The following is a 144,179-nucleotide window of genomic DNA, read 5'->3' as shown; positions in this document are numbered from 1 at the left end:
GAGAATCACATTCTCAAGCAAACAATACACTCATACTCTGATCTAACATTAAATGACCTGTCATGAATGGTTTTTCTAATATTTCTATAGTTAACCCTTTTACCCCCAAAGGACGTACTGGTACGTTTCACAAAAGCCATCCCTTTACCCCCATGCACGTACCGGTAGGTCCTTGCAAAAAATGCTATAAAAAATTGTTTTTTCATATTTTTGATAATTTTTTGAAAAAATTCAGGCATTTTCCAAGAGAATGAGACCAACCTGACCTCTCTATGACAAAAATTAAGGCCGTTAGAGCAATTTAAAAAAAAATATACTGCAAAATGTGCTGGGAAAAAAATAACCCCCTGGGGGTTAAGGGTTGGAAATTTCCAAATAGCCTGGGGGTTAAAGGGTTAATAACCTAGTAGAATGTAATTCCTCAAGTGACTTTAAATGGCTTAATATAAGCAGTACTGAATGTTCTTTGCTGTATCTTCTCAACACTGAGATGTTAAATTTTCATATTGGTGTCTTACCTTCGCTATCACAATTCTTCCTCCAGTTACTATGCTTTATTCAAGAATAGATCTTTCTGTGTGTAATAATGACAGGTTACAGGATATATACACCTTTTTGGCCCATACATAAGAGTTCAGAACGAAGGCACCTCGGACTGAGACAGTAAAGCCATTCAATTGTTTCCTTATGATATGCATATACACGTTCAATTCCATTTTGATAACCATAAATAATAGAGCATCTAAGATGAGAGAGAGAGAGAGAGAGAGAGAGAGAGAGAGAGAGAGAGAGAGAGAGAGAGAGAGAGAGAGAGAGAGAGAGAGAGAGAGTGTTATAATAGTTTTCATTATTCTTTAAAAAATTCCCCAAATTCATTAAAACAAAATAAATCTCAATCAATACCGACACTTAAATTGGCAGTTATATTAACTAGAGGTGTTTATGAGGGATACAAGAAAGGGGAAGGAGAAATTCTTTTATATAGGAGAGGATTTATTCTTGCACTTCAATTAATTTTTTCATCTTGAACAAGCTGACATAAGCTCCTCCATTAACAGAACAGAAAAGTGTACATGGTCGCACACTCCTGTTCCGCCTCCCTACCGGGGCAGCCAGGGAAAATTGTGCCATGCATGACCACTAGGGGTCGTGACACAGGGCTGGGAACCACACAGGTGCCGTCCACCTCTCAGAAAGAGAGGTGTTGTCATAAGAATCTCTTTCCTTAAAACTAGGGCTGGTCTACTGGATTTCCTTGACCTGTTCCTCTTCTTCTTCCATTTTCAAGCCCTCACCACAGGCTCTGTAAGCAAAGAGTGAAGGTCTGAGCGACCAACAACGAAAAATCTTCCCTCATGGGAGGAATCACAAAGGTTACTCCAAGAGGAACCACAACAATGGAGAACACTGTCATGGGGGAGTGGGAAGGCACACTCACAGGGGACCTTGACACAACAGCAAGCAGGGTCACATGCATAGAGGGAGCAGGGCTTACGGGACCTGGACCCCCAGGCACAAGGGTCAGGGTGACAGGCACAGGGGAGAAGGGGTCACTAATACAGGGGCGAATGGAGTCAGTGCCCAGTGGTGATGAATGAGGTAACACCCAGCAATGGAAAACATACACTTTGAGTCCCAGGACTGAGTTACCCCCACCTATAAGCATGACACCTCCTAGTACCAGCATAGGTGTCACCTTTTGAGCCTCATAAGTCCTTTAGGGATTGGGAGGGCAAACTTGGGGCACAACCCTGCCTTTCAATACTGGCCTCATGATGGAAGACACTAGCACTGGGGGCACCGGGGGAAAGGTAGCCTTAGCTACCAGTTTCCTCAACAAAGTTATGGATGGCCTACATGAAAGACCTAAGGAGGCCCAAGCTTTTCTTAGGTAAAACTCATCTTCCACAATCGGCACAGAAACAGGCAAAAGACCTCCAACATCCAATGGGGTGCAGCAAACACTTGGGGTATCACACACACCACCAAAACCTGAAAAGCCTGCTGATGTAGATCCGAGGGCTCCTTGCTCCTGACATACACTTCCCAGGGACTGGAAATAATGATAGACTTCTTCGGTGTTTTCTTGGGAGTTGCTAAGACAGACACCTGAGAAGACTCAGATCTTTTCTTCCCCGCCCCCCTCCCCCCTCCCACAACTGCATAGGAGACCACAACCTGAACTCAGCATTTCAGGATGATTGCTAACAATCATGCCCCCTACAAGATGCAGAGAGAATGTTGATCTACAACCAGTTTACTCATAAAGTGGTTACAATGTCTACCCTTGTCCCAGCAAGTACAAATCCCTTGCTTTACATCCATTTCAGCAATCAACAGCCAGCATTCCCTTCCTACATGAACAAGAAAAGGACAAAGTTCGGTTAAGGGCACAACTGTGCCTTTAATCAAAGTACAGTAAGGCTTTCTCGACAGGGGTTGGGGAGGGGCTTCTTGCTCGCATGAACCACCTCGTTAACGAATTCAATAGCCGTATAATATGCATAATTAAAATAAAAGATTTGTTCTTTGTATATAGAGAAAAACACCATATAGCATATAAAATTTAAAACATAAAAACTAGGTAAGGGAGGCTGCTCTTCACAACTGCTTTTCAATACACATTTAACATGTCACTTAAATAGCATTAATTATACTAAGCCTAATCTTAAATTAAAACCATGCACTATGAGTTTTAAAGCTACTACTGTAAAAGAACAAAAAGCAGTGCTATCAATTACCTTGTCATGAAGTTTCATGTGCTTAATAAAATGATTGTTTCTCATACTCTTGTAAGAGCAAATACTACAGGAAAACTTATACTTGATGTCTTTAGGAGCACCAACTTTGGCAACGCCTCTGCTCTTCCTCAGAGCAGGATCCACTTTCATCTCACAACCTATTTTACTATTTTTGCTGTCCATCTCAGCATCTTTACACCGACTCTCTATTTCTTTTGATTTGATATCACTTAGTTCTACCTCAATATTTTCTTTGTTGAGTTCAGTTCCATTTGGAGATTTCCTCTTTCTAGTGGTCCTTTTACCACCCAACCTGCGTGTTACTTCCTCCTGAAATGAAGATGCCTCAGGAATGGTACCTGGCTGTGAAATAGGAAGTGTCATGGGCTTGATATCATTTGGAATACACGTAACTGAGGGACCCAATCCTGAACTTGGACCTACGGTAACCAGCAGAGCTGGATCACTGCTACCAGGTTCCATTTTCACAGTATCAAGAATCATTTCTAAAGACTCGTTGGCTACCCCTTCATCAGCATTGTCAACACAATCAACTTTAGCCATTGTTTCCAAAGTGTCACCTTCACTCTTAACTATTATCTGACAATGGCTTTTCATCGGTTCATTACAACTTTCAGATATCTTTTTTATCACTTTAGTTTTTACATAACGTTTCTCTTTTTGACTTGAGAGAGCATGTCGTCGCGACTTCCGACGTTGTGGACGAGGCTCTGGAGATAGAGGGCGAGATAGGACGGAATGGTACCGGCGGGCAGATCGATCCAGTCCAAGAGACGAGGCGTATCTGGTCATTGGGGGTGACGGAATCAACTCGCACATGACCCCAACTTCCCTTGTACTAACCCCTGAAGTTACTGCAGAGTTAGGTTCCTCATGATCAGAGGGGGCAGACTCATCAGTTCCACCTCTTATTCTCTCAATTTCTTTAAGAATCAAGTCCTGCAAATAAACTATAAATTAGTCACATATGGAAAGTCTTATACCTTGCACTTTAACAGTCTACTAAAACGTATACAGCATGCTCAAAACAAAACGGAAATGACAATACAGATTACGAGTAAAACCTGTAAATCTACTTCTAGATAAAACAAATAAAAAACCACAAATCTTTAAGTAATTTGTATTTTTCCTAACATACTTACCTAGAACTACCTTCTTACGAGTTACTGGTTAACTCTACCTAACCGACCAGCTTTTTGTATAGTTTATCTCCCTCTTCCCATTTTCTACGGGGTCAACCTCTGGCAGTGTGGTACGTGCCCCGAGGCGACCCCGGGGTCAAGCAGCGTGCTAGCTCAGGTCGAATCGCCAGTAAGTTTCGTTGGAATAGGTATTACTCGATCCTGCAGGTTCTCGGGGAAGGATGGGAGGGCCATAACCCAAAGGTAGTTCTAGGTAAGTATGTTAGGAAAAATACAAATTACTTGAAAATTTGTGATTTGTTCCAACACGGTTACTTACCTAGAACTACCTTCTTAGGAGACTTACACTTTAGGGGGTGGGAGTGTCCTGCAGGGATCAGGATTCGACGGGGAGGCACGCGAGAGAGGGAACCTCTAAGGAGGTCTTGATTCTAAGACCACTTGAAAACTGCACGAAAAGTAGGGGAAAACTATCCAAAAAACTCACTTAGTGTCTAAATGGCTTACCTTTTCAAAACCAATTTCTTGAAGGGTGTTCCTTTCAGTGATTAAGGTCTTCTCATCATCTTCCTGGCCCGTTTGATCCGGGGAAGGAAAGAACAAGGGGAGGGGGGGTAAGGTTAAGGAAGGAACTAGTGTCTCTTGGCATTAACACCCCCCGGTTACCCTGGGGCTATGACCTTAGATCTCCTGAAGGGCCGACACGATCGGGCCAATAGAAAACTTGTCCAAGGATTTTCTCGTACAATCTTTTAGATAATGTTCCGTGAAGGTAGACTGTCTAGACCAGGTCCCAGCCTTCAGGATCTTACCCACAGCCATGTTCTTCTCGAAAGCCAGAGAGGTGCTCAGAGCCCTTATATCATGAGGTCTTGGTTTTCCAGGGAGAGGAGTCCCAGAAGCCTCGTAGGCCCTCTTTATCACTTGTCTCAGCCAAAACGAGATAGAATTTTTCGAGACCGGTTTCTTCACCCGGCCTGTTGAGATGAATAAATTTTTGATCTGAGGGCGGTATTTTGCAGTCCTTTCCAGGTATTTTCTTACAGTTCGTACGGGACATAAGAGGAGATCCTTCGGGTTGTCGGATCGAGGGATGGCTGGCACCGAAAAACCCTCGAACCGAGGATCCCAACACGCTGGGTTCTGCGTTTTCGCCACAAAACTAGGGACAAACCTAAAGACAACTTCCCTCCACCCTTTGGAGTGTGAGACCTCGTAAGAGAGGCCGTGTAACTCGCTAACTCTCTTTGCCGAGGCCAGGGCTAAAAGAAAAGCTGTTTTAAGGGTGAGTTCTCTGTCTAATACGTCCCTGAGAGGTTCGAAGGGCGGCTCTGACAGAACTTTGAGAACTCTCGCTAAGTCCCACTGCGGAACCCGTACCTCCTGGAGGGGACATGATTGCTCAAAACTGCGGATGAGCATCGAGATGTGCCTCGAGACTTCCAAGTCAATGCCCCTAAGGAGGAAGACTTGACCTAGGGCTGCTCGAACTCCTTTGATGGCCGGGATGGACGAACCCACGTCGTCTCTCAGGTACACCAGAAAGTCTGCAATGTCCTGAATCGACGCCCCTAAGGGCCTGATGTTTTTGGATGCACACCACTTCAGGAAGACTGCCCACTTCGCCTGGTAGACAACTGCCGAGGAACGCCGTAGATTACCAGACATCCTTGTCGCGATTCTCGATGAGTATCCTTCTTTCTTCAGGAGCTTCTTGATAACCTCCACGCGTGAAGGCGGAGGGATCGAGGGTTTTCGTGCCACCTGTGAAAATGAGGTTGTCGCAGGAGGTCTGGCCTGTCCGGAAGCAGCCAAGGAGGACGAAGAGCTAATTCCTTTAGGTCTGCGAACCAGTCTCTCTCCGGCCACCAGGGCGCTACTAAAGTCATCGACAGGTTGGACGACACTCTCACTCTGTTCAGCACTTGCCTGATCAAACTGAAGGGAGGGAAGGCGTACACATCGAGACCGTCCCAGGGATGTTGGAAGGCGTCCTCGAACGCCGCTGACGGGTCTGGGATTGGAGAACAGAACACGGGGAGTTGGGCATTCAGACGTGTGGCGAACAAGTCTATCACTGGGGAGCCCCACAGTAGGATGACTGCTCGAGCTACCTCCGGGTGTAGGGTCCACTCCGAACCTATCACTTGACCCGCCCTGCTGAGGCCGTCGGCCATCACGTTACTCTTTCCTGGAATGAACCTTGCCGTCAGTTCCATCCCTTCTTCTGTGGCCCACTCCAACAGTTCCGTGGCTAGGGCGCAGAGGACCTTTGACTTCATGCCTCCCTGCTTCTTTACATAAGCCACTACTGTGGCGTTGTCGCACATTAACGCCACAGTGTTCCCTCGCAGTAAGTGTATGAACTGTCGACACGCCCTTAGAACTGCTATCATCTCCAGGATGATTATATGGAGAGACGCCTCCTCGCTGGACCACTGCCCTTTTGCTGATTTTCCTAGCAGGTGCGCTCCCCAGCCCTCCTTCGATGCGTCCGTGAACAACAGCATCTCCGGGGGTCGGAGGCGAAGGGCATTCCCTTCTCTGTGTTTGACCTGATGCTCCACCAAAGAAGGGTCTCTCTCGTCTTCGGGAGGACTGGCACTACTTTGTGGGGCTCCTTGCCTTGGATCCACGACTCCTTTAGATTCCACTGTACCGGGCGGAGCCTGAGTCTCCCTTGCGGTACTAATTTTTCCAGGGAAACCAGATGACCCAGTAACTTCTGCCAGTCCTTGGCCCTCCTGGGTTGTCCCGTCAGGAGGGGTTGAAGGATACGTTCTAGGTTGGCTAACCTTTCTTCTGAGGGGAAGGCCCTTACTAACTGGGTGTCCAGGACCATCCCCAAGTAAGTCATCCTGGTGCTGGGGACTAGCTGGGACTTCCCTAGGTTGACCATGATCCCTAACACCTTGCAGAGGTTGAGCAACATAACGCCTTGCTCCTTGAGTTGTTCCCTTGAGGCAGAAAGCAGCAACCAGTCGTCCAGGTACCTGAGTAGTCGAATGCCTTTCTCGTGTGCCCACGCTGAGATCGCGGCGAACACTCTCGTGAACACTTGCGGGGCCGTCGAGAGGCCGAAGCACAGGGTTTTGAACTGCAGGACACTGGACTCCCACTTGATACTGAGGAACTTCCTGCTGGAGGGGTGCACGGGGATTTGAAAATAGGCATCCTTGAGGTCGAGAGACATGAGGAAATCCCCCTCCCTCAAGGCTGCGATCACCGTCTTGGGGGTATCCATCTTGAAATCCGTCTTTGAGACGAACTTGTTGAGGGCTGAGAGATCTATGAATGGCCTCCACCCTCCTGTCGATTTTTCCACAAGGAAGAGCCTGCTGAAGAAACCCGGGCCGGGGTTCTCCACTGCCTCCAAAGCTCCCTTGTCGATCATGGACGCTACTTCCTCTTGTAGCGCCGACCTCTTCAAGGGGTCCTTTGGAACCAGCCAATCGGCCCTCTGGGCTGGGATGAGAGGGGGAGGCTCTTCTAGGAACGGGAGTCTGTAGCCCTCCTTCAGGACCGTCACCGTCCAGGGATGCGCACCGAGATCCCGCCATGCTTGCCAAAAATGTCTGAGGCATCCCCCTACTAGGGGCTCCTGCGGGAGTAAGGGGCCTCTCTTCCTACCTTCTCCTAGAGAAGCGGCCAGATCTACCTCTCCTAGCGTTACCATAGGAGGGTCTGTAGGCTGACTGAGGGCCTGCCGTGGTCCTACGGGTGGGCTGCTGCGAGGCTTGAAGCCAAGGGGCTGAAGGAGGTTCTCTTCGGGGCAGCAAGGGTGTGGCCTGTGAGGAGTGAGGGACGTCCGTTGAGGCTCTCCTGAACGTGGCCTTCCTCATAGGTGGGGGCCTAGGATCCGCTTCTCTCACTTTCCTCACCCTCTCCATAGTCTCTTCCACCAAATTGATGGGGAAAATGTCATTCCCCCACATGGAGGAATTTCTCAGTCTCCTTGCTTCCCTGTCCAGCAACTTCCGCACTAGCTTGCTCAATACTGTATACCTTTTTCTCAGGACCCAGTTCGAAGCTACCGACAGACTCTGGGACGATAAGAATTTAAAAGCCTTGCCCCCAGAGCTAACAAGATCCCTCAGCATGGCCTGATTTTCTGGGAGGGAGAGGTCGTGTGATGCTTGAAACCCCACCAAAGCGCACGACCACCAATCCAACCAGGAGGACACGTAGACCAGGTCCTGAGCCATGTCCTCCATCATAGATGCTTCCGACGGGGAAAAGCACACTCGGCTTCCCCCACATTGGATCTTCCGAGGCGACGGGACCTGCGGGCACCAGGCCCTCGCCTCCTACCCACACTTCCGCACTCCACTCAGGCCCCACACATGCCTGCCCCACACTGGACACATCCCCAACAGGAATATCAGACTCTTGGGGAAGGGCAATGGGCCTCTTCCCCGCAACGGACTTACCTCGTCCCCTATGCTGGGTAGGGGAAGAAGGGCAGGCGCTACGGTCTGCCGAGTCATCTGTCGAACCTACAGGCGAAGAAATGCTGGAATCTTTAGGCATCTTCTTAACTGCCTTCTTCTTCTTCGTCCCGAAGCGTACCCACTGGATCTCAGTCCAATTAGCACACTCCGGGCACGTAGAGGTAGGGGAACACGCTTTCCCCCTACACGTAGAGCACAGGGAGTGGGGATCAACCTCAGGCTTGGAGAGGAAAGCCCCGCAAGACTTCCCAGCCACAGGCCCAGGGCAACGACGAGGATGCTCCATAACACAAAGCTAACACACCAAGAGACACAAGGATGAACGGGAAAGTGAAATTGAAAACACGTGGGCAACACGCGGTAAGCACAAAGGATCGGGGGACACAAGGGTCGCACAAGGTAAGAGACAGCGCGGCGAGATGTTTATCGCGTCGCGACCAGAAACTTACTGGCGATTCGACCTGAGCTAGCACGCTGCCTGACCCCGGGGTCGCCTCGGGGCACATACCACACTGCCAGAGGTTGACCCCGTAGAAAACGGGAAGAGAGAGATAAACTATCAAAAAGCTGGTCGGTTAGGTAGAGTTAACCAGTAACTCCTAAGAAGGTAGTTCTAGGTAAGTAACCGTGTTGGAACAAAAGTAATTTGTATCTTTTCTAGCTATACAAACCTGAGTCCTACATATCTAAGTGAGATTTTTTTCACAAAACCTATTTAAGAAATGCTAGACAGCCTCAGTCAAAAACCCTTGCTGAAACCACAGTGCTCTCACGTCTGCCATACCTGACGAACGAGTAATTTCACGAACATCTTTGACATATCAATTTGAAATACGTAATTTCAGATGATTATATGTTTACTTTCGTGTGGGAGGATTCCTTTGTACCCATAGAACTTTAAGTGAAGTGAATGCCTATCGACCTTATATATACTGTACTGTACTTCAGGAGTACGTATCTGCATGATTTTACTATCGATGTCTTACAAGTCTTGTAAGGATCACCAAGTTACCATGGAGCCCTAACTCTTCATACGGATGCCGTCCTGGATTATTCTTCAGAGTTTTAGTCAGAATAATCGACATATTTATAGGTAAGCGTTCTGGACTTGTCCGTGATTGGGTGTTGCTAAATAGTCTATTCCCATTTGTCCAAATGACTTAAAATATTGAATTATGTATATGGTAAGTTTCAAGATATTATATGAACCTGTTACAAGAGGAAGGCCAAGGTTTGGGTGGATGGATGGAGTGAAGAAAGCTCTGGGTGATAGGAGGATAGATGTGAGAGAGGCAAGAGAGCGTGCTAGAAATAGGAATGAATGGCGAGCGATTGTGACGCAGTTCCGGTAAGCCCTGCTGCTTCCTCTGGTGACTTGGATGGGCACGGAGGTAGCAATAGTAGGGGATTCAGCGTTATGAAGCTTCATCTGTGGTGGATAACGGGAGGGGTGGGCTGTGGCACCCTGGCAGTACCAGCTGAATTCGGTTGAGTCCCTTGTCAGGCTGGGAGGAACATAGAGAGGAGAGGTCCCCTTTTTTTGTTTCATTTGTTTGATATCAGCTACCCCCAAAAATTGGGGGAGGTGCCTTGGTATATGTATGTGTGCCTTAGATGACCGCGGAGGTAGCAGCAGTAGGGGATTCAGCATTATGAAGCTTCATCTGTGGTGGATAATGTGGGAGGTTGGGCTGTGGCACCCTAGCAGTACCAGCTGAACTCGGTTGAGTCCCTGGTTAGGCTGAAGGAACGTAGAGAGTAGAGGTCCCCTTTTTGTTTTGTTTCATTGTTGATGTCGGCTACCCCCCAAAATTGGGGGAAGTGCCTTGGTATATGTATGTGTATGTACTGTATGTATTGTTACTCTACAGCATAGGATTTATGGTCCTTATTATTCAGGATTTTCCTCAAAACTTTGCTAGGCTTAATTGTTGATTAGATTCATGGATTTTCTACTAATGGACTGCATTTGGATTGAAGTTATTGATATGGATTCTTGTATAAGTACAGGTCAGATATCGATAAAGATTCTTAGATATCCAACCCCCTGATTTTTACTTTTACTGGGATCCTTCTGCCGAGGCAAGGTCAAGTTCTTTTTCAGCGGCATTGTGAAGACCTCTTCATGTCATCTGTGAGAACTGTGTTTTAATGGAAAACCGTATGCTGAGGTTTCGTTCTGATCATTAGTATTCACTCAACTATTTCGAACTTTCTCGAGTTGATATGAATACAGTTTCTAAGAATTTGTAAATAGTTTTATACGTAGAGAAACTTTACATGGTACCTGTAACCTCTTTTTTTTTTTTTTTTTTTGCATTAATTTCATTATATGCATTTTAGATCCATGGGCACATGAACAAAAGCCACAGTAGCACGAGTAGTCAATGAGGGAGGGAAGGAGATGAAAGACTTCCCTGGTGTCATCTTGGACGTTGCCAAGACCGACCACGGAGAAGGCTTAGATCTCGTCCTCCCGTTAAATGCATGCGTTTACCACTTCAAAAGAGACCATGACCTGCTTTCGGCTCATGGAGATGATCGTAAACAATCATGCTCCCGACAAGAAGAGCAAGGAAAGTATGGATCTACTGCCAGTTTAGCCAAAACCAGTGTGGCAGCAGCCAAACATTTCCCAGTAAGTACAAATTTCTTGTTTAATGACATCCATGATCAACACAAACAACAGCCAATATTCATTTCCTAGAAATAAAAAAACTGATCAAAGCATTTGGATAGGTCACAATAGTACGTCCGTACAGTACTCATTGTGTACAAGGACAAAAGTGAAGTCTCCGACAGGCGGGTGGATAGGGCTGAAGACATTTCCCTATTTAAAAGGACGATAGGTTTGTATCATAGGAACAAAAGAGTATTATAGGTGCAAATTGATCCCATTCTTCAACATATAATTTATGGTAACTTTGAAATATATTAAAAAAAATTTCAGGAAATCATTAAAAACTCTACACGTCTAATAAGATGAGCAATCTAACAGAACACACATTTACAACTCCATTTAAATATCTTCATATAACAATACTGCATTGTTCAGATACTGAGAAACCTTTAGAATTGACATATCTTCAATAAAGATACTTACCCTAGAGGCTAAAAGCTCTACTAATGACCCTGAGACAACAACTTGGTTAGGACCCGTCTCCGTTACCCTAACACCTTTTGTAGCCCCTTGTCGGTGAAGACTTAGAAATATGCCATTATCTGTTCCAATTCCCAGCTCTGAGATGACGTCCTTATGAAGGGTAGCCTCTACTCTTTCAAACGGCTGTAAAATAATGTAATTTTGCCATTATTATTATTATTATTACTAGCCAAGCTACAACCCCAGTTGGAAAAGCAAGATGCTATAAGCCTAAGGGCTCCAATAGGGAAAAATAGCCCAGTGAGGAAAGGAAATAAGGAAATATATAAATGATGAGATCAAGTTAACAATAAATCATTCTAAAAACAATAACAACGTCAAAACAGATATGTCCTATATAAACTATTAACGTCAAAAACAGATATGTCATATATAAACTATAAAAAGACTCATGTCAGCCTGGTCAACATGAAAACATTTGCTCCAACTTTGAACTTTTGAAGTTCTACTGAGAGGTTTTGATTTGTAAAACATTAGGGCCTATGATAAAATTACTTTTCTTCATCACATTAAATACTGTAGAGTTCTACAAATTGCTTTCTTGAGAAGATTAGACAGTGATTCTTTATACAACCAAATGAAGTAAAAAACTTCTCAATAGTACTTACTTCATATAAACCTTTGGAGGAAGAAGGAAACAGTCTTGTCCAGTCTTTTACCAGATGAGTAAAATCTTCCCCGTTCTTGGCTATTTCGACGAGATCATCCTTGAATAACTCCTGGCCAATACTGCCTGTCCCTCCTCCCCCCTCATCCCCATCTGCAGCTCTTCTCTCGGAGTAATGGCAAATATGGATCTTACTCGAAAGTGAATGAGGAGAACTCTGGCAACTGGGATGCCCTACATGGAAGGAATCACTGTTTGCATGGGCTCGAATTATGTGTGTTGGGACCATCAGGTCTCCATTCACAACTACATCTTCGTGAACCTGGACATCTGTCAATATTGGAGTCCACCTTTCATTGGGCAAGATGTCCAAATTTACTTTCTCTAAAGGATCGGATTCTGAAACAAAGAAATAAAGACAATGAATAAAAATCACAAATTTTAAGTAATTTGTATTTTTCCTAACATACTTACCTCGAACTACTTTCTTAGGAGTACCTGGAATCTCCTCTCATCCGACCAGAGTTTTGTGTAGTTTACCCTACTTCCGTTTTCTGTCCGTGTTGGAACAATAGAGTATTTCTGTTGAATGTACATCACAGAGTATTGTATTGTATAATATTAAATGCCAAAGACTATGACTTTTGCCAATGGATTTTCCTCTTATCAGTATCAATGTAAAATACTGAAGCAAATGTTCTGACTTAAACACTTCTTTACAACCTGTTACATGGTTAGGTTCAAGTACAAACTAATAATATCTTAAAAGAGTAAATCCTGCAGGCAAGCCCTGTAAGGGTCTAAAATTGTAAATAATCTACAACAATGATAATAATAATAATCATAATAATATGTTGAATTGAAAAAAATGCAGCCTGGAAGATGGAAAAAAGCACTCTGCAAAATGCTGCAGCAACAATGGACCACTTGATGACAAAAAGAAAGAGTACTGATAAACTCAGGTGAGCATTGAGCAACAAATCTGGATTATCCCTGTATAACCTACCTTAAATGTTTAAAAATCCTTTTACAATAAAGAGAAAATTTTGACATCTTCTGTAACTCTCCTTACTGAAAGGTCCAGTGCCTAAGGGGCAGACAAAATCTGAGTACCCTCTTACCCAGCCCGTGAAGAGGTTACAACAAGATCCTCCGGTAACTCATCTCCCCCTGGATTACAATTGTTCTGTCTCTATGGCAGAACTTACCACATAATCGGGGACTAAGGGCAGCCAGGGAAGGCAGACATCAGTGGGGAAAAGTTCCCTGGACCTAACACAGCTAACATGGAAGTAATACTTATACTATTCCATTCCTAGACAGAGTGGAGGGATGAAACACGGACTCATGCTCCACTGGGAGAAGATCCCTTCACTCACCACTCTTGGTCTTCTAGTGTGCACCTGCAAGGAATGCTTTGAATGGTGCCATCTCCTCAACTTGCTCAACTGAAGTATTGCGAACCAAGGGCGGACCACGAATCCATTGTCCCAGGAGGCGATAACAAAACAAGTGTCTGGGGGTTGTACTGTAACTCATGGTCAACCCATAGTTACTGGATAGCCAGGGGACCTGATCCATGATGCCCGGGGAGGGGAGGTGACACACAGTCAAGGCCCCCACCACATGCCATGGTACCTAGGGAAAACACACGGAGTCGTACTCCCGTACCACCCTGTTACCAAGGTAGCCGGGGGGGGGGGGGGGGGGGATACAGGACACGGTAGGTAGCCATGACACAGGATCAAGGCCCTGCCCTGTACATCGACCCTGATGGGTTGAAAGCATGGGGCCGACACCAAGGTAGCTGGGTAGCCGAGCCATGCTCTAGGGCCTGAGGCTCAATACTTAGAAAAGGGATCAATACAATGACCTGGAGGCCCCAAAAAACGGGTCATGGCCCCTGCCCCACGCATCAGCCCCCAGGGGAGCCTGAAACACAGGGCCAACACTGGACAACTGGCCATGGATCAAGCCTTGGTCCTGGGACCATAACCTGGGTCACGGCCTGGCCCCGTACATCGGTTATCTATCCAATTTGGCTACCAAAGCAACCGGGGACCCAAGCCCCACCACTGGAGTGCTAAGGTGCAGAGATGTGACCCCTGGACCTAAGCATTGACCCAGGGGCCAACACAAGTAAACTGAAGTACCTGGGGCCTGAGCCGTGGCCCCCAGGGAATGAGTAAGCACAGGAGTGGTGATAGCAGATGCATCCAATGAGCAGAAGGAAGAAGCAAAGCTCTCTTCCTTCCCCTCAAAATTATACGACTGCCAGAGCAAAGACCACGACCTAATCTCGGCACACGGGGATGATTGCTTACAATCATGCCTCTAGCAAGAGCACAAAAAGAGTGTGGATCTACAGCTGGTTTAACAAAAGAAAAAAAAGATGTAAAGTCTATATTCCCACGATTGAATGTGTTGCTTCACAATAATAATCAACAGTCAGCATTCACTTTCTGAGAGAAAAGTTCACTTAAGGGAACATCAGTACATTTGTACTCGATGTGTCTGAAAACCTAAGTGGAGAGACTTTGAAAGGTAATGGGGAGGGGCTCCTCGTCCTCTTTCCCACCTGTCGTTTAACTTCTTGTTAAATGATTCAAAGTATGTCAAGCTCCCCACTAAAAAAATACTCCCTACTTAAAGGACAATGATTTGTACTTACGTAGGAACAAATTTATAAGAAAACTTTCCTCTATACCATAGCGTTTCACTTATAGCACAAAACAAACATTCTAAATCACTATAATTAACATATATACTAGAATTCAATTCCTTCATGATTAAACTTCAAATATTTCCATTTTTATACTGTAACTATGTAACAACACAATATCATTGAACTGTAGCAACAGCATCTTTTATATATACACTTATAAGTAATGTAACTTATACAATGATAAGGAAAATCAAGAACCATTCTAAAGACTACAATGCCAGGCCTTACCTATTGAAAAAGCCTCAGCTGCATTAGCTACAGTGATGACAGTGCCCCCAAACTGATCGGTAAAGTCTTCCATGTGGTTGGCTGAGAGACCAATGAAAGTATCCAAACTATCTTCTAAGCTTATCCCGGGGCTTTGTAGATCTTCGTCGGGTTTTCCAAAGGTACCTAGGCCAACAGATGTGGTCTTTAAGGAATCAATCTGGAAAGAAATTTGGGATAAAGATTATAGGATTTAATATCAATTTGTCCTTTTCCTAAATAAGAAAGCTAAACCTGAGTACTCTAATAAGAGTACAAGAGATTACAAACATTTGACTTAAACATATTTGGAGAGACAAACAAATCCAACTGAAGATGACAAAGATAAAATAAAAAAATACTGTAATGAAAACAACCGTAATATTCTGAACCTTTACAAGTGCTAAGAAGGAATGATGGGAGAAGCATGGGTAGTTGTAGTGGTAGTAGTAGTAGTGGTGGTGCTGGTGGTGGTGGTGGTGGTGGTGATGGAGGTGGTGGTGGTGGTGGTAGAGAACGGCACCTCGTAGTATCGGGGGATGTTGAGGAAGGAGAAGACTAATTGGTAAGGGACCTCTGATAGTGGTTTCAACATGGCCCCAGTTACTATACCGACACCCTATAAGGGTGAGCGAGCTGGGTATATTTCTGGCATTCCATGCAACTTTTTTCTCTGGTATATTTAGCAGTATTTATACCTTAGAAATGGTGCTAAAAGGAGCATTTCACTGGGCGACACTGGTCCCTCACCCAGAAATAGATTTTTCCTTCGTCAAAATCCCTTTATCATTATCATTATTATTATCAATTTTTGCCTGGCTATTCTGGCTAGACAAGGGCTGTTGTGTAAAAACCACGGAAGAGGTTGAAAAGGCCTGATCAGCAGAATGCTTCCCAGTCAGATACAGAACAACCTTTAATACTCATGACCCCAGTCACTGATAAAGTACAGCGTACTTTAGTCTCTATGATGGGCATTGGTGAGAGCACTACATAACAGTCACATGGAGGTGAAGGCCCTAATAAAAATTCGAGAGCGCAAAATAAAGGGAACGGTATATCCGTAGCCTTTAAGGCCAAAATCAAAAGTGGCTATTCTGTGAGACGGTTGGTCCAGACTTCCTCCTCGCACCACTTATGACCAACTAACTTTTTAATAATACAATGGCTATTCTACCACAGCTAGAGACATACTCCTATTTTAAAGGATAAAAGGTTTGTACTGTATATGCATACCAACAAACTATGATAGGTTTGTCCCTGTCTGACCAGACAATTGTCACACTTAAGAATTAAAAACAAAAAGGCTTGAATAATTGCATGAGTATCATAAATATTAATTATACTTAGAAATTCTAAATCTTACATGGATGATAGAGATAAAATTTAAACTACTCCTACCTGTTCACTTGTCTGCCAAACAATAACAGTCGCGTTTTTATCTTCTCCCGATGTTTCTTCCTCTCCGACTGAAACATCAGCAAGAGGCACCACTCTTGCCTCACCGTCATCTCTTATAACCAGTGCTCTACTGGAATTGCTGAGCCCATCCATCTGCAATAACATTAAAATAAAAACTGAACTTCACCCACTGAAATGCAGTAATAATTTTCATCTTACTATTTCTAAATATTAAAGGATATTGGGAGTTAAACGGCAGGACAGGATTAGAAATGAAACTATGAGAGAGACTACTCGAGTGCCATATATGGATGAGATCATGGCGAGGGGTAGATGGAAATGGTTTGGGCATGCTCTTCGCACTCCCCAAGAGAGATTAGTTCACCAAACGTTCAGCTGGCCTCCACAAGGCATTAGAAGAGTTGGAAGACCCAGGCCTACATGGCAGAGGACTATGAAGTGCGAAGTAGGATTATTATTATTATTATTATTATTACTATCCAAGCTACAACCCTAATTGGAAAAGCAAGATGCTATAAGCCCAGGGGCTCCAATAGGGAAAAATAGCCCAGTGAGGAAAGGAAATAAGGAAATAAATAACTGAAGAGAACAAATTAACAATAAATCATTCTAAAAAAGGTAATGTCAAAAGAGATATATCATATATAAACTATTAACAACGTCAAAAACAGATATGTCATATATAAACTATAAAAAGACTCATGTCCGTCTGGTCAACAAAAAAGCATTTGCTCCAACTTTGAACTTTTGAAGTTCTACTGATTCAACAACCCGATTAGGAAGATCATTCCACAACTTGGTAACAGCTGGAATAAAACTTCTAGAGTACTGCGTAGTATTGAGTCTTATGATGGAGAAGGCCTGGCTATTAGAATTAACTGCCTGCCTAGTATTACGAACAGGATAGAATTGTCCAGGGAGATCTGAATGTAAAGGATGGTCAGAGTTATGAAAAATCTTATGCAACATGCATAATGAACTAATTGATCGACGGTGCCAGAGATTAATATCTAGATCAGGAATAAGAAATTTAATAGACCGTAAGTTTCTGTCCAACAAATTAAGATGAGAATCAGCAGCTGAAGACCAGACAGGAGAACAATACTCAAAACAAGGTAGAATAAAAGAATTAAAACACTTCTTCAGAATAGATTGATCACCGAATATCTTAAAAGACTTTCTCAATAAGCCAATTTTTTGTGCAATTGAAGATGAATGGGTAAGTATTGGATTAAAAGCTCAAGATAGAGACAACTGGCGAAATCTAACCGAGGCCCTTTGCGTCTATAGGCGTAGGAGGAGATGATGAATGGTGATTTCTAAACAATACACTTTGGACTTGAATGAAGAGCAAAATACACCAATTTTGAACAAGGGTAAATAAATATGGTTAGGTATTCATTTCTTCATCTAAGGAACTCAAGCATTTGGGTGTCACTCAATCTGACTTTGGATAATGTTCATGCTCAGCTTGAAAACAAAAAGGAAGGGTTTGCAGAAGCCAGAAAAGAATGGGCAACACCAGGCATATATAGCTATTTACTGATGTTACTATCCATAAAATATTTTTATTATGAAAAGCATATGATAAACTTCAAAGACAGAATTTTTGTGTTATGGCATGACTTTACTTCCTTGCCAACACAGATTCCTACATCAAAAATAGTCACTTGGTGGTCATATTGGCCGTTACTTTTCCTTAGGAAGAATAAAGGGCAAATAAACAAATACCTATTGCCCTATACACTGTAACAATAGTAAGAATTGTGATGTACTGTACTGTATTATTCCAAGGCCATTGTTGTTGTTTTTAAAGTTTCATAACTTCTTACTTATTGTTTGCGAGGTGATAACCACTTGTAGTGCACGTAATATTCACAATTGTTTGTAAGCTTTTTTGTTTGTCTTTTGCATAATTATTACCTGATGTTTTCAACCAATCAAAAGTAAATAAATTCTTATGGTCAAATCTCAAGTACCCAGACATTTCCTGATTCTACCACAGCATCCCTAGCTTAACCTTTTTCCCCCAAAGGACGTACTGGTACGTTTCACAAAACTCATCCCTTTACCCCCATGGACGTACCGGTACATCCTTGCAAAAAAATGCTATAAATGGTTTTTTTTCATATTTTTAATATCTTTTTGAGAAAATTCAGGCATTTTCCAAGAGAATGAGACCAACCTGACCTCTCTATGACAAAATGTTATTTTCATTAGTAAAATAAATTTTTGAATATACTTACCCGGTGATCATATAGCTGTCAGCTCTGCTGCCCGACAGAAAAACCTAAGGACAAAATACGCCAGCGATCGCTATACAGGTGGGGGTGTACATCAACTGCGCCATCTGTCGAGCAGGTACTCAAGTACTCCATGTCAACACAGAACCAATTTTCTCCTCGGCCCACTGGGTCTCTATTGGGGAGGAAGGGAGGGTCCTTTAATCTATGATCACCGGGTAAGTATATTCAAAAATTTATTTTACTAATGAAAATAACATTTTTCAATATTAAACTTAGCCGGTGATCATATAGCTGATTCACACCCAGGGGGGTGGGTAGAGACCAGCATTACATGTTGACATTATTATGAGCTAAGTATTTTGTATTTCATTTTAGCAGTTATTCAAAATAACAAACATAAAATAAATAAGTACCTGGTAAGGAAGTCAACTTGAACAATTACTCTGCCTTTTTAAGTACGTCTTCCTTACTGAGCCTCGCGATCCTCATAGGATGCTGAGCGACTCCTAGGAGCTGAAGTATGAAGGTTTGCAACCCATACTAAAGGACCTCATCAAAACCTCTAATCTAGGCGCTTCTCAAGAAATGACTTTGACCACCCGCCAAATCAAGTAGGATGCGAAAGGCTTCTTAGCCTTCCGGACAACCCAAAAACAATAATAAAACATTTCAAGACAAAGATTAAAAAAGGTTATGGAATTAGGGAATTGTAGTGGTTGAGCCCTCACCCACTACTGCACTCGTTGCTACGAATGGTCCCAGAGTGTAGCAGTTCTCGTAAAGAGACTGGACATTCTTAAGATAAAAAGACGCGAACACTGATTTGCTTTTCCAATAGGTTACGTCGAATATACTTTGCAGAGATCTATTTTGTTTAAAGGCCACGGAAGTTGCGACAGCTCTAACTTCGTGTGTCCTTACCTTCAGCAAAGCTTGGTCTTCCTCATTCAGATGGGAATGAGCTTCTCGTATTAACAGTCTGATAAAATAGGATAAAGCATTCTTTGACATAGGCAAAGATGGATTCTTAACTGAACACCATAAAGCTTCAGACGGGCCTCGTATAGGTTTTTAAATAGAACTTAAGAGCTCTTACAGGACATAAGACTCTTTCTAGTTCATTTCCAACCATACGATAAGTTTGGAATATCGAACGATATTGGTCAAGGCCGAGAAGGCAGCTCGTGTTTGGCTAGAAAACCAAGTTGTAGAACATGTAGCCGTTTCGGATGAGAATCCGATGTTCTTGCTGAAGGCATGAATCTCACTGACTCTTTTAGCTGTGGCTAAGCATATCAGGAAAAGAGTCTTAAAGGTGAGATCTTTCAGGGAGGCTGATTGTAGCGGTTCGAACCTGTCTGACATAAGGAATCTTAGTACCACGTCTAAATTCCAACCAGGTGTAACCAAACAACGCTCCTTCGTGGTCTCAAAAGACTTAAGGAGGTCCTGTAGATCTTTATTGTTGGAAAGATCTAAGCCTCTGTGACGGAAGACTGATGCCAACATGCTTCTGTAACCCTTGATAGTGGGAGCTGAAAGAGATCGTTCTTTCCTCAGATATAAGAGAAAGTCAGCTATTTGAGTTACAGAGGTACTGGTCGAGGATACGGATACTGACTTGCACCAGTTTCGGAAGATTTCCCACTTCGATTGGTAGACTCTAAGGGTGGATGTTCTCCTTGCTCTAGCAATCGCTCTGGTTGCCTCCTTCGAAAAGCCTCTAGCTCTCGAGTGTCTTTCGATAGTCTGAAGGCAGTCAGACGAAGAGCGTGGAGGCCTTGGTGTACCTTCTTTACGCGTGGCTGACGTAGAAGGTCCACCCTTAGGGGAAGTGTTCTGGGAACGTCTACTAGCCATCGAAGTACCTCGGTGAGCCATTCTCTCGCGGGCCAGAGGGAAGCAACTAGCGTCAACCTTGTCCCTTCGTGAGAGGCGAACTTCTGCAGTACCTTGTTGACAATCTTGAACGGAGGGAATGCATATAGATCTAGATGTGACCAATCTAGTAGAAAGGCATCTATATGAACTGCTGCTGGATCCGGGATTGGTGAGCAAAATATTGGGAGCCTCTTGGTCATCAAGGTTGCGAAGAGATCTATGGTTGGCTGGCCCCAGGTGGCCCAAAGTCTCTTGCATACATCCTTGTGGAGGGTCCATTCTGTTGGAATTATTTGTCCCTTCCGACTGAGACAATCTGCCATGACATTCAAGTTGCCTTGGATGAACCTCGTTACTAGTGAAATGTCTAGACCTTTTGACCAGGTGAGGAGGTCCCTTGCGATCTCGTACCATGTCAGAGAGTAGGTCCCTCCTTGCTTGGAGATGTACGCCAAAGCCGTGGTGTTGTCCGAGTTCACCTCCACCACTTTGCCTTGAAGGAGAGACCTGAAGCTTTTCCAGGTCAGACGTACTGCCAGTAGCTTCTTGCAGTTGAAATGCATTGTCCTTTGACTCGAGTTCCGTAATCCCGAGCATTCCCTACCGTCTAATGTCGCACCCCAGCCTACGTCCGATGCGTCCGAGAAGAGAACGTGGTTGGGAGTCTGAACAGTCAGGGGAAGACCCTCTCTAAGGTTGATATAGTCCTTTCACCAAGTCAGACCAGACTTTATCTTTCCGGAAACCGGGATCGAGACCGCTTCTAGCGTCTTGTCCTTTTTCCAGTGAAAAGCTAGATGGTATAGAAGAGGACGGAGGTGTAGTCTTCCTAGTGACACAAATTGATCCACGGATGACAGTGTCCCTACCAGACTCATCCACAGCCTGACTGGGCAGCGTTCCTTCTTCAGCATCTTCTGGATGGATAGCAGGGCTGGGGGTTGATCGTCTAGTTCAGCAACGTCCTCATCAGAGGGTTCCTCATCCGAAACTGATGAGGAAACGGCAACGGAGTGGGTAACGTCTGACTCGCTGAATCCGGTCGCACTGGTGGATGCGTGACGGAGCCGGACGCAAAATCATGGTACTGCTGCACAGTTTGTGAACTGTCAACAACCATGGGTGCGCGAGGAAGTACAGCGTCAACCCGAAACTGTCTAGACTGACTGGGTTGTGCAGTCAACACCCTACCGGGTTGCTGAGGTTGACGCACTGCGTCACAACAAGTCACCTCTGCTGGTTGTTGAACGTCTTCCTAGTGACACACTGAACGTCAACAACCACCTCCGAGCGTCGCTTAACGTCAACGTGCGACTGGCAACCCACACTGGGTCGCATCGGTGGAGGAACCACCTCAACTGGCAGACGTGAGTAGGATACCTCAGCGTCAACAGGGCGCACAACCAACCGGTTGGAAGGTTGTTGGCCAGAAGGTTCTTCTCCGTATTTAAGTCCTCTATCAAGGACACAAGCTTGGACTGCATGTCTAGCAGCAAAGCCCATTTAGGGTTTACGGGAGCAGGTGTGGCAACAGACGGGGTTAGCGACTGAGGCGGAACCATTTACCATCCCTGGAAGCCTTGTTATGTGTGACATAATAGTACAGCAAAACTTCAAAGGCTCGACAAAAGTTGAGAAGTTGACCTGTAAACAACTTGGAGCGTCTCCTGGCTAGGCGCCAGGGAGAGTCTACCAGAATTGAGAAGTCTACCTGGGCAGAGGCATGAACTCCCAAGCCGAGAACTTCTCTCGTGTCCTATCAGACTCTCGCTCTATAAGCCAGTTTAAAAGAAGGGAAATCAAAGGCTGTATCCCTAAAACTCCTCCTGGTGCAAAAACCAGTCGCCTAGCCAACGTAACGCTCTCTAGGAGAGCGAGAGAGCACTAGCTTAACAACAACGGCTTCGAAGTAGCTAGGCCTAGTGTAAGTTCTGACGTTAGGCGAACGAGGAGCAGCAGTTACAAGATCCGGACGAAGATCCTTAAAAAATCATCATGATTTAATTAAAGTTCATAGGAGGCTAAGCAGCTTAAGGCTCCTCTCCAAATGACAGAGTCCTCAAAGGAATATCAGTAGGAGGGAGAACAGCACTTTCTCATCTACAGGAACCTTGTCCGAGAAAAGCTAGGTTATCTCAGTGAGGGTCTCACTGGTGCATTAGCAGCAGACCAGAAGGCAACGTTATGTAACAGCTTGACAGTCTGTGAACTGTCAAAAACTGAACTGTCAACCACAACAGGTGCGTGAGGACAAACAGCACTGGTGCATTAGTAGCAGACCAGAAGGCAACGTCATGTAACTGCTTGACAGTCTGAGAGCTGGCCACAACCATAGCTGTGTGGGGAAGCCTCTACTCCTGACTGACTAGTCTGCTGCGGGCGAGTAGCGGTAACCACAGTGGGTTGCGGAGGTTGAAGCACAGCGTCAAAACAAAGCAACTTAACTCCACCCTCCTGTTGTTGTGGTAACTCGCGAACGTCAACGGAGGGTAGCGTGCGTCTGTGAACGTCAACATGCGGCTGGCAGGGTACACTGCGCATGGGTGGTGGAACTCTCACAGGCGGAGTGCGGGAGCAGGTAGCATCAGCGTCTACTGTACGCACAACCGTGGTTGGTTGTAGGCTAACGGGTGCAGCGTCAACCTTCTCCGCACGATACTCCTGCATAAAAGAAGCTAATTGTGTCTGCATAGACTGTAGCAAAGACCACTTAGGGTCTACAGCAGCAGGTGCGGCAACAGACGGTGTTACTGCCTGTTGCGGTACCGCTTTGCCTCTCTTAGGAGGTGTGCAGTCATCGGAAGACTGCAGCCAGTCCGAACTGACCCAGTGGCTACACCTGGGCCGTTGGACTTGCGCGGAAGGGACCGACTTGCACTTAATAAGCTGCGAGACCTTGGTCCAAGGTTTCTTACGAGAAACCTCTTCCGCAGACGAGAAGTAAATGGGCTCTCTCGTCTTTGTGTGGGTGGGGCGATCTTGGGTAGATACGCCCGAAACCACGGAGGGAAAACGTCTGTTCGTTGATCAAGGCCTGACGAACCCATAAGTCGTTCGACATTACTTCTCCCCTGGGCTTGGGAGCTTGCAAGAGGTCCCGGACTAGGTGAACGACAGGCACGAACAGACGAACCCTCGGACGCAACACTGTAACACTTTGCGCATATCACTTTATCACTTCGATTTTCTGTTTTGCACTTATTTCACTGAAATCGAAACTTTTACTGATTTCTACCTGAAACACGCAATCCTACCCTTCATTAAAAGGTAGTAATTGCGAAAACAGTCGTATAATGCAACAGAAAACATATATAAAGATAAAGAATTCAGTGGCTGGGAAAGAGACTAAACACTAGTTCAAATAAACTACGTTTACAATCTCTCACCGCACATAGCCTGGGGACAAGAATAAAACCCTAGAAACGTTTTACCTTCTTCCCCGTACAGCGACTAGGGAGGAGAGTAACACGAGAACAACTTTACCCGCTTGAACGGAACGTTTTTTCTCCTCTCTCTCCCTCCGTCTCTATCTCTCTCTCTCTTTCTCTCTTGATTTCGCACCTGAGAGAAGAGCCCAATTATATATCGTCAAAACATGTTATTTGGCTAAAGGAAAAAACTGAAAGGTTTTCCAAATAAAAAGTTCCTTTAATTTAGAATTTAAACCATTTAAGCTAAGAAAGAATGAACGAAACGTCAGAATCGGTTTACTCTTACTGCAAAGTGAAACCGTGATACACTCTCTCTCTATCGTAACGATAGAGCGCATGTTGAACGTCCTGAACGTCAACAACTGCGTAGTCTAAAAAACTAAACGTTAGTTCATCTTTGAAAACAGTACGAGACTATCAAAGAAATTCTTTCATAAAACATTACATTTAAAAAGTTTTAAATTCTTTAAAGGCTAAAAACGATATAACGGGCTCAACGTTGATTAACATCGGTTCCAAGTTAGGACCGCCTACTATCAGGAAAGGTCGCATATAAACAAAACATAAAAATTTATTTTTATATGTTTATAATAAATGGAAAGTTAATCGAAGAGGCCTAATAAAGGCGGAGAGATATAAAATATATAGAGCTATAACGTGTTAAGCAAAATTACTAAAAACCTAAACACACTTCCGTCTAAGGGAAGGGTCGGCCATTTAAAAGTGAAAGAGAGTCCATACTCTCTTTGTCACCATAATTAAATCTATCCAAAACGAGTTCAAGTTTTGAGATGAAGATAAAACCCCTGCATAGCGAAAGCTCAAAACTGGAATAGTGTACTTCACCAAATAGTTGTGAAAACAAATCCAGTTAGTAACAGCGTATTTAGTAGGTCTTGCCAGTGGCACGACAGAGAGAAAATTGGTTCTGTGTTGACATGGAGGACTTGAGTACCTGCTCGACAGATGGCGCAGTTGATGTACACCCCCACCTGTATAGCGATCGCTGGCGTATTTTGTCCTTAGGTTTTTCTGTCGGGCAGCAGAGCTGACAGCTATATGATCACCGGCTAAGTTTAATATTGAAAAATTAAGGCTGTTAGAGCAATTTAAAAAATATATACTGCAAAATGTGCTGGGGAAAAAATAACCCCCTGGGGGTTAAGGGTTGGAAACTTCCAAAGAGCCTGGGGGAAAAGGGTTAAGATAATAAAATTATAACTGTGCAAAGCTAAAAGGGCAAACAGAATGTGAGCTCTTGTCAATTGGAACTTGGTGTGTAAAGTTAAGATGGAATAAACATTTACATTCCAAGTTTAAAATAATGAAGCTCTAGGTCAGGATAGAACTTAGGTGCTCAAACCTGAGCTGGATAGGCCCCGATGCCTTCGGTTAAGTTAGGTTAGGTAGGGTAAGGTAAGGATGCCTCCATCTGACTGACCCTGTATTGTACATATTTGTTCTTCACATAGAGAAACGGGACTGACCGAAAGTGGTTCTGAATTACCAACTCCTGGTTGGAAAAATAGTTTAAGGTAAAAAATATGCATAAAATTGTGTTGGATATAGTCATACAGGCTATTCTTATTGATTGGTACTGAAAAAAACAATCTTTTTGCTATGATATGAAATCTACAATATGTTTACTTGAAAACCAAAATTAGTTATGACTTACCAAAAAATGGATTGTACATGTAAAGTAGTAGTAAAGGCCAAGCATGCAACAAAATCTTGTTAAACATATACTAATAAAGAATAAATTTAAATACGGTTTATGTACGACAATAATCTGGGCTTAAAACATAACATTCAATTTTGTCAGCCTATATCGGGTTTTAGCCAACATTACAATATAAATGTATAGAAAGTCTAAAATAATCCTTGTTTTTTATATTAACAGAGCTTCAAATAATAATTTTTGTACTTTTCTATTATCAATTTAAGGTGTATTTTAACAACAGCAATTACGGACTATTTATTTTGGCTTTATTGTCGGCTCATCTCAAGGTGAATACAGTATCAAGACTAAGCTCACATACAATCAACAGAGTATCTTTGATAAAATTTCCTAAATCATATAGTACAATTTGCCGATTTGTAACTCAAGGTTCACATTATAGCTTGTTTACTTTGGCAATTTTTAATATGATGATGTACAGTACATATTAACTGTTGATTTCTAAAGCCTGTTTTTGCGTTTTGACTTGCGCATTTTAACATTACGCTGTACTTATTCCTGTTTTGACTCATGTTCTTTGGCAATTGTTTTTAATACTGTACAGTATTATTGGTCGATTTCTAATTAAAAATTCCCGTTTTGATTTGCGCTCTTTAACATTAAGCTGTAATTGGCAATTTTTAACTCTAAATTTGTCATTTTAACTCGCGTTGGCTGAAGTCTTACAGTTACGCTTCCGACTGTGCTGCCACTGCACTCTGCGCATCATAAGCTTGAGAGATTTTTGTTAAACTAATATTGGACTGCTCAAAAAAAGACGCCATAACTCTGATTTGTTGTTAGGCAAACTATTGTTAAATGAGGAGTACTGTATTTGTAATAAACATTAGATATGATTGAATTGTATGCATACTACTATACATATAAGGATTTGTGCATAAGCGCACAATGGCATTTGTGCACAGTCGATGTGGCTACTGTTTACAATGTTTTATGATTGATATAGATTACCGGTATTGAAATTATATATTTTTCCAACTAATAGTGTAATTCTATAATTTTCTATTTTCCTGGAAAGCAAAATTCCTGGTTCCCACTAGAGTCCCAGAGCCTTTTTAATATATAGGGAATAAGAAAATGAAATAAAAAAGTAGTTAGCAACAATATAAAAGCATGGATTGCATAAACCATATGACAAGCACTTAGAAAAATATTCGTTTATCACAATCTAGCTGTTTTAACATGAATCTAAACTAAGTTGGAAAGCAATTGGAGCCTCTGTAATTCGTTTAGACATACCAAACAAACATATTTTAATAACACACACAAGAACACTACCTGGCCTAAGGTTCCTAACCTAACCTAACCCAGGAGTCATATCCCTACTTACTTACCTAAAATGGGGGGTACGACCCCCTTTAAACTAACATTTTTATATTAACCTGCCCAAACAAACTACATTAACCCCAAGCACTTGACTTTCATTCCTTTTAGAAAATAGGGGTAATTGGAAGGTGGTTGGGTCACCATGTTTTTGTACGCCAAAACTCGGCTAACGCACAGCGCAACATGTACCGCTTGCCAAATCAGAGGCAAAATAAAATAATGTTTTATTGTGAGTGTAGCAAAATTCAGTAAATGAATAATTAGTATTAGTTCTGGGGTGTATGTATGATAGCGGCCATCTGTATGTATGATGACGGTTGACTTAGAATACGGCAGTGTATGGGGGTTGGCAAGGGGTTTTGGGGCCCCATTTGGTAAGTAAGTAAGGACACAGGTAATATGGTATCATTTTACTGTATTACAGGGCAATGTAAGCTAGGAAAAAACTACTTTTTCTTATGGAAAAAATTACGCTTTGAAAATGACACTTGTTTCCGTCGCTTCTCGGTTACACTGCCCTGTAATACAGTAAAATAATACCAAGGCTCCTTAGTTCTTAACCTAAATACTTGTAGATACAATAAAATATGGGTGATGACAGACACGGATAGGAAGGATTCTCTTATGTATTTCTACTAATTTCACACAGGTATTATTATAGTTCAGGTAAGGAAAAAAATTGCTATTTTATTTTTATAGTTCAGGAGAGGGAAAAAATTGGGGATGTATGTATGATAGCGGCCACCTGTATGTATTGTTACAGCTAATATAGAATACGGCAGTGTAAGGAGGGTCGCAAGGGGGCGTTAGCCCCCCCCCGTTAGTTAAGTATGTAAGGACACGGCATGTAGGTTAGGTTAGGGGGTAAAGTTTTAGTTGATGTCCATTTCTAATGAACGTGTGAGGAACTGGCCGCTGATATACAAAGGCTCCAAAAATTGCTATTTTTTTTATAGCTCAGGTGAGGGAAAAAAATTTACTATTTTTTATAGTTCAGGTGGAAAAAAATTGCAATTTTTTTTATAGTTCAGGCGAGAAAAAAAAATTATGAAAAATAAACCTTTTCCTACTGGAAAACTTACGTTTTCTTTGAAAATTACCTTAATTCGTCTATTCTACGACACACAATTGGCCTACTATTAACCCTAAAGTATCGTACGGCAATTTAACACTAAAAAATGTATGCTAACCTTTTATATTACTAAACCAAACCTACCAATTGTTAATCATTAAAACCAGGTACTTTTAAAATATAAGTAAACATATTAATTAAATAACTAGAAATTCTCTAAAATTAAACTTAAATAACTTAGTATTAGAGATTCTCTTGCCTTCACTTTTTTACGAAATCTGTTTAGACCTTGTTATGATAGTAGTACTGTATGAGAGTTAGGTCTACAACGGCTCCTCCTTTCACTGCTCTTTTACTTTATTTTTATTTTATCTTTTTTTCCTCCTTTGACATCTCTATTCTACTTTTTTTTATTCTTATTTAATCTTTCTTACCTCCTTTCACTCCTCTATTCTGCTTTTTTATTTTATTTTATCTTTCTTTCCTCCTTTGACTTCTCTATTCTACTTTTTTTTATTCTTATTTAATCTTTCTTACCTCTTTTCACTTCTCTATTCTACTTTTTTATTTTTATTTTATCTTTCTTTCCTCCTTTCACTTCTCTATTCTACTTTTTTTTATTATTATTTAATCTTTCTTACCTCCTTTCACTCCTCTATTCTGCTTTTTTATTTTATTTTATCTTTCTTTCCTCCTTTGACTTCTCTATTCTACTTTTTTTTATTCTTATTTTATCTTTCTTTCCTCCTTTCACTTCTCTATTCTACTTTTTTTTATTATTATTTAATCTCTTACCTCCTTTCTCTTCTCTATTCTACTTTTTTATTTTTATTTTATCTTTCTTTCCTCCTTTCACTTCTCTATTCTATTTTTTTTATTTTTATTTTTTTTTCTTCCCTCCTTTCACTTCTCTATTCTACTTTTTCATTTTCATTATATCTTTCTTCAGTTTTAATTCTGCTTTCTCTTGTTTGCATCTTCTGAGGTCAGGATAACATACTAATAGACAATAATGTACAAGTGAAAAGTTTTCTTCTTGTGAGAACCATCAATTTACGATGGTTTTCGATATTTATGGCACCCTTTTTTATTTCTAGTCATTATATTCTTCTTGATACAAAATAGTTTTCATAGTTAGATAGACTGGGTTAGATATATGATTATTAAAGACCCTTGATGCTGTTTGGGTAACGGTTTAAAATAAGGAAAATACAAGAATTTAAGTTATGTCTTAGTGTCCTATCTAATTTCTCACAACTTACAAATGAATGTATTATGCTGTTATTTCATGTTTGATATAATAGGAAAATGTTATTTTTATTAATAAAATAAATTTTTGAATATACTTACCCGATAATCATGTAGCTGTCAACTCCGTTGCCCGACAGAATTCTATGGAGGGATACGCCAGCTATCACAATACTAGAAGGGGGTGTATTTACCAGCGCCACCTGTGGCCAGGTACTCAAGTACTTCTTGTTGACACCTCCTCAATTATTCCTCGGTCCACTGGTTCTCTATGGGGAGGAAGGGAGGGTCGATTAAATCATGATTATCGGGTAAGTATATTCAAAAATTTATTTTATTAATAAAAATAACATTTTTCAATATTAAACTTACCCGATAATCATGTAGCTGATTCACACCCAGGGGGGTGGGTGAAAACCAGTGTACAAGATTAAAGGATAGCTAAGTATCCCATATTTCATATAATCAGTTATCCACAATAACAATGAAATAATAAGTACCTGGTAAGGAAGTCGACTTGAACCGTTACTCTGCCTTTAATAAGATCGTCTTCCTTACTGAGCGCAGCGTTCCTCTTGGGAGGCTGAATCAACTCAAAGGTGCTAAAGTATACAGGGCTGCAACCCATACTAAAGGACCTCATCACAACCTTTAACCTTGGCGCTTCTCAAGAAAGAATTGACCACCCGCCAAATCAACAAGGATGTGGAAGGCTTCTTAGCCGACCGTACAACCCATAAAAAGTATTCAAGAGAAAGGTTAAAAAGTTATGGGATTATGGGAATGTAGTGGCTGAGCCCTCGCCTACTACTGCATTCGTTGCTACGAATGGACCCAGGGTGTAGCAGTACTCGTAAAGAGACTGGACATCTTTGAGATAGAATGATGCGAACACTGACTTGTTTCTCCAATAGGTTGCATCCATAACACTCTGCAGAGAACGGTTCTGTTTGAAGGCCACTGAAGTAGCCACAGCTCTCACTTCATGTGTCCTTACCTTCAGCAAAGCAAGGTCTTCTTCCTTCAGATGAGAATTTGCTTCTCTAATCAGAAGCCTGATGTAGTAAGAAACTGAGTTCTTAGACATTGGTAGAGAAGGCTTCTTGAAAGCACACCATAAGGCTTCTGATTGTCCTCGTAATGGTTTTGACCTTCTTAGATAGTACTTAAGAGCTCTAACTGGGCAAAGTACTCTCTCCAGTTCGTTCCCCACCATGTTGGACAGGCTTGGGATCTCGAACGACTTAGGCCAAGGACGGGAAGGAAGCTCGTTTTTAGCCAAAAAACCGAGCTGCAAGGAACATGTAGCCGTTTCAGATGTGAAACCTATGTTCCTGCTGAAGGCGTGGATCTCACTTACTCTTTTACCTGTTGCTAAGCACACGAGGAAAAGAGTTTTTAATGTGAGGTCCTTAAAAGAGGCTGATTGGAGCGGTTCAAATCCTGATGACATTAGGAACCTTAGGACCACGTCTAGATTCCAGCCTGGAGTGGACAACCGACGTTCCTTTGAGGTCTCAAAAGACCTAAGGAGGTCCTGTAGATCTTTGTTGGAGGAAAGATCCAAGCCTCTGTGGCGGAAAACCGCTGCCAACAAACTTCTGTAACCCTTGATCGTAGGAGCTGATAGGGATCTTACGTTCCTTAGATGTAACAGGAAGTCAGCAATCTGGGTTACATTGGTACTGGTTGAGGAAAAACTGCATTGGCCTTGCACCAGCTTCGGAAGACTTCCCATTAAGACTGATAGACTCTGAGAGTGGATGTCGTCCTTGCTCTGGCAATCGCTCTGGCTGCCTCCTTCGAAAAGCCTCTAGCTCTTGAGAGTCTTTCGATAGTCTGAAGGCAGTCTGACGAAGAGCGTGGAGGTTGGGTGTACCTTCTTTACGTGAGGTTGACGCAGAAGGTCCACTCTAGGAGGAAGAGTCCTGGGAACGTCGACCAGCCATTGCAGTACCTCAGTGAACCATTCTCTCGCGGGCCAGAGGGGAGCAACCAACGTCAGCCGTGTCCCTTTGTGAGAGGCGAACTTCTGAAGTACCCTGTTGACAATCTTGAACGGCGGGAATGCATACAGGTTGAGATGGGACCAATCCAGCAGAAAGGCATCCACGCGAACTGCTGCTGGGTCTGGAATCGGAGAACAATACAAGAGGAGCCTCTTGGTCATCGAGGTAGCGAATAGATCTATGGTTGGCTGACCCCACAGGGCCCAAAGTCTGCTGCAAACATTCTTGTGAAGGGTCCACTCTGTGGGGAAGACCTGACCCTTCCGGCTGAGGCGATCTGCCATGACATTCATATCGCCCTGAATGAGCCTCGTTACCAGCGTGAGCTTTCGATCTTTTGACCAAATGAGGAGGTCCCTTGCGATCTCGAACAACTTCCTCGAATGAGTCCCTCCCTGCTTGGAGATGTAAGCCAAGGCTGTGGTGTAGTCGGAGTTCACCTCCACCACCTTGTTAAGCTGGAGGGACTTGAAGTTTATCAAGGCCAAATGAACTGCCAACAACTCCTTGCAATAGATGTGAAGTGTCCTTTGCTCCTGATTCCATGTTCCCGAGCATTCCTGTCCGTCCAGTGTCGCACCCCAGCCCGTGTCCGATGCGTCCGAGAAGAGACGGTGGTCGGAGGTCTGAACAGCCAAAGGTAGACCTTCCTTGAGAAGAATGCTGTTCTTCCACCACGTTAGAGTAGACCTCATCTCTTCGGAAACAGGAACTGAGCCCGTCTCTAGCGTCATGTCCTTTATCCAGTGAGCAGCTAGGTGATACTGAAGGGGGCGGAGGTGGAGTCTCCCTAACTCGATGAACAGGGCCAGCGATGAAAGTGTCCCTGTTAGACTCATCCACTGCCTGACTAAGCATCGGTTCCTTCTCAGCATGCTCTGGATGCATTCTAGGGCTTGGAAGATCCTTGGGGCCGACGGACTAGTCCGAAAAGCTCGACTCTGAAGATCCATACCCAAGGAGACAATGGTCTGGGATGGAACGAGCTGAGACTCCTCAAAATTGACCAGGAGGCCCAGTTCCTTGGTCAGATCCATAGTCCATTTGAAAATCTCCAGACAGCGACGACTTGAGGGAGCTCTTAAAAGCCAGTCGTCTGACGGAGCCGGACACAAGATCATGATACTGCTGCACAGTCTGTAAACTGTCAATCATGGGCAAGCGAGGAAGTACAGTGACAACCCGAATCTGTCTAGACTGTCTGGGTCGTACAGACAACTCCTTAACGGGTTGCTGAGGTTGCCGCACTGCGTCACAACAAGTCCCTTCTGTTGGTTGTTGAACGTCTTCCCCGTGACACATTGACTCCGTAAACAAAAAATCCTCTAACAAGGACTAAGCTTGGACTGCAAGTCATGCAACACAGCTCAAGGTCTATGGGAGCAGGTGTGGTAACAGACGGGATTAGCGGCTGAAGTGTAACCATTACCTTCCCTGTAAGCATGTTATGCTTAAATAAAAGTCCATAAGAGGTTATGCAGCTAAAGGCTCCCTCCAAATGACAGAGTCCTCAAGGGAATATCAGAAGGAGGGAGAAAAGAACTTTCTCATCTACAGGGACCTTATCCTAGAAAAGCTAAGTTCTCTGAGTGAGGGTTCACTGGTGCAAAGCAGCAGACTAGAAGGCAACGTTATGAAACTGCTTGACAGTCTAGTGAGTTGGCAACAACCCAAGATGTGTTGAGAAGCATGCGGTAAGGTATGCAGAGCATGATGTATGCAGAGTATGCTGTATGCAGAGCATGCTGTATGTAGAGCATGTTGTATGCAGAGCATGCTGAATGCAGAGCATGCTGTATGCAGAGCATGTTGTATGCAGAGCATGCTGAATGCAGAGCATGCTGAATGCTGAGCATGTAGTAAGCAGAGCCTGCTGTAAGCAGAGCCTGCTGAAAGGAAAGCAGAGCGTGTGCATGGCGTTTAACATTTCTCAGAAATTCCATGACCAGTGCTAGAGTGCTTTATGCATGCTTGCATGGGGTTTAAACCATGGTATGCTGAACAGCAGAGTCAGAACGAGCTGGAACAACAATAGTGTGGTTTCCTCTTCAAGACTCCGATGAGGGAACACCTGAGGCTCAGTCTGCAAAGGCTGAATAAAAGACAAGCAGAAGGAAGGCGCATGGGTGGAGGAGGCTGACTCCTAGCATGAGTGGTTGAACCCAAGGGTTGCGCTTGCTGAGCGGTTGGCGGAAGCGGAGTAGCAAGTTCCAGTTCCTGTGGTGTGAGCGGAGCGCGATGAGGAAGAGGCTGCGCAGAACAAGGTAAATGTCTCGCAAGCTGAGGCTCCTGAGGCGCAAGGCTAAGGTGTTGTGGTGCTTGCCTTATGGAGGGTTGAGCTCGCTGCAGCAAGAGCTGAGGAAACTGACTCATGGACGGGAGAGGTTGTTGTACCTCAACCGAGTGTTGCATCACTGGTGGAGCAGCAAGTGGAGGCGGAGGAAGAGAGGTATAATCCTCCTGATCCCAATGTAAAGGTTGCCTTAAGAAAGGCGGAGGCTGAACACCACAGGGAACAGCAAACTCAGCACGTGTCTCAACATCGTACGCCTGGCAGGTGGAACTGCTGGCAGGTGGTACTGCGATCAGGCGGAGCGAGTGTAGGTGGAGAGAGTGTAGGCGGAGGCGGAGGAGCAACACTCACAGCCCGACACTCACTCATCAAGTCCGAAAGCTGTGCTTGCATGGACTGTAGTAGAGTTCACAACATCGTACGCCTGGCAGATGGTGCTGCGACCAGGCGGAGCAGGTGCAGGCTGGGCGAGCACAGGCGGAGCAGGTGCAGGCTGGGCGAGCACAGGCGGAGCGAGAACAGGTGGAGGGAGTGTAGGCGGAGGAGGAGGTGCAACACTCTCAGCCCGACACTCACGCATCAAGACCGAAAGTTGTGACTGTATGGACTGCAGTAGAGTTAACTTGGGGTCGGCAGACACTAAGTTCTGCTGAGGTAAAGCCTTAACAGCAGAGATCTGTTGTGGCAGAACCTTACTCCTCTTAGGCGGAGTGTAATCAACTGATGACTGAGGAGAGTCAGAGCTAACCCAATGACTGCATTCGGGTTGTGAACTTTAACTTCGTACGTCTGGCATAGGTCTGGACTTAACGTTTAAGAAGTCTTGAGACCTGAGACCAGCGTTACTCTGCCTTTATTTTCTCCCCTAATCTCTTCTGCAGACGAGCAAAATAAGGGCTCAATCGTCTGCGGGTGGGAGTGACGGTCTCGGTAAGACACGCCCACAACCACCGAGAATACTTCTGTGCGCCGATCAAGGCCTGCTGAACCCTTATGCCCTTCGACATTGCTTCTCCCCTGGGCTTGGGAGCTTGCAAGAGGTCCCGGACTGGGAGGACGACTGGCGCGCACAAAAGTACCCTCACGCACTAATCACTTATCACTTTGATTTCTGTTTGCACTTATTTCACTGAACTCGAAACTTTAAGTGGTTTGTACCTGAAATACGCAATTCTATCCTTTCTCAAAGTTAGTAATTGCGAAAACAGAATTACAATGTAACAGAAAAATCTAATGAAAGATAATTCAGTGGTTGGAAAGAGACTAAACACTAGATCACTCTAGAAACGTTTAGTTTCTTCCCCTAAAGAGACTAGGGAGAAGAGCAAAAAACGATAACGACGTTACTCGTACGCCTGGCAGGCTTGAATGAAACGTTTATCCTCTTTCTCCCTCCGTCTCTATCTCTCTCTCTCTCTCTCTCTCTCTTGACTTAGAACCTGAGAGAAGAGCCCAATCATATATATCGTTAAAACATATTATTGTTAAAGGAAAAAAACTGAAAAGTTCCTTTATTAGGATCAAAACCATTAAGTTAAGAAAGAATGAACAAAACGCTAGACACGGTTACTCTTACTGCAACGTGAAACCGTGAACATTCTTTCTCTATCGTAACGATAGAGTGCAAGTTGAACGTTCTGAACGTCAACAACTGCAGAGACAAAACAAAACGTTAGTTCAGCTTTGAAAACAGTACGAGACTGTCAAAGAAAATCTTTCAAACTCTGTGGCGGAAATAGCATAATATGTTAACAGGTAAAACCGAAATGACGGGCTCAAAGTTTATTAACTTCGGTAAAAGACCGCCTACTATTAGGAAGGTCGAATATAAACAAATATAAAAATTAATTTTAATGAGTTTATAATAAAAGGAAGTTAATCGAAGAGGCCTATAAGAGGCGGAGAGATATAAAATAAATCTATAACTTTTGTTAAGCAAAATTAAGAAAGAGAGTCTATACTCTCTTAGACACCAACACTTCCGTCTAAGGGAAGGGTCGGCCATTGAAAAGTGAACGAGAGTTCATACTCTCTCGTCACCAAAATTAATCAAATTAATTCCAAAAGCTAACTAAGCTAATATAGAAGTTTCCAGTAAAGCGACAGCCGAAATCAAAGAGAAATACTTCACCAAAGTCGTGAAAATACTCCAAGAACATAAGCGTATCCCAGAACGTCTTGCCGGAAGCACGACAGAGGAATAATTGAGGAGGTGTCAACAAGAAGTACTTGAGTACCTGGCCACAGGTGGCGCTGGTAAATACACCCCCTTCTAGTATTGTGATAGCTGGCGTATCCCTCCATAGAATTCTGTCGGGCAACGGAGTTGACAGCTACATGATTATCGGGTAAGTTTAATATTGAAAAAGAAAAATTATCATAAGCAGTCTATACTTACCAGCATATTTAAATAGATGGAACAGAGCAAAAACTCTCTTACTACTGTATAGATAGAGTTGGAAGAGGTTTATTCATAATACTGGGTACAAGATATTAGAATAAATAATTAGAATCATCTTCCTTCATCCATAACAAAAATGAGATATCTTAAGTTATGCAATCTCTGGGTTTAGCACGGGACGTTATTTTTAATATCCCATAAGAAATGTTAAGGCCCCTTTTCATTTTTTTTCATTTAGAATAGGTAGGCAAGACTAGTCATATATGACAGCTTCTCTCTGAACAACTTAAAGTTAAGTATTTCATCTATCTATACAACTTACTACCAATTTTTGGGATAGCCGACATCCAAAAAGAAACAGAAGGGGATTTTTCCTCATTGTCTAATGAGGGACTCGCCAATTTTTTTTCCTCCTTGCCTGAAGAGAGACTCACCAGTTTGTTTGGTACTGCTAAGGTGCAGTCTACCCTCCTCCCATCTTTCACCATAAATGAAGCTTCATACGTCGACTCCCCTACTGCCGCTACCTTGGCGGTCACTGCGTCATAATCGCTCTCCATTCATCTCTTTCGCCTCTCACATTTATTCTCCTATCACCTATGACCACCTCTCCATACCTCTCATCAAATCTTGTGCTCATCACCTTGAGCAGACAACCATTTTCCATCCTCTCTACTGTACATGACTAAACCACCTCAATACACTCATACCACTCTAGTTACCAATTCATTCCAAACACCCATTCTTACTTCTTAATACTTTGTTTGTAACCCTATTCAATCCGGACACATTAGCCGTACTATTTCATGAAAACCCTAATTTGATACTTTTAGGGATTACAAATTTTAATATTGTCATTTTGATTGAACGACTGATATCATACAGTGTACCGAGATGTTTTAATATCCGAGGAATTTTTGTAAGAATTAATGTTTAGTATTTCAATTATATGTCAGTTACAATTAAACATCGAGGGTTTTTCAACCTTATGTACACACTAACTTTAACCCTGGGAAAGTGTACAAAATACTTTAAAATTTGCTTGAGCATATGCATAGGAAAATGTACCCTTTGGTTTAAAGTTTTAGTTGACTTGTGATCATTTGCGTCTTGCTTAATGTAACCAGGGTTAGACTATTTTCCAAAAAAGATATTCTATCAACATCATATGTTTTAATGAAGAATAAAAGTTTTGAACATTTTAAGTTCAAATTACGTCCCTTCCCCAATTGGAATAACAGTAAAACCCTTCATAGTCTTCCTAATGTTTTTATTTTTGATTTACTACTTTGAGCTATTTAGCCCAACCTTGGTGTGAAAATCCTGCAGTTAAGGTTTTTCCCCAGTGCCTAAGGTCATAGTCATAAATCACATAAGATGTACATGGGGGTCTAAAGATTTTCTTTTTATTTACTTCAGATCTGTATAATTCATTTATACTTTTGATACATATTTATTAGTTCAAATCTGTGTAAGGGTTTTAATATTGGCACTGTACTCTTAAAAATTGTATAGACATGTATAATGCAAATGTTATTTTTCTAGTTCAGAACTGCATAATGTGAAATTTACTTTTAGTGTTCATATAGTTCAACTTGTATGAAGTTCAGATCTGAATAAATCACATATACCTATTTCGTGACAATTTAAAATTTTCAGATTTTGATGTGGTTATAAATTTACTACGGTATCTATTGTACTCGGTAAATTTTTAAGTTTTTGAATAACATACCAAACTTATTTCCATTTTTTTTTTTTTCATCTCATTTTGAAAGCTTAATCATATGGGAGGGAAAGAGTTGTAAACATATTCTTAGTCACAAGAAATTGACGGAGTGAATTTTCAATTTCAAGTTAAAACATTCCACATACATTTTTAGTAATATAATTCATTTATCATCTGTTTGAAGATTTTCTCAAATAATGATGAAGGCTGATTGGAAACTGGTGTTTGGAAGCAGCTAGTGTATTTACATGGAGGTACCCTTGATACAGTGACAGAAACAAAATATACCATTGCAGCCTAATCACAGCTGCAAATTCAGACTGATGATGGAAATTTGAGTGTATTTAGTTTCTTCTGGTACCTTAGGGATGCTCTGGAGAGTCTGGTTCTGGGTAGCAATTAATTTCACACACAAATTCTTAAAGCAAGTTCAATGAGAAAGCAGAAAATTTTCTCAGTCCCTGCTAAAATTTGTGTGACTCGCAATAGCAAATTTCAAATTCAGTATACCATATCTATGTGAAACCACGATGTCATGTACATCACTATGCTATCATCCATGTCTTCATTCAGGAATTATGTCTAAACAATTCTGCAATCATACTTTCCAATATATTCCTTTGAGAACCTATTCACTGAGCTTCAAGATCTTTCCTCTTCCATTCAATGTGGACAATAACTCGATCTATCTCGATGTCATCAACACTAAAAATGTGATACACATCTAATTTGCCAATACTGTATATATACATTATAGTACACAAATCGCCTAAATTCTAGCATTACTGTATTACATTAATTTTGGTCTCATTCTATTGAGGTGAGTTAACTAAACATAATATCTCATCCTTTCTTATACATACATACATACTTACACCAAGGCACTTCCCCCAATTTTGGGGGGTAGCCGACATCAAACAAATGAAACAATAAAGGGGACCTCTCCTCTCTACGTTCCTCCTAGCCTGACAAGGGACTCAACAGAGTTCGGCTGGTACTGCTAGGGTGCCACAGCCCACCCTCCCCCGTTATCCACCACAGATGAAGCTTCATAACGCTGAATCCCCTACTGCTGCTACCTCCGCGGTCATCCAAGGCACCGGAGGAAGCAGCAGGGCCTACCAGAACTACGTCACAATCGCTCGCCATTCATCTTATGATGATGGCAAAAACTTTAAAATTCTTCTCACAATATGAAAAATAAAATGTAAAAATAAATACACATCAATTCTCATGTTATTATTTGACAAAGCAGTACAGTGAAAGATTACATATAGGACAGAATCATAAACGATATAACATGTACTAAGTCATAAAATGGATTTGTGATAAACAAAATCTTCAATACAAAAATATCTATAGTTTAGCAAACCTTGATAAAACCTTAAAATTCCTAAAACTTCTCCATGTAGATCAAACTTAATTTTTCATTTCAATAAAGCATGCAATTAAATGTTGAATAAACAGTGTATACACTGTTAATGAGAAGTCATGCACAATTTAAATTATTGATCATTGGATATTTTTCAATCCTAAAAAGGCACCGAACTTGCAAATTTTGACAGAATTTGTACTGCTGTCAGCCTGAGTTAATGATAGGGCAGTATTAGTTTTAAAAGTCCTTAACCAAAATAAGATTTTAGACTTCTCTCTTAACAACAGCAATTTTGATATCACATTTTTTTCAAAAACAAAAGTTTCACATGAAGAAACATTAACTTCTCTCAACATTTGATGCTACAAAAACAATGAAAATCTAGAGGAATGTAATTTTTCTTTATAATCATTTTATCTATATTCTAATTTAAGTAAAATTTCTATTTAAATATTTTTCATGAAACTCTAAATGCATAAGTACACGAGGACTCTACATACATCACCTTATAATTACAGCTACCTTCTAGCACTAAGATAACCATATTGCAAATACTTTAGGGAATGTGTATCAGAATGTAACCTTGTTTTAATCATGCTTTACTTTTCAGGGTAATTTACAGACATATATGAATACATACTGAACATGAGCATAGCTTAGTGTGGAAATCCCTACTGCACTTTTGAGAATGGGTAAAGATCACTCTGCCGGATCACTAACAAAACTTCCGTTTTTTCTTTCAAAAGTGCAGTAACAGAATTACCATTTTCTTTAAGGACAGAAGTCTGTTTCCCGTATGAATTAAACACAACTGCTGTACAGGAGAAAGGACAGAAGTCTGTTTCCTGTATGAATTGAACACAACTGCTGTACAGGAGGAAGGACAGAAGTCTGTTTCTCATATGAATTGAACACTAACTACTGTACAGGAGAGTTGTTCTATATTTTAGCAAAAAAATCAAAAATATTAAAGGGGATCTCAAAAATATGTATAAAATTAAAGACTTTTTATATCATCAATTGTAAATTATGTGGAAAATCAAAGTAAAATTTAAAATTAAAGGCAATGGCTTTTAGTGAGATTAGCAGAAAAAAAAAGTTGCATTCAAATTTCAAACATATAATTCTATCTCTTTCTCATTTATTTACAAACTACCTAATTTTAATTCAGCATTTTATCTTGTATTAGTAATTAAGTACAGAGCTAGCGATATGAAATTGATGAAAATAATTGCTTTTTATATAAAATTTATCACTAACACTTGGAAAACTGTAGGCCATTGGAAGTATATCTTATATCTGTAAGATAATGGAACTAAATCATACATCAAGTTTTCAATCAAGAAGATAAGTTTGTTTCTAAATAAAATCTTACAGAAGACAATTAATTTACATAATAAATCTGAATTTTACTTTAATAATTCTTTAAGAGAGGGAAAATCTTTAACTGTGTGACTTATACCGTTAAAAAAACTAAAACATTTAAGTTTGGTGTAAACATTGGAACGGGATTCAAAAATACTTTTTCTTCAATATACAACACATTCTGCCACTCAATCTTCAGAAAAAAAGTTTAGCATAAGCAAAAGAAATTGTAACATTTTGAAAAATGGGAAGATTCTAAATACGTATCTGTCCTTAATAATACAAAAGAATGTGTCAGTTTTCATACAGAATTGAGAGCCCAGACTTTATGGGATACCACTGAAAATGTAAGCAATATGAAACCTTATATAATTCCTTAACTCTACTGACTAAAGCTCTGTTCTGGACATTAAAAAGCCGTGCAAAATAATTATCCAGTTAAATACAGCATGCAACTCTTTTCAAAATAAAACTTTATTTCTAATATATACTATGCATTTAAGGACTTTACATGTATCTTTCTTATTTACAAATACAGTACAATCATATTTTAAATTCCAATATCCCTCCTCAGAGTACAATACCCAATTGAAGGTTTCTCTGCATCCATTTATTTCTTCCTTCTGTATTATTAACCCTTTCGCCCCCAAAGGACATACCGGTACATTCTTGCAAAACACTGTTTTGCATGGCTTGGACTTTTTAGTCCAACCCTTTTACCCCCAAAGGACGTACTGGTACGTTTCACAAAACCCATCCCTTTACCCCCATGGACGTACCGGTACGTCCTTGCAAAAATATGCTATAAAAATTTTCATATTTTTGATAACTTTTTGAGAAACTTCAGGCATTTTCCAAAAGAATGAGACCAACCTGACCTCTCTACGACAAAAATTAAGGCTGTTAGAGCAATTTGAAAAAAAATATATAGCAAAATGTGCTCGAAATTTAACCTTATGGCGGGGGTAAAAGGGTTAACTCTCTAATTATGTGGAAGTTTTATAATTTATTCCTCCCCATTTTCTTTGAAATTGGACACAATAGGTGGACGAAATATTCACATGTCCAAACTAAAGGAAGAAAATGTATGACTTATTATTTTGTATGGATACGAATAAACTCTACCTAAACAATCAAGAGAAATTAGTCTTATGTACTGTATCTGGTGATTAAAATAATTTTTGATATATATATGTTATAAAGTGTTCTTGAACTAAGATAATTTGTGCCAATCAAACGAACTATCAATTATCAAGAAAATGAGAACATTTCAGAATAACCTAATTTCCTGGAACGTTAAATATGTCTCATAGACTTGATGAGAAAATTTTAAAATAACCTAATTTCCTGGAACGTTAAATATGTCTCATAGACTTGATAATGAAGTTCACCTTGAGAATTATAATTTTCTATCTATTGAATTTGAAAATTCAAGTTTCCCAATTATTTTTGGGGATTTCTAAGATCTTCGAAGCACAGGAGCAAAACAGTGGTGGGAGGTTACCTTAACCCTTTTACCCCAAAAGGACGTACTGGTACGTTTCACAAAAGCCATACCTTTACCCCCATGGACGTACCGGTACGTCCTTGCAGAAAAATGCTATAAAAATTTGTTTTTCATATTTTTTGATAATTTTTTGAGAAAATTCAGGCATTTTCCAAGAGAATGAGACCAACCTGACCTCTCTATGACAAAAATTAAGGCTGTTAGAGCAATTTAAAAAAAATATACTGCAAAATGTGCTGGGAAAAATATAACCCCTTGGGGGTTAAGGGTTGGAAATTTCCAAATACCACGGGGGTAAAAGGGTTAATATAAGTATCTATCATGACAGCATATAGCTACCTTTATTACAAAAGAATGAGCAAGGATTTCATACCGAAGCTGCGAGTTTTCTTCCGCCCGTCTCTGTACCATTGCAAATTAAAATACATCATCTTCAAATGGCACACATGTATGGAGAGACTATAAATGTGTAAAACTTAACCCTTTTACCCCCAAAGAACGTACTGGTACGTTTCACAAAACTCACCCCTTTATCCCCATGGACGTACTGGTACGTACTTGCAAAAAACTTATATTTACATTTTTTTTGCATATTTTTGATAACCTTTTGAGAAACTTCAGGTATTTTCCAAAAGAATGAGACCAACCTGACCTCTCTATGACAAAAATTAAGGCTGTTAAAGCAATTTAAAAAATATATATAGCAAAATGTGCTTGAAAAAAAAACCCCTAGGGGTTAAGGGTTGGAAAGTTCCAAATAGCCTGGGGGTAAAAGGGTTAAATAACCTTATTATTACAGCAATGTTGAGTTTTTTGCCCATTTATCTACTAACAAAAATCTCAACACAGTATTTGTGCTATAATGTTATGATTTTACTTCAAGTTTTTAAGTCCTATACTGTATCATTCTTTATGTAAAAAAAACAGAGATCACTGGTAAGCATTAAATATGGCATTGTTAGGAAAGGGAAAAATAAAACAGCTCTACGTTAATTTGCGAGCAAAACGCCGTTTCAACGGTGCCCATACGCGTAATGCTACCCTAGGTATGGCAAAAAGCACCGATAAAAAGGTAAGCTATGACACAAACACTTACAGCCACTGAAGCTATAATCTGGTGAAATTATAGCTTGTGAAGTACTTTTAAAGTAACACCTCCAGTGAATACCTCAAGGGATAGTTAATACAAATATAAATTTCTCCGAAATCAAAGATGAATTGTGGCAGCAAATTGACTGTCAACTGATGCCTATAGTCAATTTTTTTTAGCGGGGCAGATTTGCACTGACTCGCAAAATGACTGTCAACTGATACCTATAGTCAATTGTTTTCAGCGAGGCAGATTTGCACCGACTCGCAGCGGTGCCCTTTTAGCTCGGAAAAGTTTCCTGATCGCTGATGGGTTGGAATTACCTTGTCCAACCCATCAGCGATCAGGAAACTTTTCCAAGCTAAAATGGCACCGGTGTGAGTCGGTGCAAATCTGCCTCGCTAAAAAGAGTCGACTATAATGCCAAAAACAACTATGTTATTATGTGAAATTTGTGTGTTTGAGTTTTTTATTCAAGTTTTAGAACCAAATTCTAATAAAGGGATTTTGACAAAGGAAAAATCTATTTCTGGGGAGAAACCTGTGACGCCCGGTGAAAAGGGTCCTTCCTTACACTTTTCTGATATAAATACTTCCAAATATACCAGAGAAAGTTAAAGTATGGAATGCAGAGGTTACTACCCTCGCGCGAGCACCCAACGGGCGTCGTGTATAAAGCAGGGGCGTGTGAAAACCACTATTCACAGGCTGTCTTCCATTTAGATCATTCCTTCATCAAAGGGAAGGGCCGTAACAGAGGCCCTAGCTACCTTAATTGTAACACTAAACATTTCCCAAATTTTAGAAAAAATTTATTGTCCCTAATACTGAAACATTCAAAATAACCATTTCTCGAAGAATGGTCAGCTGCACCTGAATATTGTATCATCAAACATATTAATCTAAACAATATATAATTTTACTGATTTGGCAATAAGGAAATATATTGTGAAGACTTCACACAAAAAATTATTAATTATAAAATTATGGTGTATTCTCAACAGCCCTTTACTATGGATTTGCATAAGAACTATAAATCATTCATTACCTTAAAAAATACTATTGAAAGGATTCTAAACATATTGCCTACTGCATGTAAATAAAATAGAACAGTTTGCAAAAAAATATTAAAGCATTCTAGCAATTACCAGACTTGATTGCAAGGGAAAATATTGCAAAAGCAGTTACAAAGACATAAACCTAAAGGTACAAAGCAAAATTGCCATAAGATCCTCAGTAATCTGTGAATCATCCCATAACCATAGCTGGGAAATTGAAATTTTTATACAAGGGCATTGTCTCCATCTAATGCGTTATTACTATCTGGACACAGAGGCATCTGGTTTAAGACTAATCCCAGTATAATGTTTTAATGTCGATTAAGTTAAATATTATAAAACGTAACAGTTCGAGATCACTTTTAATAGAAACTGTAATAAATTATTGTAATGAAACACCTTCACATCTATTTTATATAAATTTAATAATGTTAACCTTTTTACCCCCCAAGGAAGTACTGGTTCGTTTCACAAAACTCATCCCTTTACCCCCATGGACGTACTGGTACGTCCTTGCGAAAAACTGCTATTTACATTTTTTTTTTGCATTTTTTGATAATTTTTTGAGAAACTTCAGGCATTTTCCAAGAGAATGAGACCAACCTGACCTCTCTATGATGAAAATTAGGGCTGTTAGAGCAATTTAAAAAAAAATTTACTGTAAAATATGCTTGAAAAAAAAATAACCCCTGGGGGTTAAGGGTTGGAAAGTTCCAAATAGCCTGGGGATAAAAGGGTTCATAGAAACTGTAATAAATTATCGAAAGGAAACATCTTCGCATCTTATATTTTATATAAATTTAATAATGTTAATTCAAAATAAAGTCTAAAACCTGTATAGTATTTAATATATTCAGAGACAAACTCAAAAAGGGGATCCCGAAGACAAAATTTTTTCCCAAAAAGTGAAAAAAAGGAATGGTACCTATATTTCATATTCAACTAGGTTATTGAGGATGATATGATACCTAACCTAAGTAGCATAACTGTTGCCGACAAACACAATATCAATTAATACGTCACAGAAGAACGGCACAAAGGTACGGAGGGCAACAAGTACAGTATTACACTATTCAAATAAGTAATCGTATTCCAAGTATGTAACAGTAACCTGCTTCGATTATCTACATTTGGTCTAAATACAACCTAAGGTAAAGTACACTTAACTTAAATTGTTCTTTTAAAAAAGAAGACATACAGGTGCTCATTACAGCTAATTTGAACAATTTAAGACTACTTTTTATTAAACCAATTACAAAACATTGTACTCTATGTTGTCATATAATTCAGAAGGCACCATCATCGGCATAACTCATTTTCAAACAATTTTGTCATTACCTCAAATGTGGATAAAACCGACAATACTTTGTAATAATCTATCTGCCTTTCGCTTAAAAGAGGCACTACAACAAAATAAATTGCACTGATTTCACTAAAATTTTATTGCTAATCATTACCAATGCATCTTTTGCCAACTAACACAGATGTGTCCACAAAATTTCTTTCGTATGCACCTTATAACCTAGTCACATCATCTATCTAGATTTCTCAAAAAGTTCAAATAAATCTAAAAGTTCTAAGAGAGGCACATGTTGGATAAGGCAGTAATAAGATTTTCAAGTCCACAAAGTATTGTTTTCAAGAGCATCACAGTAAAAGATTCTATGGCCAAAACCTTGAAGAAATGTGTTAATTTTAGTTAATGACTTTAGTTAATAGAGAATATGCAATCATATTTCTTGATGATGAAAAGACCAAAAAAAGGTCAAAGTACTGTACTGTCAACACCAAACACCGAAGTGATCTTACTGCAGCCGAGACACCATAAGGTTTACTGTGTTTGCCGTTTTGTTGAGGATGGAAACGGCCGTGTGCAAGTTGGCGGAACGAACATCTGCACCATCAACTTGTAATAATTTATCACCAACTTTCAGAGCAGATGACGCCGCTCCACCTCCAGCAACACTTACAACATATATGCTCTGCAAAGAAAATTATTCTTGTGGAAGTTCATAAATTGCAACATTAAATATCAGTTACATTTGGATGTCAATGTTAGGTCACCCATCTCATTGAAAATGTAAAATGTCAAAAATAAGTGGGTAGTGTGTGTCATTCCTAAACAGTAAAGCAACTAACACCATTTTAAGCTAATAGAAAATATTCCATTTACCCTGTATGGGATCTGAACAGGGATGCAGTGAAATAATACAAGATATTATATACCAAGGCTTTGTCAAATGGTTACTCACTTTTGAAGTTTTAATCATGCTGACAATATTGAAGAATGAACTTCCTAATAAAAATATTGTACTGTAATTTAGTCAGTATGAAGTTTACCTCGAAACTACTGTAATAGTTTCCGGGCTTGGAAAATGTTATCACTACTACACTTGATAAGAAAAGACTAAAACTAAATATTTCTTTACAAGAACACTATGTGCTTCAAATTCAGAACTGTTATTATAATTATACAACAGACAGCTGAATATTTTGATATTTAGCACCCCAAAAATTGTTTCTTTACGATTTGTGGATTTTGGACCATAGGACCTGGCACAGTGCCTCAAAATATATTAGGCCCTATGAAAAAGTCAGGTGCTATCCTTGAATATCCTAGTTGCTAACCTAACCAATCACAGGTCAAAATCTCCCATTTTTTAGCTGAACTTAGCTACCAGTTGTACCTCTTGAACATGTCCTTGAATGGACTACTGTACTTGAACTCGGAGTAAACCTTGAACATGTCCTTGAATGGACTACTTGAACTCGGAGTAAACCTTGAACATGTCCTTGAATGAACTACTTGAACTCGGAGTAAACCTTGAACATGTCCTTGAATGGACTACTTGAACTCGGAGTAAACCTTGAACATGTCCTTGAATGAACTACTGTACTTGAACTCGGAGTAAACCTTGAACATGTCCTTGAATGGACTACTTGAACTCGGAGTAAACCTTGAACATGTCCTCGAATGGACTACTTGAACTCGGAGTAAACCTTGTCTCAGGCATCCAATTCTTAGTTTTTAAGGTTCTGAAAAAATTTCAGCTCTCTAAACTACCCGATTTTTGGCATCTTGAAGTGTATTTTTCTAGTTTTGGAGAGAGTATCTTGGTTCTTGCTACTAATTGCTATTACAGTCATCTCTTGATTGAAAACTAAGACAGTAACTGCATCAACAAGTTAGACCTTACCATATCATCATCATCTCCTCCTACGCCTACTGACGCAAAGGGCCTCTGTTAGATTTTGCCAGTCGTCTCATCTTCCTCTTTTACAGTAATTCAATACTTCTCTATTCATCATCTACTTTGAACTTCATGGTCCTCAGGCATGTAGGCCTGGGTCCTCCAACTCTTCTAGTGCATTGTGGAGCACAGCTTAACATTTGGTGAAGTATTCTCTCTTGGGGAGTGCGAAGAGCATGCTCAAACCATCTCCATCTACCCCTCATCATGATCTCATCCACATATGGCACTCGAGTAATCTCTCTTATAGTTTCACTTCTATTCCTGTCCTGCTAGACCTTACCATATACGGATTGATATTTGTAGATTTGATTATTCACACGAAGGCCCTGGAATTCCATGAATAAATATTCATGGGCATTCATTTACAATTAAATAACACCAAATGCATGGCAGGCCTTGATAGGAAGACTAAAATACATTACAGTATCACACAAGGGCTTGAAAATTTCACCAACATAAAAGTATCGGGCTCAACTTACTCTCCCCTGTTATAAAACTGAGTATACTTGCTGTATTTAGTTTTGTATCACAGTAGTTTTTATGCCTTTCCAGTTCAGATGCATTCACTCTTACGGTACCCAATACTGAAAACTGAAATGTACGGACAAAATATAGAACAGTAAACTCAATTATATAGCAGGGAATATGAAGCCGAGACTGATACTGTTGTAAAAGTGAATTTTCAAGCTCTTGTGTAACGATAGATTTTTGTCTTTTCTATTTGGAGTTAGCTGTAATGCTTTCCTTTATTTGGTGTAACATAACTATGAATACTATTACAGTACTTGGTCTTTTCTATCAACACTGAAATACAAAGGTTTTTCCAGTTACTTAAGGATATAAGGGGTCAGGTTGTGTCATTAATGGTGCAGTAGTTAGAGTTAGCTGTAATACTTTCCTTTAATTGGTGTAACATCATACATATACCAAAGGCACTTCCCCCAATTTTGGGGGGTAGCCGACAACAACAAGAAACAAAACAAAAAGGGGACCTCTACTCTCTACGTTCCTCCAGCCTAACCAGGGACTCAGCCGAGTTCAGCTGGTACTGCTAGGGTGCCACAGCCCAACCTCCCACATTTCCACCACAGATGAAGCTTCATACTGCTGAGTCCCCTACTGCTGCTACCTCCGCGGTCATCTAAGGCACCGGAGGAAGCAGCAGGGCCTACCGGAACTGCGTCACAATCGCTCGCCATTCATTCCTATTTCTAGCACGCTCTCTTGCCTCTCTCACATCTATCCTCCTATCACCCAGAGCTTTCTTCACACCATCCATCCACCCAAACCTTGGCCTTCCTCTTGTACTTCTCCCATCAACTCTTGCATTCATCACCTTCTTTAGAAGACAGCCATTTTCCATTCTCTCAACATGGCCAAACCACCTCAACACATTCATATCCACTCTAGCCGCTAACTCATTTCTTACACCCGTTCTCACCACTTCGTTCCTAACCCTATCTACTCGAGATACACCAGCCATACTCCTTAGACACTTCATCTCAAACACATTCAATTTCTGTCTCTCCATCACTTTCATTCCCCACAACTCCGATCCATACATCACAGTTGGTACAATCACTTTCTCATATAGAACTCTCTTTACATTCATGCCCAATCATCTATTTTTTACTACTCCCTTAACTGCCCCCAACACTTTGCAACCTTCATTCACTCTCTGACGTACATCTGCTTCCACTCCACCATTTGCTGCAACAACAGACCCCAAGTACTTAAACTGATCTACCTCCTCGAGTAACTCTCCATTCAACATGACATTCAACCTTGCACCACCTTCCCTTCTCGTACATCTCATAACCTTACTCTTACCCACATTAACTCTCAACTTCCTTCTTTCACACACCCTTCCAAATTCTGTCACTAGTCGGTCAAGCTTCTCTTCTGTGTCTGCTACCAGTACAGTATCATCCGCAAACAACAACTGATTTACCTCCCATTCATGATCATTCTCGCCTACCAGTTTTAATCCTCGTCCAAGCACTCTAGCATTCACCTCTCTCACCACTCCATCAACATACAAGTTAAACAACCACGGCGACATCACACATCCCTGTCTCAGCCCCACTCTCACAGGGAACCAATCGCTCACCTCATTTCCTATTCTAACACATGCTTTACTACCTGTGTAGAAACTTTTCACTGCTTGCAACAACCTTCCACCAACTCCATATAACCTCATCACATTCCACATTGCTTCCCTATCAACTCTATCATATGCTTTCTCCAGATCCATAAACGCAACATACACCTCCTTACCTTTTGCTAAATATTTCTCGCATATCTGCCTAACTGTAAAAATCTGATTCATACAACCCCTACCTCTTCTAAAACCACCCTGTACTTCCAAGATTGCATTCTCTGTTTTATCCTTAATCCTATTAATCAGTAGTCTACCATACACTTTTCCAACTACACTCAACAAACTAATACCTCTTGAATTACAACACTCATGCACATCTCCCTTACCCTTATAACATAACTACGAATACTATTATAGTACTTGGTCTTTTCTCTCTACACTGAAATACAAAGGTTTTTTCAGTTACATAAGGATATAAAGGGTTTGGTAGTGTCATTAATGGTGCAGTAGTTATTATCGTTTTTTTCAGCATTCGTTGGTGTCTTAACTAACCCATATGAATGGAAAGTTTTGTTTAATGCAAAAACACTGCAATATGTTTGAATTTTCTTTGCAGTTAATGCAATAGCATGATTTGGTTCATATCTAAATGCTATAATGTAGTCCTTACTGGATCATCCAGATTGCATGCAAGAACACAGTAAAAATAGTAAAAATATCTTACCTTATCTTCAGGATCCTCTTCAGACTGCCCTATAGTAAAACCAAGGTCTGGATTCTTTTCAATTACTACTGGGAACTGAAATGTAATGAAATTTTGTTAAGAACTATATTCAGTCTACAGCACATGAATCAACAAATTAGTAAGATATTCCTCATTTTAAATATAAAGAAAATACTGTAAATGCTATAAGACACATAACACCAGACACGTCATGCGAATAAAGTACCAGATGAAGATTTTCTATGAGGACACGTCACTTAAAAGGTGCCAAAAGTCCTCCCACATATGAAAAAGAATGATTAAACAAGTCAATCAATTGATTGTTCACATATCCATACAATAGTGTCCCTGGATACAACAAAAACATTCCCAATTATCAGGGTCCCTCAATTCTTTGATAAGAAAAGACATGCACTTATTCCCATTTCCTTTAATTCTTATATCGGCCTCCATACCAACTAAAATGTTCCATTTCCCAGCAAAATCCTCATTCCCATTTGCCCAACCTTATAATCTATTATGGAAAATCATCTGCTAGGTAGGGGAGTCTCTCACTTTTTGTGTAGTTTGAGGCATAGCTGCGAAGATCTTGTTCACTTGTCACTGCATACCATAAAGAGATACATTGTGTTAATTTCTCATTGTATACCATAGAAAAGAAAGTGACTTTTTCTCAGAGGTGATGGAGAAAGAGCATAGAAATTTGAAACAGGTAAAGTAATTGGTTTGAGAATTTAAAAACCTTAACTATTAAATTGAAATAGATCTTTTAGAAATAACATATGTTAGAGGGTTATATATAGGGTGAATATTATGATCTTTTAATCTGATCAATTTGCATGAAGTTCAAAAATTTCCAAACGGTATTTGTAAGAACGGGAAACCTAACACACAGTAGGTATGCAAACAGTTACTCATCTTACTGCAAAAATAAATCAGTAATATTCAATAAATAAAAAGTAACAGCTAAAAGTAATAGTAAGAAATGGGTTACAACATGCATCAAAAACTCTTGACATAGATTCATGAAGTATATTAAAAAGGAAATTGTGGATTTAGAAAAAACTTTAACAAAGTAGTCATGCATAGACAGGGGAGTTTCTTAACCCTTTTACCCCCGGCTATTTGGAAATTTCCAACCCTTAATCCCCAGGGGGTTGTTTTTTTCCCAGCACATTTTGCAGTATATTTTTTTTTTAAATTGCTCTAACAGCCTTAACTTTTGTCATAGAGAGGTCAGGTTGGTCTCATTCTCTTGGAAAATGCCTGAATTTTCTCAAAAAATTATCAAAAATATGAACAAAAAAAAAAAAAAATTATAGCATTTTTTTGCAAGGACGTACCGGTACGTCCATGGGGGTAAAGGGATGAGTTTTGTGAAACGTACCAGTACGTCCTTTGGGGGTAAAAGGGTTAAGAGGAGAATAGCATGACGGTTCAAGAATGCATCCAGTCTCTTTCCCTTCTATTTCTTGAGTAGAAGATTGTTTGGCAGAATAACCTTATGCAGACCTGAATCCTAATTACTGTAGAAACAAGCAGGGCAAAAGTCAGAGAGCAAACACCAAAATTGCTGGGCAAAGCTTATCCCATTCCAAGAGCTTTATGTGTGAATCTTAACCCTTTTACACCCAAGCTATTTGGAACTTTTCAACCCTTAACCCCCAGGTATTGTTTTCTCTCAAGCACATTTTGCAATATATATTTTTTAAATTGCTCTAACAGTCTTAATTTTCATCATAGAGAGGTCAGGTTGGTCTCATTCTTTTGGAGAATGCCTGAAGTTTCTCATAAAGTTATCAAAATTATGCAAAAAAATTTAAATAGCAGTTTTTTGCAAGGACGCACCAGTACGTCCATGGGGGTAAAGGGGTGAGTTTTGTGAAACGTACCAGTACGTCCATTGGGGGTAAAAGGGTTAAAAATCAGAAATTCTTTCATATATTTATTGTTTAAACATAATAACCTGTTATTTCTTGAATGATAAATAGTTACTTGGGGAGAAGTCAATTTCTCTGATAAATAGCAGATCAACTCTGCAAACCGGATGATTGTCAATTGCTATGAAGTTGGAATTTAGTCCCTTCACACTTAAAATAGATAAGGGATTTTGACGAATGAAAAATCTATTTCTGGGAGAGAAACCTGTGTCGCCCAGTGAAATGCTCCTCTAGCACCATTTCTAAGGCATAATTATTGCTGAATATACCAGAGAAAAGAAAGAGATGCATGGAATGCCAGGAATAAACCTAGCTCGCTCACTCTTGAGTGTCGGTATAGAAAACTGGGGCGTGATTAAACCACGACCATAGATCCCTCACAATTAGACCTTTCCTTCATCAACATCCCCCTCCACCCCTACATCTCCCCACCCCTTATCTCCATTCCTCTAACAGCATCTGCGTTGGTCAGACGTGTTTTATTTTGCTCTGTGTTGTTTTGTGTTTATTAGAACTGGTGCTAGAGGAGCATTTCACGGAGCGACACAGGTCGAGCCCAGAAATGTAGATTATACACTACTCAAGATTCATCTTAAAACTCCTTCCAAATGGGAAGAGCATAATTCTGCTCAAGAGAAAGCTTAATTCACAAGCTAGATAGACATGAGCATTCCAAAATACTTTTTGCTGCTAGAGCTTAGATCTACCATATTTCTATGAAGACATTCTGAGCATTAATAGGTTCTTGTAAATTTTCAAAAAGGAAAGCACTGTAAGACAAATTCATAGCCAGCAATTCCTTTACAAATATCCTCAGCTTACAGATAATAAAGCTTCTTGATTAACATCAGTTTATGGATAAAAAAGGGATTTTGACGAAGGAAAAATCTATTTCTGGGGAGAGACCTGTGACGCCCGGTGAAAAGTCCTTCTTTCTACCTTTTCTGATATAAATCTTCCAAATATACCAGAGAAAAAGATAAAAGCATGGAATGCAGAGGTTACTACCCTCGCGCGAGCACCTCGTGAGTGTCGTGTATACATCAGGGGCGTGTGAAAACCACTATGCTATACAGTTGACTCAACAAATGACTCGACAAAGACGATACTTGTCTTATAGATTCATCCAGGTTCAGAAGGTGACTAACACCTCTATGAATAAGTGCTGTGGATTTCTATATAGATTACTTCAAATATATTCATACTTTATATTTCAAGAACATTGTCCGATACAAACACAAGCACAGGAGTCGCGCTTCTGCACTCCATACGTGAGCACCAGTACTCTTCTCGCTTTTCTTGGCAAGAGCTGTCTGCCTTGCAAAGAACCCTTGTACATACCAAGTTTCTGAATCAAATTAAGTAACCAATGACTCCGGATCTTCTTTCTCCATCTCTGCAACCATCTGTCTTATCCTACACCACAAGACATTATCTCATATCACCAAGTGCAACTTAGCAAGCCTCAATAATAGTAGTGAAACTACCCTTTCAAGAATTGAGGTTTTATTATCTAAGGAAGAGCATTTGCTTGACTTTATCTTAGCTGAAGCAAGCAATTCTTTTCCCCCCTCAGAGATCAGGGCAATTACTTATAGAGGATAAATTATGGCAAAATTTTACAAATTACCGCAGCTGTAAACCGAGGTGGCTTACTTCCTTTGGTAAGTTAAGCGCAAAACCATATCGAGGACTAATCAATCTGGATAACTAACAGTTATAAACATTGCAGTTCTGAAGTTCATAACAAAATATCTTTAGCAAGGCTATTGCATAAACTTGGATCAAGGTGAAATTCATTCAAAATTAGATGATAAAAGAATTGTAGCCCACAACTGTTTTTATAACCCTGCAAGGCCAACAAAGATAATTCCCTATATTGACTTCCCTTTCTTGGATGATAATACAATATCTACCAGTTCGAAATAGGTTGGACAATGGATGTTTAAATAAAACTTATTATTTCAATACTTACCTGGTGGTCATCATGCTTAGTTTATCGATGCTACAGCTTCTTATTTTTTTGAATAAAGTAAAAAGGACTCTCCATTATATTACCTCCTCCCATAGAAGTTAATTGTTCCTGCTATACCATCCATAAATTAGCACTGTGACACTATTTATCTTAGGCAAGCCAAAAAAACCTCATAACTTTGAAGTTGAAGAATACTTTAAAATAATAAATCTTTCAACATCACTAAAAGCAGATTGACGAGTGGGTCTTGAAAATCCATGCTTCAAGAAGGACAAACAAGTGACCATTCCATAAATTCCTCAGTTGTCTCATAACTACCCTCTGGCACCCGCCTCTCATGATCATATAATTGCTGTTTCTATATAAAAGATAATGATTACTTCAGTATTTTACTAGATTATTCTCAAGAAGACACCTTCAGTACCTGTAACATTCAACTAATTCTTAGAAGACAAAAACTAGCTATATGATTTATAATAAATTACATGCAACAGAAACAAAAAAAAATAAGAATTTCTCTAAAGCTTATTTTTATAATTATAGTAAAGTACTGTCAGCAACCCATGTAAGCCATTATGTTACTGTATTAGTAATATCAGAAAGCACAGCCAAATGTTTTTCCATGTTCAACAAGACATATGAATGGAAAATGTTCATATAAAATCATTTCTGATTTTGTAATGCAAAATCCAATTTTTTTTCCTAAATGATATATAGACACCATGCCAGTAGTTCTCTTCAATTAATGATAGTGTAGTATACTACCTCTCCAAGTAGAAGATTATACAGAACTAATATAAAGTTGGCCTTCATGTTTTTTTTTAAGGTTTTTAAAGGACGCTCATGAATGGCGAAGGCAAGGGACAGTGACATTGCCCTAGTAAGCAGGACAATGCCCTTGAGACTGACCATATATATACATATGATCAGCGACCAAGCCCCTTCTCAATCCAAGCAAGGACCAGGGAGGGCCAGGCAAAGGCTGCTGATGACTCAGCAGATAGACCTATAGATACCCCCCAAAACAACCCATCCTTTAGTTCAAAAGGATGGTCAGGTTGCAGCGATCCAAAGGGACTAACGAGTTTAAGTGGGACTCAAACCCCAGTCTGGCAATCACCAGTCAAGAACGTTACCACTTACGCTATATGCTGATGACAGCATATAGCCAAGTACTTTTTAAAAACATATTCAAATGTAATATCTACAGGGCAGTAAGGAAACATACGGCAAAGAAGTTGTTCAGGAGTAACAGAGGCAAGGAACAGAACTATGTCCTGGAGACCAACCATATATAATTACAATCAGTGACCTAGACCCCTCTCTGCCCAAACTATGAACAAGGAGGGTTAGGCAATGACTGCTGATGACTCAACAGGTTGACTTATAGGCTCTCCCAAAGCCCTCATTCCTATCTCACAAAGACAGTGACCTTACAACTATTGGAAACTATCATGCTTGAGAAGGCCTCAAGCTCCCGTCCAATAGACTGCAAGATTGGGATGTTTCTAATAGGCTTCCACAGACGTAATACTTTCTTATACATATTAAAACTGCATCTCCACTCTCCAACCTAAGCTCTCAATAGGCCTATGCAGAAAGTCAAACGGCTAATTGAAGTGTCTAATTATACGTTCTTTTTTTTATCAAGGAAAATGGTAACACATTAGAATGCCTTATCAGAAATAAAACCTCTGAATTGAAAACCCTTCAGCATCTCACATCAATTCCGAATATAGATAACTGTAATCATGATTGTGATAAAACGTTCGTAGAAAAGAAACATTCAAGATACCCCACAGATATAACTCGGTGAGCTTTAAACTCAACGAGATTAAACCAACACCTCATAGGACTGCATTCACTAGCTACCTCAAGCAAGGAACTAGTCTAATTCATGCAAATTGAGAAGAAAGATGCTGTTTCTATTCACACCAGTGAAAAATTATCCATACCTACCAACAAAATTATTAAAAGGAGGGCATTTTCAAAAGTTTCCTAATCATATACCATGTCCTTTGTCGATGTCTCACAGGATGTAGATACAGGAGAGGGGGTTCCCAGCCCCCTCGTCCCATCCCTTTTAGTCGCCTCTTACGACACGCAGGGATAACGTTGGCGCTGTTCTAATTTTTATATGCCCCCGCGGCCACATTTGTTGATGTCGGCTACCCCCCAAAATTGAGGGAAGTGCCTTGGCATATGTATGTATGTATACTATGTCCTCAAGTCTTATACAAAATAATCCAACTCCACTTTTTGCTTTGAATATATCAAGGATGCATCACGGTGTTTAGTAATCTACTTGCCCGACAGAAAAGTAGATTTGGTATTATAATCTTAAGTAGTTGATATCACCACAACTCTGCAGTACCCACTTAGTTAAGTGGGAAAAATTTTGTTCTTGAATGTCGGGTGAAAATTAAGAGCGAATGTAAGTTAGACTGCATAGAGACCAAACTAAAGATGTGTAAAGGAAAACAAGAAGCAGTTCACCAGGAAAATCACTTAAAATACTGTACAGAACATCAGTACTGGCTGAAAGTGGGGTAATGTTGGGAATAAACAAATTTGTAATATTGAAAATATTATGGCTTGATTTTTGTTTCCATATACCAATCATAAATGATCGCAGAAATGACAGTGAAAAATCTGTAACTTCTCAGGTACTGTACACAACGGAACTTGCATTAACCATGCACTTAAAAAACTCGGTAACCATCTAGATGCAATTCTAAAACTTCGGCTTGTAAAATCATCAAGTTACTGTGCAAGAAATAGGTAAAGACATGCACCACAAAATTCTTTGTAATTGAAGGAAAGTGCAATGGAGAAAACAGAAAGCACAGGACAGAAAAAAATGCTCTAACAATATGTATGAACAAAACTAAAAAAAAAAATCTAAAATGCTTTGAGACAAAATGCAGACAAGGCATGCTGAATTAGGATACCACAATGAGGAGGGATTTTGATAGCGAAAACCAAAGATCTAGATAGACCTCTTGACAGAAGAAATGAAGAGAGAGAGAGAGATCAAGCCGCAATGTGATATTCCCGAACAAAACCATTTCACAGCCCCCTTTCCTAAAAAACTTCCAACATCCAAGACACATTGCAGTCAGATTCCCCAACTGGACAAGACCCCAAAACACATATATTTACCACTTATGATGAAACTTGGAAAATCTCCTCTGAGGTACCCAGAATTTCCTTGTCTGGATGGAAGCATGAAGAAAATGAAAGAGGGAGATCATGACATGAAAGGGAAAAAGACAATGAGACCAGCATAAGTCTTATAATGCAGAACGCGGTTACTAACTGACGAAAAGGGAAAAAACCTGCGGGGTCAATGCCAGTTACTTCATGCGGCAGCAAATTACAGGCTTTTGGCATGATTTGCAATTTGGCACACACACTGCTTATGTTAATTTAGACTTAACCTACCATTTATCCTTTTATAAGAATTTCTCACTGACTACTAAATACCTATTATTGGCATAATCTGATCTTCATTTACATCTAATAACCAACCATTACATACCTCACACTATAGCTACTACATATTGTATATGATCTTTATACCAATTGTTATTATTGACATAGTTACTTAAAATAGTGATGAAATGCACGACTTATTTAATAGCTCTAAAAAATTACACTTGTGAAGGCTTGTATGAAAGAGTAAAGACTGGCCACGATTTTATAATAGATTTAGCAAACAAACTCACACACAGATCAGGTAAAGATAATTAACCATTGTTCTCTAGTCTTGGGTAGTGCTATTGCCTCTGTACCATGGTCTTCTACTGTCTTGGGTTGAAATTCTCTTGCTTGAGGGTACACATGGGCACACTATGCTAACCTATTTCTCTTCCTCTTGGTTTGCTTAAGTTTTTATAGGAGATATTTATTTCAATGTTGTTACTCTTCTTAAGATATTTTATTTTTCCTTCTTTTCCTTTCCACAGGGGTAATTTCCCCGTTGGAGCCCCTGGGCTTATAGCGTTCTGCTTTTCAAACTAAGGTAGTAATTTAGAAGGTAATAATAAAAATAATAATAATAATAATCAAAATATGAAAACTGGAGTTAAAACTGGCAGCAAAAAGAGGACTAAAGGAAACCGGGAACTAAAAAGGTACAAAACACTAAAACTGGGGAACCAAATGGTCAGCAATGGTTGCATAAGACCTTGAATGAAATGCACAAGGCTCACTGTTGACCAACTATCTCAGGGTTAAAAAAATAAAAAATAAATGTTTCAAGTTGATAAAGTTTTGAAAGTAGAGCTTAGTTACTTGTTCATTAATTGCATTTAACCCTGGTAGTTTTCTATTAATGAATTTCAAAATACGAAAATTACAAAATTATGAGCGTTTATATATATACATATATAAGAAGATAGTTTTTTTTAATTAAGACAGCCTATATACAGTATTTATTCCAGCTGTTACCAAGTTGTGGAATGATCTTCCTAACCAGGTAGTTGAATCAGTAGAACTTCAAAAGTTCAAAGTTGGAGCAAATGTTTTTATATTGACCGGGCTGACATGAGTCTTTCTATAGTTTATATATGACATATTTATTTTTTGACATTGTTAATAGTTTATATAGGACATATCTGTTTTGACGTTGTTACTGTTTTTAGAATAATTTATTGTTAATTTGTTCTCATCATTTATTTATTTCCTTATTTCCTTTCCTCACTACACTATTTTTCCCTATTGGAGCCCTTGGGCTTATAGCATCTTGCTTTTCCAACTAGGGTTGTAGCTTGGCTAGTAATAATGATAATAATAATAGTAGATACCTAATCATGTTTGTGGAAGTATTCTAATATTTCCTTCTTTTCAGACATAACATTTTCTTCTTTTCAGACATAACATTTTCTTCTTTTCAGACATGAGTTACATACAATGAATGTCTTAAGTACAGCAACTCACACACACTACAAAAATCTAATTAACTGTACAGTGATTCCTGAATCTCCTGTCATTTTTAATCCTACAGTTAAACCTTCACGTGAAAATATCTGAGTAAACTTCAGAAATTTTAGAAATAAAATATGCTTCATTTCACTTCAACAATTACCTTTTGAAATGATTTTATTTTCATAATCAATGCTTTTATTCTTTGCCGATACACAAATTCTCTATCAAGTGCAACTTTGTATAACTATGTCAAAGTAACTATGAAAACAAAAAATTATTTCTTATTTAATAATACAGTAAAGTACTTCAAGATTACCTCTCATCCTAATTTGGTATGTAAGTGGCTACGAAACAACTGCTACTTTCAAATTCTAAGCTTGAAAAGAATTATTTACAAATCTTAAGCATAAAAATAACAAATAACTTTAAAATTTAGTCCGAAAAAACTTTCCTCACATTCTAAGCCTAAAATGGCAAAGCCTAAGCAAGCACAAGCTATCCTAGCTCTAAGGCAAAATGAAAACGCTGTACTTGGCCATAACAAAAGCCAACAGTTGATGTGACAAACAGCCAAAAACCTCAGCATCAGCTCTGAACTGTTAATGTGTTAGTGAAGCCCACATACGTACATTCTGACATACCACTCGGGCATTCTTGTGCTGTCCAAACATCCATGCGGTGCTGTTCTTGCCGCCATCGGGACTCTGGGGAGATGCGGGAGTTGTGCGGAGTTTGGTGGATGCTGGGGCTGGCAACCTTGAACTGGAAAGTCCTGGGATTTCAAAGAAAAAATAAATGAAATATTGCTTTGAACATGTAGAGGTTTCCGTCACATCAATACCCTCGGGAGAAATTACATGGGCCCGTACATACATATTCTTTGAAGTCTTATAACATGCATTATTTCAATCTGGTTTTAGAAAAATTGTCAATTTTGTAATTTACATAATTTTCTACATTAGGCAACGACTCGAAAATCGAGATAAGTTTTTCTTCGTCATAAAAACAGAATGCACTTACCAGATGTCATTGGGATGCGGGAACCTGAGCCTGTTGAGGAGACAGAGCTCCTAGACCCAGGGTTGTTCAGATAACTGGACGAAGAAGTTGAAGATGGTATAGGGATCCCGGGCGTATTAATAGCTGCATTAACTGAAGGAGGACGGAGTCCACACGTGTATCCTGGGGGCTGCATTTGCGATGGCTGGTGGGGTTTTCCAGTTGACAACACTGGACTGCTGGTATGCATGCTTGGGGGACGTATGCCACCTGCATAGCCTGGTGTTTGAAGCCTGGATGAAGTCGATATGTGACTTGCACTTACTTGAGACAACGGTTTTCGAACATCAATATTTTTCGGAGCCTCGTTTCGCAGACCAACAGAACCAGGAAGTGGGATGCCCGAGCCTAAGCCACTATTGCTGCGACCCTGTGATGCTAACGTTGGAATCCCCGTCATGTTATTAGTTGGAAGGCTGCTACCACCGACTTGGTTTGTGCCCGTGGGACCATATGCATTTGAGGTGGGAAGTTTACTACTGCTAAGATTTTCCTTTCCGAGATTACTTGATGAGCGCACCATTCCAGCCATCACAGGAATACGAGATTCCACACCAGTCTGGGATTCTTGAACAATACTACTTGAGCTACGTCCCGCATTAGCAAGGAACGGCTTACGAGGCTCTTGGTTAAATTGAGGGCTGTTAATCATGTTATCAGAACTTCGGTTATTTCCATAAGCAGGAATTCGAGAATCTCCAATAACTGATTTATTCTGGCTGGACATAAAATTAGTTGGTCTCACCATGGGAATCTGAGATTCGGTTAAACCTTTAGGAGCTTGTGACAGGGAACTTTTGCTTCGCCCCGAACTACTCAGAGAGGGTATCCTAGATTCAACAGGACCATGAGATTCACTGCTCAGAATGTTTGTGTCACGGGCTTTGTTGTCAACGGCTGGCAATCGTGATTCACTGTGGTTGTAAGCACGACTAGGAAGGTGTGAGTTATGGTTATTGTGACCAGAATGAACATCTGAACTCCGAGAAGGAATTCTAGACAGTGGCTTGGGTCCAGTCTTTGGAGGAGAAACATTGTTTTCAGATGTGGTTTGCACTGCAGGTTCTGACTGAGGAACAGACTCCTCTTCCTGTTTAGAAGGAGATGAGGCGATCAAATTAGGTCTATGAGGAGTTGGATGCAATACTTCTCCACGAGGTTGATCCTGGGTGAAGTTTGTCAACCCACTCACACTAGTACCTGATGATTCGCTTGATGTTGTCGTAGTAGTTGTTGATAAACCAACACTTGTATTATGAGATAAACTGGTCGATTGAGAATATTGCAATGACGGAGGATCATTTGACATAGTTACAGTGGCAGAAGGCAGTGATGAACTTGTTACAGATACCTTTGGTGGTGGACTCTCTCCATGTTCAAGAATACTGCTTGTGACCTACGAAAAAGGAAAAAAAAAAGTAAATCAGAATCCACTACTACAATTTTTCACCCTTTTTGGTTTTTGAGTAAATAAACCATTAATTTACCTAAACGATAGACTGACAATTATAATCAAGTTCACAATAAAAGTTATTAAAAATGGCAATAAAATTTAGGTTCACAAGAAAAGTTATTAAAAATGGCAATATGCTCACAAGAAAAGTTATTAAAAATGACAATAAGTTCACAAGAAAAGTTATTAAAAATGGCAATAAGTTCACAAGAAAAGTTATTAAAAATGGCAATAAGTTCACAAGAAAAGTTATTAAAAATGGCAATAAAATTTAGGTTCACAAGAAAAGTTATTAAAAATGGCAATATGTTCACAAGAAAAGTTATTAAAAATGGCAATAAAATTTAGGTTCACAAGAAAAGTTATTAAAAATGGCAATAAAATTTAGGTTCACAAGAAAACTTATTAAAAATGGCAATAAAATTTAGGTTCACAAGAAAAGTTATTAAAAATGGCAATAAAATTTAGGTTCACAAGAAAACTTATTAAAAATGGCAATAAAATCTAGGTTCACAAGAAAGGTTACTAAAAATGGCAATAAAATCTAAGTTCAGAAGTTATTAAAAATGCCAATAAAATTGAAGTTCACAAGAAAAGATAGTAAATATGGCAATAAAATTCAAAATGAGGTAAGGAAAATTACTGCTTTCACACCTACTTAAATATCACTCTCTTTTCTAAACTTTAGGTTGTCCTACAAACTAAGGTATGGTAATTGGATGAGACAACTAGGAGGGTTGTCATTTATTTTGATGCAAAGGTCATTGACCCAAAGCAAAAACGAAAAGGAAAAAAACTGGTCTACTTTATGTCTTAATTTTTCATTAATTATTCTTGGCCTTTTCTAATCCATCTGCCCAATTTCTTTAACTATCTGCTTCCTCTTTTTGTATCATTCAAGAATATATACTTCAGACAAGCCCAATGGGACCTTAAATATGTGAAGCCGTCTCCTTAAAATTCCTCCATCATCAAAATGACAATGATATAACACAACAATAGGCAATAACACAAGGAAATGAAGAATTAGTTGTAAACAAAACACAAGTGGACTCCATTAAAAAAACAGAAAAAATATTAATTTGAGGAAGTGACAAGCAGAGTTTTCATCGCAATGCCTCCATTCATTACTATATAGTACAGTACTTGTAACTGCTGGAACCAATAAGGTTACTATAGTTTATCATGGATGATACATCCTCACACTGATATTAGCAGTTAATATGAGTGCAAGACCCCCTCGATACGAAATAGGCAATGACTTTATCTAGTATATACAATCAATTTTCTCCATTTCCTTCAGTATAATGTGGTGGATAATGTGGGAGGTTGGGCTGTGGCACCCTAGCAGTACCAGCTGAACTCGGCTGAGTCCCTGGTTAGGCTGGAGGAACGTAGAGAGTAGAGGTCCCATTTTTGTTTTGTTTCATTGTTGATGTCGGCTACCCCCCAAAATTGGGGGAAGTGCCTTTGGTATATGTATGTATGTATGTATAAATATAAGTGAAAGGAGGAAAGAATTACGTAGGAAGCTATAGTCACCTGATCAATGATAGACACAAGTCCATTACTTTCTTGTCGCTTATCACTAACTCCTCCAAAATTCTGATGGTCTTGGGTTTGTGCAGGACTGCTCCCTAGAATATCCTGACTTCTATACATGTGAAGATCCCGTTGCTTCGTAGGGCTACTGACATTCAGTCCCATGTACGACATCGCTCGAGTAGGGGCCGGTGGTATACCAACAGTGTTGATTGGGGCGGCCAATGAGCCTGGGCGTTGATCTTGCGGAAGTCTGTTGAGTAAGGCAGAGTCAGCAAGATGCCCCAAAGCTAGTGACCCTGGTCTTTGTGCAGCTAGTCCAACCATCTGTTTCTCTAGTTGAGCACCAGTAGCAATGGAAGCTGGTCGACCGTACGGCGATGGAGTAGACGCGAGATCTTTTGAATGGCCATCAAATGGGTGCGGCTTTACGTAACTTGACATTTGACTGGAATAGAGCTGCTGCGAACTATACAACGGAGACGTCGTTTTCGACTGCTGTATTCCAGCGTGAGAGTGGCGGTCTCCGGCCCTGTACATGTTGGAAAAGGGACTTGCTTGTGAGGTTGCGACCGAGTACAGGGAGCCATTGGACTTTAAATCTGGTAGAGGACCTGGACTAGATGGACTTAGAGGAGACGATGGCGTGGAAGGCATCGTAAAATTTGAATCTGTGTTTTGCGGCGATGTGGGAGAGCTTGCGGCAGTAACATTATCGTTGGTTAGTTCTTCTGAAACTGGAAAAGAAACAAACCTTATAATAAAAATATTAAATTAAAATTTCTTTCCATAATTAAATCTCAAATATATAAAGACACCAACTAAAATGTAGATCATTTAAAACTGAAAACCGACTTACTTTGCTGAGATATGCTTTTACCGTTGCCATAACCACTATCACTTGAACTGCTGGTGTCAACCGTTTCTTCTTCAGATGTCCCTTTGCCAGCTATTGCGGATGAAGTCTGCAAAATTTAAAAAATATACAATACAGAATACTGAATAACTTTCAAATAAGGGGCATGTAATAATGCTAAATACATACACAGTACAGGTACTGTACTGTCATGTCTACTTTTTTTTTTTTTTTTTTTTTTTGGCTGGAATGAGAAATGAATACTGGAGAAAAGTAGGATCAACTGAGTTGGACAGCCGAGTAGGAAAGCACCAAAAGAAAAAATTAAAGTGAAGTAAGTGTATTGCAGCTTGAGCTAATGGGCTATTGCAAAGCAACTTGAGTACCATCTATAAACTGTATCTAAAGGCCTTGTGCTATGTGTAAATGCTTATAGATGAGGGAATGATAAATCTCCACTCACTCTCCCATACAATTTTTTTCTCATGGGAACTTTGAACTTCAAGTGTCACCTTTACTTTACTTTTACTTTAAGGGCTGATTTTCTGGTCCTATACAGCAGGGGAACCCTACTCTCTACAGGGCCTCCATAGTCATTTCATCATGTTGATTCGGAAGCATTCAACATTTCACACAGCATATTGCTCGTTTATTGTTAAACCGTCACTATCAAAGCACTCGCAGAACAGGAGAGTCTTCAGTTTCCTCTTGAAAGCCTTAATATCTTCAATCTTTCGAATGTCTTGTGGGAGCTTATTGGAGTCTCGCAATCTTTCGAATGTCTTGTGGGAGCTTATTGGAGTCTCCCAATCTTTCGAATGTCTTGTGGGAGCTTATTGGAGTCTCCCAATCTTTCGAATGTCTTGTGGGAGCTTATTGGAGTCTCGCAATCTTTCGAATGTCTTGTGGGAGCTTATTGGAGTCTCGCAATCTTTCGAATGTCTTGTGGGAGCTTATTGGAGTCTCCCAATCTTTCGAATGTCTTGTGGGAGCTTATTGGAGTCTCCCAATCTTTCGAATGTCTTGTGGGAGCTTATTGGAGTCTCGCAATCTTTCTTATGTCTTGTGGGAGCTTATTGGAGTCTCCCAATCTTTCGAATGTCTTGTGGGAGCTTATTGGAGTCTCGCAATCTTTCGAATGTCTTGTGGGAGCTTATTGGAGTCTCGCAATCTTTCGAATGTCTTGTGGGAGCTTATTGGAGTCTCGCAATCTTTCGAATGTCTTGTGGGAGCTTATTGGAGTCTCGCAATCTTTCGAATGTCTTGTGGGAACTTATTGGAGTCTCCCAATCTTTCGAATGTCTTGTGGGAGCTTATTGGAGTCTCGCAATCTTTCGTATGTCTTGTGGGAGCTTATTGGAGTCTCGCAATCTTTCGTATGTCTTGTGGGAGCTTATTGGAGTCTCGCAATCTTTCGAATGTCTTGTGGGAGCCTATTGGAGTCTCGCAATCTTTCGAATGTCTTGTGGGAGCTTATTGGAGTCTCGCAATCTTTCGAATGTCTTGTGGGAGCTTATTGGATTCTCGCAATCTTTCGAATGTCTTGTGGGAACTTATTGGAGTCTCGCAATCTTTCGAATGTCTTGTGGGAGCCTATTGGAGTCTCGCAATCTTTCGAATGTCTTGTGGGAGCTTATTGGAGTCTCGCAATCTTTCGAATGTCTTGTGGGAACTTATTGGAGTCTCGCAATCTTTCGAATGTCTTGTGGGAGCTTATTGGAGTCTCACAATCTTTCAAATGTAGTCGGAGCTTATTGGAGTCTCGCAATCTTTCGAATGTCTTGTGGGAGCCTATTGGAGTCTCCCAATCTCTCGAATGTCTTGTGGGAGCTTATTGGAGTCTCGCAATCTTTCGAATGTCTTGTGGGAGCCTATTGGAGTCTCCCAATCTCTCGAATGTCTTGTGGGAGCTTATTGGAGTCTCCCAATCTTTCGAATGTCTTGTGGGAGCCTATTGGAGTCTCCCAATCTTTCGAATGTCTTGTGGGAGCTTATTGGAGTCTCCCAATCTTTCGAATGTCTTGTGGGAGCTTATTGGAGTCTCCCAATCTTTCGAATGTCTTGTGGGAGCTTATTGGAGTCTCCCAATCTTTCGAATGTCTTGTGGGAGCTTATTGGAGTCTCCCAATCTTTCGAATGTCTTGTGGGAGCTTATTGGAGTCTCCCAATCTTTCGAATGTCTTGCGGGAGCCTATTGGAGTCTCGCAATCTTTCGAATGTTTTGTGGGAGCTTATTGGAGTCTCCCAATCTTTCTTATGTCTTGTGGGAGCCTATTGGAGTCTCCCAATCTTTTGAATGTCTTGTGGGAGCCTATTGGAGTCTCGCAATCTTTCGAATGTCTTGTGGGAGCCTATTGGAGTCTCGCAATCTTTCGAATGTCTTGTGGGAGCTTATTGGAGTCTCCCAATCTTTCGAATGTCTTGTGGGAGCTTATTGGAGTCTCGCAATCTTTCGAATGTCTTGTGGGAGCTTATTGGAGTCTCCCAATCTTTCGAATGTCTTGTGGGAGCTTATTGGAGTCTCCCAATCTTTCGAATGTCTTGTGGGAGCTTATTGGAGTCTCCCAATCTTTCGAATGTCTTGTGGGAGCTTATTGGAGTCTCCCAATCTTTCGAATGTCTTGTGGGAGCTTATTGGAGTCTCCCAATCTTTCGAATGTCTTGTGGGAGCTTATTGGAGTCTCCCAATCTTTCGAATGTCTTGTGGGAGCTTATTGGAGTCTCCCAATCTTTCGAATGTCTTGTGGGAGCTTATTGGAGTCTCCCAATCTTTCGAATGTCTTGTGGGAGCTTATTGGAGTCTCGCAATCTTTCGAATGTCTTGTGGGAGCTTATTGGAGTCTCCCAATCTTTTGAATGTCTTGTGGGAGCTTATTGGAGTCTCCCAATCTTTCGAATGTCTTGTGGGAGCTTATTGGAGTCTCCCAATCTTTCGAATGTCTTGTGGGAGCTTATTGGAGTCTCCCAATCTTTCGAATGTCTTGTGGGAGCTTATTGGAGTCTCCCAATCTTTCGAATGTCTTGTGGGAGCTTATTGGAGTCTCGCAATCTTTCTTATGTCTTGTGGGAGCTTATTGGAGTCTCGCAATCTTTCTTATGTCTTGTGGGAGCTTATTGGAGTCTCACAATCTTTCGAATGTCTTGTGGGAGCTTATTGGAGTCTCGCAATCTTTCTTATGTCTTGTGGGAGCTTATTGGAGTCTCGCAATCTTTCGAATGTCTTGTGGGAGCTTATTGGAGTCTCCCAATCTTTCGAATGTCTTGTGGGAGCTTATTGGAGTCTCCCAATCTTTCGAATGTCTTGTGGGAGCTTATTGGAGTCTCCCAATCTTTCGAATGTCTTGTGGGAGCTTATTGGAGTCTCCCAATCTTTCGAATGTCTTGTGGGAGCTTATTGGAGTCTCGCATCTCTCGAATGTCTTGTGGGAGCTTATTGGAGTCTGGCAATCTTTCGAATGTCTTGTGGGAGCTTATTGTATAGTTTCGGGGACACATATTTAAAGGCTCTAAAGACGACAGAAGAAATATCTAAGTTCCAATAATTTTAAACCATCTGTAACTATTGACGTGTCAACAAGATTTGTTGGCTGCACAATATGTAGCAATTCTCCTAGAAATTTTGAACGTCCGGTTCTGATAACTTGATGGGTTATTGTACATATTTTAAATTCAATTCTCACTGTCTGCCAAAGCATCCTCTAGTTGAGATTCTTTCAAATAATTGAGTTTCATTCTTAAATTACTTTTTCAAGTGGTTGATTAATCCTGCCTCTTCTACTTTTCTATCTCCTTTACAAAACTTTGATAAATACGATCCCTTTCGTATTTTTTCCATTCTTCATCTCATACACTTCCCAAAAGATTTTCCTTTAAGTGTTCCTTACGTAGTACGCTGTTAAGATTAATAAAGACTCACTATAAGGACCCTTTAATCCATTTACCCCCAAAGGACGTAATGGTACGTTTCACAAAACTCGTCCCTTTACCCCCATGGACGTACCGGTACGTTCTTGCAAAAATGGCTATTTACATTTTTTTTTTGCATATTTTTTATAATTTTTTGACAAACTTCAGGCATATTCCAGGAGAATGAGACCAATCTGACCTCTGTATGATGAAAATTAAGGCTGTTAGAGTAATTTAAAAAAAAATATACTGCAAAATGTGCTTGAAAAAAAATAACCCCTGGGGGTTAAGGGTTGGAAAGTTCCAAATAGCCTGGGGGTAAAAGGGTTAACCCCTTTTTCCTTCCACCACTTATCTACTGTATTCCCTACTGTTTTTATTCACCTAGATGGTCAATTTCTTAATACACACATCTTCGTTTAAAAAATCTTTTGAGCAAGACCTGAAAATCTTGAGATGTGGTATAGCCCTCTACCAAACTATGTATATAAAATAACTATTATCCCTCTAACAGAGAATAAAAACTTAATCATTACCCAAATATTTCTCTTCTCCCTTCTCACCTACTTCTTGGCCTCTCACATTCTCCCAATTTATCTCTTGCCTTTTCCTTGCTTATTCTCTGCCTCTTCTACTTTTTGTGCATCTCCTTTTCCAGATCTCATAATATAAAACTTCTACTGCCACTCTCACTCCTTTTACCAAGGGTTTTCAACCTAGTTTTTTTATTCTCTGTTTGGTTAAATTTTTCCTTTCCTTGATTACTTTCTATTGCCATTAAAATACTGGAATGATAGCAAAGAGTCATAATAAACACACTGGAATATTTACGCTTTGTGCCAAATGGCATTTGGAGGCCTAAATTATACCCTTTAAAAAATACAAAGTAATAATCTAATAGCCCTTTTTAAGGGGTTAACCCTTTTACCCCCAAAGGATGTACTGGTACGTTTCACAAAACTCATCCTTTTACCCCCACGGACGTACCGGTATGTCCTTGCAAAAAATTGCTATAAATTTTTTTTTTTCATATTTTTGATAATTTTTTTAGAAAATTCAGGCATTTTCCAAGAGAATGAGACCAACCTGACCTCTCTATGACAAAAATTAAGGCTGTTAGAGCAATTCGAAAAAAATATACTGCAAAATGTGCTGGGGAAAAAATAACCCTTTGGGGGTTAAGGGTTGAAAATTTCCAAAGAGCCTGGGGGTAAAAGGGTTAAAGGGGGCTATTAGATTATTACTCTGAATTCATTAAAGGCCTCCAAATGCCATTTTGCACAAAGTATGTATAAATATTCCAGGGTGTTTATTATGACTCTTGTGACCTCTAGCTTGGAATTTTGGAAATTCACATTATTGCATTTTTGGCTGAGAATATAAATATTTCATATTCAAATAGTTTTTCTTAATGAAAATAATCTGTTGTTGTGGAGGATTAATTTTATTTTAATTTATTTTTTTTGTTTGCCAAATAGAGAGAGAGAGAGAGAGAGAGAGAGAGAGAGAGAGAGAGAGAGAGAGAGAGAGAGAGAGAGAGAGAGAGTGTGAGTGAGTGTTTATTTACTTAAGTTTTGTCAAACCGCAAGAAAGAAGTGTGTTTATTTGCTTTAGTTTTGTCAGAGAGAGAGAGAGAGAGAGAGAGAGAGAGAGAGAGAGAGAGAGAGAGAGAGAGAGAGAGAGAATTTAATTTGCTTTAGATCGCGCGTGCGCGAGAGAGTATGTGTGGTTGTGTGTGCGTATGTTTGTGTGTCCGCGGTGTGCGCCGAAGAACAAGGGTAATTAGCGAATGATTGGTTGTTGTTGGAAAGACTGTCGGTATATTTGAGGTTGTTTGTTTACATTTTTTTAGCTAGGATAGGGCGGTGATGAATGTCTTGGGCGATAGCATTGGATCTTTGACTGTAGAAGGAGTCGGTTCTGTTTTTTTTGCTCTTCGAAAGCCGGCTGTGAAGCTTTTTTTTGTATCGGAGCCGTAATTCCTCCTTTGGGTTGCTTTAGACTCCTTGGAGTTTTAGTTGGCCTGGAAGGTGGTGTTTGCCAGCCGTGTGTATTATATTGTATATGAATAGCTTGATGATGACGACCCGGACCGGACAATGAATGTAGAAATAGACTGCTGAAATACGGAATTTTTGAACGTTGATGACCCGGCTATAAAATACGGATTTCTCTCACGACAATTGATGACGACGACCACCGCATAAGATTGCACGGTCGAATTGGCCGTACGATAGTGTTGGCCAGTGCCAGTAGGCTACAACTTGCTTAAGGACTGTTGAGTGTGAACCAAGAGGTTCTCTTGGTTTGGCATTACATTTTTTGTGTTGCAGAATATGATTGGTGTTAAGTATTAAGTAATTTATTTAGTCTTAAGTGTGCTTTTGGTACTGTGCGTGGACTGACGGTGTTGGGTATATTAAAAGGATAGTTTTTTCGATTGTTGGCGAGTTCTCGGTACCATCACGCACCGATATATACAGCGAATTTTGTGTGTATTTTTTGTCTATTGAATTTATGATAAATTGTGATTGTTCCTGGTTTATGGCATATGGTGGATGGTTTGGTGATAAGTGATTTGGTTTAGTGTTAAGTCAGTTTAATGATTTGTGTTCTGTTTTTGGTTGCGTTAATATAGTTTTAAGGCTATGTTTTGTTTTCATTTTCCTTCTGTCCAAGTGTCCAGTTTAAAGTAAAGTAAGGGGAAAGTTTGTGTTGTGGGATATTTTGGAAGTAAGAGTGATCAAGGGTGTGGGGGTTTGTGTTTTGTTTACATCCCGCCACATTGTAATGCCAAAAAGTCTTTCATATATATTTACGCAAGTACGTCCAGTCGTATACACAACCCATTTCTGACCTGGGTATCTATTTTTGTCTTCAATATTTACAGAAAAAGCTATTCATATCAGCATCAGATATACAGAAATTCCACCATTTTCTGATTTCCTGAGGAATAGATTACCAATTTTCTTATAGTCACTAAAGGTATTTCTAATATAAAGTTTGCTGCTTGTCTCTCTAGTTTTTGTTCATCCTATTATTTTGTCTGCTTGTTTATATATTCACCATTCTTATATTATGATTATGGTGAAATAAGCACTAAGAGATAATAACTAAATATACCCAATGCATAAAAATTTTCCAAGAAAGATACACAGATAAGAATATATCATGCAAGCCACGTCTTGCTCATGTTAGGGAAGTACGTTGGTAACTGGTACTATACATGAACATAAGATATCGGGGTCTGAAGCGATGTCAGGAAGGGGCAGCTGATCAGGACTATGTCTACCCTAAAGCCAAAGCAAGTCCTTCAAAAGAAGGCAACCGTGCTTACCCCATACAAAAATGGGTAAAACAACATGTTAATAGAAGAAGATAATTGTGTGCGTGGAACGATATTTTTTGATTTGAGGAAAGGGGCTCACAACTACTTAGTAAATTACCCTGAAATGATGATGATTATGTCCTTATGATCCCCAGTGGTAAGGACAATTACTAATAAAAGCCCATACTTATTCATATTGAAGTCTATTCATCAATCAACTTCTACAAATAAACTTTGAAACAAGATTTCTCAAACATGAAATTTTTGGTGAAAAACTGCTAAATTCTTTTTTCAACATTGATCCATTTTTGTCATTCAAACATGAAAAGATAGGGAATCTTATGTAACCTAAATCTGTACATTCAATTTCAGTTAAAAAAAAAAAAAAAAAAAAAAAAATTTCTATATGAAAAAATATTCACTTTTAAAATTGACTTCTATACATTGATAAAATAATACATATAAAAAATGGCAAGAAAATTTATAATGTACGACTTTTAACATATAAAATCTTCTTTCAAATGGTTTCAAAATAATAAAATTCAGTTGAGAAACAAAAAAGCAGTTTGAGTATAAAAAATCACCAAAATAGAAACAAAATAGTAGAAGTTTGAAGTAGTACCAAAATAGAAACAAAATAGTAGTAGAAGTTTGAAGTAGTACCAAAATAACATTATTCTAATGGGGCTGAATAGTGCCCCTTTATAAACTAAAAGTAATAACTGAAAACAAACCTGTCTGGAAGGGAGATCTTTGACAGTAAGACCCGATGCCACGGCCACACCTCTCGGCGAAGAGGGGACTTCTACGGTAGCCTCCTGGAAATCAGCAGCATGCCTCGACATGACAGCTGCTATGTGATAAGGAGGTGGTTTCTTTATGCGCTTGTCGGGGGAATCGCTTGCAGATTCCCCTTCGGGTGCTGACAGCGCTGACGTGTGCTGAGGTAAGACTGGTGACTTATCAGAGATGTTTGCCGTCACATTGGCCTCTCCACTTGAAGAAATTTTACTCGCTTCGTTAGGCTGCTTTTCTACGGAGTGGTTTACGGCAACGACCTGGCAAATGCAAAGTTTTCAGCAAATTTCATAAAAGCATTACATATAATTACATCTATAAAGTTATACTTTGGAAAAAAACACCATAAATTAGCAGTACTGTGATGCTAACCCTTTTACCCCGAAGCTATTTGGAACTTTCCAACCCTTAACCTCCAGGCTTTTTTTTTTTTCAAGCACATTTTGCAATATATTTGTTTCTAATTGCGCTAACAGCTTTAATTTTCATTAAAGAGAGGTCAGGTTGGTCTCATTATTTTGGAAAATGCCTCAAGTTTCTCAAAGTTATCAAAAATATGCAAAAAAAATGTAAATAGCAGTTTTTATGCAAGGACGTACCGGTATGTCCATGGGGGTAAGGGGATGAGTTTTGGGAAACGTACCAGTACGTCCATTAGGGGTAAAAGGGTTAAAATATTTCAACCATTGTTAAAGTTTGGTAACATACAAAACTTTTTTTAGTTAAAGACCTATGCAGTATGTGACAAAACCACTGCGTAAAAAATATTAACCAAATATGTGATACTGTATACACAAGCAATTAGTAGTGACTTTACTGTAATGTTAAAATATTTCAACCATTGTTAAACTTTGGTAACATACAAATCTATTATAGTAAAACGCCTGTATAGTATGTGACAAAACTACTGCGTAAAAAAAAATGAACCAAATACAGTACATGATATTGTAAATAGGAGCAATTGGTAACCCTGATAAGTCAAGCTCCTATTACCAAGACCATAAACACACTTTCATTTTAAGTCAAGCAAAAACCCATACAGATCTGTGAACTTCAACCAGGATGGTCATTTAAAGACAACTGTCTGCATGTCACTACCTTCTTTTTAACATACAAAGATAGTTACCATATAAGACGACTCGTCACCCAATACTGTACTATACTCTAAAGAGGTCAATATAACAGGTACCACCATGGTCTTGAAAAACTGATATTCACCATTCATTGAGTTTCAATGGCCATATTATCAAAATGACAAATTCGAAGATAATTTGTATTTTTCCTAACCATACAAACCTTAGCTATTTGCATTGGGTTTACCTTTTAGCGCAGCTGAAATGGCGAGCCATTAGAATTTAACGAGGGTGTATTACCCCCGCGCTAGTCAGCGGGGGGTAGGGGAGTGGTAGCTAGCTACCCCTCCCCCCCCTCACACACAGATGAATGCTCACTTTCACTTAGAGGTAGGACTTGTCTTGGGGGACAGGGCTGGCGGGCAAATATGTGTAAATAGCTAAGGTTTGTATGGTTTTGAAAAATAAAAATTATCTCCGAATTTGTCATTTGTTCCGTAACCGAAATACAAACCACGCTATTTTCATTGGGTGACTTACCCATTAGTTAGGGTGGAAAGTTCCCAGCCATACTGGCTTCGGCTTTACCCGGGGACTCAGAATCCGAGTGAGTCGCACTCGAGAAAAGGAGTCCGTGCACCTCACAAGTTCCTTGCTCAGCAAGGAACCGTGTGGCCTACATAAGCTTGTGTGTGAAGGAAGAAGTGTGACCCGTCCTAGGCAGTTGACCTGGAGTTCCAGAAGGAACTCTGGGTTAGGACGTTCCCAATACCACCTCGTCAGGGTATGGGGGACGCGACAGTATTGACTCAATACTCGGAACACAAGGAAGCATGGTTTACCTGCAGAGGTTTGAGGTCAGCTATGCAGAGACCAGGATGCTGCTTCCCCGTAGAGGGGATGATGAAGAAAGAAATAAGGGCCAGACATACTTCTTTCGTTCATGCAGACTAAAACCTGATAACAATGCCCTCAACCTTCTGCTACCTGTCCAAAAAGGAGCCTGAGGTTAGACCAGCTGTTGTGTAGCCACCACAGAGCGATAGAAAACGTATCGAGACTCCTGTGGGTCACGTCCTGCAGGAAGCGGGCTGCGAAGGTCATTAAACGCTTCCAGACTCCAGCTTGTAGCACCTGCGTCACAGAGTAGTATTACTCGAAGGCGAGGGACGTTGCGATGTATCCAACATCGTACTGTAGGGCGACGTGACGGGGGAGGGTCTGGAGACAGGTCGAGATGAATGTCCTTGATTCCGGGCTGAAGAGGTATACTGGTGACTCTCCCCTGTGTCCTCCTTGTGCTCCCAAATCGGCTGCAACTGAGGACAAACTGCAGCTGTTCCCAAAGCTAACCTCTCGATTCCTTTACTGGCAAGAAAGAGAAGGTCTTGGGACATCAGATACAGAATGGAGACTCGAAATCTTGAAGGAATTGGACTGAAGGGCCGGGACCCACAGATTCTGAGTCTAGCCAACAACTCAGGAGCAAACCTGAATGTTGCCTTCCCCTCTTCCTTAGAAAGGGGGGGAGTAGTAAGAGACCAAGAAGATTGCTTACACACTGGCCGTGGCCAGAGTGAGCAGGAGACCCAAGGCGGAATACAATCCGAGGCCTGTCGTAAAGGGTCTTGAGAAGATCTCTTAAAGGACTAAAAGTCCGAGCCATGCTCCAAGTTGGAGGTCTCACTCCGACTAGGGCAGGGACGATCGTAAATTCGCATGAGCGAGGAAAGATCCAGCAGGCAGGAAAAAGTTATTCCTTTAAGCCTGAAGGTCAGGGAAAGGCTGAGCGACAGGCTTCATTGCCGAGAGCGGAAAGGAGTTTCCTCCCGCCGAAAGGCAATAAGACCGTTATTGCTGGAGAAGAGGCCTCAAGGGAAGAGGTATATCTCCCACGGCACCAACCACCGAAGACTCTTCACTTTGCCTGGAAGACCCCTGCGGATGACTATCGCAGATGACGCGACCTCCGTACCGTGACTGTAGCGGGTTGTCTCTTCTTGAGGAGGAGGCGTAGTGTCTCCAGGCATGAAGCCGAAGCGACGCCCCGGTTCGGGAGAGATGTCGCAGTGTGGTTGTTTGAGTAGTCTGCGCCGTGGGAGAAGCTCTCCCGGGAGTTCCGTCAGGGGAAGCAGAGGGTCCAGAAACCGTTCTGCGCATAGTCCCAGTGGAGCTCTCCCATTGAAAGGTTGACAGACAACCTGGTCTTGTTGAGACCCATTGTCCACAGACAAAAAGGAGGGAAGACGCAGGCGTCGATGTTGTCCCACCATCACCGGAATGCATCTTGCCAGAGTCTCGGGGTCTGAGACTGGGGGGAAGAACAGCGGAAGCTTGAGGTTCCAAGCTGTCGCGATCAGGTCCCCCAGACCAGGACTTGCTGGTTACTCAAGGTCAAAGACCCCCAGGTACACTCTCTCTACGAGACTCTGCTCGGATAGTCGGAGAGAACATTCCTCTGCCTGGAATGAGAGAGCCGATGGTGGTATTGAGATAATCTCAATCATCCCGGTATCTCTACTGCAAGATGTGAAGGTGTGAAAATGCGTCCCCTGCTGGTTAGAACACGCCAGAATCATGAAGTCGACGCGCACGGGGCGACTCGGCAGGAGCTGTAGGATCTGTAGAGGGGCCAGACTACGGCCCCTAAGCCTGCCTGAATGATGGAGAGGTATCCTTCAGGTCTTGACCATAGGCCTGGACCGGAACATGCCCCCCCCCCCTTTCCTTTGACGAGTCCGAGAACAGCATCAAAAATGTGGGGAAAGGACGAGAATATCCACTACCATCAAGAGGTTCCATAGGTCAACACCCATTGCAGGTCTAATAGTTCCGCTGGTCCCATAGGGGCCAGGAAGTCCGGTTAAACGTTGCCTGAAACCACCGGAACTTGGACCACCCCACATGGAACTTATCCTGAGGCGACCGTTCGGACTATAGACGGATCAATGAGGAAAGGAGAACTAGGAAACGTTCCAAGGTAGGGCTGAAAGCTCTGCTTGACTGAGAACAGGTACTGCGACTCTCCTCAGTCTTGCCACAGTCAACTGAAAGGAAGGCTCGGAGGATGTGGCAACAGAATCTGGCGTCCCCAGGTGGTCACCCATCCAAGTACCGACCAGAACCGACGTTGCTTAACCTCGCTGGACGGACGAGAAGCAGGGTTTCCAACGTGGTAAGGCCGTCGACTCAATATCATGGCCAGATACTCCAGATGTTGAGGCAGAAGAAGAGAAGGCTCCAAGCAAAATACCATGAACCCTCACTCATGGTAAGCATCTGGAAGCTTGTCCCGGCGCTGAAGAAGGTCGAACCCGAGCCTACCGGAGTTGACCAGCCCTCCAAAAAGCAGAGGAGGCGGAAGCCTGCACCTGAGCGGCCATGAGGAAAGCAGGGAGAGTTCTCTGGGGAAAAAAACCTGCTATGCCATGGCGGGATAGCCACACTGCATCATAAGCAGGAATACTTGCAGTCTAGCCTGAATTCGACGAGCTCCCTGGAAGATGGATGGAATGAAAACTGAAAGTACCCGTCCTTCCGATCCAGGGTTTAAGGAGTCCTGTCGCCTCGTTACCAGTCTGATCGATTCTGCTGTTCTACACTGGCCGAAGTTTGTTCGACAAACTTGATCAGGGCTGAGAGGTCGACTACGGAACTCCCCTCTCAGATCCTTCCTTACAAGAAAGGATCGACTGAAGAGGCCGGGGGTGAAGCCGTCGATGATCCTATGGAGGACCTTCGCCTAAGGTATGGGTCATTCTGCCCAACCGGGCAACTCCTGCCGACGCTATGGCATAGAGGTTCAGAGACACTGAATTCGCTGACAGAGACGGCAGGCACGATATCCTTGGCTGATCACAGAGATTGTGCGGGAATGGGCATCGGGAAGCTGTCATTCAGATGAGTAACCTTAAGCATCCTCCCAGCGAGAAACCTGCAATCCTAGAGTTCGTGAACTCTGCCGCTCCTTTTACGACTATGCCCCCCCGGGGGAGCCTCCCGTGCCATCTGTTCCTGACAGGAGGAAACCGTAATTGGACACCTTGTCCCAGTTGTCGTAGCCGATAACTTAGGCCGACGTGGTTGAAAGAAAAGGGCGCTGGAGCCCTGCAGAGTCTGGAAGAAAGCGCCTTGGAGGAGTGAAAACAGAAGTCGATTTCTTCCGCACAGCCGCTGTCTAAGTCTCTGTCCTTGGGCACAAACAAACTCTTCTCAAGGATGGAAGGGTGTCTGAGGTCGTCGACCTCCACAGATGAGACACCCGAGGGAAGCCCTCAGTCAGCGCGTCCAGATGGTACAACATCGAGCTTGTCCGCAAGTTAGATACTTAACGATGAAAGGCCAAGGTGCCTGAGCTCGAGAGGATGAAAGTACCCATGATCTTCCTGTAGCTTCCTTGAACCAAACCTCGGGCCGTAACCGAGGAGGGAAAGGACCTGGTAAGCCCCCAGAGGAAGGGGTAAGCAGTCACCCCTTGGCCGATGGAGAAATCTCGACAGATGAGACACCCGAGGGAAGCCCTCAGTCAGCGCGTCCAGATGGTACAACATCGAGCTTGTCCGCAAGTTAGATACTTAACGATGAAAGGCCAAGGTGCCTGAGCTCACGAGGATGAAAGTACCCATGATCTTCCTGTAGCTTCCTTGAACCAAACCTCGGGCCGTAACCGAGGAGGGAAAGAACCTGGTAAGCCCCCAGAGGAAGGGGTAAGCAGTCACCCCTTGGCCGATGGAGAAATCTCGAACGCGATGGCGAGCAGCATCCGCAGGTGGGCGATCGCGCGATGGCGAGCAGCATCCGCAGGTGGGCGATCGCGCGATGGCGAGCAGCATACGCAGGTGGGCGGTGGCGAGCTAGTAGCTGGCGAACCATGTTCCTTCAGAAGTGTTGGAGAACGTTGGCGTGCCGGCTGTAACACACGCGGGCGATCCGGAGATTGCCGAGAGACAGGAGATCGCAGACGTGTAGAACGCTGTTGAATAGGCGATACTAAAATCGCCTGTGCGCGCTGGCGAGCAGGTGAACGCTGGCGAGCAGGTGATCGCTGGCGAGCTGATGATCGCTGGCGAGCAGAAGGCAACGCGTGGAAGCCTGTGCATAGAAGAAGAGTCCTTGACCCAGACCTGAACTGAAGTTCTAGAACGCGAGGGCGAACGTGGGCGCACAGGGCGCGTAACAGGAACCAACAGGAACAGCAGGGATGATCATCAAGAGAGCGCTGACGAACAAGAGAGCGCTGGCGAGAGGAGAGCGCTAGCGATCAGGAAGCGCTGATGAGCAGGAGAGCGCCTGTGTGCTAACACTGAGCAGTAGCAGGAGAGCGCCTGTGTGCTAACACTGAGCAGTAGCAGGAGAGAACACAGCAGAAGGGCGCGCAGGGGAACCCTGACACGCAAGGGAAGAACCCCCGTGGGAGGCAACCCTTTGCCCCGAAGGGAACGTTGTCCGTCGGGAGACAGATGTCCATCAGAAGACCGTAGCCTCTCCGCCGGGAGACTGATGTCCGTTGGAAGACCGTTGTCCGTCGGGAAGACCGTTGCCCGTCAGAAGACGAGATCAGACTGCTGTCCATCTGCACCAAGGTGGAAAATCAAGAAAAAGGAGTTGTAGGCTGCAAACGGAGATTCAAAAGGGCGCCTCTCAGCACCCTTATAGGGAGATGAGAGGCCCTTACGACGAGGCGGACGGTGGGCCTTACGGCGAGGGAGGCCAACAGCAACAGCAACAGAAGAATCCTCCGAAGAGGAGTCTCTATGAGTGTCCTCTCTCGCGAACGAAAGAGAAACACTTCGTAGAAGAGACTGGTCAGCCAGTGACCTAAAAGGAGCAATCCTCCGAAGAGGAGCTCCTGCAGTTGCCCAGCCCCTTGAGCGAAACTGCAGGTGTGACCGCTCAGCACCAAGAGCATAGTCACACGAAAAAAAGGCAAGAGAAGAACCCCCCAAAAGGGGAAAAACTCAAGCCTGGACAGGAAAAACTTCCCTCGGAAGGAAAGTTACCCGCCCAAGGAGGCAAGCCTCCTGAGAGTTCTAAAATGAACTGGAGAGCTGTCCGTCGTCACGGGAGTACTTCCAGTAGAAGGAGACACGCCCCTGACGAAAATACAAGAGGGGAGGCAGCAACAGCCGAATCCCCAGGCCTCAACAAGACAGCTCACACCGTTGCCATATTACAGAAACGAACTAGATCGGTAACTGTAAAAAAATAAAACAAAAATCATTAGTACACATTCATTCCCCCAGGAAGGCTCCAAAGAGGAATCCCGAGGGAAAGGAAACAAGAATTACACAACAGGCATGTGCCCTCACAACCACTTACACTCACGGAAGGAGAGCTGTAACCAAAACAGAATTATAACAATTATAATTATGAAACTATGTAATTATGTAATTTAAAAATGAATGAACACTAAAGAAAGAACGAAAACCACGAAAGGAATCGTTCTACAAGCTGAAAAAAACAACTACAATTAGATTCATAAACTAATTGAGACAAACGTACGGCGTAGCAACCCCCCCACACGGAAAGGAAGCTACAAGGGCGTAGTAACACGTAGTAAAAGGGTGAACGACCTCAGAGAGAGAGAGAGAGAGAGAGAGAGAGAGAGAGAGAGAGAGAGAGAGAGAGAGAGAGAGAGAGAGAGAGAGAGAAAGACCGGAGCCAAACTCGATCGCCACCCATAAAATTACGCCGTGGTGGCCTAACTGCCGAGGACACCACGTAGAAATCGTACACTACACACACAAATCTGAAAAGGAAACTTACTGATTTCTATACTCAAATATATATACAAACATGAAAACATGTTTACATATATATTGAGTAAAAGAAAAGTAAGCGATTAAGTAAAGACAAAACAAACAATGGCTGCCAAGAGAGGACCAAGACAGAGATGTCTGTCACAGTCCGAGCCAAAAGTGAAAGTGAGCATTCATCTGTGTGAGGGGGGGAGGGGTAGCTAACTACCACTCCCCTACCCCCCGCTAACTAGCGCAGGGGTAATACACCCTCGTTAAATTCTAATGGCTCGCCATTTCAGCTGCGCTAAAAGGTAAACCCAATGTAAATAGCGTGGTTTGTATTTCGGTTACGGAACAAATAACTATTACTGTATACATTATCATCATCTTAAGTATATCATTTTTAGTATCAATATCTACAGTATCATTATTATTGGATGAAAATTCCAAACTCCAAATCAATCAGTCAAACGTTATTATTAGTATTATCATTATCATTATTTTCATCACATATACAGTACAAGGAAATGCCAGACAATATCAACTTGCATACAATGACCTCTCCTTTAGTTGTTTGCGCAAATGAATCAACAATCGAGTGTGGGAATGCTCGACACTCACTATCATGACTGGCTTTGCAAGAGAAAATCTACTTTGTCTAATGTAAATAGTGTTTCATGATATAATTAGTATAGGAACAAACCAGAATTTGCATAATCAAGGAAAACCCCAATGGAATAAATCAAAACACTCGCTTACCTGCGCGTGTCCAAACACTTTGCGGTCCCCGATGGCATAAGGCTGCTCGTGAGTAGTATCTGCGACGTCCCCATTCATGCTATTAGCTGCACTGGAAATGGGAGTGTTGCGTACGTTTCGTGCTTCTCGCAACAGCGGTCGTTCTTCCATTTGTGGTTCTACTACGGTCAAAGAACTATCTTCCGCATCTCTAGAGTCGTCGAGCGAATTGGACTGGTCTGCAGCTGTATTTGCTGCTGCTAACAGTGGCTGCTTCACGTCAGCGTAAGTCTCCTGTAACAGCAGTGTCATGTCTCAGAACAAACATATATAATAAATTATCAAAGCTTTCTCTCTTGACAGAAAATTCAACATCAGAAGGAAATCTCATTTCAACAGTTTTTCAATGACAATTAAGATAAAAAGTAATCTTTTAGTATAACTTTTCCAACTTTGCTTAAAATCAAAACTAAAATCAACATAATATTAGTTTACAAATTAACCTCGCCTCCACACTCATTCTCTATCATAGCATAAAATCTTATAATTTTTCTATTTCCAAATATTTTTGTAAAAAATTATGTAGGACACATTGAACAACTCAACAACACAATAATGACAAGACTCCATAAAATACCAAAACTATGAACAAATATAAAGTAAGCCTCTCTATGCTTTGTAATCACAGAGAATATAATCCCTTTGACAATCTCACCTTAGCAATGGGCTCCATTTCCAACTCCTCCTTTGCAGGCGTCACAACAGAAGAAGCAGAAACTTTGTTCGAGTCCGGCGTTCGTCCCAAAACAAACTGCCGGGCAGTGTCTTTCTGCAGGCTGTTCAGATTACGGGCATGCTTGGCCAAGGCCTTCAGTTCCTTGGGGTAAGGTGTAGGTGCACGAGTCAGGCGACCGGGCTTGTCCACGTCTCCATCAAACGCAAACTTGATGAGAGTTTTAGCTTTCCTCTGCTCCTCCCAACCTTGTCCAGGGAAGTTGTCAGCCTCCACAACAGCTTCTGAAAAAGCATAGGATTCATAACCTCTGAACTAAAGCAATTCATCGACGACAATTTACCCAATGGCTCATAAAGGATCCCACACTACTTCACCTATATTGTACATTGTACTTGAAGCATATTTTCTTAACCCTTTGACCCCCAAAGGACGTACTGGTACGTTCCACAAAACTCATCCCTTTACCACCATGGACGTACCGGTACGTCCTTGCAATAAAATGCTATCTAAATTTGTTTTGCATATTTTTTATAATTTTTAGAGAAACTTCAGGCATTTTCCAAGAGAATGAGACCAACCTGACCTCTCTATGATGAAAATTAAGGCTGTTAGAGCAATTTAAAAAAATATATACTGCAAAATGTTCTTGAAAAAAAATAACCCTTGGGGGTTACGGGTTGGAAATTTCCAAATAGCCTGGGGGTAAAAGGGTTAACATAGACAGGTAAAAATAATCACGACCAAGTTTTCAAGTCCTGAATTAAACATAGTAGAAGTAAGTCTTAAGTACCATTACGGTCACTTCTAACTAGCTGTAATAAGGCTTAAAGTAACTTCAGTACAGTATCTTCTTATTTTCCTTAAGATGACAGGAAAGGCTAACTTATTTTTATATGACAGTAAAGCATTAACTGAACACTTTAATACAACAAAATCTTCAAAGTAATTTATATTTTTCCTAGCTATACAAACCTCACTCCTTTGAAATAAGGAAGTCTTTAGCAGAACTAGGACAGAAGTTGAAATCATTAATCAGGTAGTTATCAACAGGTGGTGAGTGCTACTTCCACAACATCACTTCACCTCTGCAACAATGACAGGGCTTTCGGTGATATTGGAGGATCTTCACTTAGGGAAAATGGATAACTGCAAACCTCAAGTCGCAGAATGAGTGTATATATCACCAGTTTATCATAAACCCGACATAGTGTCCTACCTACTCCATCCTTGCTTCGTTTTATTATTAACATACATACATACATATACCACGACACTTCCCCCAATTTTGGGGGGTAGCCGACATCAAACAAATGAAAAAAAAAAGGGGGACCTTTCCTCTCTACATTCCTCCCAGCCTGACAAGGGACTCAACCGAGTTCGGCTGGTACTGCTAGGGTGCCACAGCCCACCCTCCCCCGTTATCCACCACAGATGAAGCTTCATAATGCTGAATCCCCTACTGCTGCTACCTCCCCGGTCATCCACGGCGACTGGAGGAAGCAGCAGGGCCTACAGGAACTGCGTCACAATCGCTCGCCATTCATTCCTATTTCTAGCACGCTCTCGACTCTCTCACATCTATCCTTCTATCACCTAGAGCTTTTTTCATTCCATCCATCCACCCGAACCTTGGCTTTCCTCTTGCACTTCTCCCACAAACTCTTGCATTCATCACCACCTTTAGCAGACAGCCAACCATTCAAACTAAAACGTATTAGAAAAAGATTAAACGGCCTTGGATAGTACTCAACAGTATGACTGTATTCATCGCAGTCAACAACACAAGTGGAGTCTTTGACAGGAAAGGCTACTCACCAGCACTCGAACACCTACTGTTAACTACCTCTATAACAATTTTGCCAACCATTCCACCTCCACAGAAGACAATTCCATATCTTAAGGGACGAAAGGTTTCTTTACACATAGGAATAAATCAAGAATAGAGACATGCTCCTAAATAACCATGAAAGATCCATGTTTCAATCATACCCTATCTACCAAAAGTAAAGCTTGTAAGTAAGCTCATACTAAAATAAAATCCCAAAATTGAAATTTTATAAGGAGTGGTGAGAAGATACAAGAATGTATAGACAATGAACTTAGGATGAAATCTTCCATTATTTGACAATCTTAAAATATTAACTTGAAATATCCTCATATGTGATTAAAAATATTGATATTAGGTATATAAAATTCTTAAGTATCATGACAGGATATCCTAGCCTAAACCGGTCTGAAATTGTAAAAAACTAGTCTTTAGCATATAATCTATCTCATTTGATTAATTTTCACTGATGCTCGTCTAAAATCAAATTAAAAGTTGTTAATAACGCAATTACTTGAGAGCGGACGACTGGTTTACGGTACAGAAAAATAATATTCTGTACATTTTACAAGAAAAATTTTAATTACGGTAAATCTCATTTAATTAATGTTCATTGATGCACATCAAAAATCAAATTAAAATTTGTCAATAACGTAAACGTTTGAGAGCGGAAGACTGTTTTACAGTACAGAAAAATAATATTCTGTACATTACTTTTTACATGAAAAATTCTAATTACCGTAATCTTTATATTTGAAGACCAGCAGCTTAATTTCTAGCTTTGTTTCACTAAGTAAATTTCAATCAAACACAATGCATACTATAAGCAGCAACCCTTGGGCGATTGTCAAAAACCTACAACTCTACTAAGAAACAGTCTGCCAATTCGACTTCTTTCATCTCTTGCCCTTCATGACAGACTACCAGGTAACTTGTTATTAACCTTTCTACCCCCAGTGGACGTACTGGTACGTTTCACAAAACTCATCCCTTAACCCCCATGGATGTACCGGTACGTTTCACAAAACTCATCCCTTAACCCCCAATGGACGTACTGGTACGTTTCACAAAACGCATCCCTTAACCCCCATGGACGTACCGGTACGTTTCACAAAACTCATCCCTTAACCCCCAATGGACGTACTGGTACGTTTCACAAAACTCATCCCTTAACCCCCAATGGACGTACTGGTACGTTTCACAAAACTCATCCCTTAACCCCCATGGACGTACTGGTATGACCTTGCAAAAAACTGCTATTTCAATTTTTTTTTGCATATTTCTGATAACTTTATGAGAAACTTCAGGCATTTTCCAAAAAAATGAGACCAACCTGACCTCTCTATGATGAAAATTAAGACTGTCAGTGCAATCTAAAAAAAAAAATATTGCAAAACGTGTTTGAAAAAAAAAAAAACGCCAGGGGGTTAAGGGTTGGGAAGTTCCAAATAGCTTGGGGGTAAAAGGGTTAATCAAAAGAAAATTATTATCTTTTACAGCAAGGTCCTCATTCTTTCCCGAGCAACTCGATGGTTCACCTCGCCCCTCGATAACACCTCCTCCCACCTGACCTCTCTATGACGAAAATTAAGACTGTTAGCGCAATCTAAAAATAAAATATAGCAAAACGTGCTTGAAAAAGAAAAACGCCAGGGGGTTAAGGGTTGGAAAGTTCCAAATAGCTTGGGGGTAAAAGGGTTAATCAAAAGAAAAAGATTATCTTTTACAGTATGGCTCTTTCCTGAGCAATCCGAGGGTTCCTCTCACCCGTCGATAACACCTCCTTCCACAGCCCACCGTCACCTCACCTGGCTGATAAGAGCGTTGCTGCTGGGGTAACATGAAGCAAGTAAGGACCCTCTGCCCCGTTTCCGGCAATGTTTCCGATTGCAGCTGCACTTGGGGTTTATTCTGGTTCTCTGAGAGCCACAGAGCTCGCAACTATAAGAAGCACAAAAGCAAACTGGGTTAAAATAATATCGGCATGCACGACGACTTACAAAGGCCAAAGTAGCTGAGTTTAGAGACTGGCACTTCAAAATACTTTTACTCTTCGTTATCCTTGGATCTCATGATTAAAATAAATATGATTAATCCTAAAAAAAATCAAGTACATTATTTAAAACGTACATACAACACTACAATTAGGATAGATTAGTGGCATACCATCTTTAAGTAATATAATTAAAACATGCTCTTGTTCAACCCTATAGCTACTAAAAAATTCTCCTCAAGGGGATTATGAAAACACAAGGAATAAGCTTTAGTTTAAACTCTCTTAAAACAACTTAACCCACTTTAACATAATGCATCTTTAACTCGAAGACTTCAATCTTGAATCAATTTCTAAACGCAATTTTCCGCATAACTTTTAATAAACTGATTGCCCTAACATCAAGATGAATTTCAGGCTTTATGACGATAAAAAAAAAATCAAATGTAAATACGAACTATCCATCCTACATAGTAATGAGAACAGAAAAAATGATATCTACAAAATAGTCATACAGGGTTAACAAGGAAACATTTTATAACCTCTATTTCCAAAGATTTAAAAGAAGTATAAAGCTTATTTTATCGTAGCTATTAACAACCATATTTTTATCTACATATTCAAATTCAAACTTAGCTACTGAGGCAAGCCTATGTCACTCCCTAAGAGATACAAAATGCAAGTCTTTATTTCAAGCAGTATAAATTAAAGTTGTTAAGCCCTGTACCTTCAACTTAGTTAATGAAACTGGTAGATGATGAATGAGGTTGGCACATAAATTGAGGACAGCAAGCTGCGGTAAATGACCTAACTCTGCCGGCACACTGGTCAATCTGTTCGATGCTGCAGTCAAAACCGTAAGTCGAGAACACGACCCTAACTCCGGTGGCAGTTCTATGTACAGAGAAGAGAAAATAAAATACCTTTGGAGATTATAATTCACAAAAATAATACGAAATTCTTTACTGTACTTCCTTTCTGAAAGGAACTGCTCTTAAACTGTGATATGCTATCAATATCCTTCTGACTTTAAATAACAATAACCCATGACTTATGAGATTAAATCATGATAAACTTTAATATCCTTCTGACTTTAAAACAAAATAACCCATGACTTATGAGATTAAATCATGATAAACTTTAATATCCTTCTGACTTTAAAAAAAAAAAAAACCCATGGCTTATGAGATTAAATCATGATAAACTTTAATATCCTTTTGACTTGAAATAAAAATAACCCATGATTTATGGGATTAAATCATGACAAACTTTAATATCCTTCTGACTTTTAAAAAAAAATAACCCATGACTTATGAGATTAAATCATGATAAACTTTGATTTCAAAAGAAATTTAAAGTAACTCACACTGCATCGCTGCAGCAAAATAAATAACCACTCCGGTCTAAATGGTTTAGTAAAAACATACTCTGAATTCTTGCATTCCGAAGCACTGATTTAAAGACTAAGATGTACAGTTCTCTATAAACATATTCTAGAAGTTTTATTCCAGCTGTTACCAAGTTGTGGAATGATCTTCCTAATCGGGTTGTTGAATCAGTAGAACTTCAAAAGTTCAAAGTTGGAGCAAATGCTTTTTTGTTGACCAGGCTGACATGTGTCTTTTTATAGTTTATATAGGACATATCTGTCTTTGACGTTGTTAATAGTTTATATATGACATATCTCTTTTGACATTACTTTTTTTAGAATGATTTATTGTTAATTTGTTCTCTTCAGTTATTTATTTCCTTATTTCCTTTCCTCACTGGGCTATTTTTCCCTATTGGAGCCCCTGGGCTTATAGCATCTAGCTTTTCCAATTAGGGTTGTAGCTTGGATAGTAATAATAATAATAAACATAAGACAAAATAATGGCTGGTTAAAGGAGTACACGTGAAATTACAAACAACCAAATCCATCCACTCCCAAGAAACATATACAGTAACAAAAAGAAGTGTATTCCTTCATTTTTTCGTATGTGCTACTTTAACCCTTTTCCCCCCAAAGGACGTACTGGTACGTTTCACAAAACTCATCCCTTTACCCCCATAGACGTATCGGTAAGTCCTTGCAAAAAAATGCTATATTTTTTTTTTTTTTCCATATTTTTGATAATTTTTTGAGAAAATTCAAGCATTTTCCAAGAGAATGAGACCAACCTGACCTCTCTATGACAAAAATTAAGGCTGTTAGAGCAATTTTAAAAAAATATACTGCAAAATGTGCTGAGAAAAAAATAACCCCCTGGGGGTTAAGGGTTGGAAATTTCCAAAGAGTCTGGGGGTAAAAGGGTTAACCCTGATATACACCTGTCAGAAGGTTGTCATCCATATGAAGCGTATGAAGGGCGCGGAGCAGTCCGATGGATGCCGGCAATGTTTCCAAATCATTCTGAGTGACGACCAGCTCTTCTAATGACACCAAGCCGCCAATAGATTCCGGCAAATGGGTCAGTGCATTGTCATCCAATCTCAAGACCTGTAGCTGCCGACATCCGCCAAATTTCTCGGGCAACTCCTGGAAAATTTAAAAGGAAATTGCATTGCAGCAAAATAACAAAAACATTTAATAAATAAATACTATTTCCTTCAGAGAAAATAAACAATAATATCTAGTTAAAAAACTCATATAAAATCTTCAGATGTATGTCAAAAGATCAAACCATACATACACAGTGCTTTTAAATAACTAACTGCAGCAAAAGAATTACATGACATACAGTGAACCCTCGTTTATCGCGGTAGATAGGTTCCAGTCGCGGCCGCGATAGGTGAAAATCCGCGAAGTAGTGACACCATATTTACCTATTTATTCAACATGTATATTCAGACTTTTAAAACCTTCCCTTGTACGTAGTACTGTTAACAAACTACCCTTTAATGTACAGAACACTTAATGCATGTACTACAGTACCCTAAACTAAAACAGGCACAAATATTAAAGGTGATTTTATATCATGCATTTCCTAAACATGCTAAAAAGCACGATAAAAAATGGCAACCAATGTTTTGTTTACATTTATCTCTGATCATAATGTAGAAACAAACTGGAGGTAGAGCTTTGCTTATTACCCAGAGATATTTCCCATACTTTTCCTTTAGAACTACATCACATCTTCCTACTTTAGATATATATATATATATATATATATATATATATATATATATATATATATATATATATATATATATATATATATATATGTGTGTGTGTGTGTGTGTGTATATATATATATATATATATTTATATGTATACACATATACATACCTACATATATACATAAATACATGCATACATATATGACAAATTCGAAGATAATTTGTATTTTTCCTAACCATACAAACCTTAGCTATTTACAAAGGGTATTACTTTTAGCGTAGCTGAAATGGCGAGCCATTAGAATTTAACGAGGGTGTATTACCCCCGCGCTAGTTAGCGGGGGGGTAGGGGAGTGGTAGCTAGCTACCCCTCCTCCCCCTCACACACAGGTGAATACTCACTTTCACTTAGAGGTAGGACTTGTCTTGGGGGACAGGGCTGGCGGGCAAATATGTGTAAATAGCTAAGGTTTGTATGGTTAGGAAAAATACAAATTATCTTCGAATTTGTCATTTGTTCCGTAACCGAAATACAAACCACGCTATTTACAAAGGGTGACTTATCCCTTAGGAAGGGTGGAAAGTCCCCAGCCATACTGGCTTTGGCTTTACCCGGGGACTCAGAATCCGAGTGAGTCGCACTCGAGAAAAGGAGTCCCTGCACCTCACAAGTTCCTTGCACCGCAAGGAACCATGTGGCCTACGTAAGCTTGTGTGTGAAGGAAGAAGTGTGACCCGTCTTAGGCAGTTGACCTGGAGTTCCAGAAGGAACTCTGGGTTAGGACGTTCCCAATACCACCTCGTCAGGGTATGGGGGACGCGACAGTATTGACTCAATACTCGGAACACAAGGAAGCATGGTTTACCTGCAGAGGTTCGAGGTCAGCTATGCAGAGACCAGGATGCTGCTTCCCCGTAGAGGGGATGATGAAGAAAGAAGTAAGGGCCAGACATACTTCTTTCGTTCATGCAGACTAAAACCTGATAACAATGCCCTCAACCTTCTGCTACCTGTCCAAAAAGGAGCCTGAGGTTAGACCAGCTGTTGTGTAGCCACCACAGAGCGATAGAAAACGTATCGAGACTCCTGTGGGTCACGCCCTGCAGGAAGCGGGCTGCGAAGGTCATCAGACGCTTCCAGACTCCAGCTTGTAGCACCTGCGTCACAGAGTAGTATTACTCGAAGGCGAGGGACGTTGCGATGTATCCAACATCGTGCTGTAGGGCGACGTGACGGGGGAGGGTCTGAAGACAGGTCGAGATGAATGTCCTTGAGTCCGGGCTGAAGAGGTATACTGGTGACTCTCCCCCCATGTCCTCCTTGTGTTCCCAAATCGGCTGCAACTGAGGCCAAACTGCAGCTGTTCCCAGCGCTAACCTCTCGATTCCTGTACTGGCAAGAAAGAGAAGGTCTTGGGACATCAGACACAGAATGGAGACTCAAAATCTTGAATGAATCGGACCGAAGGGTCGGGACCCTCAGATTCTGAGTCTAGCCAACAACTCAGGAGCGAGCCTGAATGTTGCCTTCCCCTCTTCCTTAGAAAGGGGGGGAGTAGTAAGAGACCAAGAAGATTGCTTACACACTGGCCGTGGCCAGAGTGAGCAGAAGACCCAAGGCGGAATACAATCCGAGGCCTGTCGTAAAAGGGTCTTGAGAAGATCTCTTAAAGGACTAAAAGTCCGAGCCATGCTCCAAGTTGGAGGTCTTCCTCCGACTAGGGCAGGGACGATCGTAGCTTCGCATGAGCGAGAATAGATCCAGCGGGCAGGAAAAAGTTATTCCTTTAAGCCTGAAGGTCAGGGAAAGGCTGAGCGACAGGCTTCATTGCCAAGAGCGGAAAGGAGTTTCCTCCCGCCGAAAGGCAATAAGACCGTTATTGCTGGAGAAGAGGCCTCACGGGAAGAGGTATATCTCCCACGGCACCAACCACCTTAGACTCTTCACTTTGCCTGGGAGACCCCTGTGGATGACTATCGCAGATGACGCGACCTCCGTACCGCGACTGTAGCGGGTTGTCTCTTCTAGAGGAGGAAGCGTAGTGTCTCCAGGCATGAAGCCGAAGCGACGCCCCGGTTCGGGAGAGATGTCGCAGTGTGGTTGCTTGAGTAGCCTGCGCCGTGGGAGAAGCTCTCCCGGGAGTTCCGTCAGGGGAAGCAGAGGGTCCAGAAACCGTTCTGCGCATAGTCCCAGTGGAGCTCTCCCATTGAAAGGTTGACAGACAACCTGGTTTTGTTGAGACCCATTGTCCGCAGACAAAAAGGAGGGAAGACGCAGGCGTCGAAGTTGTCCCACCATCACCGGAATGCATCTTGCCAGAGTCTCGGGGTCTGAGACTGGGGGGAAAACTAGCGGAAGCTTGAGGTTCCAAGCTGTCGCGATCAGGTCCCCCAGATCAGTACTTGCTGGTTACCCAAGGTCAAAGACCCCTAGGTACACTCTCTCTATGAGGCTCTGCTTGGATAGTCTGAGAGAAACATTCCCCTGCCTGGAATGAGAGAGCCGATGGTGGAATTGAGAGAATCTCAATCATCCCGGTATCTCTACTGCAAGATGTGAAGGTGTGAAAATGCGTCCCCTGCTGGTTAGCATGAAGTCGACACGCAACGGGGCGACTTGGCAGGAGCGGTAGGACTGAAGAGGGGCCAGACTAAGGCCCTTAAGCCTGCCTGAATGATGGAGAGGTATCCTTCAGGTCTTGACCATAGGCCTGGACCGGAACATGCCCCCCCCCCTTTCCTTTGACGAGTCCGAGAACCGCATCAAGAATGTGGGGAAAGGACGAGAATATCCACTACCATCAAGAGGCTCCATAGGTCAACACCCATTGCAGGTTTAATAGTTCCGCTGGTCCCATAGGGCCAGGGAGTCCGGTTAAACATTGCCTGAAGCCACCGGAACTTGGATCGCCCCACATGGAACTTATCCTGAGGCGACCGTTCGGACTATAAACGGGTCAATGAGGAAAGAAGAACTAGGAAACGTTCCAAGGTAGGGCTGAAAACTCTGCTTGACTGAGAACAGGTACTGCGACTCTCCTCAGTCTTGCCACAGTCAACCGAAAGGAAGGCTCGGAGGATGTGGTAACAGAATCTGGCGTCCCCAGGTGGTCACCCATCCAAGTGCCGACGTTGCTTAACCTCGCTGGACGGACGAGAAGCGGGGTTTCCAACGTGGTAAGGCGGTTGACTCAATATCATGGCCAGATACTCCAGATGTTGAGGCAGAGGAAGAGAAGGCTCCAAGCAAAATACCATGAGCCCACACTCATGGTCAGCATTCGGAAGCTTTTCCCGGCGCTGAAGAAGGTCGAAACCCGAGCCTACCGGAGTTGACCAGCCCTCCAAACAGCAGAGGAGGCGGAAGTCTGCACCTGAGCGGCCAAGAGGAAGGCAGGGAGAGTTCTCTGGGGAAACAAACCTGCTATGCCACGGCGGGATAGCCACACTGCATCATAAGCAGGAATACTTGCAGTTTAGGCTGAATTCGACGAGCACCCTGGAAGATGGATGGAATGGAAACTGAAAGTACCCGTCCTTCCGATCCAGGGTTAAAGGAGTCCTGTCGCCTCGTTACCAGTCTGATCGATTCTGCTGGTCTACGCTGGCCGAAGTTTGTTCGACAAACTTGATCAGGGCTGAGAGGTCGACTATGGACATCCCCTCTCAGATCCTTCCTTACAAGAAAGGATCGACTGAGGGGGCCGGGGGTGAAGCCGTCGATGATCCTAAGGAAGACCTTCGCCTAAGGTATGGATCATTCTGCCCAACCGGGCAACTCTGCTGATGCTATGGCATAGAGGTTCAGAGACACTGAATTCGCTGACAGAGACGGCAGGCGCGATATCCTTGGCTACTCACAGAGATTGTGCGGGAATGGGCATCGGGAAGCTGTCATTCGGATGAGTAACCTTAAGCATCCTCCCAGCGAAAAAACCTGCAATCCTAGAGTTCGTGAACTCCTTTTAGGACTATGCCCCCCCGGGGGAGTCTCCCGTGCCATCTGTTCCTGACAGGAGGAAACTGCAGTTGGACACCTTGTCCCAGTTGTCGTAGCCGATAACTTAGGCCGACGTGGTTGAAAGAAAAGGGAGCTGGAGCCCTGCAGAGTCCGGAAGAAAGCGCCTTGGAGGAGTGAAACCGGAAGTCGATTTACTCCGCACAGCAGATGTTTAAGTCTCTGTCCTTGGGCAAAGACAAAACTCTTCTCAAGGATGGAAGGGTGTCTGAGGTCGTTGACCTCCACAGATGAGACACCCGAAGGAAGCCTTCAGTCAGTGCGTCCAGATGGTAAAACATCGAGCTTGTCCGCAAGTAGATACTTAACGACGAAAGGCCAAGGTGCCTGAGCTCGAGAGGAGGAAAGTACCCTTGATCTTCCTGTAGCTTCCTTGAACCAAACCTCGGGCCGTAACCGAGGAGGGAAAGAACCTGGTAAGCTCCCAGAGGAAGAGGTAAGCAGTCACCCCTTGTCCGATGGAGAAATCTTCAACGGAAAGCCCCCCCGCCAAAAATCCTTCCAGGGCGGGAGAAGGAGAGAGTACTCGTGCAGGAGAGGGGACCCTCGAGACCGACCTCTTGGGAACCAACTTCGCCCTGGGGGAAGTCACCACGAAGTCCACTCCTCTCTTTCTCTTCAGCGTAGGAGAGACAGCCGCTGGTTTGTTACCCTGGCCGGTGAGTGCTGGTTTCATAACCCTCATTAACGCCCGTGCCAGCGGATCAAACCATGTCTGCTGCTCCAAGGACACAGAGTCCGAAATCCTCGCTAAGGTGAAAGGGATCGGGCGATCCTTTGGAGAGGACACGACGGTTCCTGCCTGAAAAGAAGGTGGGAAGAATGCTGTACTGACCTGTCTTCGTCCTGCACTACCAACCTGTGCTTGGATGGAGGTGATCCCGAGTGCCGCCTAGGAGCACGCGTCCCTGCTGCTACCACCGGCTGTGGAATTCGCCGCGAACTATGGTCGCGCGAGGGCGAACGGTCGCGCAAAGGCGAATGGTCGCGCGGGCGCACAGGCGAGTGGTCGCGCGGGCGCGCAGGCGAGCGTTCGCGAGGGCGCGCAGGCGAGCGATCGCGCGGGCGCGCAGGCGAGCGATCGCGCGGGCGCGCAGGCGAGCGATCGCGCGGGCGCGCAGGCGAGCGATCGCGCGGGCGCGCAGGCGAGCGATCGCGCGGGCGCGCAGGCGAGCGATCGCGCGGGCGCGCAGGGGAATGGGCGTGACGGCGAGGGATCGTGCTGCCGCGTAGGTGAAGAAGATCGCTGGCGGTAAGCGATGGCGAGCAGCATGTGTAGGTGAATGATCGCGTGATAGGGTGCGATGGTGATCAGCATCCGCAAGAGGGCGAGCGTTCAGGGTTGTGCGATGAGGAGCAGCATGCGTAAGCGGGCAATCGTTCAGGGTTGTGCGATGGCGAGCAGCATGTGTAGGTGAATGATCGCGTGAAAGGGTGCGATGGTGATCAGCATCTGCAGGAGGGCGATCGTTCAGGGTGGTGCGATGAGGAGCAGCATGCGTAAGCGGCCAATCGTTCAGGGTTGTGCGATGGCGAGCAGCATGCGCAGGTGAATGATCGCGTGAAAGGGTGCGATGGTGATCAGCATCTGCAGGAGGGCGATCGTTCAGGGTTGTGCGATGAGGAGCAGCATGCGTAAGCGGGCAATCGTTCAGGGTTGTGCGATGGCGAGCAGCATGCGCAGGTGAATGATCGCGTGAAAGGGTGCGATGGTGATCAGCATCTGCAGGAGGGCGATCGTTCAGGGTGGTGCGATGAGGAGCAGCATGCGTAAGCGGGCAATCGTTCAGGGTTGTGCGATGGCGAGCAGCATGCAGTTGAGGGTCGCGCGATGGCGGTCAGCATCTGCAGTTGAGGGTCGCGCGATGGCGGTCAGCATCTGCAGTTGAGGGTCGCGCGATGGCGGTCAGCATCTGCAGTTGAGGGTCGCGCGATGGCGGTCAGCATCTGCAGTTGAGGGTCGCGCGATGGCGGTCAGTATCTGCAGTTGAGGGTCGCGCGATGGCGGTCAGCATCTGCAGTTGAGGGTCGCGCGATGGCGATCAGCATCCGCAGTTGAGCTAGTAGCTGGCGAACCATGTTCCTTCAGAAGTGTTGGAGAACGTTGGCGTGCCAGCTGTAACACACGTGGGCGATCTGGAGATCGCTGGCGAGCTGATGATCGCTGACGAGCTGACGATCGCTGGCGAGCTGATGATCGCTGACGAGCTGATGATCGCTGACGAGCTGATGATCGCTGACGAGCAGAAGGCTACGCGTGGAAGCCTGCGCAAAGAAGAAGAGTCCTTGACCCCGACCTGAACCGAAGTTCTAGATCGCGAGGGCGAACGTGGGCGCACAGGGCACGTAACAGGAACCACAGGGAAGATCATCTTGAAAGCGCTGACGAACAGGAGAGCGCTGACGAACAGAAGGGCGCGCAGGGAAACCCTGACACGCAAGGGAAGAACCCCCGTGGGGGCAACCCTTTGCCCCGAAGGGATCGTTGTCCGCCGGGAGACTGATGTCCGTCGGAAGACCGCTGTCCGTCGGGAAGACCGTTGTCCGTCGGGAAGACCGTTGCCCGTCGGAAGACGAGATTAGACTGCTGTCCATCTGCACCAAGACGGAAGATCGAGAAAAAGAAGTTGTAGGCTGCAAACGGAGATTCAAAAAGGCGCCTCAAGCACCCTTATAGGGAGATGAGAGGCCCTTACGACGAGGCGGACGGAGGGCCTTACGGCGAGGGAGGCCAACAGCAACAGCAACAGAAGAAACCTCCGAAGAGGAGTCTCTATGAGTGTACTCTCTCGCGAACGAAAGAGAAACACTTCGTGGAAGAGACTGGTCAGCCAGTGACCTAAGAGGGGCAATCCTCCGAAGAGGAGCTCCTGCAGTTGCCCAGCCCCTTGAGCGAAACTGCAGGTGCGACCGCTCAGCACCAAGAGCATAGTCGCACGAAAAAAAGGCAAGAGAAGAACCCCCCAAAAGAGGAAAAGCTCAAGCCTGGACAGGAAAAAACTTCCCTCGGAAGGAAAGTTATCCGCCCAAGGAGGCAAGCCTCCTGACTGTTCTAAAATGAACTGGAGAGCTGTCCGTCGACACGGGAGTACTACCAGTAGAAGGAGACACGCCCCTGACGACAATACAAGGGGGGAGGCAGCAACAGCCGAATCCCCAGGACTCAACCAGACAGCTCACACCGTTGCTATATTACAGAAACGAACTAGATCGGTAACTGTAAAAAAATAAAACAAATAATATTAGTACACATTCATTCCCCCGGGAAGGCTCCGAAGAGGAATCCCGAGGAAAAGGAACAAGAATTACACAACAGGCACGTGCCCTCACAACCACTTACACTCGCGGAAGGAGAGCTGTAACCAAAACAGAATTATAACAATTATAATTATGTAACTATGTAATTATGTAATTTAAAAATGAATGAACACTAAAGAAAAAACGAAAACCCCGAAAGGAATCGTTCTACAAGCTGAAAAATTAACAACTACAATTAGATTCATAAACTAATTGAGACAAAATGTACGGCGTAGCAACCCCACCCACACGGGAAGGAAGCTACAAGGGCGTAGTAAAACATAGTAAAAGGGTGAACGACCTCAAGAGAGAGAGAGAGAGAAAGACCGAAGTCAAACTCGATCGCAACCCATAAAATTAGGCCGTGGTGGCCTAACTGCCGAGGCCTCCACGTAGAAATCGTACACTACACACACACATCTGAAAAGGAAACTTACTTATTTCTATACTCAAATATATATACAAACATGAAAACATGTTTACATATATATTGAGTAAAAGAAAAGTAAGCGATTAAGTAAAGACAAAACAGACAATGGCTGCCAAGCGAGGACCAAGACAGAGACGTCTGTCACAGTCCGAGCCAAAAGTGAAAGTGAGTATTCACCTGTGTGTGAGGGGGAGGAGGGGTAGCTAGCTACCACTCCCCTACCCCCCCCGCTAACTAGCGCGGGGGTAATACACCCTCGTTAAATTCTAATGGCTCGCCATTTCAGCTACGCTAAAAGTAATACCCTTTGTAAATAGCGTGGTTTGTATTTCGGTTACGGAACAAATATATATATATATATATATATATATATATATATATATATATATATATATATATATATTACTGTATATATATGGGTTATGGAAAAAATCCGCGAAGTGGTGAATCCGCGATGGTCGAACCGCGAAGTAGCGAGGGTTCACTGTAATAGAAAAAACCTACACTTTGTACAGATGCTGCACTGCATAATTACTCCTCTTTCACAGAAGCATGGTACAACTTATCAATCAAATACAGACTAACGAGGTTATTGTCTTACACAGAATACTAAATGTGCTGCGAAACATTATTTGCAGAGTACCTTTGTCTAAGGCTGTACTTCTTAATGCCTTTCAAGTTTCATCTATTCCAATTATCTCTTTTACATGTCACTAACTTTCCTATCTCACATAAAAACATCTTTTAGATAAGCATTACTTGTGTCTAGGAATAGGATGCTGCGCCCATCAAAATAACTTACAATGCAGAATCTAAGAGATAAGGCAAAGGTATCTGGTTTCAGTTCCAGTTTCATCAGGATAGACCCTCACCAGAACGTCAGGCATGCAAGCCCAATCCGCCCACTGTGGTGCCCAATCACAGCAGTGGCCACCCCTGTACACAGCTTAAACTCAACAGTCCCAAGCTGGGATCGATCTGTGAATGCTTGGCAAACACATTACCAGTGAACTACTAGCCAGGAGGCTAGTACAAATGTTTATTCTTATACATTATTATTATTATTATTACTTGCTAAGCTACAACCCTAGTTGGAAAAGCAGAATGCTATAAGCAAAGGGGCTCCAACAGGGAAAATAGCCCAGTGAGGAAAGGAAAAGGAAAAATAAAATATTTTAAGAGTAACATAAAAATAAATATCTCCTATATAAACTATAAAAAACTTTAACAAAACAAGAGGAAGAGAAATAAGATAGAATAGTGTGCCCAAGTGTACCCTCAAGCAAGAGAACTCTAACCCAAGACAGCTATGAAATATGCCTAGTTCAAGTACCTTTAGATAATTTGATGACAGATGAAGGTCAGTCAGCTGCGTACAATTTTCAAGTTCTTCCGTCACCCAGTCCACTTTGTTCTTAGAGGCATCCACATGTACCAGCTTCTTCAGTCGACCCATGAGAGGTGGAAGGCTCTTTACTTTGTTGTTGTCAAACCACAGTTCGGTTAAGTTACCCAAACTTCCAATCACCTCGGGCTGAAAAGTTGAAGGTGTTGTTAAAATGTCCTTTGAAAAATTGGATATATTCACAATGCCTTTTAACATCCTTGAGTTGTATTTCAAGAACAGTTTACTATGCATAATTGACTTTAAAAACTAACCTTACAAACTAAAGTGCCCCTAATTTTGATTCAAATAAATTAACCCTTTTACCCCCCAAAGGACGTACTGGTACGTTTCACAAAATTCATCCCTTTACCCCCATGGACGTACCAGTACGTCCTTGCAAAAAAATGCTATTTAAAATTTTTTTTGCATCTTTTTGGTAATTTTTTGAGAAAATTCAGGCATTTTCCAAGAGAATCAGACCAACCTGACCTCTCTATGACAAAAATTAAGACTGATAGAGCAATTTGAAAAAAAATATACTGCAAAATGTGCTGGGAAAAAAATAGCCCCCTGGGGGTTAAGGGTTGGAAATTTCAAAATACCCTGGGGGTAAAAGAGTTAAGACCTTGATAGCTTTTTCAAGACAAAGGTACGCTAATCTTTATTCATAGGTAAAACTTACCAGCTCAGAAAAGTCATTCTGCCCTATATCCAGACGTTGGAGATTCGTTAGACGGGCCATAGACTTGGGAAGCGTATTAAGCTGGTTTTCTCTCAGTTCTAAAATCCTCAGACGAGACAGTCGGCCAAAGTTTGCTGGCAAGTACTCCTGCAGATACAGTACAAGAAATTTCATCAGTAAAGTTAAAATGGTAAGAAATTAAAATGGGATGAAATACCAAAAAGGCTATCATACGTATAATATCAAAAATTTTAAGTAATTTTTATTTTTCCTAACATACTTACCGAGAACTACTTTCTTAGGAGTTACCTGTAACCTCCTCTCTACCGACCAGAGTTTTGTGTAGTGTACCCCCACCCCGTTTTCTAAGGAGGCCTACCCCCGGCATTAAGGAATGTGCCCCGAGGGTAGGCTTATCGTAGGTCGATGTCCGCCCGGGTCAACAGCTTCAGTAAGTTCTATTGGATTAGCACAATGCTAGCAAGGGAAGAGAGGCACTCGGGTGAAGGAAGGGAGGGCCATTACCCGAAAGTAGTTCTCGGTAAGTATTCGTGTTGGAACAAATCAAAAATTTTAAGTAATTTTTATTTTTCCTAACATACTTACCGAGAACTACTTTCTTAGGAGTTACCTGTAATCTCCTCTCTACCGACCAGAGTTTTGCGTAGTATACCCTAAACCCGTTTTCTATGGAGGGCTAACCCGGGAGTAAGAGAACGTGCCCCGAGGGTAGCCTTTGCGCTAGGTCAAGGTCCGCTTGGGTCGTGATCGCCAGTAAGTTCCTCGGATGTTGCAAAAATCCTTGCAAGGGCAGAGAGGCACTCGGGGAAGGTAGGGAGGGCCATTACCCGAAAGTAGTTCTCGGTAAGTATGTTAGGAAAAATAAAAATTACTTAAAATTTTTGATTTGTTCCAACACGAATACTTACCTCGAACTACTTTCTTAGGAGACTTACACTTTAGGAGGCGGGAGTGCTATTCTGACCCCCTAACCCGGGAAGCAGAGGCCAAGAGGCCCAGGGATAACGGTACCTACTAGAAAACGGATGATAGGGTAACTACACAAGAGTTCAAGTTAGTGTCTAAGTACTCACCCTTTGAAAAAACTTCTGATGCTTCTTCCAGTAGCGTAGTTGTGAAGAATGTGTTCTCCAATGGTATAAGTTGGTACTCCCCGATGAGGCTAGGAAGCAACTGGGTAGGATGGAAGGAAACCGCACCTGTCTCTCCCGGTTGCTAGCCGTGATTGAGACTGGGGCTTTTACCGTTACACCGCTTGGAGGGCGGAGATGACTGTTCTAATGGAGAACCCATCTAAGGACTTCCTCGAGTAGTCCTTGAGGAAATGGGCAGTAAAGATTGATTGGTTCGACCAAGTACCTGCTCTCAGGATCTGACCTACTGCCATGTTTTTCTCAAAGGCTAAGGAGGTGCTCAGGCCCCTGATGTCATGAGGTCGGGGGGTGCCTGGCACTGCTATGCCTTCTTCCTTGTAGGCTCTGGCAATAACTTGCCTCAACCAGAAGGAAATGGTGTTCTTGGGCACTTGTTTCTTATTAACACCCGTGGATACGAAGAGGCTCTTGATGCCTGGGCGGAGAAGAGCCGTTCTTTCCAGGTATTTTCTAATTGTCCGTACAGGGCATAATTTCAAATCCTCTGAATTACTCGTCCTAGGGATGGAAGGTATTGAAAAACCTTCGAACCTCGGATCCCAGACTGCTGGGCTCTGAGTCTTAGCAACAAAAGAAGGCACGAACTTGAAGGATACTTCTTTCCACCCCTTCGAATGAGAAACGTCATATGACTGACCATGGATCTCACCCACTCTCTTAGCGGACGCCAAGGCCAGCAAGAAGACGGCCTTGAGGGTGAGATCTCTGTCCACGATATCCTTCAAAGGTTCAAAGGGGGGGCCACACAACATCTTCAGGACCTTGGCTAAGTCCCACTGGGGCACCCTACTCGCTTCAGGGGGGCAGGACTGCTCGAAACTCTTGACAAGCATCGCTATGTGCCTCGAGGCCCACAGGTCGATGCCCTTCAGGAGGAAGACTTGGCCTAAGGCGGCCCGAACCCCTTTTATGGCTGGGATTGACATTCCCACCTTGTCTCTAAGAAACACCAGAAAATCTGCTATGTCTGGGACAGAGGCCTTAAGAGGTTTAATGTGCTTCTCAGAGCACCACTTCGTGAAGGAGGCCCACTTAGCCTGTTAGACCGCGGCTGAAGACTTTCTCAGGTATAGCGACATTCTCTTAGCAGTGGATGAAGAATATCCTTCTTTCTTCAGGAGCCGCTCGATAGTCTCCAGGCGTGAAGACGTAGGGAGAGTGGGTTGTCGTGGAGCCTGAGAAAATGAGGTTGATGCAGCAGGTCTGACCTGTCGGGCAGAGGCCACGGTGGTTGACTCGCCAGGTCTTTTAAGTCCGCGAACCACTCTCTCTCCGGCCACCAGGGCGCTACCAAAGTCATCTTTAGGTTTCGGGCTGTCCTTACTCTGTTGAGCACTTGCCTTATCAACGTGAAAGGGGGAAAAGCGTACACATCTAGATTGTCCCAGTTGTGCTGAAAGGCGTCTTCTAAGGCTGCTTTCGGGTCTGGTACAGGAGAACAATATACGGGGAGTTGGGCGTTGAGTTTTGTTGCAAAGAGGTCCATCACCGGGGAACCCCAACGTTGGATGATGAGCTTGGCTACTTCTGGAAGAAGGGACCATTCTGCCCCTACTATCTGGCCCACTCTGCTGAGGCCGTCGGCCAGTGCGTTTTTCTTCCCGGGAATGAACCTCGCTAACAACACCACTTGGTTCTCTTCTGCCCAATCTAGAATTTTTATGGTGGGATCGCACAACTCCTTCGACTTCAAGCCTCGTTTCTTTATGTATGCTACTACCGTGGCGTTGTCGCACATCAACGCCACGGTGTTTCCCTTTAGCAGACTCGCGAAGTGTAGGCAAGCCTTCTGGACTGCCTTCAACTCCAGGACATTGATGTGGAGTTCCTTTTCCCCGTCCAACCAGGTCCCTCGTGCTGTTTCGTCGAGGAGATGGGCTCCCCACCCTTGGTTGGAGGCGTCTGTGAACAGTAGTAACACGGGGGGGTCGCTCCCGAAGGGCATCCCCTTAAGTGAGTTCGACCGGCAATGCCACCATTCCAGGGAGGGTCTCGTGTTTGGTAGGACTGGGATTAGAACTTGTTGTGAGTCCAGTTGGCACCAGAGGTTCTTCAGGTTCCATTGTACGGCTCTGAGCCTTACCCTCCCTTGGGGAACTAGTTTCTCCAATGAGACCAGGTGACCTATCAGTTTCTGCCAGTCTTTCGCTCTCCTGGGGCGCTCCGACAGGAACGGCTGAATGATATTCATGAGGTTGTTTATTCTGTCCTCCGAAGGGAAGGCTTTTCCCAGAATGGTATCTAATGTCATTCCCAAGTAATTCATTCTGGTGGATGGGGATAGGTTTGACTTCTCCGGGTTGATTACGATGCCCAGATCCTTGCAAAACTGGAGGAGTTTCATCCCTTGTTCCTCCAAGAGGTCCTTCGAGGAGGAAAGAAGCAACCAGTCGTCCAGGTATCGGATGAGGCGAATGCCTCGTTCGTGAGCCCACACTGAGACAGTCGTGAAGACTCTCGTGAACACCTGGGGCGCTGTTGGCAATCCGAAGCAAAGGGTCTTGAATTGCAGGATCTGGGAACCCCATTTCACCCGGAGAAACTTTCGACTCGAGGGGTGGACCGGAATTTAGAAGTAGGCGTCCTTGAGGTCTATGGTCATCATGTAATCTTTCTCCCTCAAGGACAGCAGGACTGACTTCGGAGTGTCCATTTTGAAGTCCGTCTTCCTGATGAATTTGTCGAGAGCCGACAGATCTATAACCGGTCTCCACCCCCCCCGTCGCTTTTTCTACTAGGAACAGACGACTGTAGAAACCCGGGCCTGGGAGAAGAACTTCTTCCATGGCGCCCTTCTCTAACATGGAGGACACCACCTCTTGAAGGGCGGTCTTCTTCAACGGGTCTCTGGGAGCTAGCCATTCCGCCCGGCTGGCCGGGATAAGAGGGGGTGGTTCCGTTAAGAACGGTAGTCTGTAGCCCTCCTTTAGTACGGACACTCTCCAAGGCTCCGCTCTGTGAGCCTTCCATGCTTGCCAATGAAGTCTGAGGCATCCCCCAACCCGAGGCTTGGGCGGGAATAGGGGGCCTCCCACTCTATCTTCTTCTGGAGGAGCGGCCTGAACGGCCTCTCCTAGAGGCAGAGTAACCCGACTTGAAGGAGCTTGAGGAAGCTGGAGCTCCCCTACGGGGGGGATGAGGCGTTGAGGACCAGGAGGAAGAGGGAGCCTCTCTCCTCGTCGTGCTGGGAGAGGCTTGGGACGTCGCGGCACTATCCGAGACGGACCTCTTGTAGGGCGGTCTCCTAGAAGGCGTAGGTCTGGGGTTGTTAGACTCCTTCTTCTTCGAGACCTTCTCCATGATGGCCTCTAGTTCCTTCAGGGGAAACAAGGACTCTCCCCACAAGGGTAAGCTCCGTATGGCCCGCGCTTCCCTGTCTGGTACCTTCCGGGACACCTCAGCCAGTACGGTGTCTCTCTTACGGAGTACCCAGTTAGCCGTCAGGGCGAGTGACTGGCAAGTTAAAAATTTTAGGGTTTTACCCCCGGAGGTAATAAGGTCCCTCAGGAGGCCTTGCTGGTCAGGGTCCGAGGGGTCGAACGTGGCTTGTACCCCCACTAAGGTGGAAGCCCACCAGTCCAGCCAAGAGGAGACGTTCACTAAATCCCTCGACATTTCTTCCATCATGGAGGCCTCCGCTGGCGAGAAACAGACTGGGGCCGAAGAGGCTCTATCATCTGAGACGGCCTGACTCAGGATGTCGATGGATGACTCCACTTTACAGGGGCCTGGGCGACGCCCCTCTGGCACATATACTTTGCCCTGAGTTTTGAGGCCCTGGAGCAATTTTGAGGAACTCTGGGTTTTGGGGGCCTCGGCATTACTAGCCACCACCTTGTCCACGTACTCCTGCCCTAGGACCAGATCTCGGGCTAGAGGAAGCGCTAGAGACGTCTTAGGTTGGGTAGGGGTCTGCATAATCCTTAACAGGCTTGACCTCCAGTAATCTTCGTCCGTGGCTGTAGGTTCCTCAATTTTGTGGTGTCTCCTGATAAGACCAACCACCTTCCTATAGGCCGAGTCCTCCGTTGGTGAACCCTCCCTTCCGTCAGCCGAGGTCTCGGCTCGGGGCCGGGGAGCTGGGATACCGGGCGCACCGACTGGACGTATAGCTCTTGGGGCCAGGGGTGCCGTCCTACCGAGGTACTGGATTTGATCGGCGGGGACATCCGCACCAGGGGCCTGGGTTAACGCAGGCATCGCTGATTCAGCGGGGACTCGCGTCCGCTCAAGGGCTCTGGGTGCCGAGGACGCAGTTCCCGTGGGCTGACCCGGCAGCGGGAACCGTTCCTTCCGACCCGAAGGCCGCACCAGCTGGGCTGGTTCGGCCAGGCCGCCCGAAAAGAAGCGCGTTTCTCCCCGCTGGGCGGGGTGAACCGGAGGCTTCGAGGACTTATGCCTTCCTGTGGAGTCCTTCCTGCGAGCTTGGTTGCGAGGGTCAAGGTCGTGTTTTGAGGACGGCATCCTTGGCGAGCACTCTCTGGACCGGCGGTCCGGGGAACAAGGCACCCTTGAGTCCCGGGGTACGAAGACCCAGTCGCCATCAGGAGACCTACTCCTCTTATACTTACGTCCTGGGGAGCGGGAGCGCTTGCTACTGTACCTGGAGCGCGACCTAGAACGGGAACGCCTGCTCCTGGACCGCTCCCTCCGACGACGGTGTTTTCTCCTGACTTCTTTCCCCGACGAGAAATAATCTTCCGACGAACCCGACGACACTGTACTTATCGTATGTCGGCCGGTAGCGGGGACTGCGGGGAAATTCTTCACGCGTTGAGTGCCCGAGGTCGACGGCTGGAGGAAATCTTTGGGGACTTCCGTGAGGGGGCCCGGGAACGATTCAAGGCGCTCCATGCCAGGGAGCCAGGTGTCCAGGCCCTCTTCCATTCTTAACGGGGACCTACCCGGTGTCTTCGGAAGCCTCCAACCGAAGGCATCATTACCCGAAGATCGAAACTTCTTCTGGTTGTCTCCGCCTACCGAAGACCCTGAAGCACAGGCCCACGAGGGCGGCGAAGACACAGACACCGCGTTACTACCCCACAAGGGGTCATCGGAGGACACGTGCCCCCCGAGCACAAGGGCCGACTCTCCGGACGCACTACTGGGTTCTTCACTAGCCCTAGAAGGGCCCGCAATCGGCACTGCACTTTCACTAGGTTCTTGGGGAAGGTTGCTTTGTTCCTTCTCTACGACCGACTTACCTCGGCCTCTACTCTGTGTAGGGGACGGCGAAACAGAGGCCCCGTCGGACCGCTCATTGGGTGATGGTAGCGGCGAAGTAACGCTAGCTTTTCTGGGGGAACGTTTCGCCGATTTTCTCTTTTTCGTACAGTAAAGTACCCACTGGATATCACTCCAGCCTACACACTCGGGGCACGTATCTGCTGACGAACAAACCCTTCCCCTACAGGAGGAGCAAAGGGAGTGAGGGTCCACTTCAGGCTTGGAGAGGAACGCTCCACACGATTTACCGGCCCTAGGCCCCGGACAACAGCGGATTTGCTCCATAATGCACATACGCAAGACTCAAGCACGAAGGGAATCAAGGAATACACTGGGTAAGCACACGGGTGGAAGGTGAACACACAGGAACACCTGGGAAAAGTATACAGGAAAACACAAGTTACCACGCGGTGAACACGTGGGACACTTAGAACGCACACAAAGGATCGATAGAGAACGAGGGCGACGTGTTTACACGTCGCGACCAGAGAACTTACTGAAGCTGTTGACCCGGGCGGACATCGACCTACGATAAGCCTACCCTTGGGGCACATTCCTTAATGCCGGGGGTAGGCCTCCTTAAAAAACGGGGTGGGGGGTACACTACACAAAACTCTGGTCGGTAGAGAGGAGGTTACAGGTAACTCCTAAGAAAGTAGTTCGAGGTAAGTATTCGTGTTGGAACAAACCTTAATTCAACAATTACTGGTTTGGTTACGATAATAGTATATCAAAAATAAATTCCATTAGACATTATGTATTGTACATTGGAAAATCCAAGCATAAACTACAATAAATACATAACACAGTATACTTGAATGTTAAGACTAGCAAAATTATGACAGCACAGTATTTATGGCAAATATTGAATACACTAAGATTATTCTCGTACCAAAAATGTATCGTTCAGATAAAGCTCTTGAAGTGACAGAAGTTGAGTAAATCCTTCGGGTAATCGACACAATGGATTGATACTGGCATCAACAACACTAAGCTGCTTGCAGCCTTTGATGTTATCTGGGATATCTGATATGGCTGTAGATGATAGGAAGAAAAATAAAAAGAATATTAATGATAGTAGGCATCAAATCCGTAATTCTAATAGTCAGGCCTTCTCCATCATGAGGCTCAATACTACACAGCACTCTAACTTAATAATAATAGTAGGCATTAAATCCGTAATTCTAATAGTCAGGCCTTCTCCATCATGGGGCTAAATACTACACAGCACTCTAACTTATTAATAATAGTAGGCATTAAATCCGTAATTATAATAGTCAGGCCTTCTCCATCATGAGGCTCAATACTACACAGTACGCTAGAAGTTTTATTCCAGCTGTGACCAAGTTGTGGAATGATCTTCCAAATAGGGTAGTTGAATCAGTAGAACTTTAAAAGTTCAAAATGTGCAGCAAATGTTTTTATGTTGACCAGGCTGACATAAGTCTTTTTATAGTTTATATATGAAATATCTGTTTTAATGTTGTTAGTGTTTTTAAAATATTTTATCTTAATTGTTCATTACTTCTTATATTGTTTATTTATTTCCTAATTTCCTTTCCTCACTGGGTTACAGCTTAGCTAGTAATAATTATAATAATAAGCAGTTTCATTAATTGACACAAATTCAATCAAAACATAATGGCATAAAATATCCAGGGAATAATTTCTCCTTAATAGAACAGCAATGACGAACTTCTCTTGATAGAAGAAAAATACTTTACAAAAACATAATTTTCACTACAAAGATTAGAAAAAAAGATCCTATTTCTCTTAAATTGGAAATACCAGAGTCCCCTCCCCCTTACGATACATTAATGTATATCATTAATTTCAACAGAAATCTCAAAATAGTAAATTAATAAGTAAAATACAATTAACCCAATAAAATGGATGTAAGGGATCCCTTAACTTTAAATTTTACAGTAAAGAGAATTGAAATAACATTTCACAATCACTTGATGATAACTGAGATTTACCTGATTATTGGGACACAATGAATATTGGTGATTTTGTACAATATTCAAATGAAATTTAAAACCAAGTTGGAATAAATGGAAACTTAGTCAGCACGAACACAATGATCATCTCAAATTTTGTAAACCAAAGCAATAAAAAAAGGCAAAAAACACAAATGAAAAATCAAATTAACTTACTGACACTGTGATCTTCTCTAAAGACTCACTAATAGACTATACTACACAGTGTATATAACAAATGACTTAAGATTGAAACACTCAAAAGGTGAAAAATGTTATTTTCATTAGTAAAATAAATTTTTGAATATACTTACCCGATAATCATGTAGCTGTCAACTCTGTTGCCGACAGAAATCTACGGTCGGGATACGCCAGCGATCGCTATACAGGTGGGGGTGAACACAACAGCGCCATCTGTGGTCAGGTACTCCAGTACTTCTTGTCAACACCACCTCAATTTTTTCCTCGGTCCACTGGTTCTCTATGGGGAGGAAGGGTGGGTCAATTAAATCATGATTATCGGGTAAGTATATTCAAAAATTTATTTTACTAATGAAAATAACATTTTTCAATATTAATCTTACCCGATAATCATGTAGCTGATTCACACCCAGGGTGGTGGGTGGAGACCAGCATACATGTTAACAAAGAAGCTAAGTATCCCGTATTTTATTTTATTAGTTATTCAAAAATAACATAAAATAAATAAGTACCTGGTAAGGAAGACGACTTGAACCATTACTCTGCCTTTATTAAGTACGTCTTCCTTACTGAGCGTAGCGGTCCTCTTAGGATGCTGAACGACTCTTAGGTGCTGAAGTATAAAGGGCTGCAACCCATACTAAAGGACCTCATCACAACCTTTAACCTCGGCGCTTCTCAAGAAAGAATTGACCACCCGCCAAATCAACAAGGATGTGGAAGGCTTCTTAGCCGACCGTACAACCCATAAAAAGTATTCAAGAGAAAGGTTAAAAGGGTTATGGGATTATGGGAATGTAGTGGCTGAGCCCCCGCCTACTACTGCATTCGTTGCTACGAATGGTCCCAGGGTGTAGCAGTTCTCGTAAAGAGACTGGACATCTTTGAGATAGAATGATGCGAACACTGACTTGCTTCTCCAATAGGTTGCATCCATAACACTCTGCAGAGAACGGTTCTGTTTGAAGGCCACTGAAGTAGCCACAGCTCTCACTTCATGTGTCCTTACCTTCAGCAAAGCAAGGTCTTCTTCCTTCAGATGAGAATGTGCTTCCCTAATCAGGAGCCTGAATAGGTAAGAAACTGAGTTCTTAGACCTTGGAAGAGAAGGCTTCTTGATATCACACCATAAGGCTTCTGATTGTCCTCGTAAAGGTTATGACCTTTTTAGATAGTACCTAAGAGCTCTAACTGGGCAAAGTACTCTCTCCAGTTCGTCCCCCACCAAGTTGGACAGGCTTGGGATCTCGAACGACTTAGGCCAAGGACGTGAAGGAAGCTCGTTTAGCAAAAAACCGAGCTGCAAGGAACATGTAGCCGTTTCAGATGTGAAAACTATGTTCCTGCTGAAGGCGTGGATCTCACTTACTCTTTTAGCTGTTGTCAAGCACACGAGGAAAAGAGTTTTTAATGTGAGGTCCTTAAAAGAGGCTGATTGGAGAGGTTCAAATCTTGATGACATAAGGAACCTTAGGACCACGTCTAGATTCCAGCCTGGAGTGGACAACCGACGTTCCTTTGAGGTCTCAAAAGACCTAAGGAGGTCCTGTAGATCTTTGTTGGTGGAAAGATCCAAGCCTGTGTGGCGGAAAACCGCTGCCAACATACTTCTGTAACCCTTAATCGTAGGAGCTGAAAGGGATCTTACGTTCCTTAGATGTAACAGGAAGTCAGCAATCTGGGTTACAGTGGTACTGGTTGAGGAAACTGCATTGGCCTTGTACCAGCTTCGGAAGACTTCCCCTTTAGACTGATAGACTCTGAGAGTGGATGTCGTCCTTGCTCTGGCAATCGCTCTGGCTGCCTCCTTCGAAAAGCCCCTAGCCCTTGAGAGTCTTTCGAAAGTCTGAAGGCAGTCAGACGAAGAGCGTGGAGGTTTGGGTGTACCTTCTTTACGTGAGGTAGACGTAGAAGGTCCACTCCTAGAGGAAGAGTCCTGGGAATGTCGACCAGCCATTGCAGTACCTCTATGAACCATTCTCTCGCGGGCCAGAGCGGAGCCAACCAACGTCAGCTGTGTCCCTTTGCGAGAGGCGAACTTCTGAAGTACCCTGTTGACAATCTTGAACGGCGGGAATGCATACAGGTCGAGATGGGACCAATCCAGCAGAAAAGCATCCACGTGAACTGCTGCTGGGTCTGGAATCGGAGAACAATACAACGGGAGCCTCTAGGTTATCGAGGTAGCGAACAGATCTATGGTTGGCTGACCCCACAGGGCCCAAAGTCTGCTGCAAACATTCTTGTGAAGGGTCCACTCTGTGGGGATGACCTGACCCTTCCGGCTAAGGCGATCTGCCATGACATTCATATCGCCCTGAATGAACCTCGTTACCAGCGTGAGCTTTCGATCTTTTGACCAGATGAGGAGGTCCCTTGCGATCTAGAACAACTTCCACGAATGAGTCCCTCCCTGCTTGGAGATGTAAGCCAAGGCTGTGGTGTTGTCAGAGTCCACCTCCACCACCTTGTTAAGCTGGAGGGACTTGAAGTTTATCAAGGCCAGATGAACCGCCAACAACTCCTTGCAATAGATGTGAAGTGTCCTTAGCTCCTGATTCCATGTTCCCGAGCATTCCTGTCCGTCCAAAGTCGCACCCCAGCCCGTGTCTGATGCGTCAGAGAAGAGACGGCGGTCGGGTTTCTGAACAGCCAAAGGTAGACTTCCTTGAGAAGAAAGCTGTTCTTTCACCACGTGAGAGTAGACCTCCTCTCTTCGGAAACAGGAACTGAGACCGTCTCTAGCGTCATGTCCTTTATCCAGTGAGCCGCTAGATGATACTGAAGGGGGAGGAGGTGGCGTCTCCCTAACTCGATGAACAGGGCCAGCGATGAAAGTGTCCCTGTTAGACTCATCCACTACCTGACTGAGCATCGGTTCCTTCTCAGCATGCTCTGGATGCATTCTAGGGCTTAGTAGATCCTTGGGGCCGACGGAAAAGCCCGAAAAGCTCGACTCTGAAGATCCATACCCAGGTAGACAATGGTCTGGGATGGGACGAGCTGGGACTCCTCAAAATTGACCAGGAGGCCCAGTTCCTTGGTCAGATCCATAGTCCATCTGAGAATCTCCAGACAGCGACGACTTGTGGGAGCTCTTAAAAGCTAGTCGTCTGACGGAGCCGGACACAAGATCATGGTACTGCTGCACAGTCTGTGAACTGTCAACCATGGGGAAGCGAGGAAGTACAGCGACAACCCGAAGCTGTCTAGACTGTCTGGGTTGTACAGACAACTCCTTATCGGGTTGCTGAGGTTGCCGCACTGCGTCACAACAAGTCACTTCTGCTGGTTGTTAAACGTCTTCCCAGTGACACACTGACTCCGTAAACAAAAAAATCCTCTAACAAGGACTAAGCTTGGACTGCATGTCTTGCAACAAAGCTCAAGGTCTATGGGAGCAGGTGTGGTAACAGACGGGGTTAGCGACTGAAGTGGAACCATTACCCTCCCTGGAAGCATGTTATGCTTAAATAAAAGTCCATAGGAGGCTAAGCAGCTAAAGGCTCCTCTCCAAATGACAGAGTCCTCAAGGGAATATCAGAAGGAGGGAGAATAGCACTTTCTCATCTACAGGAACCATATCCGAGAAAAGCTAAGTTCTCTCAGTGAGGGTTTCACTGGTGCAAAAGCAGCAGACTAGAAGGCAACGTTATGAAACTGCTTGACAGTCTAGTGAGTTGGCAACAACCAAAGATGTGTGACTGAGGAGCATGCGGTAAGGTATGCAGAGCATGCTGTATGCAGAGCATGCTGTATGTAGAGCATGCTGTAAGGTAAGCAGAGCATGTTGCATGGCGTGCGGCTTATGCTGCATGGGATGAGGCTCATGCTGCATGGGATGAGGCTCATGCTGCTTGGTATGAGGCTCATGCTGCATGGGATGAGGCTCATGCTGCAAGGGATGAGGCTCATGCCGCATGCGTTGAGGAGGATGCCGCATAGTATGAGGCTCCTGCCTCATGGGTTGAGGCGGTTGCCGCATAGCATGAGGCTCCTGCCTCATGGTTTGAGGAGGATGCCGCATAGCATGAGGCTCCTCATAGCATGAGACTCCTGCCTCATGGGTTGAGGAGGATGCCGCATAGCATGAGGCTCCTGCCTCATGGGTTGAGGAGGATGCCGCATAGCATGAGGCTCCTGCCTCATGGGTAGAGGAGGTTGCCGCATATCATGAGGCTCCTGCCTCATGGGTTGAGGAGGATGCCGCATAGCATGAGGCTCCTCATAGCATGAGGTCCCTGCCTCATGGGTTGAGGAGGATGCCGCATAGCATGAGGCTCCTCATAGCATGAGGCTCCTGCCTCATGGGTTGAGGAGGATGCCGCATAGCATGAGGCTCCTGCCTCATGGTTTGAGGAGGATGCCGCATAGCATGAGGCTCCTCATAGCATGAGGCTCCTGCCTCATGGTTAGAGGAGGTTGCCGCATAGCATGAGGTTCCTGCCTCAAGAGTTGCGTCTGCCTCAAGGGTTGAGGAGGTAGCTGCGCAGAGAGAGGCTCTTGCCTCAAGAGTTGAGGCTCTTGCCTCAAGAGTTGAGGTTCTTGCCTCAAGAGTTGAGGCTCTTGCCTCAAGAGTTGAGGCTCTTGCCTCAAGAGTTGAGGTTCTTGCCTCAAGAGTTGAGGCTCTTGCCTCAAGAGTTGAGGCTCTTGCCTCAAGAGTTGAGGCGGTTGCCGCATAGCCTGAGGCTGCTGCCTCAAGGATGGTGGAGGTTGCTGCAACGCATGAGGCTGCTGCCTCAAGGATGGAGGAGGTTGCCGCAACGCATGAGGCTCCTGCCTCAAGGGAAGAGGAGGTTGCTGCAAAGCATGAGGCTCCTGCCTCAAGGGTTGAGGAGGTTGCCGCATAGCAAGAGGCTCCTGCCTCAAGGAAAGTGGAGGTTGCTGCATAGCGCTGGTACCTGGCAACTCCCAATGCGGCAGCTCACGCATGGAGGCAGGAGGAGCCTCAACATCATACGTCTGGCAGGGTGGACTGCGCAGAGGTGGAGGAGCGCTCGCAGGAGGAGGTGTGCTAACCTTCTCTGCCTAAATCTCCTGCATCAACACCGCAAGCTGAGACTGCATTGTCTGCAGCATAGACCACTAGAGTCTAAGAAAGACAACAATAAACGGAGCTACTGAGGGTCTAAAACAGCTGGTGCGGCAACAGACGGAGTTACTGCCTGTTGCGGTACCACCTTGCCTCTCTGGGAGGTGTGCAGTTGTCGTACTGCAGCAAGTCCTAACTGACCCAGTGCTAATGGCTCCACCTAGGAGTTGGACTTGCGCGGAAGGGACCGACTTGCACTTAAAAGCTGCAAGATTTGGTCCATGGTTTCTGCGAGAAACCTCTTCCGCAGACGAGGAATAAATGGGCTCTCTCGTCTTTGTGTGGGTGGGGTGATCACGTCGGCTACGTGAGTTGGTTACACCCGAAACCACGAAGGGAAACGTCTGTTCGTCGATCAAGGCCTGATGAACCCATAAGTCCTTCGACGTTACTTCTCCCCTGGGCTTGGGAGCTTGTAAGAGGTCCCAGACTAGGCGAACAACTGGCACGAACAGACGAACCCTCGAACGCAACACTGTAACACTTTGCGCTTATCACTTTATCACTTTTGATTTTCTGTTTGCACTTATTTCACTGAACTCGAAACTTTAAGTGGTTTGTACCTGAAACACGCAATTCTATCCTTCATTAAAAGTTAGTAATTGCGAAAACAGTATTACAATGTAACAGAAAAACATAATGAAAGATAAATAATTCAGTGGCTGGAAAAGAGACTAAACACTAGATCAAATAAACTACGTTTAAAATCTCTCACCGCATAAAGCCTGGGAACAAGAATAAAACTCTAGAAACGTTTACCTTCTTCCCCTAAAGAGACTAGGGAGAAGAGCAAAAACGATAACAACGTTACCCGCTTGAACGAAACGTTTATCCTCCTCTCTCTCTCTCCCTCCGTCTCTATCTCTCTCTCTCTCTCTCTCTTGACTTAGAACCTGAGAGATGAGCCCAATTATATATATCGTTAAAACATATTATTGTTAAAGGAAAAAAACTGAAAGATTTCCCAAATAAAAAGTTCCTTTATTAGAATTAAAACCATTAAAGCTAAGAAAGAATGAACAAAACGCTAGAATCGGTTTACTCTTACTGCAACGTGACACCGTGAATACTCTCTCTCTATCGTAACGATAGAGCGCAAGTTGAACGTTCTGAACGTCAACAACTGCAGAGACAAAACAAAACGTTAGTTCAACTTTGAAAACAGTACGAGACTATCAAAGAAATTCTTTCAAAAACATTAAAATAGCATAATATGTTAACAGGTAAAAACGAAATGACGGGCTCAATGTTAATTAACTTCGGTTCCAAGAAAAGACCGCCTACTATTAGGAAAGGTCGAATATAAACAAATATAAAAATTAATTTTAATAAGTTTATAACAAAAGGAAGTTAATCAAAATTAAGAAAGAGAGTCTATACTCTCTTCGACACCAACACTTCCGTCTAAGGGAAGGGTCGGCCATTAAAAGTGAAAGAGTTCATACTCTCTTCGTCACCAAAATTAAATCAAAAATTAAATCAAATTAATTCCAAAAACTTGCTAAGCTAATGATAAAGCTTCCTGAATAGCGAAGGCTAAACTCTAGAGCAAATACATCACCAAATCGTGAGCAATAACTCCAGAATCAACAGCGTATCCATGTAGGTCTAGCCGGAGGCACGACAGAGGAAAAATTGAGGTGGTGTTGACAAGAAGTACTGGAGTACCTGACCACAGATGGCGCTGTTGTGTTCACCCCCACCTGTATAGCGATCGCTGGCGTATCCCGACCGTAGATTTCTGTCGGCAACAGAGTTGACAGCTACATGATTATCGGGTAAGATTAATATTGAAAAAATATGACGCTGTAATATATACGATATCAGTAAAACATACAATAGATTTAAGACATTTTGTATGTAAAATAGAATTAAACAACGGTATACAAACCACCCTTACCATTTTTACTAAGGTCTATTGAAACAAGGTTAATAAGGGATGCCACAGCCGGAGGGAGGGAAGTTAACTCGTTGTCGCTTAGCCCGAGCTCTTTGAGGCCGTGGCAGTAGAAGAGCTGCCGTGGCAATTCACTCAACTGAAAACAAAAAAATTCTTATGCAAAACTTGACATTGAATACACTTACCAGGTGAAAAAGTTCAGTATGGAGTACAGTATAATGTATTTTAACAGTGTAGGTCAATACTCTGTACAGTATTACAGTCTTCACGAAACAATAAACACTATACCTGGTTTGAATCCAGCAAAAGCTCCTCTAACGTTCGCTCGGAGGCGAACACATCGGAGGGGACGTCCGTGAGAGCCGCATGACGATAATCCAGAACGCGAATGTCGTCGCTCTCCGCCCCTCCCCCACACCCAAGACAAGAGAATAGGGATGGCATCTTAACAATGAAAAAGCTGCCACAATTTGTACTATTGGAGAGTCTTGATATCTTATAAACTACCTACCAACTGCCTCACAAACACTATAATACAGCCACCACACACACATTCTGAATATTGCTTTGTTAGATTTTCCGTTTAATGCCTTCTGCATTCCCTTGCTGTAATTCGCACCAGTTATGCACACCAGGAACAAGAGCACCTCCTTTTGAAGAACACGGATGAGAACGAGGCTCTGTACTTTCAAAGCATGGTAACCTGTGGTAAAAAAAAAGATCATATAAGTACCTTGAACATAAGGGGGTCGACAAAGGTGGTGGAAATATCAAAGAAAGTGCAGGAAGGGAGACTGAGATGGTATGGACACCTGATGAGGAGAGATGAGGACCACGTTGGGAGACATACTATGGAGATGGAGGTTCAGGGAAGAAGAAGAAGAGGGAGACCAAGAAAGAGATGGAGGGACTGTGTGAGAGGAGACTTACAGGAGAAGGGGATTGATGAGGCAGAAGCGCAGAATAGAAAAAGATGGAAACGACTCATCCGCAACGGCGACCCCATATAAAAATGGGAACCAGCTGGGAAGAAGATAAGTACAGTACCTTGAACAAGCAAGACCTTTCAAATAAGACCAAGAAATTGACTCTCTCCTTATTTCAATATTTAATTCTTTTCTTCTACCTGCATTAGTTCACCAAACATTCAACTGGGCTCCAGAAGGCACTAGAAGAGTTGGAAGACCCAGGCTTACATGGCCAAGAACTACGAAGTGTCAAATAGATGATGAATGGAGAAGTATTGAATTAAAAGCTCAAGACAGAGACGACGGGCAAAATCAAGCCGAGGCCTTTTGCATCAATAGGTGTAGGAGGAGATGATGATGATTCAGCGTCAATGACCTTAGATGTCAGGATGCCAGATAACTAATAATTAATAATGATGATAACTATTTGCATAAAAACATAATAAAATACCTTAAATCTAAAATAATTTCTGCTGACTAAGCATTCTTTCTATGTAGAAGATATATAAATATTGCACTGAAATATTTGCTAAAAACAATATATCTATGCCCAAGAATACTCCAATGTTACTGTAAAATCTAAACAAAAATGGTTGACACTAAAAATTGTTTGGTTTCATCAATTTACATCATTGTTTGCTATCTGCCCAAAGTACTTGACTTTGGAGATTATGTGTAATGTCAAAAAAAACATGTGCATACCTGTACAAGAACACAGGTAAAATTAGAGTGGCACTCAGTAGAGCGCAGACCTCCGCCACAGCAACTTATTTCTTGACCTTTTGCTCAACCTTGACCTTAACATGTATTAATTGCTGTGGATTTTCATACACTCAAATATGAACCAAGTTTGAAGTCTCTGTGACAACAATGTCCAAACTTATGGCTGATTACGTGAATTGGACATTTTGTCTCTATGACAACGATGTCCAAACTTATGGCTGATTACGTGAATTGGACATTTTGTGTCTATGACAACGATGTCCAAACTTATGGCTGATTACGTGAATTGGACATTTTGTCTCTATGACAACGATGTCCAAACTTATGGCTGATTACGTGAATTGGACATTTTGCTTGACCGTGACCTTCCAAAATTTAATCATTTCCAACTTTTTCCAGAAGTCAATCCCTGCAATTTTCATTAATCAACGATTAAAATTGTGGCCAGGAAGGTGTTCACAAACAAACACGAACAGGGGCAATAACATAACCTACCTCCAACTTTGTCGGCGGAGGTAATAAGCAACGTATCTCACAGGATGGCTACAAAAATACACTAAATAATAAATGAGAATACCCTGTATTTGCACAACCTCACATCTTATCTCATAACATCGCAGTGCAACGAGTAGATAACACGACGGAAGAAAGATAAAGGAAACGTGGTAGTCTTCAATGCTGGTGACTAATAAATACAACGTGAACTTCATATGGCAATGGTAAAACATAGTCAAAGCTTCTTGCTCGTTTTAATTTCTTAAACCTGTATACGTCATTACTTGAAGTTATATCAAATACTGTGTAATACAAATAATAAACATATCTGACAATGTCACCTGTTCTAGTAATTTTTTGAGAATGAACTAACATAGACTTAAGCAACATTAACATATGTACAGAATATCTGATAAGAAACATGATGGGGTTAAGTTAACCTTTCTTTCTTTCTATCTTTGATGGCTGCTTTTCCGATCCCATACAGCAGGGGAACCCCGCTCTCTACAGGGCCTCCACTGTCATTTTACCTTGTTCGTTCAGAGTATTCAACGTTTCATATCGCGTATTGTCCATTTACTGTTAAATCGTCACTGTTAAAGGACTTATGAAATAGGAAAGTCTTCAGTTTCCTCTTGAAAGCCTTAAGGTCTTCAATCATTCGAATGTTTCGTGGGAGCTTATCATATAGTCTCGGGGCCGCATGTTTAAATATTTATCGTTTATCAATTCTTGAATTTGAATGAATACAGAATGTGGGTTGATTCAACCTTAACAAACATCGTAGATCAATATAAATAATGTTAGATACTATAGTCTCTCATTTACATTTATTTCATAGTCCTATGATTTTCTTTCTATCTCTGGGACTAAAAATATTAAACTGATAAAGAGTTACACAATCTCAGCAGCACTTTAGGGATGGATGGCTGGCTGAGGCTGATATCGGTCAAGGAATTAATCGGGGTGAATGAAAGGTTAAATAGCTGAAATCTTAGAAGTCCAACCCAATATCATCAGTTACATTGCCTTCTGTCTCTCAAGACTTTAACTCGATAATATATCTGTGGGCTCATTGTGTCAATAAATTGGATGGCAGCCAGTGAACCCTCGCTACTTCGCGGTTCGACCATCGCGGATTCACCACTTCGCGGATTTTTTCCATAACCTATATATATACAGTAATATATATATATATATATATATATATATATATATATGTATGCATGTATTTATGTATATATGTAGGTATGTATATGTGTATACATATAAATATGTTATTTTCATTAGTAAAATAAATTTTTGAATATACTTACCCGATAATCATGTAGCTGTCAACTCCGTTGCCCGACAGAATTCTACGGAAGGGATACGCCAGCGATCGCTATACAAGAGGGGGGTGTACTCACAAGCGCCACCTGTGGCCAGGTACTGCAGTACTTCTTGTTGACACCACCTCAATTTTTCCTCGGTCCACTGGTTCTATGGGGAGGAAGGGTGGGTCAATTAAATCATGATTATCGGGTAAGTATATTCAAAAATTTATTTTACTAATGAAAATAACATTTTTCAATATTAAACTTACCCGATAATCATGTAGCTGATTCACACCCAGGGAGGTGGGTGAAAACCAGTGTACATGTATATCAAGAAGCTAAGTATCCCGTATTTCATATTATCAGTTATTCAAAATAACAATGAAATTACAAGTACCTGGTAAGGAAGTCGACTTGAGCCATTACTCTGCCTTAAATAAGTTCGTCTTCCTTACTGAGCGCAGCGTTCCTCTTAGGAGGCTGAACAACTCTAAGGTGCTGAAGTATCAAGGGCTGCAACCCATACTAAAGGACCTCATCACAACCTTTAACCTCGGCGCTTCTCAAGAAAGAATTGACCACCCGCCAAATCAACAAGGATGTGGAAGGCTTCTTAGCCGACCGTACAACCCATAAAAAGTATTCAAGAGAAAGGTTAAAAGGTTATGGGATTATGGGAATGTAGTAGCTGAGCCCTCGCCTACTACTGCATTCGTTGCTACGAATGGTCCCAGGGTGTAGCAGTACTCGTAAAGAGACTGGACATCTTTGAGATAGAATGATGCGAACACTGACTTGCTTCTCCAATAGGTTGCATCCATAACACTCTGCAGAGAACGGTTCTGTTTGAAGGCCACTGAAGTAGCCACAGCTCCCACTTCATGTGTCCTTACCTTCAGCAAAGCAAGGTCTTCTTCCTTCAGATGAGAATGTGCTTCCCTAATCAGAAGCCTGAATAGTAAGAAACTGAGTTCTTAGAACTTGGAAAAGAAGGTTTCTTGATAGCACACCATAAGGCTTCTGATTGTCCTCGTAAAGGTTAAGACCTTTTTAGATAGTACCTAAGAGCTCTAACTGGGCAAAGTACTCTCTCCAGTTCATTCCCCACCAAGTTGGACAGGCTTGGGATCTCGAACGACTTAGGCCAAGGACGTGAAGGAAGCTCGTTTAGCAAAAACCGAGCTGCAAGGAACATGTAGCCGTTTCAGATGTGAAAACAATGATCCTGCTGAAGGCGTGGATCTCACTTACTCTTTTAGCTGTTGTCAAGCACACGAGGAAAAGAGTTTTTAATGTGAGGTCCTAAAAAGAGGCTGATTGGAGAGGTTCAAATCTTGATGACATAAGGAACCTTAGGACCACGTCTAGATTCCAGCCTGGAGTGGACAACCGACGTTCCTTTGAGGTCTCAAAAGACCTAGGGAGGTCCTGTAGATCTTTGTTGGTGGAAAGATCCAAGCCTCTGTGGCGGAAAACCGCTGCCAACATACTTCTGTAACCCTTGATCGTAGGAGCTGAAAGGGATCTTACTTTCCTTAGATGTAACAGGAAGTCAGCAATCTGGGTTACAGTGGTACTGGTTGAGGAAACTGCATTGGTCTTGTACCAGCTACGGAAGACTTCCCCTTGAGACTGATAGATTCTGAGAGTGGATGTTCTCCTTGCTCTGGCAATCGCTCTGGCTGCCTCCTTCGAAAAGCCCCTAGCTCTTGAGAGTCTTTCGAAAGTCTGAAGGCAGTCAGACGAAGAGCGTGGAGGTTTGGGTGTACCTTCTTTACGTGAGGTTGACGTAGAAGGTTCACTCCTAGAGGAAGAGTCCTGGGAATGTCGACCAGCCATTGCAGTACCTCTATGAACCATTCTCTCGCGGGCCAGAGCGGAGCCAACCCACGTCAGCCGTGTCCCTTTGCGAGAGGAGAACTTCTGAAGTACCCTGTTGACAATCTTGAACGGCGGGAATGCATACAGGTCGAGATGGGACCAATCCAGCAGAAAAGCATCCACGTGAACTGCTGCTGGGTCTGGAATCGGAGAACAATACAACAGGGGTCTCTAGGTTATCGAGGTAGCGAACAGATCTATGGTTGGCTGACCCCACAGGGCCCAAAGTCTGCTGCAAACACTCTTGTGAAGGGTCCACTCTGTGGGGATGACCTGACCCTTCCGGCTGAGGCGATCTGCCATGACATTCATACCGCCCTGAATGAACCTCGTTACCAGCGTGAGCTTTCGATCTTTTGACCAGATGAGGAGGTCCCTTGCGATCTAGAACAACTTCCACGAAAGAGTCCCTCCCTGCTTGAAGATGTAAGCCAGGGCTGTGGTGTTGTCAGAGTCCACCTCCACCACCTTGTTAAGCTGGAGGGACTTGAAGTTTATCAAGGCCAGAAGAACCGCCAACAACTCCTTGCAATTGATGTGAAGTGTCCTTTGCTCCTGATTCCATGTTCCCGAGCATTCCTGTCCGTCCAAAGTCGCACCCCAGCCCGTGTCTGATGCGTCCGAGAGGAGACGGCGGTCGGGTTTCTGAACAGCCAAATGTAGACTTCCTTGAGAAGAAAGCTGTTCTTACACCACGCGAGAGAAGACCTCCTCTCTTCGGAAACAGGAACTGAGACCGTCTCTAGCGTCATGTCCTTTATCCAGTGAGCAGCTAGATGATACTGAAGGGGGGGGAGGTGGAGTCTCCCTAACACGATGAACAGGGCCAGCGATGAAAGTGTCCCTGTTAGACTCATCCACTACCTGACTGAGCATCGGTTCCTTCTCAGCATGCTCTGGATGCATTCTAGGGCTTGGAAGATCCTTGGGGCCGACGGAAAAGCCCGACTCTGAAGATCCATACCCAGGTAGACAATGGTTTGGGATGGGACGAGCTGAGACTCCTCAAAATTGACCAGGAGGCCCAGTTCCTTGGTCAGATCCATAGTCCATCTGAGAATCTCCAGACAGCGACGACTTGTGGGAGCTCTTAAAAGCCAGTCGTCTGACGGAGCTGGACACAAGATCATGGTACTGCTGCACAGTCTGTGAACTGTCAACCATGGGGAAGCGAGGAAGTACAGTGACAACCCGAAGCTGTCTAGACTGTCTGGGTCGTACAGACAACTCCTTATCGGGTTGCTGAGGTTGCCGCACTGCGTCACAACAAGTCACTTCTGCTGGTTGTTGAACGTCTTCCCAGTGACACACTGACTCCGTAAACAAAAAATCCTCTAACAAGGACTAAGCTTGGACTGCATGTCTTGCAACACAGCTCAAGGTCTATGGGAGCAGGTGTGGTAACAGACGGGGTTAGCGACTGAAGTGGAACCATTACCTTCCCTGGAAGCATGTTATGCTTAAATAAAAGTCCATAGGAGCCTACGCAGCTAAAGGCTCCTCTCCAAATGACAGAGTCCTCAAGGGAATATCAGAAGGAGGGAGAAAAGCACTTTCTCATCTACAGGGACCATATCCGAGAAAAGCTAAGTTCTCTCAGTGAGGGTTTCACTGGTGCAAAAGCAGCAGACTAGAAGGCAACGTTATGAAACTGCTTGACAGTCTAGTGAGTTGGCAACAACCAAAGATGTGTGACTGAGAAGCATGCGGTAAGGTATGCAGAGCATGCAGTATGCAGAGCATGCTGTATGCAGAGCATGCTGTATGTAGAGCATGCTGTAAGAGAAGCAGAGCATGTTGCATGGTGTGTAACATTTCTCAGAAATTCCATGACCAGTGCTAGATTGAGTAATATCGCATTACTGTCCATGAAAGTGCACGTGCCGAGGGAATTGATTTAGACTGTTTTGTTGATGAATTTGATAGCCGGCATGATAATCGTAGAATTAAGCTGCACTAAATATACGATCTATAATCTACTTCACCTCAGGACAGGGAAACTCGCCCTGTTGGCAACACTGCATTACTTCATGCATGCTTGCATGGGGTTTTAATATCAACATAATATTTACATTACATTCATAACTCATGATTCATTTTTGTTTTGAAGATATTTTGCCATATTTGCGATTTGTTAAAAATATATTGCAAGGAATACATATATATTTTTTTATCTAAGTAATACGAATAACCTCCATTATCATAATGTTTGTGTAGGCATACATGTATATGATTACAAATGCAAGTTATGAAAGTAATGAGGTGTTATTATTGTCATTTGTTATTTCAAAGTTGAATGGGAAGAGGCTCAAAAACCATTAAGCTAAGAAAGAATGAACAAAACGATAGAAACGGTTACTCTTACTGCAACGTGACACCGTGAAAATTCTCCCTCTATCGTAACGATAGAGCGCAAGTTGAACGTTCTGAACGTCAACGACTGCAGAGACAAAACAAAACGTTAGTTCAACTTTGAAAACAGTACGAGACTATCAAAGAAATTCTTTCAAAAACATTAAAATAGCATAATATGTAAACAGGTAAAACCGAAATGACGGGCTCAATGTTAATTAACTTCGGTACAAGAAAAGACCGCCTACTATTAGGAAAGGTCGAATATAAACAAATATAAAAATTAATTTTAATAAGTTTATAAAAAAAAGAAGTTAATCGAAGAGGCCTATAAAAGGCGGAGAGATATAAAATAAATCTATAACTTTTGTTAAGCAAAATTAAGAAAGAGAGTCTATACTCTCTTAGACACCAACACTTCCGTCTAAGGGAAGGGTCGGCCATTTAAAGGTGAAAGAGAGTTCATACTCTCTTCGTCACCATAATTAATCAAATTAATTCCAAAAGCTAGCTAAGCTAATAATAAAACTTCCTGAATAGCGAAAGCTGAAATCTTAGAGCAATACTTCACCAAAAACCGTGAACAAGACTCCAAAATTATAAGCGTATCCATGAACGTCTTGCCGGAAGCACGACAGAGGAAAAATTGAGGTGGTGTCAACAAGAAGTACTGCAGTACCTGGCCACAGGTGGCGCTTGTGAGTACACCCCCCTCTTGTATAGCGATCGCTGGCGTATCCCTTCCGTAGAATTCTGTCGGGCAACGGAGTTGACAGCTACATGATTATCGGGTAAGTTTAATATTGAAAAATATATATATATATACACACACACACATATATATATATATATATATATATATATATATATATATATATATATATATATATATATATTTAAAGTAGGAAGATGTGATGTAGTTCTAAGGGAAAAGTATGGGAAATATGTCTGGGTAATAAGCAAAGCTCTACCTCCAGTTTGTTTCTTCATTATGATCAGAGATAAATGTAAACAAAACATTGGTTGCCATTTTTTATCGTGCTTTTTAGCGTGTTTAGGAAATGCATGACATAAAATCACCTTTAATATTTGTGCCTGTTTTAGTTTAGGGTACTGTAGTACATGCATTAAGTGTTCTGTACATTAAAGGGTAGTTTTTAACAGAACTACGTACAAGGGAAGGTTTTAAAAGTCTGAATATACATGTTGAATAAATAGGTAAATATGGTGTCACTACTTCGCGGATTTTCACCTATCGCGGCCGCGACTGGAACCTATCTACCGCGATAAACGAGGGTTCACTGTATATAGACCAAAGAAGTGTTAATCATTCGTGCCCAATCCTTTTGGGGGTGCTTTTGACCTATCGTAGTGTCAAGAAATCAATATTTGAGAGAGAGAGAGAGAGAGAGAGAGAGAGAGAGAGAGAGAGAGAGAGAGAGAGAGAGAGAGAGAGAGAGAGAGAGAGAGAGAGTACGATCAAATATAACTGAACACAAAACAGAGAGAGAGAGAGAGAGAGAGAGAGAGAGAGAGAGAGAGAGAGAGAGAGAGAGAGAGAGAGAGAGAGAGAGAGAGAGTACGATCAAATATAACTGAACACAAAACAGAGAGAGAGAGAGAGAGAGAGAGAGAGAGAATTTTTCATTTAAATTTTGTCCAAACTTAACGTAATGCCGTACAATACTTGTTTTTATTTAAAAATTGCAATACCATACTGTACTTTTAACACTATTAGAGTTAAGACGAAGCACTCAGTTCGCCTTGATGACTATGGAAAAGACTAAACTTATTACAAAATTCCAATTTTTTTCCTCCATTCAAGATCTCTGAAACACACAAGAGGATTAAATCCCAAAAACTGTTGACAACTCTGCATAAGTGCAAGTCATCGAGTATGCCAATACTGTACACACCACAAGCTTCTTCCCTTCCTCATCTTCACAGCCTCTGGTTTTTTCGCAAGTCATGTGATCAAAGATAACGGCTATACGGTAATTCTGGCTTGCTTGTTTGTGAATAACCGTCCAAATGTATAGTTAATTTTTGAAACGTTCAGAACTTCAGATATATTTTAAAGAGTGAAGTACATCATCAATGAACAATATATTACATATCATTAATTGTACTATTAACCCTTTTACCCCCAAAGGACGTACTGGTACGTTTCACAAAACTCATCCCTTTACCCCCATGGACGTACCGGTACGTCCTTGCAAAAATGCTATAAAAGTTTTTTTTTCATATTTTTGATAATTTTTTGAGAAACTTCAGGCATTTTCCAAGAGAATGAGACCAACCTGACCTCTCTATGACAAAAATTAAGTCTGTTAGAGCAATTTAAAAAAAATATACTGCAAAATATGCTGGGAAAAAAATAACCCCTTGGGGGTTAAGGGTTGGAAATTTCCAAATAGCCCAGGGGTAAAAGGGTTAACTACTACATACTTGTACTTCAATGTATTTCATTCAAAATCTAATGGATCAGTCCTTGGGTCATACCCCACATATCCACCAAGTTCTGTAGTATTTGCGTAATTTTATTCACACAAAAAAGTTAACAAAATATTTGCCATTTACCTAAAATTGTAATTATTTTAATATCTGCTGTGTACTTGTACTTTGACGTACTTTATCCACAATGGTACAGATTCACCATTGGGTCATACCCTACATGACTACCAAGTTTGGTCAAAATCGGTACAATAGTTTTTGTGTAGTTACAAACAAACAAATACACTGACAAAACAGACATGGGTGAATACATATCCTCGATTTTAGTGAAGGCAAAGATAAGTGGCATATATAGGCATGGGGGGTGCCAGTTCAGACAAGCCATCTGCCCAAAAAATTGAGAATTTGAAGGCTTTGCTGGGTCTAAGGGCTGTATTCCCCTATAAGCTTTCAAATGTGATGAAACAGGCCTTTTGGAAAAATAATGACAAAGAGGACCTTCAACACCCAGGAAGAAAAGGCCTTGCTTGGCCAAAGAACCTATGAAGGATAAACTATAGTTAATTTCTTTTAGCGATCAGATTTGCACCGACTCGCAGCGGTGCCCTTTTAGCTCGGAAAAGTTTCCTGATCGCTGATTGGTTGGACGAAATAATTCTAACCAATCAGCGATCAGGAAAATTTTCCGAGCTAAAAGGGCACCGCTGCGAGTCTGTGCAAATCTGCCTCGATAAAAGAAATGGACTATAACCATGTTGATGTGTGGGAATGCAAGTAGGGACTTTAAAATGAAGCCACTACTTATTTATTTCTGAATACCACAGAGTTCTCAAGAAGATATGAAGAAGCTAAAAGTAATAGGAAGGGACTACAATAAAGCCCTGGTAACCAGGGAGTTTCTCATTTGAGTGGGTACACTATCCATTTAGGCCTTGTGTGAGAAAATATTGCCTGTAGAAGTATTTACCACTTAAGGCCCTCTTTCTCAGGTTTGGAGGACAAGTTGGTAGAGTATTTTTCCTCCAATACTGTCAAGTTCCTCCACCCCCTCTCAACTCTCCTCCAGTCCATTAACCAACAAGTAATTTTTAATTCTAATAAGCTTTACACAAAGCCCTTTCTCAACAGTGTTTTATGGTCACCTCTGATATCAAGTTCACACTCACAGAGTTTTGGAAGGACTACTTCAGTATTTTGCACCAAGACAAAGCATGAGGGAAGTGTCTTTCAAAGCAATGAATTCGGCCTGGAAAAGCTTTGTCCTAACTGCCTAGCAGATAAAGATTTTGAAGGCTCGATTCTGAGCATGAGATTCAGACTGGGGTCGAGAACATTCTCTCACTAAGAAAGTCCACAAGGATGACGTAAATGATGAATATGTTGAGGAGTTGGTAGAAAACTGCAATACTGCAATACAGAACTCACCACAGGAAAAAAAAGGTAGCCAATAACATTTTTATAAAAGAGGAGGAGGGAAGGGATGAAGTTCCTAATTCAATGATAAAAGAAATGTGTTGATCATGGGTTGCTACAGATTTTTTTTAAATGTCATCCAGATTAGGAGGAAGGCAACAATGAGCGTAATGCTTTTAAAATACCACGCAACATGCCATTTCAGAGACCTTTTAAAATGGAAGCAAAAAATTACCTCTAAAGACTGTGTCAATCATGAGGCCCTTATTTTCAAAACTTAAACAGGTGGGAGTAAGTGGGTCTTTACCAGCATCATTATTGAAGTCTCAAGTAATATAAGGCAAAGAATAGAAGTTGATGGGCACCATAGTAAGTATAGGAATGCAATATCTGGTGTTTCTTAGGGTAGTGTTCGCAGCTTATTACTTTACAGACTTCAGGTATACACTCATAAATGTTGCTACTTTATTTGCATGAATTCCATCTTTATGTACATCTCGGGTTGTTGAATCCCTTAATAGATATCTAGCAAAGCTGTGTAATTATGGGTATGAAGTTGAACCCTGACAAAACTTTGTGATTGTAAGTACACCAAGGACAGTGGCTCCTCAATATCCAGATCTTTGCATTGGCAAGGTCTCTAATTACACAAAACTCATTTGAGACATGTTCAAACTGTTTCTTCAATTGCACAAAGACGGCTTATTGAGACCTAAAATTTTGGTGATCAGTCTATCCTGAGGTTATGTTTCGACTCTCACTCTACTATGTTTTCAATACCGTACTGTTTTCCTGTCTGGTCTTCAGTTGATGTGTCTCATTTCAATTTGTTGTACTGTACGTAAACTTGTAATCTGTCAAATTACCGATTCCTAAGCTGGATATTAATCGCTGCCACTGAGGGGGGCAAGCCAGCCTCAACTTGGTGCCTGTCCCAAGCCCGGGTGAATGGGGAGGGTTGGCGGCAGGAAAGGCATCCGGCCATGAGAAATTAGCCAAAACCAATATGACCAGTAGGGATTGTGAGATTAACCGATGATGAAGTGTGGGACAGAGGTAGATGGAGAACACTGGCCAGAAACATCGACCCAACATAAAAGTGGGAAAAGATGCAGACAAAGACGACGACAACTAATGTTCAGCGAGTTATTTGTACGTTGCAAACATTTTTCATCATTTTGACCATCCTTTACATTCATATCTTCCCAGACTGCACCATCCTGTATGTAGTACTTGGGATGCTGTTAATTCTAACATTCTTGCCTTCTCCATCATGAGGCTCAATACTACACAGTATTTTGAAAGTTTTATTCCAGCTGTGACCAGATTTTGGAATAATCTTCCTTATCTGGTGCTTGAGATGATGGAACTTTGATAGTTCAAACTTGTTATAAGTGCTTTTATGCTGAACAGGCTGACATAAGTCTTTTCTTTTATAGTTTATATACAACAGATATATTTCAATGTTGTTACTGATCTTGAAATATTTCATATTTTTTATTTATTACTTCTTATTTAGTTTATTTCCATACTTCCTTTCCTTGCTGGTCTACTTTTCCCGTTGGAGCCCTTGGGCTTATAGCATCCTGCTTTTCCAACTAAGGTTTTAGCTTAGCAAATAATAATAATAATAACAACAACCAACATTATTCATAACCATAAAACAACCAATTACTACATTATTAATAAAAGAAAAAGAAATTGTTGTTAATAAAATGAAAAAGTTATAATTACTGTACCTTCCTAAGTTCAGCAGTAACATTATAAACTACTGCCATTTCCATATTATTTCCTTATCCTTTCCTCACTGGGCTATTTTTCCCCTTGGAGCCCTTGGGCTAATAGCAACCAGCTTTTCTAACTAAGGTTGTAGCATGGCTAGTAATAATAATACTGTAACAACCAACATTACTCATAACCATATAACAACCAATTGCTATATTAATAAAAGAAAAGGAAACAGTTGTTAACCCTTTTACCCCCAAAGGACGTACTGGTACGTTTCACAAAACTCATCCCTTTACCCCATGGACGTACCGGTACGTCCTTGCAAAAAAATGCTATTTTTTTTTGCATATTTTTGAAAAATTTTTGAGAAAATTCAGACATTTTCCAAGAGAATGAGACCAACCTGACCTCTCTATAACAAAAATTAAGGCTGTTAGAGCAATTTTAAAAAAAATATACTGCAAAATGTGCTTGAAAAAAAATAACCCCTGGGCGTTAAGGGTTGGAAATTTCCAAATACCTTGGGGGTAAAAGGGTTAATAAAATGAGAACAAAGTTATAATTACTATACCTTTCTAAATTCAGCAGTAACATTATAAATCAACGCCATTACCATAACAGATAACAATAACACCCTACTAAGTCTTTACAATAAAATCTTGAATCTTCAACATAAAATCATTAGATTCATTCATAAGAAAATTCAACTTCTATAAAGAAGCTCCATTTTATTTTCATATGATGCCTGCTTAGTACACCCAAGCCCTTTCACATCTGGACAATTATGGGAAGTAGGACGCCCAGATGTTCAAAATGTCAGGATGAATGCGAAGTAGGCTAATAGTACGACTATTATTCCTCGTTGGCATTACTATTTCTCCCCTCTCTCTCACTCACTCACTCACTCTCTCTCTCTCTCTCTTTCTCTCTCTCACTCTCTCTTTCTTCCTCTCTCTCTCTCTCTCTCTCTCTCTCTCTCTCTCTCTCTCTCTCTCTCTCTCTCTCTCTCTCTCACTGCAGAAGGTCCTTAACTTAAAAACATTCCGAGATACAAATACAAATATAATTGAAAATTACAAAGATAAGATAAAGAAATACTGTAATAAGACAATACTGTATTATCAAATACAGTAAGCAAAATTACATTTGTAATAACCTGATATTTATTTCATATGAAAATCATAGGCATAGGATTCAGGTTAGGCCTACCCTAGCCCAAAATTTAAAAACATTCAACGTGCAAACAACATAACTTAAAAACAGCTTCTTTGAACCAATTAAGTTTGTAAGCTGAGGAACTTCTGTATTTTGTATAGTAGAGTACTCTTACAATACATTCATTCTAATATTCAAATACATTGTACAAATTTATTTTTGAAAAAAAAAAGAAAAAAAAAATTGAGAGGTAAGAAACCAAACTATTCCTGTTTCACTATAGTCCATTTCTTTTAGCGAGGCAGATTTGCACAGACTCGCAACGGTGTCCTTTTAGCTCGGAAAAGTTTCCTGATCCCTGATTGGTTAGAATTATCTTGTCCAACCAATCAGCGATCAGGAAACTTTTCCGAGCTAAAAGGGCAACACTGCGAGTCGGTGCAAATCTGCCTCGCTAAAATAAATGGACTATAGATCCATTTATAGAAGAAAAAAAAAACTACCACCATTATAAATATGATGTCTCTTACTATATTTGTACAATATAATTACCATAAAAATATGAGTTAACTTGTATGACAACTCCTTATACAGGTATTGCGAATGGCCTCGCTTCAAACATTTTAAAGGGTTTTAATTTAATAAAAATAGCTTACTTTGTTAGTATCTGATGTGAAGTGAGAAGAATATTATGAAAGTTTTCACAAGTTCTAATGGTTTTAAAAGACTCATGCTAGAAAGTTGTGATAGGAAATTGAACACAAGTATTAAAAATCTAAAACAAAAATAAAAATAAAAAAGTAAGCTTTACAGCAGACAAATTATATTCTCCCTTAAATATAATTAGAATAGAGTATCATTGACGCTAAAGACTTTTAAAAGTATAGGAGAACTCAGTAGAGCGCAGAACTCTTCAACGACCTTCCCCTTGATGTCAAGAATAGCAATAATGTGGCAGTTTTCAAGAAAAACCTGAAGACTTATCTTTTTAGAAAGTGTTATAATAGTGACCTGAAAACTATTAAGCCTGAATACAAATGCTAGCGAAATAACTGATAAAATACAGAGCAAAATATTAACTGGAAAGAAATTATTTTCACACACCAAGGCCCGCCTGAACAGACTTTGTGTCTAATGGAGGGCGAGAAATAAACCCGTAAAAGTAAAGTAAGTAAATATGAACCAGGTTTGAAGTCTCTGTGACAACGAAGTCCAAACTTATGGCTGAATAGGTGAACTGAACATTTTGCTTGACGGTGACCTTGACCTTCCAAAATTTAAAAATTTCCAGCTTTTTTACATAATAGTTAATCCCTGCAAGTTTCATTACGATTAAAATTGTGGCCAGGAAGCTTTTCACAAACAAACACAAACAGGGGTAAAAACATAACCTCCTTCCAACTTTGTAGGTGGAGGTAAATATCTTAATCATGCAGTGATAAATCGCCGTCATCGGTCATGTTGTGGTGGGGGGGGGGGGGGGTTGCAAGGAGGCCAGAGCCCCATCCCCAGTAATTAAGGATAACGACACGGACCCTCAGGTTAGGACGCAACGCCGATTTTCCCTTTTTGTATGTTCTCTTTCATCGGAAAACCCTGGCGATGGTTTGCAATAAAACGGACGAGCTATTTTTCATACTGGATTTGGTGTGGTTTACATATATCTGCTATTAGTGTAAGGTCCCAAACTTACGAACGTTCGGGGATAAAAACACAAATCTAACTAAAATTATAAATCTCAGAAATTGAAAAAAAATTCAAAATGAAATACAGTAATACATTCTTTTGTATAGGGAGAAGGAAGAAAACACACAAATGATTGGTTTGCAACAACAATAATTATCAGAAATGCATGGAAGACAAGATACTCGACTAGAAAAATAATTGGTTTGTATATTTGGCAAGAAATTATAGCACCATATAATACAATTTGTAATTTCCTTGAAGTTAATGTGCATCAAATATGTTATTTTCATTAGTAAAATAAATTTTTGAATATACTTACCCGATAATCATGTAGCTGTCAACTCCGTTGCCCGACAGAATTCTACGGGAGGGATACGCCAGCTATCACTATACTAGAAGGGGGTGTACTCACAAGCGCCACCTGTGGCCAGGTACTACAGTACTTGTTGTTGACGCCACCTCACTTTTTCCTCGGTCCACTGGTTCTCTATGGGGAGGAAGGGTGGGTCAATTAAATCATGATTATCGGGTAAGTATATTCAAAAATTTATTTTACTAATGAAAATAACATTTTTCAATATTAAACTTACCCGATAATCATGTAGCTGATTCACACCCAGGGGGGTGGGTGAAAAACCAGTGTACAAGACTAAAGGATAGCTAAGTATCCCGTATTTCATATAATCAGTTATCCACAATAACAATGAAATAATAAGTACCTGGTAAGGAAGTCGACTTGAACCGTTACTCTGCCTTTAATAAGATCGTCTTCCTTACTGAGCGCAGCGTTCCTCTTGGAAGGCTGAATCAACTCAAAGGTGCTAAAGTATACAGGGCTGCAACCCATACTAAAGGACCTCATCACAACCTTTAACCTCGGCGCTTCTCAAGAAAGAATTGACCACCCGCCAAATCAACAAGGATGTGGAAGGCTTCTTAGCCGACCGTACACCCCATAAAAAGTATTCAAGAGAAAGGTTAAAAGGTTATGGGATTATGGGAATGTAGTGGCTGAGCCCTCGCCTACTACTGCATTCGTTGCTACGAATGGTCCCAGGGTGTAGCAGTACTCGTAAAGAGACTGGACATCTTTGAGATAGAATGATGCGAACACTGACTTGCTTCTCCAATAGGTTGCATCCATAACACTCTGCAGAGAATGGCTCTGTTTGAAGGCCACTGAAGTAGCCACAGCTCCCACTTCATGTGTCCTTACCTTCAGCAAAGCAAGGTCTTCTTCCTTCAGATGAGAATGTGTTTCTCTAATCAGAAGCCTGAATAGTAAGAAACTGAGTTCTTAGAACTTGGAAAAGAAGGTTTCTTGATAGCACACTATAAGGCTTCTGATTGTCCTTGTAAAGGTTAAGACCTTTTTAGATAGTACCTAAGAGCTCTAACTGGGCAAAGTACTCTCTTCAGTTCATTCCCCACCAAGTTGGACAGGCTTGGGATCTCGAACGACTTAGGCCAAGGACGTGAAGGAAGCTCGTTTAGCAAAAACCGAGCTGCAAGGAACATGTAGCCGTTTCAGATGTGAAAACAATGATCCTGCTGAAGGCGTGGATCTCACTTACTCTTTTAGCTGTTGTCAAGCACACGAGGAAAAGAGTTTTTAATGTGAGGTCCTAAAAAGAGGCTGATTGGAGAGGTTCAAATCTTGATGACATAAGGAACCTTAGGACCACGTCTAGATTCCAGCCTGGAGTGGACAACCGACGTTCCTTTGAGGTCTCAAAAGACCTAGGGAGGTCCTGTAGATCTTTGTTGGTGGAAAGATCCAAGCCTCTGTGGCGGAAAACCGCTGCCAACATACTTCTGTAACCCTTGATCGTAGGAGCTGAAAGGGATCTTACTTTCCTTAGATATAACAGGAAGTCAGCAATCTGGGTTACAGTGGTACTGGTTGAGGAAACTGCATTGGTCTTGTACCAGCTACGGAAGACTTCCCCTTGAGACTGATAGATTCTGAGAGTGGATGTTCTCCTTGCTTTGGCAATCGCTCTGGCTGCCTCCTTCGAAAAGCCCCTAGCTCTTGAGAGTCTTTCGAAAGTCTGAAGGCAGTCAGACGAAGAGCGTGGAGGATTGGGTGTACCTTCTTTACGTGAGGTAGACTTAGAAGGTTCACTCCTAGAGGAAGAGTCCTGGGAATGTCGACCAGCCATTGCAGTACCTCTAAGAACCATTCTCTCGCGGGCCAGAGCGGAGCCAACCAACGTCAGCCGTGTCCCTTTGTGAGAGGAGAACTTCTGAAGTACCCTGTTGACAATCTTGAACGGCGGGAATGCATACAGGTCGAGATGGAACCAATCCAGCAGAAAAGCATCCACGTGAACTGCTGCTGGGTCTGGAATCGGAGAACAATACAACAGAGAGTCTCTAGGTTATCGAGGTAGCGAACAGATCTATGGTTGGCTGACCCCACAGGGCCCAAAGTCTGCTGCAAACATTCTTGAGAAGGGTCCACTCTGTGGGGATGACCTGACCCTTCCGGCTGAGGTGATCTGCCATGACATTCATACCGCCCTGAATGAACCTCGTTACCAGTTAGCTTTCGATCTTTAGACCAGATGAGTAGGTCCCTTGCGATCTAGAACAACTTCCACGAAAGAGTCCCTCCCTGCTTGAAGATGTAAGCCAGGGCTGTGGTGTTGTCAGAGTCCACCTCCACCACTTTGTTAAGCTGGAGGGACTTGAAGTTTATCAAGGCCAGAATAACCGCCAACAACTCCTTGCAATTGATGTGAAGTGTCCTTTGCTCCTGATTCCATGTTCCCGAGCATTCTTGTCCGTCCAAAGTCGCACCCCAGCCCGTGTCTGATGCGTCCGAGAGGAGACGGCGGTCGTGTTTCTGAACAGCCAAAGGTAGACTTCCTTGAGAAGAAAGCTGTTCTTACACCACGCGAGAGAAGACCTCCTCTCTTCGGAAACAGGAACTGAGACCGTCTCTAGCGTCATGTCCTTTATCCAGTGAGCAGCTAGATGATACTGAAGGGGGGGGAGGTGGAGTCTCCCTAACACGATGAACAGGGCCAGCGATGAAAGTGTCCCTGTTAGACTCATCCACTACCTGACTGAGCATCGGTTCCTTCTCAGCATGCTCTGGATGCATTCTAGGGCTTGGAAGATCCTTGGGGCCGACGGAGAAGCCCGAAAAGCTCGACTCTGAAGATCCATACCCAAGGAGACAATGGTCTGGGATGGGACGAGCTGAGACTCCTCAAAATTGACCAGGAGGCCCAGTTCCTTGGTCAGATCCATAGTCCATTTGAAAATCTCCAGACAGCGACGACTTGTGAGAGCTCTTAAAAGCCAGTCGTCTGACGGAGCCGGACACAAGATCATGGTACTGCTGCACAGTCTGTGAACTGTCAACCATGGGCAAGCGAGGAAGTACAGTGACAACCCGAATCTGTCTAGACTGTCTGGGTCGTACAGACAACTCCTTATCGGGTTGCTGAGGTTGCCGCACTGCGTCACAACAAGTCACTTCTGCTGGTTGTTGAACGTCTTCCCCGTGACACATTGACTCCGTAAACAAAAAATCCTCTAACAAGGACTAAGCTTGGACTGCATGTCTTGCAACACAGCTCAAGGTCTATGGGAGCAGGTGTGGTAACAGACGGGATTAGCGACTGAAGTGGAACCATTACCTTCCCTGGAAGCATGTTATGCTTAAATAAAAGTCCATAGGAGGCTACGCAGCTAAAGGCTCCCTCCAAATGACAGAGTCCTCAAGGGAATATCAGAAGGAGGGAGAAAAGAACTTTCTCATCTACAGGGACCATATCCTAGAAAAGCTAAGTTCTCTCAGTGAGGGTTTCACTGGTGCAAAAGCAGCAGACTAGAAGGCAATGTTATGAAACTGCTTGCCAGTCTAGTGAGTTGGCAACAACCAAAGATGTGTGACTGAGAAGCATGCGGTAAGGTATGCAGAGCATGTTGTATGCAGAGTATGCTGTATGCAGAGCATGCTGTATGTAGAGCATGTTGTATGCAGAGCATGCTGAATGCAGAGCATGCTGTATGCAGAGCATGTTGTATGCAGAGCATGCTGTATGCAGAGCATGTTGTATGCAGAGCATGCTGTAAGCAGAGCATGCTGTATGTAGAGCATGTTGTATGCAGAGCATGCTGAATGCAGAGCATGCTGTATGCAGAGCATGTTGTATGCAGAGCATGCTGTAAGCAGAGCATGCTGTATGTAGAGCATGCTGTAAGGTAAGCAGAGCGTGTGCATGGCGTTTAACATTTCTCAGAAATTCCATGACCAGTGCTAGAGTGCTTTATGCATGCTTGCATGGGGTTTTAATATCAACATAATATTTACCTTACATTCATAACTCATGATTCATATTTTTGCCATATTTTGCGATATTGTTAAAAATATATTGCAAGGAATACAAATATATTTTTATAAGTAATACAAATAACCTCCATTATCATAATGTTTGAAAATGGAGGTAAGGTATGCTGAACAGCAGAGTCAGAACGAGCTGGAACAACAATAGTTGTGGTTTCCTCTTCAAGACTCTGTTGAGGGAACACCTGAGGCTCAGTCTGCAAAGGCTGATCAAAAGAAGTAGCAGAAGGTAGGCGCATGGGTGGAGGAGGCTGACTCCTGGCATGAGTGGCTGAACTCAAGGGTTGCGCTTGCTGAGTGGTTGGCGGATGCGCAGTAGCAAGTTCCTGAGGAACGAGTTGAGGTTCCTGCGGTGTGAGCTGAGAGCGAAAAGGCAGTGGCTGCGCAGAACGCAGTAAAAGTCTCGCAAGTTGAGGCTCCTGAGGCGCAAGGCTAAGTTGTTGAGGTGCTTGCCCTGAGGAGGGTTGAGCTCGCTGCAGCGAGAGCTGAGGAGACTGACTCATGGATGGGAGAGGTTGTTGTACCTCAAGCGAGTGTTGCCTCACTGGTGGAACAGCAAGTGGAAGCGGAGGAAGAGAGGTATAAGCCTCCTGTTCCCATTGCTGAGGTTGCCTTAAGGAAGGCGGAGGGAGCTGCACACCACTGGGATCAGTAAACTCATAACGTGGCTCAACATCGTACGCCTGGCAGGCCTGCGGTCAGGCGGAGCGAGCGCAGGCGGAGCGAGCGCAGGCGGAGGCGCAACCTTCTCAGCCCGACACTCACGCATCAAGACCGAAAGTTGTGACTGCATGGACTGCAGTAGAGTCAACTTGGGGTCGGCAGACACTAAGGTCTGCTGAGGTAAAGCCTTAACAGCAGAGATCTGTTGCGGCAGAACCTTACTCCTCTTAGGCGGAGTGCATTCAACTGATGACTGCGGCGAGTCAGAGCTAACCCAATGACTGCATCCGGGTTGTTGAACTCTAACTTCGTACGTCTGGCATAGGTCTGGACTTTACGTTTAAGAGGTCTTGAGACCTGAGACCAGCGTTTTCTCCCCTAAATTTCTTCTGCAGACGAGCAAAATAAGGGGTCAATCGTCTGCGGGTGGGAGTGACGGTCTCGGTAAGACACGCCCGCAACCACCGAGGATACTTCTGTGCGCCGATCAAGGCCTGCTGAACCCTTTTGCCCTTCGACATTGCTTCTCCCCTGGGCTTGGGAGCTTGCAAGAGGTCCCGGACTGGGAGGACGACTGGCGCGCACAGAAGTACCCTCACGCACAACACTGACACACTTTGCGCTAATCACTTATCACTTTGATTTTCTGTTTGCACTTATTTCACTGAACTCGAAACTTTAAGTGGTTTGTACCTGAAACACGCAATTCTATCCTTTCTCAAAAGTTAGTAAATTGCGAAAACAGAATTACAATGTAACAGAAAAATCTAATGAAAGATAAATAATTCAGTGGCTGGAAAGAGACTAAACACTAGATCACTCTAGAAACGTTTACCTTCTTCCCCTAAAGAGACTAGGGAGAAGAGCAAAAACGATAACAACGTTACTCGCTTGAATGAAACGTTTATCCTCCTCTTTCTCCCTCCGTCTCTATCTCTCTCTCTCTCTCTCTCTTGACTTAGAACCTGAGAGAAGAGCCCAATCATATATATCGTTAAAACATATTATTGTTAAAGGAAAAAACTGAAATATTTCCCAAAATGAAAAGTTCCTTTATTAGGATTAAAACCATTAAGTTAAGAAAGAATGAACAAAACGCTAGACACGGTTACTCTTATGCAACGTGAAACCGTGAAAATTCTTTCTCTATCGTAACGATAGAGCGCAAGTTGAACGTTCTGAACGTCAACAACTGCAGAGACAAAACAAAACGTTAGATCAACTTTAAAAAAATACGAGACTATAAAAGAAATTCTTTCAAAGACATTAAAATAGCATAATATGTTAACAGGTAAAACCGAAATGACGGGCTCAAAGTTAATTAACTTCGGTACCAAGAAAAGACCGCCTACTATTAGGAAGGTCGAATATAAACAAATATAAAAATTAATTTTAATAAGTTTATAATAAAAGGAAGTTAATCGAAGAGGCCTATAAGAGGCGGAGAGATATAAAATAAATCTATAACTTTTGTTAAGCAAAATTAAGAAAGAGAGTCTATACTCTCTTAGACACCAACACTTCCGTCTAAGGGAAGGGTCGGCCATTTAAAGGTGAAAGAGAGTTCATACTCTCTTCGTCACCATAAATAATCAAATTAATTCCAAAAGCTAACTAAGCTAATATAGAAGTTTCCAGTATAGCGAATAGCTGCAAATTTTAGAGAAATACTTCACCAAACCGTGAACAATACTCCAAAATCATAAGCGTATCCAAGAACGTCTTGCCGGAAGCACGACAGAGGAAAAAGTGAGGTGGCGTCAACAACAAGTACTGTAGTACCTGGCCACAGGTGGCGCTTGTGAGTACACCCCCTTCTAGTATAGTGATAGCTGGCGTATCCCTCCCGTAGAATTCTGTCGGGCAACGGAGTTGACAGCTACATGATTATCGGGTAAGTTTAATATTGAAAAGTTGTAATTTATACTCAATACTTAACCTAAGAATTCCTCCAAATACGTTTTGAGGAGTAAGCAGTGAAAATCAAAGAATCTTAAGTGAATGGAGGTCTTCAAAGTTTGAATTATACCAAATGATGTCAACTTGAAAGCTAGGTTGGTAGCGTCGCGGGCTTCTGTTTCAGAGGTCCCGAATTCGCGTCCCAGCCAGGACACGGATAGTGTGAGACCTTCTACCAAGGGGGTACTCCTCAGGGTGGCGCCTGGGGGGTGAGATTAAAGGGGGCTTGTGATAGTCCCGGCTGGCTTATGGTCGCCCGAGCTGAATGATGTAGTTCATCTGAGTGGAGACCTAAAACCCGCAATTTTTTAAATGTCCAGTAGCGGTCATTCAATAATTATATTCGAGAAATAATCGCAATAATTATAATATTCAAGAAATAATCGCAATAATTATAATATTCGTGAAATAATCGCAGTAGTTATAATATTCGTGAAATAATCGCAGTAGTTATAATATTCGTGAAATAATCGCAATATATATAATATTCGTGAAATAATCACAATAATTATAATATTCAAGAAATAATCACAATAATTATATTCGAGAAATAATCATAATTATAATATTCGAGAAATAATCACAATAATTATAATATTCGAGAAATAATCACAATAATTATATTCGAGAAATAATCATAATTATAATATTCGTGAAATAATCGCAATAATCATAATATTCGTGAAATAATCGCAATAATTATAATATTCGTGAAATAATCACAATAATTATAATATTCAAGAAATAATCACAATAATTATATTCGAGAAATAATCATAATTATAATATTCGAGAAATAATCACAATAATTATAATATTCGAGAAATAATCACAATAATTATATTCGAGAAATAATCATAATTATAATATTCGTGAAATAATCGCAATAATCATAATATTCGTGAAATAATCGCAATAATTATAATATTCGTGAAATAATCACAATAATTATAATATTCAAGAAATAATCGCAATATTTATAATATTCGAGAAATAATCACAATAAATGCTTATTACTAGATTGTCCGATAACTACAAAACTTTCAATGGACCTTTTAACTTTTAGTCAATCACTATTCAGTATTGTGTATATGTTTACCAGTGCACTCATCACCTACTGATGAATCTTTCCGTTCTCTCCTAACCCAACCTCAGATGCCATATCCCTCTCCTCTGCAGGGGGGAGGGGGTCAGGTAGTTTGTAGAACAGCACCTCACCGGCCAACATTACAATCCTGGTAATGATTACTTGAAGGCTTAGAAGGGGGGCATCATCCCCAATAAAGACAAGCCAATTTAGGTAAGATTATTTCCTTTACTTCAAGGACTTTCCTGGATCCATCAAATAAGGGAACCCTACTCTCTACATGCCCTAAAATTTTAGTTTATCATCCTATGATCTTCCTATTCGGGTAGTTGAATCAGTAGAACTTCGAAAGTTCAAAGTTGGAGCAAATGTTTTTATGTTGACCAGGCTGACAGGAGTCTTTTTATTGTTTATATATGACATATCTGTTTTTGACGTTGTTAATAGTTTATACTGTATAGGACATATCTGTTTTGACGCTGTTACTGTTTTTAGAATATACAGTATTAATAATTTATTCTCATCACTTATTTATTTCATTATTTCCTTTCCTCACTGGGCTATTTTTCCCTGTTGGAGCCCTTGGGCTTATAGCATCTTGCTTTTCCATCTAGGGTTGTAGCTTGGCTAGTAATAATAATAATAATATATATTCTTAGGTATTTTGCATATCATACTACATAACTGGTGTTTATTGCCAAATAGACATTATTGAACCCCTTCAGAACAAGTTCAGCTTTTTATAGAAGGAAATATTTCTCCTTTACCAATTCTCAAATTTGAATTGTTTTATCACCAACAGATTGAATATTTCAACAAGTAGTGGGCAGTCCCACCTGCAGCACTTTTCTCAAATATCAGACTTATCTCTTCTTCTACATTTTGAACAAGGGCCAGGCAACGACTCCTTTGGATCAAAGCCTTTAATACTTCATCCTCATTATTTATTTATTTCCTTTCCTCATTGAGCTATTTTTCCCTATTGGAGCCCTTAGGCTTATAGCATCTTGCTTTTCCAACTAGGGTTGTAGCTTGGCTAGTAATAATAATAATAATAATAACAATAATAATATGGTACATACAGTATTATCATTTTAAGTTCTAATTTCCCAATTCTCCTCGTCTCGGTGTCGGTATCCACGGTTCAAATCTTGTTTACGACCTCATCTCCGATCTTTTGATCAGCAAAGCTTATAACCACATTTCCATTTGAAGTTTACCACGTATTAAGAATTGGGCTCCACAAGGCACTAGAAGAATTGGAAGACCCAGGCCTACATGGCTTAGGACTATAAAGCAGGAAGTAGGAGATCATGAATGGAGAAGTATTGAATTAAAAGCTCAAGACAAGAGACGACTGGCGGAAATCTAACCGAGGCCCTTTGCGTCAATAGGCGTAGGAGGAGATGATGATGATGATATTCTCAAGGGCCTTTTTAATCTCATTTTTCCTGTCAATGATTTAGTTGATTTAATTACCAGTAAGTTTTCTGCTTACCTTTGTCAATTTGTTATTTTCTCATGATGGGTAAATACATAATAATGTACTTGATATGAACCATATATTTTTCCTATTCGTTATCTTTGTTTTATTCATTTCAGACCATGAATATTGGGGGGCAAACCACCTGTTCATGAGATTTCCTATCACCCATATAATAACAATTATAAGGGTTCCCAGAGGGAAAACCAAATGGGTTTTAGGTAGAAAAACATCTGAAAAAAAATTTATTTAGAATTAGGTCCGCAATGCATAGTAGACAAAAGTTAACTTTACAAAAAATAAAAAAAAGTTATGAACGTCTATAGAAAATGAGATAGAGGTATATTTATATTTCCAGGGAGTTATTCTATAGGTACAAGTTATTAGAAAAGGGGTAATACCAGAAAATATTTCTCCAACAGTAAATTTATGATGGAATTAAGCTATGTCTATGCGTAAGATACCAAACAGAATCTTAGATTCTTTTCCATCGGGTGTGGGCGAGGAATGCCATGCCGAGCTAGATAGCCTATCAGAACACCAAAGACTACTTTTCACGTCTAACGAATTTACTGATGATCTAAACTACAAGAAAACCCAATTGGGTGATAAAATCAGTCATCATTATCTGATTTTAACCCTAAGACTTACCTCCGAGAGGATATATACCTTCGAGTAGCAGGTGTCATTCGAGGGAAGATTTAATTTTCCTAATCCAATCTTCACACGTTCGCTAAATCATAATTTAATCATTCCACCCTCGAATAATTACCCCAAGACTCCCCCCCAAACTTCATTCCACGAAAAAAATCACTTTGATATATCAAGCAAAAAGGGGACAGATCACAGACACAGAAAGTAACAGGTGGACACACCGGGACAAACGTCAACAAAACACTGACGTGAAATGACGCCAGAGTTGCCAGATTATTTCAACTGGATTATCGTACATAAGCCTTAAAATTATCGTTTTTAAAACCAAAATTATCGTACACACTTTGAACAAGATTATTAAGGAGTAACATATATAGCTTATTTCAAGGTATTTTAGTATAATTGTTTAATTAAACACACACACATACATTGTATGTACCTAAGGTATGTATCGTAAATCGTTCCGGACCCAAAATAATCGTACATGTACGATAATTATCGTACGCATGGCAACCCTGAATGACGCTTCCCACGAGACCGACACCTCCTAGAAGAAGAGTAGGATGAGGAAAGATCACATTAAGTGACTCATTTTCATGAATTCCTCTTTAATGTGCTTTTATTTCCCGTTTTTTTCATACTTTCCAAGTCATATATTATCAGTTATAAATTTATAAAGGCATATCTTTTATAAATAAGGAGACTTTCATAGCTTCTTGGCCCAAATCGATTTGACATTATTAACGTCTTGACAACTGTAGCATCCAGGGTTGCCAGTTTGGCCTTTTTTCCGGCCTAAAAAAACTCAAATTTGACCTTTTGTATTTAAATAGGTTGGCCTTTAGTAATATGAAAAAAGCCGGCCCTTAAATACTATATTTTTGACCTTTTTCTATTAATGGGTTGACCTTTTAAAGCCTCTGTTGATTAGAAATTGACCTTTTCTCATTTAGAAAACCTGGCAACTCTGGTAGCATCATCGATTTTACATATGAGTGCATTTTTTTTCCTAATATTAACCGTGCATGTTTTGCTTTTTTTATTCTCTAGTCTCATATTTAAATTATTGGGATCAGTATCCTTGTACAAACCGGGCGATTCACTCCTCTTAAGATCTATAGATCATCCAATGCATTCACCCACATTGGGTTAAATTGGAGTGTTGCCGACAGAATATCAAATCATTTTAGTGTTTTACCACAGACCACTGAACAAGGCATCCGAGGCTATACTCTTACTTTCCTTTTACGGACTTTGAAGATGATAATGAGCAGTTCATTTTATAGATTTTATGTTGTTTTAGTTATATTTACTTGGTTTAACTGTTTGAAATTCCGTTTCCTTATTCTATGAGAAGATTTTAGTGTTTCTTTACCACAGACCACTGAACAAGGCATCCGAGGCTACTCTTACTTTCCTTTTACGGACTTTGAAGATGATAATGAGCAGTTCATTTCAGGGATTTTATATATTTTTAAGTTCTATTTACTTGGTTTAACTGTCTAAAATCCCATTTCCTTATTCTATGAGAAGAACATACCGTTTTTATCGAAATAGATCAAATAACTTTCTAGCTGCAGCCAAGTAAGCAGTTCATTTCAGAGATTTTATATATTTTTAAGTTCTATTTACTTAGTATAACTGTTTGAAACCCATTTCCTTATTCTATGAGACGAGCATACCAGGTTTATAGAAATAGATCAAATAACTTTCTAGCTGCAGCCAAGCAAAAATTGCTAGTTTAAGTCATTCAAGACCGTGAATAGTATAATTACCCATTGTTGTTACATTTGTCAAGGCCAAGAATTTACTTTATTCTTTCTTTGTCTTCTTTCCTATTCTTAGAATGAGGTTGTTATTAAGCTCATTTCGCGAGAAAGTACGTGGTTTTGAAAGTAAGCTTCAATAAAGCGTGTATGAATAGTTTATTTAGCCACACACTGGCCATTCATCTATGATACGTCTGTGATTATCAATGGAATGCATTCACTGACCATGACAATATGACAGGGACGAACGAAGAAGCCTTATATATACATACACATACATACATGCTTATATATATATATATATATATATATATATATATATATATATATATATATATATATATATATATATATATATAATCATAACTGCATCCCGTTACAGGGGAAACTAGAAAAATAAGAATTGTCTGAGTCACACACACACACACACACATATATATATATATATATATATATATATATATATATATATATATATATATATATATATATATATATATATATATATATATGTGTGTGTGTGTGTGTGTGTGTGTGTGTTTGTTTATTCTGGGACCCTGTGTAAATAATATCTTATATACACAAATGTATATATTCGTAAACATACTACTAACTTAAAACCAATGACTATCCATTTCTTCTGATTTCCTTATAATGTTTATATTCTTTTTAGAAGAATGAGGAGGTTTCATAGTTAATACAATCCTTTTTATGGGAGTTATTCGTCACATTGGTCTCTTTCTGAGACAAAAAATATACTCTGTATTTTGTCTTACCGATTGTGGGAAAACAGCTGTTAAAAGCAAGCAAAGACCGGTCATTACGTCACACGTTATTTTAAGACTCCCCCACCTGTTTGTCTTTGGACGTTCTTATGCATCTGTCACAGGAAGTACAAAACACACACACACACACACAGTGTGTGTGTGAACAAGAACAGAATGAACCCCTTGAGATGGCAGACGAATCAGGGAAAGGGAGAGAAGACGATGGAATGATGAGCTAAGAAAATTTGCTGGTATAGACATGAAAGCATAAAAGACACGTGTAGGATATGTCTGAGGCCTTTGTCCTGCAATGAACTAGCAAAGATCGATATATATAGTGCTCATAACTGCATCCTGTTACAGGGGAAACTATATATATATATATATATATATATATATATATATATATATATATATATATATATATATATAGATATATGTATATATATATATATATATATATATATATATATATATATATATATATATATATATATATATATATATCTAATGACCCATAAGCATTAAAACATTGTATAGTTATTGTTACCTTCACCGACAATTATACCAAAGAATTGGAAAGCCAGAAGGCATGCCAGTCAAAGTCAATCAACAGTGCCTCTTGAATACTAACTTCATCAAATTCTAAAGAAAAAAAAAATAATAATAATAATAATAATAATAATAATAATGATAATAATAATAATTGAAGCAATGGAGTATTCTTAGCTAAGAGTCAGTCGCCTTGTGCATTGTATATTGATCATCCACGAGTTTATTTATTTTATTTATATTCATTCATTTATTACAAATGTAGACCTAGCCCTACCTGGTCCACTAAAATGCTAATAAATAACTAATTTCTTAATGTGTTTTATTGTTGAATATATTTCTCGATAATTCAACTTGAAATTCATTGGTCATAAACTAACACAGTAAGAATATTACACTGATACACATTGTTATATTGATAGTAAAATCAACAATAGTATCATTGCATATTTCTGGGACTCACCACTCCTTGCGTCCGTCAGGTCTGGGCTAAATAAGGACACCAGCTTACCTGTAGCATCGGCCTCTGCATTTTAAATGAATAATAAATTCGATATCTCGGTGTTCAAATATTGCTTGAAGCACTTGGCAACCTAAAAACAGCCACTTATTACAAGGGTATACTGGCGTTGCAACTGGAAGGGTCACTGACTCTTGGTTTTTTCGAATTTCAGGAAATCGGCCTAGACCCTAGAGCGTGAATTCATTTTTTCCAATTTGGTTTTAGGAAGATGATAACTTCCTATTGTTGCCTTAGCATGAGCTTGTCTGTTATTTCGATTTAAGGAAATATATTTATATATTTCTATACCAGAATATATTTATCTCTTTATTTACGAGTGAAGAAAAGGTTGCAAATGACTGGGAATTTCCTTAGTCTAATGTCTTACGGCAAACCGACACAGTGAATCGGTGTACTTTGTCTTTTATTTCTATTTAAGGAAATATATTTATATATTTCTATCCCAGAATAT

The 144,179-nt window shown here is 41.8% G+C and overlaps 2 protein-coding genes and 1 pseudogene across 5 annotated transcripts in view; all 3 read right to left on the bottom strand.

The window, feature by feature from the left end:
* Window positions 1-28,479, bottom strand: part of LOC137614395 (uncharacterized) — a 71,125-nt gene extending 42,646 nt beyond the window's left edge. For both annotated transcript variants that reach the window (XM_068344192.1, XM_068344191.1), the window contains exons 1-6: window positions 28,357-28,479; window positions 16,498-16,650; window positions 15,079-15,277; window positions 12,127-12,524; window positions 11,459-11,641; window positions 2,742-3,701 (exon numbers count right to left, since the gene is read on the bottom strand). In XM_068344192.1, the coding sequence (XP_068200293.1) occupies window positions 2,742-3,701; window positions 11,459-11,641; window positions 12,127-12,524; window positions 15,079-15,277; window positions 16,498-16,650 (1,893 nt within the window). In that variant the 5' untranslated portion in view covers window positions 28,357-28,479. The remainder of the gene's footprint in view (window positions 1-2,741; window positions 3,702-11,458; window positions 11,642-12,126; window positions 12,525-15,078; window positions 15,278-16,497; window positions 16,651-28,356) is intronic.
* Window positions 28,480-39,113: 10,634 nt separating this feature from the next.
* Window positions 39,114-140,348, bottom strand: LOC137614394 (erbin-like). 3 transcript variants are annotated; one of them, XM_068344188.1, is made up of 18 exons: window positions 140,115-140,348; window positions 114,029-114,443; window positions 113,741-113,876; window positions 105,461-105,603; window positions 98,168-98,314; window positions 97,432-97,632; window positions 87,565-87,772; window positions 85,982-86,148; window positions 85,070-85,202; window positions 81,416-81,717; window positions 80,722-80,994; window positions 72,086-72,409; window positions 64,121-64,226; window positions 63,262-63,998; window positions 60,228-61,662; window positions 59,837-59,979; window positions 50,364-50,438; window positions 39,114-46,266 (listed from the first exon to the last, which is right to left on the bottom strand). In XM_068344188.1, the coding sequence occupies exons 2-18, from the start codon at window positions 114,182-114,184 to the stop codon at window positions 46,090-46,092; spliced, it is 4,863 nt and encodes a 1,620-aa protein (XP_068200289.1). In that variant the 5' UTR covers window positions 114,185-114,443; window positions 140,115-140,348; the 3' UTR covers window positions 39,114-46,089. The 3 variants fall into 3 exon arrangements, with proteins under 3 accessions (XP_068200289.1, XP_068200291.1, XP_068200290.1); XM_068344190.1 differs by having other exon boundaries at window positions 59,849-59,979; XM_068344189.1 differs by having other exon boundaries at window positions 140,133-140,348.
* Window positions 76,293-76,411, bottom strand: LOC137614530 (5S ribosomal RNA; annotated as a pseudogene).
* Window positions 140,349-144,179: the final 3,831 nt, after the last annotated feature.

This window comes from Palaemon carinicauda, chromosome 20 (genome assembly GCF_036898095.1).
Source record: "Palaemon carinicauda isolate YSFRI2023 chromosome 20, ASM3689809v2, whole genome shotgun sequence".
Taxonomy (NCBI): domain Eukaryota; kingdom Metazoa; phylum Arthropoda; class Malacostraca; order Decapoda; family Palaemonidae; genus Palaemon; species Palaemon carinicauda.
This window is presented reverse-complemented; position numbering and strand designations above follow the sequence as displayed.

What these genes read in the sequence shown, in the direction of transcription:
- LOC137614394 (XM_068344188.1), bottom strand. Translation starts at nt 114,184, where the DNA reads ATGCCATCCCTATTCTCTTGTCTTGGGTGTGGGGGAGGGGCGGAGAGC. An exon ending in AAGATCTCCCTTCCAGACAG is followed by an intron (nt 64,227 to 72,085) that starts GTTTGTTTTCAG and finishes TAAATTTTGCAG; the next exon opens with ACTTCATCCGCAATAGCTGG. An exon ending in TAAAAGCATATCTCAGCAAA is followed by an intron (nt 63,999 to 64,120) that starts GTAAGTCGGTTT and finishes TTTCTTTTCCAG; the next exon opens with TTTCAGAAGAACTAACCAAC.